At 28.8% G+C, this 129,230-nt stretch overlaps 2 protein-coding genes across 11 annotated transcripts; one reads left to right on the forward strand and one right to left on the reverse strand.

Annotated features, from left to right (window-relative positions):
• Window positions 1-33,092: 33,092 nt before the first annotated feature.
• LOC122859328 lies at window positions 33,093-52,605 on the reverse strand. The gene is made up of 4 exons (XM_044162846.1): window positions 52,038-52,605; window positions 51,232-51,936; window positions 50,520-50,799; window positions 33,093-33,298 (listed from the first exon to the last, which is right to left on the reverse strand). The coding sequence occupies exons 1-4, from the start codon at window positions 52,554-52,556 to the stop codon at window positions 33,093-33,095; spliced, it is 1,710 nt and encodes a 569-aa protein (XP_044018781.1). The 5' UTR covers window positions 52,557-52,605.
• Window positions 36,428-115,794, forward strand: LOC122849864 (neuroglobin-like). Of its 10 annotated transcripts, none has more exons than XM_044148739.1 (6): window positions 36,453-37,106; window positions 48,635-48,682; window positions 58,677-58,893; window positions 76,565-76,808; window positions 103,047-103,278; window positions 114,539-115,794. In XM_044148739.1, the coding sequence occupies exons 4-6, from the start codon at window positions 76,606-76,608 to the stop codon at window positions 114,692-114,694; spliced, it is 591 nt and encodes a 196-aa protein (XP_044004674.1). In that variant the 5' UTR covers window positions 36,453-37,106; window positions 48,635-48,682; window positions 58,677-58,893; window positions 76,565-76,605; the 3' UTR covers window positions 114,695-115,794. The 10 variants fall into 10 exon arrangements, with proteins under 10 accessions (XP_044004725.1, XP_044004733.1, XP_044004674.1 ...); XM_044148758.1 differs by having other exon boundaries at window positions 76,568-76,808; XM_044148722.1 differs by lacking the exon at window positions 58,677-58,893.
• The last annotated feature ends 13,436 nt before the right edge of the window (window positions 115,795-129,230 follow it).

Here is a 129,230-nt window from a genome sequence, read left to right on the forward strand (position 1 = left end):
TCATTCGATAGAAAAAACTATAATATTAAGAAGTATATAAAATTACTTGGTACCATCCGTATTAATTTTTGTTCGTTCTAAAAAAAAAAATATGTAAGCATTTTTTGCATTACTTCACCAGTTTTTGCTAGCAACGAACAAATTATCAATTTTTATCCAGCTAGTATTTTTGCGGAAATAACTGACAAAATAACTAACTTTATACGTAGAACCCAATCAGCGCCAAATTGGCAAATTTAAGAAGCTCGAGGTACAGGACATATTTTGTCCCATTTCCAATGTACGGAGTTGACTCTTCTTCTTTCTAGTCTTCTTGGTAGAACCACAAATGTGAATTTTAGAAGTGGGTATTCCTTTGATTAAGCAATTATCATTTTTACTTGACCATTTAAATTTATTGATGTAGAGTAGACTTAAAACAATGATATCATTAATTTTGAGGACTTCAATCTTTCTTAGAATTTTCGTTGATCTAAAACAATCGACCCATGTACCAACCCCTTCGTGCCACAATGATAGTGATTGATCGATAAGTTTCTTGTAAAGTGGATGTGTTATTTTTATTTGGTATTAAAAGATTTATCATAAATTCGTTTGACAAGGAAACATTTGCATATGAACACGATTCACATTTTTCTAAATACTTTTGTTCGAAGCTACAATTGTAGATCGCTAATGAAAAATGAATAACACCATAGAGCTGTGAAGTCGTAGAGACAGAGCGGAGACTCGATTCGTCAGTGAGCGAGAAAACTTACCGATGAGGGCACTCATTCATGAAGCATAAAGCATTGCAGCAAAAACTTGCGTGTGAACACACAGCTCTAAAATTGAATACACTTGACAAAAATAGAAAAATATATAAAATATCGATAATTAATAAAACAATAATAAAAAAATATTAATAAGCCAAAAATAACAAAATATAAAATACACTTTATTTAACATGGAAATATTTCAAAAACAGTTTTTTTTTCGAAAATTTAAGGTTTTCTACAATCAAATAACCAATACTTGATATCAATTTTAGGGTGCGAACTCATGACAAGCTAAAATTTCCGCTTGTAAACATGGCGGCTATAAAAATCACCAAAAAGTAACTAAATTTACTAAATTTATCGCGAATCCGTGATTTTAGAACAAGCTTGGTGGTGTCAAGCTTGTTCTGCAGTCACGGAGAGACACCACGGATTTGCAGTCAATTCAGTAAATAGCAGTTAATTCAGTGATAATTTAGTGAATTAAATCACTTTTTGGTTATTTTTATAGCTGCCATGTTTATAAGCGGAAATTTTAGCTTGTCGTGAGTTCGCACCCTTACTTTGATTATTATTGTCAGGATCTTTAACACCTGTAACATCCATCATAGATGGACATACAGTAGTTTTGAATTTTTTAAAGTTGCAGTTGCAGATGTATTGTCTTTTGGTGTTGGAATTACCAAAACTCTGCTTTTCGTATCTTTCATTATAAAGGTGCAGCTTTTTTAGTTTTAACTCTACCCTTCCAATCCATGAAATCTGTATAAATAATATATTTTACAATGAATAAATATAATTTATATTAGAAAATATAACACTAATTATTATTTATGAAATGAATAAATGAACAAATAACATTGTAATCACTATCATCATTAAGAAAAGCGAATTCTTCCATCTTCACTGGATAATGATGCTTGTTTCAAATGTGTTTTCTCAGTTTTAAATAAGTATACTCATATATATTCACAGATTCATCACAACCTACGAATGGACAATTTATAGTTTGATACTCTGAGACTTGATGACAATGTGAATAGTGATAATACAAGTTTGTTTTATTTGCATATTCTTCATCACAGTATACACAAGTTTCGTTTTCAGTTATTGTCTTAACCAGCTCAATTTTATGAATTCAACTTGTATAAGCATGAAGACTTCTTTTTCCACTAAAAATTTTATTGCACTGGTTACATTTAATTTCATTCTTTTCTTCTATTGTTTTTCATTTGTAAATGTAAATGAATTGTCACCAAAATATCACACAATTGCACACAATACAAATTTATAAAATTTGCTTAATTACTATATGCATCAATCTATATTGATATTATTTATTTATTGTATTATTGATGTGTAAACATCTTTAGGCGCGGGTTGGGTAAGAGTAAAAGGAAAAAACATAGAGTTTAGACGTCAGATCCGGTAACGGATCTGGGCAGGAATCCATTTTCTGTTTGCGTTTTTACATGGCTGCCATAATTCTAAACATGGCTGCCGTAATTTTAAACATGGCGCCTCCATGATCCAAGCTTTGAACACTAGATACATTACACACAACTACATTTTTCAGTGATATTTTGGCAATATATAGTAATTTCGAGTGATTTAAACGCGCGTGTGAATTAAACATTGTCGAGCGGGTGGATTAAATCACGGAGGCGCCATGTTTAGAATTATGGCAGCCATGTAAAAACGCAAACTTTTGCGTGTCGTGAGTTCGCACCCTCAGCCTACATTGCGCCTTTGCAGCGCCATGGTAATCGGTCGGTAACCGTTACCATCAGCCGTTCTGTAGTATAGATGAATTTAAATGCGCGTATTTTATATATTTAATTTATTCATTATTATATATATATATGCGCTGTTGTATATATTAATATACGTATTTTATTTGTATTTATTAGTTATACTTGCATTTGTTAGGCGAAGAAAAGTTCATATTGTACATATATATATTACGCATATGCAAGTATTTTTCATTTACAAGATTAATATACCTATTATTATTGTTTATATAAAATAATATTTCCTAAATACAAACATAATGTTGAATTATTATACAATAATAATTTATTTATAATATTGACTAATTTTATGTTTTAAAAAAAGAGAAATAGACATTGATGACTGATGTGTTAGTTTGAAAGAGAAAATTATTATTGTAATTGTACAGAAGAATTTCAGAAGATATTATCATAACCGAGACAACATGTTTTTTTATTCGGTTTTTATAGAAAATTTTCTCACGATTACGGGAAAAATACGGAAAAAATTCCTACGAATGCGCAGTGGTTAAAAATGGAGTTGAAATATGGAAAAAACGGCTATTTATCGGTTATAAATCGTGTAGTTATTGAAATAATGATCAATTCTTGAATTTAATAATGGCCATCAATGAATCTCGTCAAGTAGAAAAAAAAAAGTCAACATAAAAAAATTCGATATCGCGAATAGTTTTCGAGTTATAATAACTTATATATTTCGATATATTAAGTTTTTATTTTTAATATTAATAAAGGCAATCGATAAAACTCGCCAAGCTAAAGCCCAATAAAAAATTTTTATATCTCGAATAGTTATCAAATTATCGATATTTTTTTTAAAATGTGTACAATTTTTTTTTCTCAAAAAAAAAAGTCGAAATTTTTGTTTTTTTCAAAAACTGCTAATTATTGATTGTCGCGTATAGTTACACGAATATATATTTTTTTCGAAAATAATGAATATATCCAAGTTTTTTACATGGTCGCTTGTGTTTTTACTTAACTATATTTTTTACTTAGCTTTTTTTTACTTAGCTATATTTATAGCCAAACACACAATATCTACATAACTTTACTTAGCTTATTTTTCCTTAGCTATATTTTTTACTAGCTTAGCTATTTTTTACCTAGCTATATTTTTTACTTAGCTATATTTTTTACTTAGCCTTATTTTTTTACTTAGCTCTATTATATTATCAATTATGAAAAAAATTATCATTAACATTAGAAAGATATCGATAATTCGAAAACTATTCGCGCGATCAAAAAATTGTATTTGATTTTTTTTTCTCCTTGATGAGTTTAATCGACTTCCATTATTAAATGAATAAATAAAAAAAAATCGATATATCGAAATTTTAAAAAAATATTATAACTTGAAAACTATTCGAGATATTCGTAGGAATTTTTCGTAGAAACACGCCGAAGATGTTTACACATAATAAACCCGCGAGTCTAGATGGCTCACAAAATTTTTTTATAATATTAATTGCCTTGACAATTAATATCCAAATTCAAATCAAATAAATAGATAATTATGAATATTTTTTATATAATAACATAATAATATATATATATTCCCAAAAGCACAATAAATACGAAAAGATATATAAACAAAAGGTTACGTTCATCAGGAAACATGTGTATGTTGTATATATTAGCATAATTAGCATAATTAGCATGACAGATTTGCAGGTATGTGAAGTTAGCACATACATTATAGCACAATCAAACCGGACTATATCAGGAGTTACGTTTTTTTTTGTTTTTTATAGTCTGGTTTGATTGTGCTATAAATGTATGTGCTAACTTTACAGACCTGGGATTCGCGCCTATATCCCAACAACATATGGCGCACGCACCATCGATGCGATATTAAATACCTTACTGACATATATAAAGGATTTTTTACGCCATCTAAATATGTTAGTTTTTTTGCTCTATAGACAGATGCTTTTAGCAGCTGATTTTGATATTGAAAAATAAATCCTTTCGTAAATAATTTCGTAAATAAAAATATTTTATATTTCTATTTACATATCCTGTAAAAAAAAAAACTCATTAAACTTGACGGAAAGAAAAATAAACAATAACAACATGAGACTTGGGAACATAGGTTGAAGTATCATTATTTGATTCGCGCCATCGATGCGATATTGAATACTATACTGACATATATAAAGGTTTTTTCATACCATCTAAATATGTTAGCGTTCTTGCTCTATAGACCGATGCTTCTGGCAGCTGATTTAGATAATCGAAAATAAATCCTTTCGTAAATAAAAATATTTTATATTTTTGTTTACACATGATGTAAAAAAAAAAAACTCATTAAACTTAATGGAAAAAAAATAAACAATAACATGTGACTTGGGAACATAGCTTAAAGTATCATTATTTAATTTGCGCCATCGATGCGATATTGGATACTGTGGTAAATATAAAGGTTTCCCACACCATCTACTACTACCTTGCACAATTTCATTTTTATAATGTTGTCAAATTGCTCTGGACTTGGAAACCATATTGCTTTGATCTGATTTGGTTTTATAATGTTTGTCAGAGTGCAGTAAGGTTTTAAATAATCTTCAAGAAAAACGCAATTTCTAAAAATGATTTTAAAGTTTAAAAAAAACGTATACATCTCAAAATCTGTTTTATTTTTATTAAAAGATTCAATTAATTTATAAGATGATCAGAAGACAGAATATTTTTCACATCAATCAAATAATATATTCCAACAGGCACAAGAAACAAAGGCACGATAAAGACAAAAGGATCTATAAACAAAGGTTACGTTTTATCAGCATGTGTATGTTGTATATTAGTACATTAGCACACCTGATGAGCAGGATTCGCGCCCATATCCCAACGGCATATGGCGGAGGCACCATCGCTGCTATACTGAATACTGTACTGTACTGATATAAATAAAGGTTCTCTCACACCATTCTACTATTATTGCTCAATTTTATTTTATAAGGTTGTCGAATTGCTCTGGACTTAGAAGCCATAATGCTTTGATTTAATTTTGGTTTTTAATGTTTGTCAGAGTGCCCTGAGTTTTTAAGATAATATCAAGAAAAACGCAATTTCTGAAATTGATTTTGAAGTTTAAAAAAAAAGTATACATCTAAAAATTCTGTTTTTTTTTTTAAAAAAAAGTGTGATATTTAATAAAATGATCAGAAGACATAATATATTTATCTGATCAATCATATTTTAAAATAATTTCCCGAGGAATTGAAGGGTTAAGGTTAGCTCTATGCCGATAATATATAGGCACGGTAGTTAATCTCGTTTCTCCCACTTTTTTTTTTTTCTCATACTTGACGCGAGGCACTACCGTGCCTCTTGATATTAAAATTGTATTATTTACTATATAGTATAATATATTATTACCTTGACAGTTGTTATCCAATTTACACCAAATAAATATATGTATAATTATCTAATATTTTTCACATCAATCGAATAATATATTCCAAAAGGCACAAGAAACAAAGGCACGATAAAGACAAAAGGATGTATAAACAAAAGGTTACGTTTATCAGTAAGCATGTGTATGTTGTATATTAGCACACATTAGCACTCCTGATGAGTAGAATTCGCACCTATATCCCAACGGCATATGGCGCGCGCACCATTGCTGCGATATTAATACTGCGATATTGAATACTGTATATGATATAAATAAAGGTTCTTTCACACCATTCTACTATTATTGCTCAATTTTTATTTTATAAGGTTGTGAATTGCTCTGGACTTGGCAGCCATAATGCTTTGATCTGATTTTTGTTTCATAATGTTTGTCAGAGTGCGGTAAGGTTTTATAAGAATTTCAAGAAAAGCGCAATTTCTGAAAATGATTTTGAAGTTTAAAAGAAAAGTATACTTCTAAAAAATCTGTTTTTTTTTTTTATAAAAAAGTGTGATATTGATTTAATAAAATGATCAGAAGACATAATATATTTATCTCATCAATCATATTTTAAAATAATTTCCCGAGGAATTGGAGGGTTAGGGTTAGCTTTGTGTCGATAATATATAGGCACGGTAGTTAAATCTCGTTTCTCCCACTTTTTTTTTTCTCATACTTGACGCGAGGCACTACCGTGCCTCTTGATAAAAAAAATGGCCATGATGCTAAAAGTGAAATATAATTATTAAAAATAAGAAAAAATTTATGTGCTACTCAATATTGTTCTATATCCCTTGAATTTACCAAATATTATTTATTAATTAATTATTTTTGAATATTAAAATACCAGTACGTAACACAGGAAAACTTTTATACTCTATTAGCTTCAACGTCTTCACCTGTTTCAAGCACTTAACATTTACGGCAAAACGGCAATACCGTGCTCGACAACGTGAAAAAAAAATTACAGGGAAACCTCAATGCCATATATCAGCCCTATCACCTACCATTTTAACAAGTACTAAACGTTCACAGCGATATCCTTCCAGAAAACGATAATTTATAACAAAAAAATTTATAATAAATAGTTAATAAAATGAACAATAATATGAATATCGACCGTAATATAAATTGTCAAAAACACAGAAAAATCAATAAAAGAAACTTACAGAATCATAACCGCAATCACTCCAAAAGAAGTTTCACTTCTCCTGCACGTACTCGCAACACGCATAATTTTTACCAAGAAATTCAGTAAATGTTCATGATTTTTTGATGTTTTTGATTGTTTTGAAACATCTATAGGCGCGGGTTGGGTAGGGAGTAAAAGGAAAAAACATAAAATTTAGGCGTCAGATCCGGTGACGAATCTGGGCAGGAATCCATTTTCTGTCAGTCTACATTGCGCTTTAGAGCGCCATGGTAATCGTCGGTAACCGTTACCATCAGGCGTTCTGTAGTATAGATGAATTCAAATGCAAGTATTTATATATTTAATTTATTTATTATCATAAGGGCTCTGAGTCAATTGCTGAATCTGCCTGACTGATTGAGTTGAAAATTTTTATACATTATTTTTGCTTTTTTGTTTTGATGGAATGGTTTTTAGTTTAGTGTTTTAATTTAATTCTTCTTCTTTCAAAAGCAACTCAATACATGAAATTTTTCCATAAATGAGGTATTAATTATTGTGTTGATTAAAAATAGAGGGCTGGAGATGTTTTCAATTTTTCAAAATACTTTGAAAAAAAAACAATTTTAAACATTAAAAATTTTAAAACATATCTTGTTTATTGGTATTTAAAACTTAAAAGTGGAAAATTTCAATTTTTAACGAAATGTTCGTGAAATTTTCCACTTTTAAGTTTTAAAATATGCCGAAAATGAAATTTTACCAAGATATGTTTTAATTTTGTTTATTTTTTGTATTTATGATTTTTTTTTTTTTTTTTCAAAAATTTGAAAAAAAAAAAAAAAAGCATAAAAACGTCTCGGCCCACTCTAATTTTTAATCGAACACACGTGGATTGAGTACCTTATTTTATCGAAAAAATTTCGTGTATTTAAATTGGGGCTTTTTTTATGAAAGAAGAGAATTAACATTAAAACACTCTACTTTACCGGCTAAAATACGTCATAAAATTTCCGAAAAAATTCAGGCTGCATAAAAAGCCAAAAACAATGTATCAAAAAATTTTCAACTCAATCCGAGAGGGTCAGGCAGATGACCAGCTGAATTGACTCAGAATGCCCCATATATATGTGAAAATGAAAACCTTTGAGGCAAATGTTCTCAGCAACTACCCAACCGATCATTATGATTTTTTTTTTTAAATTAAAGAGCTTATCACGGAGATCGTTCTTAGCGTTTATTCGATTTCATAACTTAATAAACAACCGAGTTATTAATTATTATAAATAATAGCCTGTTACGCGGCAGAGTCAACATATGGTGCTGTTGTGTGTGTGAAAACATGTGGAAGCAAGTCGTTGCTTCCACCAGCAGGCTCGGCCATTTGCAATTGTGTTACTGTGATATACGGACGTTATTTTTGAATAGTTTTTGAATCGCTGATAATTATTTTATTTTTAATGATAAGTATTTTTAATGGTAATAATTTTTATAAATTATTATTGTTTCGAATAAATTTCATTTGTGTTAAAAAATTGTTTTTTTTAGGGAATTTTAATTTCCTATTGTTTTCGCTTTTCTTCTGGCCCCCCCCCCCCCCGCTCAACCATGGTAGACACCCCCCAAAAAATTTTCTAAGTCCCTTAATCTTAACCAATACGATATATATGGAAAATATAGAGAAAAATATAGAAAACTCACTGAATATAAAGAAAAAAAAAATAAATATGGGAAAATATCAGTAAATATAAAGGAGAATATAGGAAAATATCAAAGAAAAATCGGTAAATATAAAGGAAAATATAGAAAAGTAACTGAATATGAAGAAAAAAACGATAAATATGGGAAAATATCCGTAAATATAAAGAAAAATAAAGAAAAGTGACTGAATATAATGAAAAAAACGATAAATATGGGAAAATATCAGTAAATATAAAGGAGAATATAGGAAAGTGACTGAATATAAAGAAAAAAAAATGATAAATATGGGAAAATATCAGTAAATATAAAGGAGAATATAGGAAAATATCAAAGAAAAATCAAGAAGAAATTAAAATTCCCCGTAGGCAAGCATTGAAGAGCTTCAGCAACTGTATGATCATTTTTTTTAATTTTATAACCTTTTTGTATTTGTACTCTCAGAAAACGTTTTCCAACGTCGTTCAATCACGTTTGCTGATTTTGTTGTCGTTGATTATATCGTTGATTAGATATTGTTTGCGTTTATTGCACGAGGAAAAGAAAAAGTAGTTTAAGTTATTCAAGCAGGAAGGTGAAACGACAACGTTTAGCTAGGTTAAGTCAAAATAACAATGGCTCACTGGAGGGCTGCAATACTAACCCCGGTAGAAATATTTCTCCAACTTTTTTCCAACTTTTCTCCGCCATTTCTCCACCTTTTTACGAAAATGACCCATGGTTGGAGTAATGGCGGACAAATTTCTCCAACCTTTCTCCAACCAAAAATTTACTCCAACTTTTTTCCAACTTTTTTCCGACTTTTCTCCAACTTTTTTCCGACTTTTCTCCAACTTTTTTTCGCCATTTCTCCAACCTGAAATGGACTCCAACTTTTTTCCAACTTTTCTCCAACCATGGGTCATTTTCGTAAAAAGGTGGAGAAAGTTGGAAAAAGTTGGAGAAATATTTCTACCAGGGAATAGTGATAATACTGATAATAATAATAATAATGAGGTTAGGTTAAGTCAAAATAACAATGGCTCACTGGCGGGCTGCAATAAAAATAGTAATAATACTGATAATAATAATAATAATAGCTTAGCGTTTGATGATATTGATATAGCCGGTGTTCTAGACGCTATTTATGAAAATGAAGATTACGAAGGTATCGAAGAAAATTTACTTGAGCCAGGTGTTCCATGGCGTCGCCGTGAAATGTCTGCATTTACTTATGACAAATTAATTGATTATAAAAATAATTCTCACGTTATAATAGGAAATATGAATTTAAAATGTAATAATTGTCGTGCATTAAAATGGTCCAAAGAGCCTCCAGGTCTCTGCTGTTCAGGAAGAAAAATTGTTTTAGATGAAATTGCTATTCCGCCTGAACCATTAAGGAGTCTTTTAGAATGTTCTCATGAAAATTCGAAGCATTTTTTTGACATGATTCGTGTTTATAATTCGGCTTTTCAAATGACATCATTTGGTGCAACAGAAATTAGGCATGGAAATTTTATGCCAACATTTAAAGTTCAAGGTCAAGTTTATCATTTGGCTGGTTCTTTATTAGCCAATAATACAGAAGAACCAAAGTTTTTACAAATATATTTTATGGGTGATTCAGAGAATGAAGTAAAAAGGCGTTTATCTATTGCTCCTCGTACAGATAAAATGATACTTTATGATTTACAATGTATGTTGCATGTGAATAATTCGTACATTCGTAGTTTTAAGAGTGCACTCGATTTGATGCCGTCAAATCCAGCTGAATTTAAATTGTTATCAGGGCGGATAGGAAACCACAAGCAGAACATCGTGGTCGACATAATGCTCCGCAAACTGATGAAGTGGCTGTATTAATTGTCGGCCAAGAATTCTCAAAAAGAGAAAGTGAAATTCATCGTTCCTATGATGCATTGCAGTACCCCCTAATGTTTTGTTGTGGACAAGATGGTTATTCTATTGATGTTATGCAAGTTAATCCAATTACGAAAGTTCCTCTTAATAAAACTGTTTCTGCCATGGACTTTTACTCTTATAGACTCCAAGTCAGAGAAAACTCTGATTATTTACTTAGATACGGTAAACTCTTGAATCAATATATTGTCGACATGTACGCGAAAATTGAAACCGAACGATTGCAATATTTAAGGGCAAATCAAACTAGATTGCGAGCTGAAACTTACGTTGAACTTCAAGATGCCATGCGTGCTGACGGAAACCCAGATCAAATTGGCCAAAGGGTTATTCTACCATCTTCATTTGTTGGTGGTCCTCGCTACATGCAACAGCGTAAGCAAGATGCCATGGTTTACGTACGAAATTACGAGCGCCCAGATCTTTTTATTACAATGACGTGCAATCCTCAATGGCCAGATATCCAATCCTGTTTACTTCCCAATCAAAAACCCGCTGACCGGAATGACATTATCGCTCGCGTTTTTAATTTAAAAGTAAAAAAATTGATAGACCTTATTACTAAAGATAAAATATATGGTGAAGTTAGGTGTCATATGTATACTATTGAATGGCAAAAAAGAGGTTTGCCTCACGTTCACCTCTTGGTATGACTCAAGGATAAAGTGAGGCCAAATGATATCGATTTAGTTCTTAGTGCTGAGTTGCCCAATCAGCACGAAGATCCTATATTATTTAATATCGTTAGTAGAAACATGATTCATGACCCATGTGGACCATTGAACATAACACCACCATGTATGCAAAATGGGAAGTGTTCAAAAGGTTTTCCCAAACTGTTTACTATCGAAACTCAATCAGGGCAAGATGGGTATCCAAAATATCGACGTCGATCTCCTGAAGACGGTGGACAAACTTTCCAGCTTAGAAAGTCTAGCCGCATAGTAACAATCGACAATCGGTGGATTGTGCCATATAGCCCCGTATTATTACGTGTATTTGACTGTCACATCAACATAGAACTATGTCATTCAGTAAAAGCTATTCAATATATTTTTAGTTATATTAATAAAGGATCTGATCAGGCTGCATTCTCGGTAGAATCACGTGATGAAATAAAAGCATACCAAAATGGTAGATATATTAGTTCCTCAGAAGCTGCATGGCGAATATTTGGTTTTACGATTCACGAACGGTCACCAGCAGTTTTTCAGCTCTCAGCACACCTTGAAAATGGTCAATGCGTTTACTTCACGGATCAAAATGCTCGCGAAAGACTTGAAAATGTGAGAAACATGACTCTCATGGCTTTTTTTGAACTTTGCTCCCGTGATGACTTTGCGAAAACCTTGCTTTATATTAAAGTTCCATCTTATTTTACTTTTACTAATAATCGTTTTAATAGAAGAAAACAAGGAAGTCCGGTTGAACAATTTCCTGGAGTCAAAAAATCCAATATGCTTGGTCGAGTATACACAGTTTATCCGACCAATGTTGAGTGTTATTATCTACGTATGCTTTTGCATCACGTCCGTGGACCAACCTCTTTTGTAGATTTGAAAACTGTTGATGACGTTATTCACCCAACATTTCAAAGAGCTTGCCAAGCACTTGGTCTGTTAGAAGACGAAAGTCATTGGAATGCTACTCTCGAAGAAGCTGTTTTATTTCAATCCGCGTCGAATCTAAGAGAACTGTTCGTTACTATGATTGCATTCTGCCATATTACTAATTTAACAGAATTGTGGGAAACTCACAGAGAGAATATGTCATTAGACATCTTGCAACAAGAAAGGCATCGCTCCGGAAATCGCGATTTAGCTGTCACTCCATATATTCTGAATAAAACTTTAATATTAATAGAAAATGATCTTTTAAAAATATCGGGAAAAAAACTGTCTGATTTTAAAATGGAATCACCGTCACGAACTGATGATAACGATGATAATTTTCTTCGAGATAGGGCTTATATTGCGGAAACCTCTTATGATTTAGATATACTTTCAAATTACATTCAGGAAAATGAATCAAAATTAACAGACGATCAGCAAGCTGTTTATAATCAAGAGGCACGGTAGTGCCTCGTGTCAAGTATGAGAAAAGAAAAAAAAGTGGGAGAAACGAGATTTAACTACCGTGCCTATATATTATCGACACAAAGGGTTACCTAACCCTCCAATTCCTCGGGAAATTATTTTAAAATATGATTGATCAGATAAATATATTATGTCTTCTGATCATTTTATTAAATCAATATCACACTTTTTTATAAAAAAAAAAACAGATTTTTTAGAAGTATACTTTTCTTTTAAACTTCAAAATCATTTTCAGAAATTGCGCTTTTCTTGAAATTCTTATAAAACCTTACCGCACTCTGACAAACATTATAAAACCAAAATCAGATCAAAGCATTATGGCTGCCAAGTCCAGAGCAATTCACAACCTTATAAAATAAAAATTGAGCAATAATAGTAGAATGGTGTGAAAGAACCTTTATTTATATCATATACAGTATTCAATATCGCATCGTTGGTGCTACAGTATTCAATATCGCAGCAATGGTGCGCGCGCCATATGCCGTTGGGATATAGGCGCGAATTCTACTCATCAGGAGTGCTGTGTGCTAATATACAACATACACATGCTTACTGATAAACGTAACCTTTTGTTTATACATCCTTTTGTCTTTATCGTGCCTTTGTTTCTTGTGCCTTTTGGAATATATTATTCGATTGATGTGAAAAATATTAGATAATTATACATATATTTATTTGGTGTAAATTGGATAACAACTGTCAAGGTAATAATATATTATCAGTGCCGTAACAAGGGGTGGGCAAGCGGGGCAACTGCCCAGGGCGCAGTGTAAAGGGGGGCGCACTTAGAAGCGCGTCACAAGGAAAAAAAAATATTCTTTTTTAAACAATTAAAAAAAAAATTATATTTTCAGGAAAGAAATTGACTACTGTCATTTATGATCATTCAGATATTACATAAACATGATTGTCTTTCTGAATTTTGAAGTTAATTGTCCTCATTATTGTCATTTGTCGTTTAGAGACAATCGTCCTAGAACAATATTAAAAATGCAAAATAAGACGTAAAATAAAAAATATACTTAATAATTTGAATTGAAATTTTTTTTTGTTTCTTCTGACAACGGCCAAGACACGATCCTCTATACTCTAAAATTCTACCTAATTCTACCTATAACTAACATCGTACTATAACCGACTTAACCACTAACGCAGGTTAACATGGACCGATTTTATTCTGCTTGTGTTGACTATATGCCAAAGGTTTGCCTATCCTTTTTTAATTGACGAAAATTGAGATGATTATGGCAAATGGCTGAGAAATTAATTCAGATTACAATTTATTTATTTGGTCACATCCTTTTCTTAGCAACATTTGCCATAATTAATTAAAAAGCTATTGCCAAATATTGCTGAGGAAAGAATGTATAACCAAATATATTATTTCCTAGTCTAAATGAATTCTTTAGCTATTTTAGACAATAGTTTCAATTTATGATAGGAGATATTGCTAAGGGATTAATTTAGACTAGGAATTAATATACCGAGTGTCCCATTTTAATTTATCAATGGATTTTTTTCGAAAAATATAGCTCAAATTGTAAAATGTTTCAAGTAAAAGTTGTAGGGTTTGGAGGGGGACGAAGAAAAAAATCGAAAAATCAAAATGGCGGAGTTTCCGGTATAAACATAGTTTTTTAAAATGGATACTGCATTTTTTTTTGAAACAAAACATTTTCTACATCAAAACTAACACTTTTTATTTAAAAAATTTTTCGATAAAATCACTTTTTTTTCGGGCCGATTTTATCTGTTTATGGATTTTCCTGAAAAAATATGGCTTTAATTAAAAAATGATATTTAGAAAAGTTGTAGCGCCCAGAAAGACGAAAACGAAAAAAAAAAAAACTTCCGAAAAAAAATCAAAATGGCGGAGTTAGAAGCATAAACAAAGTTTTAAAAAAAAATCGATTTTTCCGGAAGATTTTATTTAGAAAAAGTGTTAGCCTTGATGTGAACAATTTTTTAATAAATAAAAATTACACCTAACCTCGAAAAAAAATGTTCATACCTGAAACTCTGCCATTTTTAAATTAATTTTTAATAATTTTTTTTTTTTTTTTTTTTGTTTTTATCTTTTTTAGTGCTACAACTTTTTTAGATAACATTTTTTAATTAAAGCCATAGTTTTTCAGGAAAATCCATAAACAGAGAAAATCGGGCCGAAAAAAAAGTCATTTTATCTAAAAATTTTTCGAATAAAAAGTGTTAGTTTTGATGTAGAAAACGTTTTGGTGAAAAAAAAAAATGCAGTATCCATTTAAAAAAACTATGTTTATACCGGAAACTCCGCCATTTTGGATTTTTCGAAATTTTTTTTTTTTTTTCTCCGTCCCCCTCCAAACCCTACAACTTTTACTTGAAACATTTTACAATTTGAGCTATATTTTTTGAAGAAAATTCATTGATAAATTAAAATGGGACTCTCGGTATTTGGTTACATTCTTTCCCTAGATACATCCCTAGATAATTTATTAATCAAAAAGCTATTGGTGACTGTTGCTAAAGATTGGATGTAACCAAATAAATTATTTCATTATCTAGATCAATTACTCTGCAATATTTTCTATAATACAATAGAATCATTGTGCCAAATTGATTGTATCTTCAATAGACTTCGATGACATCATAGATGAATTTTCCAGCGACAACGCCAGAAGACAGAAACTGTTTTGATTTTGTAATGATTCATTTATATCACTTTTAAAATATTTTGTCTTTTATATTATTATCCACAACAATTTTTATTTAAAAAAAAAAAATAATTTCAATATATTCTGGCGGTTTTGCTTGTTATATATATTATTGTTAAATACACCTAACAAATGATTTTTTTTTTATATATTATATCGATAAAAATAGAGCGCAAAATATAATTTTGCCCAGGGCGCAAAAATTCCTTGTTACGGCGCTGTATATTATACTATATAGTAAATAATACAATTTTAATATCAAGAGGCACGGTAGTGCCTCGCGTCAAGTATGAGAAAAAAAAAAAAAAGTGGGAGAAACGAGATTAACTACCGTGCCTATATATTATCGGCATAGAGCTAACCTTAACCCTTCAATTCCTCGGGAAATTATTTTAAAATATGATTGATCAGATAAATATATTATGTCTTCTGATCATTTTATTAAATATCACACTTTTTTTTAAAAAAAAAAACAGAATTTTTAGATGTATACTTTTTTTTTAAAACTTCAAAATCAATTTCAGAAATTGCGTTTTTCTTGATATTATCTTAAAAACTCAGGGCACTCTGACAAACATTAAAAACCAAAATTAAATCAAAGCATTATGGCTTCTAAGTCCAGAGCAATTCGACAACCTTATAAAATAAAATTGAGCAATAATAGTAGAATGGTGTGAGAGAACCTTTATTTATATCAGTACAGTACAGTATTCAGTATAGCAGCGATGGTGCCTCCGCCATATGCCGTTGGGATATGGGCGCGAATCCTGCTCATCAGGTGTGCTAATGTACTAATATACAACATACACATGCTTGCTGATAAACGTAACCTTTTGTTTATAGATCCTTTTGTCTTTATCGTGCCTTTGTTTCTTGTGCCTGTTGGAATATATTATTTGATTGATGTGAAAAATATTCTGTCTTCTGATCATCTTATAAATTAATTGAATCTTTTTAATAAAAATAAAAACAGATTTTTGAGATGTATACCTTTTTTTTAAACTTTAAAATCATTTTTAGAAATTGCGTTTTTCTTGAAGATTATTTAAAACCTTACTGCACTCTGACAAACATTATAAAACCAAATCAGATCAAAGCAATATGGTTTCCAAGTCCAGAGCAATTTGACAACATTATAAAAATGAAATTGTGCAAGGTAGTAGTAGATGGTGTGGGAAACCTTTATATTTACCACAGTATCCAATATCGCATCGATGGCGCAAATTAAATAATGATACTTTAAGCTATGTTCCCAAGTCACATGTTATTGTTTATTTTTTTTTCCATTAAGTTTAATGAGTTTTTTTTTTTACATCATGTGTAAACAAAAATATAAAATATTTTTATTTACGAAAGGATTTATTTTCGATTATCTAAATCAGCTGCCAGAAGCATCGGTCTATAGAGCAAGAACGCTAACATATTTAGATGGTATGAAAAAACCTTTATATATGTCAGTATAGTATTCAATATCGCATCGATGGCGCGAATCAAATAATGATACTTCAACCTATGTTCCCAAGTCTCATGTTGTTATTGTTTATTTTTCTTTCCGTCAAGTTTAATGAGTTTTTTTTTTTACAGGATATGTAAATAGAAATATAAAATATTTTTATTTACGAAATTATTTACGAAAGGATTTATTTTTCAATATCAAAATCAGCTGCTAAAAGCATCTGTCTATAGAGCAAAAAAACTAACATATTTAGATGGCGTAAAAAATCCTTTATATATGTCAGTAAGGTATTTAATATCGCATCGATGGTGCGTGCGCCATATGTTGTTGGGATATAGGCGCGAATCCCAGGTCTGTAAAGTTAGCACATACATTTATAGCACAATCAAACCAGACTATAAAAAACAAAAAAAAACGTAACTCCTGATATAGTCCGGTTTGATTGTGCTATAATGTATGTGCTAACTTCACATACCTGCAAATCTGTCATGCTAATTATGCTAATTATGCTAATATATACAACATACACATGTTTCCTGATGAACGTAACCTTTTGTTTATATATCTTTTCGTATTTATTGTGCTTTTGGGAATATATATATATTATTATGTTATTATATAAAAAATATTCATAATTATCTATTTATTTGATTTGAATTTGGATATTAATTGTCAAGGTAATTAATATTATAATAATACAATAAATAAATAATATCAATATAGATTGATGCATATAGTAATTAAGCAAATTTTATAAATTTGTATTGTGTGCAATTGTGTGATATTTTGGTGACAATTCATTTACATTTACAAATGAAAAACAATAGAAGAAAAGAATGAAATTAAATGTAACCAGTGCAATAAAATTTTTAGTGGAAAAAGAAGTCTTCATGCTTATACAAGTTGAATTCATAAAATTGAGCTGGTTAAGACAATAACTGAAAACGAAACTTGTGTATACTGTGATGAAGAATATGCAAATAAAACAAACTTGTATTATCACTATTCACATTGTCATCAAGTCTCAGAGTATCAAACTATAAATTGTCCATTCGTAGGTTGTGATGAATCTGTGAATATATATGAGTATACTTATTTAAAACTGAGAAAACACATTTGAAACAAGCATCATTATCCAGTGAAGATGGAAGAATTCGCTTTTCTTAATGATGATAGTGATTACAATGTTATTTGTTCATTTATTCATTTCATAAATAATAATTAGTGTTATATTTTCTAATATAAATTATATTTATTCATTGTAAAATATATTATTTATACAGATTTCATGGATTGGAAGGGTAGAGTTAAAACTAAAAAAGCTGCACCTTTATAATGAAAGATACGAAAAGCAGAGTTTTGGTAATTCCAACACCAAAAGACAATACATCTGCAACTGCAACTTTAAAAAATTCAAAACTACTGTATGTCCATCTATGATGGATGTTACAGGTGTTAAAGATCCTGACAATAATAATCAAAGTAAGGGTGCGACGACGAAAGCTAAAATTTCCGCTTATAAACATGGCAGCTATAAAAATAACCAAAAAGTGATTTAATTCACTAAATTATCACTGAATTAACTGCTATTTACTGAATTGACTGCAAATCCGTGGTGTCTCTCCGTGACTGCAGAACAAGCTTGACACCACCAAGCTTGTTCTAAAATCACGGATTCGCGATAAATTTAGTAAATTTAGTTACTTTTTGGTGATTTTTATAGCCGCCATGTTTACAAGCGGAAATTTTAGCTTGTCATGAGTTCGCACCCTAAAATTGATATCAAGTATTGGTTATTTGATTGTAGAAAACCTTAAATTTTCGAAAAAAAAACTGTTTTTGAAATATTTCCATGTTAAATAAAGTGTATTTTATATTTTGTTATTTTTGGCTTATTAATATTTTTTTATTATTGTTTTATTAATTATCGATATTTTATATATTTTTCTATTTTTGTCAAGTGTATTCAATTTTAGAGCTGTGTGTTCACACGCAAGTTTTTGCTGCAATGCTTTATGCTTCATGAATGAGTGCCCTCATCGGTAAGTTTTCTCGCTCACTGACGAATCGAGTCTCCGCTCTGTCTCTACGACTTCACAGCTCTATGGTGTTATTCATTTTTCATTAGCGATCTACAATTGTAGCTTCGAACAAAAGTATTTAGAAAAATGTGAATCGTGTTCATATGCAAATGTTTCCTTGTCAAACGAATTTATGATAAATCTTTTAATACCAAATAAAAATAACACATCCACTTTACAAGAAACTTATCGATCAATCACTATCATTGTGGCACGAAGGGGTTGGTACATGGGTCGATTGTTTTAGATCAACGAAAATTCTAAGAAAGATTGAAGTCCTCAAAATTAATGATATCATTGTTTTAAGTCTACTCTACATCAATAAATTTAAATGGTCAAGTAAAAATGATAATTGCTTAATCAAAGGAATACCCACTTCTAAAATTCACATTTGTGGTTCTACCAAGAAGACTAGAAAGAAGAAGAGTCAACTCCGTACATTGGAAATGGGACAAAATATGTCCTGTACCTCGAGCTTCTTAAATTTGCCAATTTGGCGCTGATTGGGTTCTACGTATAAAGTTAGTTATTTTGTCAGTTATTTCCGCAAAAATACTAGCTGGATAAAAATTGATAATTTGTTCGTTGCTAGCAAAAACTGGTGAAGTAATGCAAAAAATGCTTACATATTTTTTTTTTTAGAACGAACAAAAATTAATACGGATGGTACCAAGTAATTTTATATACTTCTTAATATTATAGTTTTTTCTATCGAATGATTGAAGGACTTTACAAAAAGATGTGATATCTAAACAAAAAAAGAAACACAGTTTTTTTTACAAAAAGGAGCGTCAAGTATTCGAAATCCCCACTAATTATGTGATTATAGTAATTTTATTTTATATTGATATTTATTAATTTTTTAGATACAAAAAGATATAATACCAAAATAAGTCAAGAAGGAAATATTTAACGCATATAATTAAGTCTTAATCTTTGACAAAATTTTATACTTGACCCCGCCCGGTTCTTCCCAAATAAGATTTAAAGACTTTCACACTAATGCAGATCTACTGAAATTTAGTAGTCGTTCACTTTCAACATAATTGTATGCGCAGTCACAACCTTGCAACTTTATTATAGTAGTTTCATATAAAAAAGACAAGAATAGAGCGTGACAAGTGTGATTTTTTTGAAAATCTATGAAAAGTATTTGAATTGTATTAAATTAATGTCTTAGAGCTCAAACGCACGACAAGCTAACTTTTGCTTGTAAACATGGTTGACGTAATTCTGAGTGATCTAAGCATGCGCAACACGTAAAATTACTAGAAAAACCACGATGGCTGGGGACATATTACTAATTTCATGGGAATTAGGACGGCCATGTTTACAAGTTCGACACAACCCAACTTGTTGCGCGTGCTCAGTGCGCTTTACAAGCGAAACTAGGCTTATCGTGAGTTTAAACCCTTAGCTTATTAGCATTGTAACTGAATTCATTTAGATTTTTTGGTGATATCTGGGAAAATTGCATAGTGGACACCACCTTTTACACTGTAAAATATATATTCGGCGCTCGTGTCATATTGTGTCATACGCATTCATTATTGAATTGTTTATTGACGAAATAAGTATATATATATATGTATAGAGGTATATATATATATGTATATATATATTTTTTTAAACACGCCGGCAAGGTAACAAGATTGTACGCTGCCAGTCCTAAGCCTAGATAAAATGTGAAGGGTATATATATATAATAATGGATAATTGGAAAATACCATTAACTCTGTTGTCGAGACGTGTGTAGGCTTCAAATTTTATTTGGGAAGAACCGGGCGGGGTCAAGTATAAAATTTTGTCAAAGATTAAGACTTAATTATATGCGTTAAATATTTCCTTCTTGACTTATTTTGGTATTATATCTTTTTGTATCTAAAAAATTAATAAATATCAATATAAAATAAAATTACTATAATCACATAATTAGTGGGGATTTCGAATACTTGACGCTCCTTTTTGTAAAAAAAACTGTGTTTCTTTTTTTGTTTAGATTTAAATATTAATTACTTTTTCAATATAAATTCTCATTTTTTACCTTTATTTTTCTTAGCCACAGTTGCACTTTTATCAAGCAACTCGATATTTAACATCCGTTGAATTTATTAATAATTTAGAATAATATCTCAGCAACAATTAACTGCTGACTATCATGAGAACCATCAATTTTGATTGGTCAAAGATGTTACTACCTAAGATCATCCCTACTTTTAATTTAAATTTTTATGGGAATTATTATTTATAATTTTTAAGGAGCTTCACTCTTGCGACAACTTTCGTTCTATTCAAATCATTAAAATTAAATTAAAATTCAAAATTAAAATTTAAAATCAAAATCAAAATTTAATCAAACACATCTGATAAAAATTAAATAAATAAATTGAACTTTTACGTTTTGAATAAATAACATTTTTCGAGTGAATTTAAAATTAATTAATATTTGTGATAAATTATTATTTCCTGTGTTATTTAACCTTCCCTAATCCTATATAAAACATTATTGACTGTGACATTTCTCCGGGGTGTTGTTTTCTGTGCTTTGAGTTCATTTTACGTTTGGATTATTCGAGACTATCAACAACAACAGACGACCATCCAGATTGACACGCTCTCAACAACAATTGTTTCGGATTATTCTTACAACAAAGGTAGATCTACATTTATACACATTCCCTCCTAACCCGTTACCCTGTAGGGAATAACAAAATAAGAGGATTTTTAATTATAACGTGAAATACCAAGTTGATTTATTATAATTATTCTATGATTATTTGCTTATTAAATTTTGGCTTTAAACATTCTTTTTTTTTTTTGTTATTTCATAGTTAAATTTTAATTTTTCAACTCGGTACGTAACAAAATTGATGTCAGAAGTGGGATCTTCGTAATGTGTAGAGTAGATTTTTAAAAAATAAAGTTTTAAATAAAATTTTTAATTATTTTTTTTTTTTGGGGCTAGAAAAATATTTTAGTTCATTACACAAACACAAAGTACATAAATATTCATATATATATATATATATATCCATAAATTTATTTAATTTTATATTCCGTCGCGGGAGTCACAAATAAATTTTATGATCTTATATTTATTTTTATAAAAACGAATCTTTTATATTTTTATTTTCACATGAACAAATGAATTTGAAAATATATATTTTATTGTATTGAAGTTATATAATTATTTCACAAAAAGAGTATTTTATTGAGTTCAAAAATTTTGTAACAATACTTTTGTCCGTCGGCAGTAATACTTAGCGAAAATGTCATCAACCAGGTCGGGGGCGAACTCGCCGATCTCTCCTATTTATGAAGAGATAGACCTACACGCTGAAGCAATGCGGGGGAGAAAAGTCGATTCAGAAAATTTGAAAACCTTAATTACCGAATTACAATTATGTGCAAATGATTTTACTCGAATTATTCCTACTATTGGGGAGATAGATTTACAGAAAAATATTGATGGGGTTGAATATGCTAATACTAAAGAAACTATTGAAAAATTAAAACGGCATGCAGAATGGGGAGATCAAATGGTAGAAATTACAGATAAATTAAAAGTCGCTTCTGATCTCGTGATTGGTAATAATGAAAATTTAATTATTGAAAATTTGAGTCTTACAAAAAAATGGTGTGGTAAGAAAAAGAAAGTGATTGAATACATCACGGAAACTAAAGTTCTAAAAGATAGAAATAAGACCTTGAGTGAGGGAATTTCGCATGCAAACAAAAATTTATAGAGAGTATGTGAGGAAAAGGATGATTATCGTCAGCAACTTGAGAGATTAATGAATGACCGTGAAACATATAACCATATGATGACAAGTGAGAGAGAAAATGTTTTGAGTGAGACAATTAATCAGCTGCAATGTGAGATTGAGACCTTGAAAAGAGATTTTCAAATTAAAGAGGACTGTCTTATTTCATTTACTAAACATCTTAATCAACAAAGTAAAGACAATTGCAACCCAAATTTTTTTAATGATAACAATGATACACAAGTAAACTCCACTTTTAAAACTGAACGTCCAAGTTCACAGTTAAATGAACCATTATATTCTTTAATTAATCATAAAAATTCAGAAGTAAAAACAGTAGAGCCAGTCGAAATAATTACAGTCGGTAAATGTTCTTTACGGGACGCTCTTGACGTAATTCCTAAATACGACGGTAAAACAAATTCTATTCGCGGATTTATTAATAGTTGCCGTTCAGCTTTGGAACTTTTGGATCCACAATGGACAAAAGCTTTTATGCTTTCAATCAAAAATAAAATTACAGATCCTAAAATCAGTCTAATTGCGAACACAGAATTTTCATCTCTTGATGAGCTAGAAAGATTGCTCCGTACAGTTACATACACGGAAAAAAGTTTTGAGTCACCTGAAAATGTTGATGAGTATGGAGGTAGAGTGTTGAAGTTATATAATGATTTAATTGATTGCCATGAGGGTGATAATGATGGTTTTGGAACAATGCGTAAATCTAAAATTGAGGAAAAAACTATACGCCAATTTATTAAAGGATTATTGCCTGAAATATGTTTGAGAGTTCAATGTAAAAATATAGCCACTACAGATTTTTTGAAAGTGTGGAATATTACTAAAAAAATTTATAATGAATATATTGACAGTTTAAAGCTTAGAAAATGAAAAGAAATTAAAACCATGCAAGCAAATAAAATCGAGAACCCGTCGAAAGTAGTCGCGGAACCGAATAATAATATTTCTTATAATTTTCCAAATCAAAAATATAATAATAATAATTTTAATAACAATTTTAACGATTATGAACTAAACGAACCCATCGTTTCAAGTCAGAATATTAATTTAAATACGCAAAAAAATTCAAATGTAAATCCACCCGAGATCTTTAGTTCGAATCCAGTCGAGACCAATAATAATAATAATAAAAATATGCAATACTATAATTCTTATAAAAATTCAACAAATGGTTATTTACAAAAATCTTACAATAATAATTATGATTCTTTTCATTTTAACAATTCTAATGCGCCAATAAATGATTCAATGAATAATAAAAATTTAAATAATAATGTTTATAGTGATAATGGCTTCATGTCATATGATATTAGTCAAGATAAAAGAATTTGTAATAAAACAAATAATAATTTAATTTGTCATTTTTGTCAAAGACCAAATCATGACATGGATCATTGTTTTGCATTACAAAATGCTCAGAGAAAATATCTTGAACGCCAAGCTCAAAAAAACGGGGATGGGCCGGTGGACCTAGAGGGAGGAAAACAAAAATGGCCAATTCCTCAATCAGACCAAATAATACAGTCAAATTAATTTTAAAATCAGACATAAATAAAATATATAATTCTATTACTGAAACTGAAAATAAATTAAATAAATTTGGAAATAATAATAATATAATTAATCCAATTCCATCAACGTCGAAAGATACTGTTGATAGTTATTATGAACCCATCGTGCGAACTGAAAAAGTAAAATTTAATACTAAACTTGATAATAAAAAAAATAATAATATTAATGAAATAAAAAGGGTAAATTTTATAGATGAAATATCTATATCGGAAGACTCGTCGAACAATAATAATAATATTGAATTAAATGAAAATAAAGATTTAAATATTGCTACGCGAAGTATAAATATTACTATTGCAAAAGAAGTTAACGAAGAAATTAAATTTATTGAAGAAACTAATAATGAACGTAATCAAACAAAGATTTTCCGCGATAATGACGAAATATTTTTGTTTAATAAAAAAATTTTAGACGATACGGGAAAAATACCCGAGGAAACTAGAAAAAATATTGATAATAAAATGTATAATTTAAGTGATAATGAAAATCATGATGATCTAAATGATGAAAATATTAATGTGTCTGATAATGACAAAGATTTTATTCATGATAATTTTAATGACGATTTTGTGTCGAAAAATAATGAAACTAGATGTTTAAGTAATAATGAAATAAATGACGAAGTTACTGTCAAAAATAATAAAAATATAAGCGTACACGCGAATAAAATCGAGAAAAATGTTAATAATGATTACGTTGATAAAAAAAGTTTAAATAATGATAAAAATAATTTTGAAGTTAATAATGAAGAAATAAATTGCAAAGATGTTAATAATAATATTGAACGTGTAATAAAGATAATTAAAGTTCATAAACCGTATGGAAAAACCGATGATGTGTTAAATGAAACTGATTTAAATGAAATTAATGAAAATAATAAAAAGAATAAAATGAAAAATAATATGAGTCTGAAGAAATTAGATATTAAAGCGAATGAGTCCCAAGATGACCTAATGAAAACATATGATGAAAAATTAAAGTCGGATATAATGAAGTTTACAAATAAAGTTATTGACAAAGGTAAATCGAAAATTAATATTGTAGAAAAATTTAAGGGAGATCGTAGACCGGATAGGGCAAGATTAAAATCGAATCTAAAATATAATATACCTGGTAAAAATTTGTTGAAGGAAAAATTGCTAATAATTAATACACGAAAAAAAAAATATAGATAAAAGAAATATATAAATAAAATAAAAGAAAAACAATTAACAAAAAATTTAAAAACAAAAATTACTAATTGTCGGGATAAATATTCCTAATAAAATTGAAAATTAAATTTTATACATATGGGGCATTCTGAGTCAATTCAGCTGGTCATCTGCCTGACCCTCTCGGATTGAGTTGAAAATTTTTTTATACATTGTTTTTGGCTTTTTATGCAGCCTGAATTTTTTCGGAAATTTTATGACGTATTTTAGCCGGTAAAGTAGAGTGTTTTAATGTTAATTCTCTTCTTTCATAAAAAAAGCCCCAATTTAAATTCATGAAATTTTTTCCATAAAATAAGGTACTCAATCCACGTGTGTTCGATTAAAAATTAGAGTGGGCCGAGAAGTATATATGCTTTTTTCAATTTTTTTTTTTTCAAAATTTTTGAAAATTGAATTTAAATACAAAAAAAATGAAACAAAATTAAAACATATCTGGTAAATTTCATTTTCGGCATATTTTTGAAACTTAAGTGGAAAATTTCAATTTTTAACGAAATGTTCGTGTTTTCCACTTTTAAGTTTCAAAATATGCCGAAAATGAAATTTTACCGAGATATGTTTTAATTTTGTTTCATTTTTTATTATTAAAATAGTTTTGAAAAAAAATTGAAAAAAAAGCATATAAACTTCTCACTCTATTTTAATCCACGATAACCTATGGAAAATTTCATGAACCAGTGAAAAAATTCAACATAAAGCCCATCGAGCTGCAAAACCAAACAATAACATCAAGGAAGATCAATATGACTTTCAGCCAGATGCCCCTATATGAATTGATATTTTTTTTTTTTTTTATTTTACACAAAACAAATACACAAACAATACACGAAAATAAATACATTGAACATAAACAAAATATTTTGGGAAATTCTAAAATGAAAAACAAAAAGATAAATTAAATTTTTTTTTAATAATAAAAATGTTTTAATAATGATAAAGGTAAAATAAATTGAAATCAAATGCTAATTTTATAAATTTAAATTCTATATTGAAATTTTTTATATAGAAAAAAAATAATATTTTAAAAGGGTAACAATCCTAATCCTTTCCGGTTTGCATTTCTGGTAAATTTCCGGAAATTTTCTGGAAATCGTTTCTGGAAATGTTTTCTAGAAAATTTCCGGAAATCGTTTCTGGAAATATTTACTAGAAATTTTCTAGAAAATTTCCGGAAATTGTTTCTCATTTTGATCAACCATTCGAATGAAAAACTTTTCTTGAAATTTTCTAGAAAATTTCTGGAAATCATTTCCAGAAATATTTATTAGACATTTTTTAGAAAATTTCCGGATATCATTTCCAGAAATGTTTATTCGATATTTTCTAGAAAATTTCCGGAAATTGTTTCTCATTTTTATCAACTATGTTAATGGAAAACTTTTCTTGAAATTTTCTAGTAAAATTCTGGAAATCATTTCCAGAAATGTTTATTAAAAAAGCTACTGCTTTTTCTTGGACATTTGTATTTTTAAAAAATGAATTTACATGTATGTTATTCATAAAATAAATAAAAATGTCCAAGGAAAAGCAGTAGCTAAGGAAAAGATGTAGCTAAGGAATTAAGGTTGCCGAAGTATTATGTTTTAAGGAAAAAATGTTGCTTAAAATATAATTCTTTGGCAACCTTAATTCCTTAGCTACTGCTTTTCCTTAGATATTTGCATTTAAAAAAAAAAAAATTTACATGTATTTTATCGATAAAATAAATAAAAATGTCCGAGGAAAAGCAGTAGCTAAGGAAAAGATGTAGCTAAGGAATTATGGTTGCCAAAGAATTATGTTACAAGGAAATAATGTTGCTTAAAATATAATTCTTTGGCAACCTCAATCCTTTAGCTACATCTTTTCCTTAGCTACTGCTTTTCCATGGATATTTGCATTTAAAAAAAAAGTAGCTTTTCTAATAAACATTTCTGGAAATGATTTCCAGAAATTTACTAGAAAATTTCAAGAAAAGTTTTCCATTAAAATAGTTGATAAAAATGAGAAACAATTTCCTGAAATTTTCTAGAAAATATCGAATAAACATTTCTGGAAATGATTTCCGGAAATTTTCTAGAAAATATCTAATAATTACTTCTGGAAATGATTTCTGGAAATTTTCTAGAAAATATCTAATAAACATTTCTGAAAATGATTTCCGAAAATTTTCTAGAAATTTTCTAGTAAACATTTCTACAAATGATTTCCGGAAATTTACTAGAAAATTTCAAGAAAAGTTTTTCATTAAAATAGTTGATAAAAATGAGAAACAATTTCCGGAAATTTTCTAGAAAATATCTAATAAACATTTCTGGAAATGATTTCCGGAAATTTTCTAGAAAATTTCTAATAAATATTTTTGGAAAGGCTTCTTACAAATCTAGTAATAGTTTCCAGAAAATTTCCGGAAATTTTCTAGTTCATATTACTGGAAACCATTTCCGGAAAATTTCTGGAAAATTACGAGAAACTGGTTAGCTTCCTAAATCCTAAAATAAATAAATAAAGTGCAGGTCGTGGGGAGTCACGAATTCTCGAGAGCTGGAAGATTTTATTGTGTTATAAATGGCAACGCCGCAATATTGCATCTAATTCAATGGTAGCGGTCAGAAAATCAAAAAGAGAGAGCAGTGAAAGAAGAAAACAATATCAAGTCATCAACATGCATCAGAAAGGAAATTGAGGGGAGTTCATCAAGCAAGCTGCGACGATGGAAACCGGAGAGGAGAGACAATGCAAGCAGAGGTAACAGATTACAATTCAAGGACACCGTGGAGTACACCGAAGAAGAGGAATAAATTAAGTTATATTTTATAATTTTTTTTTTAAATCTTTTACATTTTTTAATTTTTTATTTTTTAAATAATATAAATTTTTTTTTATGGGAAAATTAGTTAATTTTTGAAATTAGTTTCTTTTTGGGGAAATAAATAAATTTTCAAGGGAATAATTATAATATTTAAATTAAATTCAATTTCAACATTAAATACTACAAAAAAAAAAGCATAAAATTTATTACAAAACAAATATTAAATGTCACTAATAAGAATAGTAGAATTTTACAACAAAAATATAAAGTTTTATAAAGTACAAAATTTTTTAAGAAAAAAATACAAAAAAATGATATAAAAATTTACAAAAAAATTACAAAAAAAAAAACAAACAAAATATTATAATAATAAAATTTCTAGTTTAGTAATTTGTAAGGGATTTTTTTTACGCACGCGTCGGTGGTTAATTAATTCCGTGTGGGCGGCTGATTTACCAATAAATAATTCAATTTAAAATCAAAATAAAAATCAAAAAAATAATAATAATAATCAATATAACCAAAAAAACCAAAAAAAAATTAACAATAAAAAAATTTTCATTCTACATCGCTGAAAAACCTTAGATAAAAAAAAATAAACAATTAATAAATTCTCAATAATTAAAAATAAAAACAATATTCTTTTTGAACAAAAACAAAAAAAAAAAAAAACAATAAATTTAATATTGAATAATTTTCAAGGTAAGATAAAAGAATGAAAAATCAACAATATCCACTGAAATGAAACTTTAACCGAATAAAAAGTAGGTCACGCTCGACTCGCACGGAGTAATTCTAGCCGTCGATCGTCCGTAAGAGGTCTCGATTAGGACATAGAAAATTTTTTTTTGGGATTAATTTAATTTTTTTTTGGGATTTAATATTTAGAATTTTAAGTAAACAAAATGTAACAAAAATAGATAAATGTGCTTTTTCTTTTTTATTCGCTGCTGTCGTTTTGCAGACAGACAACGACTTTTTTTTGGGGGGAATTGTTACGTACTGGTATTTTAATATTTAAAAATAATTAATTAATAAATAATATTTGGTAAATTCAAGGGATATAGAACAATATCGAGTAGCACATAAATTTTTTCAGAATTTTAAAAAATGGCAAAATCGTAGTTTACTCTTGTGAAGGAGGTGTTTTTTGATTCTGGCTCGGCAGTTAATGATGGTAAAAATAAAAAAAAAATCAGAGGTACATCTGAGTCGATGACTAACTCAAAAAAAAAATTTGTTTTTGAATCTGAGAGGGTGAGGGAAAAAACCCTGTAAGATGACATGGAATGTCCCATATGTACTTATAAACCTATTTAGTATAGTATTATGTATATCTATACAATAAAAAGACGTGGCCGTGGAAACGCAGTTTCACGTAAACTATTGGCCCGATTGACACGAAATTTGATATAGATATTGAGTTTGAGTTCAGGAGGGTTTAAGTCCACGAGAACAGTTCTCAGACTACCTTTTACGATCACCAGGAGGTCAAAATGATTTTTCCAATTATCTTCAGGGTTTTTCACCAGGATGTAGAAATTGAATTTTTTTATCATCTCCTGGGTTTTTTTTTTGATCAGACGATAAATTTTTTCGAGAAGAACAGAATAAAAATAAGGCATTAGTTCCTTATGTTGTTTTCTGATTTATCAGGATGTGGAAATAAAATTTATTTTCCATATTTCTTATGTTTTTAATTTTTTTCTTTACTGAGGCTAAAGAAAAAGATGCTATTTTTACACTCTCCGGAAGCTTAACATGAGCGATTTTTCACCCATGGTGAAAAAAAAAACTTATATTTTTTTTCGGTAGGTCAGAGTGTAGAAAAAGTCTCTAAAAGTCACGTCCGTGACTTTTGCATTATTTTTTCTTCACGTTGAGCTACTCTAACACCGAGCTGACGCACCATCTGGTGTCATACTTGCACCAATCAGACGCGACCAATAAGTAGCGAATGTTTTTAGAATTGTTAATACGTTTGTTTTCCGCGCACGCGCATGTTTTTACAATATCTTTTTTTTTTTTATCATAAGAAATATTCATGGTTAATGATGATCAACACTCAATTGAAAGCCCAACAATATTTAATATTGATAAAAAAAATGACCAGAAAATGTCATTTCAATTTTCGGGCAAATCAGCCATTCATTTGCATATACATAATTTTAAAAAATTGTTAGTGCAATGTTTAGAAAATAAAAGTACTGATTTTCTAAACACTTGAAAAATCTAAAGTTTGTTGTTTTATTTAAGTATGTTAGCTAATATTATTATTATTAATAATGTGAAATCAAAAAGTTAAAATTTAGAAAAAAAAAAAGCTAATAATACCAAAATCTTCAAAGTTTGTTATACTATTAATAGCATAAGAAAGTATTCTTTAATTTTATTGAGATTTTAATCAAGTTACTTTTTCATTTGTACTTTCAAAGTTGATGAATGAACTGGTGTTATTGATGATGATTGTCTGGGGTTGACATATAATTTTTTTTTTGGAGACCAATTAAAATAATTTAATCCAAATTTTTTTTTTTTTGTTACTAGCGCCCTTGCCGCCTCAGTTGTTTGTTTCTATGCTATATGCTATATGTTATATATATGCTAAATTCCAATGACACGTCATCATGTGGTGTTATTAACAAAAAAAAAAAAAAAACAATGAAATTTTTAATTGGAGAAAAAATTAATTCATAAATAATATTTGAGGATGCTTAATAGAATGCTTGAGCCCAGCCCGCGGATACGAAATCCATTAAAAGCCTTTTGATTTGTACTTATTTTTAAATGTAATTTTAATGTCAACAATTATTTTATTTACACGTTATTGAAAGGTGGAGGACAGGTTAATTTTTTTTCGAATTGACTCGGAATCATGAAAAAGTTGCTAAATGATCAGAATTATTTTGTATTAATTTGTGCTATTAACATCGGAATTATTCACCTGAAGAATAACGACAAAATAAAAAAAAAAAAAAAGTTATTTTTCTCCAAAAAATGTTTACACAATATACAGAGGCATGGTGCCTTCAATGATGAATCCTTTTTCCATTTATTTCCTATCTATTCCAAAGAAAAGAGCAATTCTGGTGAAAATATTTCTCCGGCATTACTCCGTTTTTGGTCCACTTCTTGAGAAATTACTCTGGCATGAGATCAATGCTGGATTTTTATCTCTTTCATTGATCTCATGCCGAAATAAATTTGCTGGTACTAATTTCATGCCGACGAAATTACTCCGGCATCAATCTCATGTCGGAGTAATGCAGGAGTAATGCCGGAGTAATATTTCCACCAGGGAAAAGCTACAACTTGTATCAATAAAATAAAAAGTTACACCTCAATATTATTAACATAAATTGTAAATTAGAATTTTTTAGCTCACGTCTTTCTCATCAAAAATAATAAAAAATTATTTAAAATTTTAAAAATATTTTTTATTGACGGCAGTATGCAACTGTTAATAAATAATTGTCGTTCAACAATTTTTTTTCATCTATCGTCTACCATCATCTGCTATTTATTGTAAGAAGAAATAGCTTATGAACATTTTAGAGCAAATATTTTAATTTTGTCGTTGTTCTTGAGGTAAAAATCCAATGTTTGTACAAATTAGTACAAAATGTTCTGATTATTCAACAAAGTATTGTAAATTTAAATTCTCGAGTAAACTATTTTTTTTTAAATATTATTAAAGTACGAATCCTGCTTTCATTGATTCAAATAAGCTCATGACTTTTTTTTCGAGAATAAAGAAAAAAATTATCTATCATTATTTATTATCCGAGGTGCCATGCAATTGTTAATAATCAATTTTCGGCAAACAATTTTTTTCTATTATTTTCCATTGAAGGACAAATTCTGTTATTATCAATATAAATTAACCTATAACTTTTCCTTCGAGGATAAAAACAAATCATTCAATAACATTTATTTTTTAAGACACCATGGAATTGTTAATAAACAATTACATGACACGCTCGAAATAATAGAATAATCCTTTTAAATAATTCTTTTTTTATCTTTGAAGAGAAAAACGTTGGCTGATAATAGCAGAATTCGGACTTCAGTGGAAAATAATATGAAAAATTTTTAATTAACGATTACATGTCACCTCGAACAATTGTTAACATTTATTTATAAATATTGTTGAATTAATTTTTTTTTTTCTTGAAGAGAATGTCGTGAGTTTATTTAAACCAATGAATGCAGGTTACGTACTTCAATAATGATTAGATAAAAAAATCTGTTTACTCCAAAATTTTAATTAACAATAACCAAGTATGTACAAATCTTGATTTCATTCTTACAGGTCCGCGTGCCCTATTTAAAAATGAATCTATCTTTTTTTTTTTTGTGTTTGAATGTAGTTCTTTTTTTTTTCAATTTTTCGTTATTTATTTATTTATAACACATTAACTATTCTTTTATTTATAACAATTCAATTAAATATTGGTAAATCGTTTGAAGGTTATGGGCATTAATATTTTTTGACAGATATAAAATGTTGTTATAATCACAAATGTCAACACACACATACATATGTATATGCAATAAGCGCCACCTATATCAATTTATACGACATGCACGTGACCTTCTAATACCCCAATCAGATTCCAGTAAATTCAAAAATGAGGCGCTAAGTTTGAAAAATGAAGCGCCAAGTTCAAATTTGGATGCGCACGCAAAATGCGATGCCATGACACCAATGCTTTTTTTATTTAAGGATTTGCTTGATTAGTTGTATTAATGCATGACAGTTTATTACCAAGACCAGTAGAAAAAGTTTTCATGGGTGGCCACGAAGATTTTCTTTGATATTGTAGTGGTACTGGCATCCCCCAATCACTGTCATTTTCAACAGCATAATTTTTGCATTGATTTTTGAATACATCCTGAAGTTCTTCACCAGTAAATGTGTGATTACCTCCAAATTAAAAAAATAAAATTATCATCATATCAAAACATAGTTAAGTCATTATAGTCATGTCCTTGACAATCAATTTTCTTTCTATTTTTTTTTTTTTTCAAGTTACACAAAAACAAAAACAAAGTTAATTGTACTTACCACATGTATCAGTTGAATTAATTTTTGACATTCCATTACAACATTTTTTGTCATTTTCAAATGATTGGCAACACAATTTTATTTCTTCTGTTTCACAATTTAATAAATTTTTTTTTTCTATTGTTTCATTGTTATTTTTTAATTCATTGCTAACCTCTAATTCAGTGCTTACTTCTGTGAATGTTTTTTGTGCTTGTAATAATGATTCAAAACAATAATTAATAGGTCGACACTTCCTGTGGTAAAACACGTGGTATTTTCCGACATAGTAACTTAATTGTTTTCTTTATTTTGGCTCTTTTTCATACCTACGTAAAGAAAAATAAAGTTCGACACATGGGTATTGGAGATTATTGCAACTCAGACGATGTTGTTAACACACACCTCCAGCTCTACCCCTCCTTTTCTGCCTCACTTACGGTTCGTGTTGAAAACATCGTTTTCGTCACAATAAAACCTCCAAAACGCCCTAGTATCGAAATGTACTATTGGAGAATTAAAAAAACACATACACTTAAGTCCGGCGCAGCCGAACACGGCTGACTAGTATGAAATAAAATAATTTTCAAAGCAAAAATTTGATAATGACAGCTGACAAAAAATATAAATACAACAACTGATATTCTAAAATTTTGACAATGATAATGCTATGGTGCCGGCTATGACACCAATACTATAAAGCGATATATTTTTTTTTTTAGTTATGCGCATGCCGATTTCTTTTTCCTAACTCTCCAACTATACTATACTAGGTGCTTTCTTTTGTGTATTCATTTTTTTTCCTGTTTATTTTTGCACATGCGCAATGAAATGCGCAGTCAGCAAAAAGTCAGTTTCCAACAGCGTAGGACATGAGGGATTTTTTTTAGTTGATTCGATATTTGTTCATCACATAACCTTTCTTTTTAAGCGTCAATTCAATTTTTTTATCTATCAACTATAACTTCTTGTTTTTTTACTTAGTTTTTTTTTTTTTTACTCTTTTAGTTTTGTCAATTATATGTTTAGAGTGCATAGATTTATAACATAATGCAAAACTGGTGGTAAAACGTAATTAGAATATAAGTATGTATGTTGAAATAAAAATAACAACAAATGTATTATGCTAAATAAACTATTAAAAATGTAAAACTACATTTATTAAAATAATGAAAAAAAAAGATTTGCCACATAAATAATTGTATTAATTATTAATTGATTATGAATTATTATTATTATTATTATTATTTTTTAATAAAAGAGTTCATTAATTTTTATTTAGGTAGAAAACAAATTTCGTTTATTCCGTAAGAATTTTCATTGAAAGTTGAATAAATTTAATTGTTACTGTACAATAAATTTTATTAAAAAATCAAGAAATTATGTTTAATTCACAAGAATTTTTATTTGAAATTAAATGAATTTTATTGGTACTGGTAACAATTTTTATTTGCAGAAGAACAAATTTTGTTTGTTTTACCAGAATTTTTATTAGAAGTTATATAGATTTTAATACGTGCCCAATAGGTTTTGTTGTAGAAAACCGTAATTTTTGTGCCCCCGGAATCACAAAAATTGTGGGTCGGTAAAACAAATTTTGATAATGACCACATCATATTTTATTGGACTTACATCTTGGTACTTTTTTGTGGTTCTGTTCAACAATTTTTAAGTATTTTTTTAACAATTTTTGTTGGATATTTCTCTCCGTGAAGTTTCACTTCAAAAAATATTCAAAGTTTTCAATCCTTTCTTGAATTTTATTGATCAAGTATAAACTTCATTGTATTTATATTTATCATGTGATAAATAATCTGTCAAAAACACACAGCCATATATAAATTGCATACTTATTAGGTCGGCCCTTAAAAAGGTCAATGATGAATTTTTATGAGTGCACTAGAATAGATGATTCAAATGAATCAAAAAAAATCTTTTAAAAATTTCAGAGCCGTATGTCAATATTAACTCGTGTCTCAAATCGCTTACTTTTTCCCATTGAATTAACATGTCGATTTTTTTATATTTTAGTAATAATACTGTACAGTCGTCTATGCCATCTATTTGATATTTTTATGTAGAATTAAACTGCATTAACCATTTGTTGAAATTTTCAATTTGGGACCTACTATATGAGTTAAGACAACCTAAAATTCCCTAAATTACTTCAAAAAGGAACTCAAACTGGCAAGATTACAATATCCGTGGCGACAAAAATTTTATGACTGATATTAGATTGTCATAACGAGCAACAAAATTTCGATATCTTGAATACTTTTCGAGAAATCGAAGAAAGAAGTTATGGAATTTTTTTTTACAAACAAATGGATTGAAAAAAATTAATTCTAGAATCGCTGCTAATAGTGTTTTTCACTAGGAATATTATGAATTAAACAGCAATACCATATCTGCGATAGCTTCCGAGATATCGAGCTTTGAAGGTCAAATAAATCGAAAATTTTTGCTAATTTTAGAGATTTTTTCGATAATTTAGAGACTACTATGTCAGAACTGCCATTTTTATGGACCGAAATTGATGCGGATCGTGGGTATTATTCTTAATAGCGTAACGAAAATATTAGTTCGGTGATGGGACTTGGAATCAATCCTAAAAAATCATGAGTCAAAATTTTTTGAAGAAAAAAAAAAGTAGTTTCAATGTTTTTTTTTATATAATAATTACACGGGAAAAAAATTGTTCGAAAAAATATCACGATAAGACGAACGATTCTCAACATTATAGGCGCATAAAAAATCTGAAGAGAAATATTTTTTTATGATGATAATAATTTTGTAAATTCTTTGGTAAGAATCTAAACATCTTATGAAACCATCAGTTAGCATGATGAAGTGTGATTCTCAAAACATTTTGTATCTCCCAGTCAACAACAAGTAAATTACTGGTAACATATCTTACTGACAGTTACTCTTCAAAACAGCCACATCGATAAATAATGCGTTATATATTGTATCACGTACATAGGAGTCAGTTTCAACATTTAAAGCGCAAGCGCGAAAATACCAAGGGGTTGGAATGGCATCGTCAGTCGTTGCTTGCTTGAGCTTTAGAAAATATCAAAATACTGCTGATAACAAAATTACTAAAAGTGTCCATATTCTTAGAAGAACCGTTTACTTTTTTGTTAATAACAAAAATGGAAAGTTTGTTGACCACCAGTTAGTTTACAAGTTGAATATTAATTATATTTTTTTCATACAAGAGTTCAATTACACTATATATTTATCAAGTCATAGATTCAGAAAAAAAGTATAATACATGTGATATTTCTGTTTGTGTGTGTATATATGTGTGTATATGTAATGCCTCATTATTCACTGTTGATGTTTTTGACTTTTTTGACAAAGTAGTTTCAAGTATGGTATTTAATAATGAAAAAACAAAAATTCTAATTTCTCTATAGCTTTTTATTTTAAAAGATATAGTAAAGTTTTGTTGTCATGAATAAAATTTCGAGTTTCTATAAAGTAAATAACGTTCTCACCTACCTCTAAAGATACCTGGTTGAATCGATTATCTTTTCTCTTTTGCTTGACTGTATGATAATATAGCATCGCAAACAACATCCATGAACTTTCCAAATAACTGGCAAGATTTTAATGGACCAGTAAAGGATTAAATGTATGAAAAACAACTTTAGTTTTTCTTATCTATATGCTTGTAATATCGGTAAGATAAAAAGATTAATAAATTATTTTGTCAACATAAATGTTAAATGTCAACGATGACAATACCGACAACTGCCGTAAATATACAGTAGTATTTACCGTTTTTTTTGTGTCTGATACATAAGAAGAGAAATAAAAAATTTTCTATTTTATATATGTTGAAGTTATAGGTTCTATACTCATGAAATTTAGTAACATATATATATAGATCTGACTCGAAAAAATAGTCTCCTGTATATTTTTTTACGATTTCGGAAAATTTAATAGCTGTTTCAATTTCTTGCACATCAGTTACGATTGGTTTCCGAGAAATGCATCTGTCTATATAGGGATAAAAGTTTTCAGTCATTTTCGGTATTGAAAAAAAATGCTTTATGAGCACTGCAGTAATGTGAAATAGTTTCTCCGATACTTCACCAATTTTATCGGATAGTCTTTCGCTTTTCTTTGATTTTCTCCGTATTATACTTCAATAATTTCTTAGGTTTCTCCACATTATTCCATATTCCTCCGATTTACTCCACTGTCTCCGATTTTTTCCACACATTGTTGAAGTAGAATTTTGACGAAAAATCGTAGTAGAGCGAAAAAATATTTCTTCTGATTATCTCTGACTTTTTCCTATTTCCGTCTGCATTATCTTCATCTTTCTCTGATTTTTTTCGAACTTTTCTGATTTTGTAAAATTGGAGGAAATCGCAGAAAATGGTAGACATCGTTTTCGCTAGTGGTATTAACACGACATAAGTGGAAATCCAAATCAAGTTTCAATCGAAACTTCATCAGGCAACATAGATTTCAAATGCGTTCTTGATCGAGATGCTTGATAAAAATTTAATTGTGATACATTATCGAAACGTCGTCAAGAAATTTGAAATAAAAGTATTTTCTAATTTCTATTTTTTTTTATGTACAGTTTTTTCTGTTGCCAGAAAAAAAAGAGAAATTTCGTAAAAATCAGTAATTTTTTATTCTCTAAAATGCGCGCCTAACGTGATTTAAACCAGCGAAGTACAGATTGTATATATAGTGCAGGGAACACTCGAGATCACTCAGCCGCGGAAAGAAAAGATGCAGACTGTAATTTTCTGAAGTTGTTATATTTGGCCCAGCCTTGAGACATGAGAAAGCTATGTTTGGCATCGTTTTCATCAATGTTTAGAAGGAAAATAACAATAATAACATTCAAAACAGAAATATAATTTTTGTAGAAAACAAACTCGTTAAAGTTGTTTTTTATGTTAGCTTATTAGTTCTGAATACTAAATTTCTATTCAACAAATAAAAATAAAAAATTAAACAAAAGATAGTAAATAACTTAAGGGCATCAAAGCTGCTTGTGTCTGGCAATCAAAATCGAAAAAAAACTGATCACGTTTCATCCTGATTACACAAACGAACTTTAACGCCGTTGTTTTCTTCACAATTCCAAGATCAGGTTGACAGACAGCTAAGACTCAATATAATTCGATAAGTCCATCAAAAATATCCAACAATACTTCAATTTAAGACTGGTTATTGTATGAATAATTTTTTTAGTGGGAGCGTCTTATTATCAGGAAACAGACTTTGCAAGCACGTATTACACGAAAATACCTTCCTATAAATTTTTCCGACTATTAGTTGAAGGTGTGTCTTTGTGTACAGCTGACAAATTTTTTTCTTGAGAAGACTCCAAACCACGACAGAACTTCAAAATAGACTATTTCAGATAGAAAATTAGGGAAATTAGAATCATTGTTTATCAAATTGCATTTTTGATTAAAATTTATTGTCTGAAAAACCTAAACTTGGAATTGTGAAGAAAACTGCTTAACTGCGGCGTTAAAGTTTGTTTGTGTAATAAGGATGAAACGTGATCATTTTTTATTTTGATTTTTATTTCCAGACACAGGCAGCTTTGATGCCCTTAAGTTATTTACTATAGTAAGATATATCTTTTGTTAAACTTCTTATTTTTATTTTTAAATAAAAATTTAGTATACAGAACATTTTTCCGCCATTTCAACTTCCTTCCACCAGTCTCGGAAAATGACTTATATGAAGAAATGGTGGAAATATATCTCTACCCTTTTTCCAACCTCTTTCCACCTCTTTCCACCTCAATTTTATTCCGACTTTTTTCTGCCAGTTTTCGGACTTTTCGTCACGAGTTCCCTAACCTATTCCAATCTTTCTTCATTCTTTTTCTACCTGAAATTTATTTTAACTTTTTTCCACCATTTCTTTAACCTTTCTCAATTGGAAAAATTGGATAAGTTGAAAAAAAGCCGGACAAATGGTGGAGAAAAGTTAGAGTAATTACTCTACCGTTTTCCCGAACCCATGGCATTTCCGAAAAAAAACTGGATAAATAGCTAAGAAAGGCAGAAAAATATTTTCTTCAGGGTACTGCTGGGATGTATCCGTTTTCAATTTTTTTTCGTTCATCAACAACATTGTCATGTAATATCAATCGTATAATTAAACTATTATTGATTGTTAATTAAAACGCAAGGCCCTGAAAATCATCAGGAATAATAAAAAAATAACGTATGGCCCAAGCACTCTCGCTACGCCATCTTCAAACTTTCGCTGCCATACGACAAACTGCTAGGCAGTCTTATTAGAATCGCGTTAATGAGACTGCAGGCTTTTTTAGACCATCAAACAATAACCTTGCTGACGAATGACATACTGCTGGGATGTATCTATTTTTGATTTTTTTTTTAATTAGTGAACATCAATACCGTTATATAACACGAGTCGTTCCATACAACTATTACACTGAGAAAAAAAAACCACAAAAATTGTTGTGAGAGCACAACAAACTAGAGGCGAAATCCTATCCTGTCGCTTTTTGTTGTGCTGCAACAAAAATTGTTCTATCGTTAAACAAAATTTGTTGTGCTACAACAAATTTTATTGTATCGTTGAACAAATTTTATTTAGCTGCACAACAATTTTTACCATCCAATAATATTTGTTGTGTTGCTTAATAATATTTGTTCGGCTGCTCAATAAATATTGTCCAGTTTCAGGGCAAATATTACAGTGCTGCACAACAATTTGATTTTCGGGTGTTATCGGTAAGACTCGGTCTTGTTCGTGTGCCTCGGTATATCTACATGGCATTGTGTGGAATTTTCTAAGTCAGTCTAAGTTGAGATCAGCTTTGGTGTGACTGACGTTTTGAAAATAAATTAATTAATCCCAAGATGTCAAGTTTTAATAACATTTTAATCGTTGAATTATAAACTAAAATATTTGTGAGCAACTAGATAAATAACCAAACTTGATATTCAACAAATCACATCAACAATAAAGTATGAAATTATATGAAAATGACGAACATAACCTGCATCTGTCATTTTAATGCAAAGATTTTTTATTTTAATCTTTAATAATTATAAATATGAAAAATAAATCAAAGCATTAATTTGAATTAATCTGTTCCTTAATTGTTTTCCTTCTTCTTTTTAATTATCATAATGAAAATTTATTTCGTAATTTTGAAAAAAAAAAAATTTAATATGGTTTTAGAATTTTTGTTATGTGGAATAATAAAAATTATTAAACTAAATACAAAAATTGTTGTATGTTCAACAGTTTTTGTTTGGAGCATAACAAATTTTGTTGTATGTCTATTAATTTTTGTTTGGAGCATGACAAATTTTGTTAAACAGCACTGTAATTATTACTCTGCCAGATGAACAAAAACTGTACTACCGGCAGAACTAATATTATAGAGTTTCAACTTCGCCTCTACTTTGTTGTGCGGCACGACAATTTTTGTCCTGTTTTCTCAACAATATTTGTCGTTTTTTTTTCTCCGTGTATCAATGATTACGAATGATAATGAAAAGCCCTACAAATCATAGGAAATAATCGAAAAACAACCTATCGCTCGTGCAGCACCACTACGCCATTTTTAGATTTTCGCTACCATATGACATGCTGCTAAGCAGTGTTTTGAAATCGCGTTGATCTATAAACATAAAGGTTTCATCACACCATCAACCAATAATTTTGCTGACATATGACATACTCTGGGATCTGTTTTTGATTTTTTTTTTTTTCGTTGTTGTACATCACCGTTATGTAACATCTATCGTATTATTTAACTATCATTGATTGTTAGTTCCAATTACGGGCCCTAAAAATCATCGGGAATAATTATCAAAAAACAGCATCGCTATGCCACCTTTAAACTTTCGCTGCCATATGACATAATGCTAGTAGATAGAGCAGAATAACCAACCAATATTCTCGGGTGAATTCATCAGATACGGGACGCCAACTAGATAAATTAAAAATCTGGACAAAATCGACAGAAATTTATTTTTTACAAAAAAACGGCGGGCCGATTTATCATATATTTATATCTTTAAAAATAATGCACCAAAATGTCCGAAAATGGGCTCATTTGAAAGAGGAGCCTCGATTTACATAGTCAAACTGTTGTTATTTTTTTTTTTCGATTGCTCAATTCAAAAAAAATTTTTTAAAATATGTCAATTTTGGTGCAACGCAACTAAAACAGTTTTTTTTGCGAAAAACTGGATTTGAAAAGTGTTATAAATTTCAAAAAAAAAAAAGTAATATTTTTCTTTGAAAAGCTGCGAAAATTTTACATAAAAGATGGTTTTTCTTTATATTTTCATTTGCCAACAAAATACTAAAAAAAAAACCAAAAAAAAAACCAGTTTTGATAAAATGCCCCATACAAGAACTGCCAAAATAATAGATAAAAAAATACAAAAAAAATTACCAAGGTGTATTTTATTGAGGACTATAATCTGTAGGAATTTTGAAAAGTTCTGAGTATGGGTCATCCAAATCGACGTCTCGGTTTGGCATTCCGCTCATATATTATAATTTAAAAGACAATTATATGGTTATTTGCTAACATATTTTTTTAAAAAATTTATATCCTAATCAAGATTAAACCTACGATTTCCCAATTTTTGAACCTATGCCTTAACGAGCAAGACCAATTTTACAAGCTACAAATTAACAAAATTCTGTTTCCATAAGTTACGAGGCGATCCATACTAATAAAACTGATATGAAAAATAAAAAAAAACAATTGTAATTCGGGAAAAAATTATGAGGAAAAAAAAATTTATTATAATTATTAGTATTAATAATGGAAATAACAATAATACAATCAACCTTATATTATTAATATTAATTGAATATTTTTTTTTTTTTTTATATTTTTAATAGTTTATTTTTATTAATCAATAACGCAGATTTTCTTATTTAGTATTATTTCATTATTATATCCAAATTTAAAATAATGAAATTGAAAAAAGTAGATAAAAAAATATTTATTAATACTTGTATCAACACTCATCGAAACAGCTTGATAATTTTATTATTTGTTTTGTCGATCATTTATTGTTATTCAATTCATGAGTTTAATTTAGAAATAAAGATTTTGAAGAAATAAATAAACTTGCGATAGGACCGGTTTTGTAATCCATACTTAAGTTAACATTGTATAGTATAGTATAGGGAAGAGAAATGTTAGACTATACCAAAAAACTGTAACTATGGATTACAAAACCGGCCCAATATTATTAATCTAATAATATTGATGATATATTTATTTATTATATTTTATTATTAGTAGTTCCAACATAAATAATTCAAATAGTTTAAATAATAATACAATCATAATAATTTGATGATTTGATAATTAAAATAATTTAAATAGTTATATATAATTTTGGTTATAAAAAAGTCGGTATTAAACATTTGTTTAATAGTATATTTCGTTACAAGTGCCCAGTGCTCTCTGATTGGGCAAATGTAACGAACTATATAATTTTTTGACACTCTGTTTGTAAAAGACGAAATTACGCACTAATTATAGTGAGTAAAGAAATACTTTTACGCACTATATTGGCGCAAAATGGCGTTTATATTACGAACCTCGTGTCAAAATAGTATATTTCGTTACAAGTGCCCACTCAGAGAGTGTGCTCTCAACGAATTTGGAGGGGCACGCACGAGCCTTGGCGAGTGTTTCCCCTCCAAATGAGTTGTGAGCGGGCTCTCTGATTGGGCACATGTAACGAACTATATTTTATGTTACTAGGGACAGTGGTAATAATGTGTGAATTTCTAAGAAGCGCACTACCCCTCTTACGCTTTGGAAATTCACACATTATTCCCACTGCCCTTGTAACATAAAATACTGAGCACACTCTCTGAGTGGGCACTTGTAACGAAATATACTAGTATATAACTCGAACGTGAAGGAGGTGATCCTCCACGACTTTGAAAGTGTCATACTCGTCACCAGGTCATTTTCGACTAGCCTTCGGCTCGTTCTCAACTCCTGGTGACTCGTATTGACACCTTCAAAATGGTGCAAGAATCACCTACTTCACGTACTAGTTATATAATATACTATTTTGTTACTAGGGACAGTGGTAATGTGTGAATTTCCAAAGTGTCGGAGGGGTAGTGCGTTTTTTGCCCTTGTGACATAGAAATAATTTCAACGTTTTAAAAGTTAGATAATAATAACTAAAGCCTTGCTAAAGTACAGAAATTAACGGTTTAACCATAGAAAATAACGTCTCGTGCAATGCTTCTTTTTTGACTGAGAATTCGTGGACGTCTTGAGTATAAAAATTAACGGGTGTATATCGTTTTAAAAAACGTCTCAAATGGGTATTCTATAAGAAAAAATAGGTATTCTCCGGGAAAAAATGGATACCGGTATTATTGGCGTTTCTATATACTCATTTCTATGGTTGCTTTTTTCCCCTGGGTAAAAACTCTTATTTAGATTATCCGACAAATGAAACTAAAGACTAACATTTTATGCAGTTACGTTTCAAATATCAGACTCTTTGTATTGAAAATATAAAATTACTGGCTGCGTTAAAAATAACATACCCATTGAAGAGATTTATTTCAATGAAAACATTCCGAGTAATAATTTGCTCAAGCGTGCCAGATTTGACTTCCAATCCTAATTCAAAATCGACAAGTTACGTTATTTCAAGAAGCCTGATTAATTTGTAACTTTATTAATACTTTATTCAAACTTTAATAAATAATTACTAATTATATTCCAAATCATAAAGATAAAAAATTATTGAAACAAATCATGAAGTGGGTTGTCTTTAATTTAATTTTTTTTTCCTTTTAATTATGATTATTGATCTTATTTTTTCCAATTTTTTTTATTACGGTAAAAAAGTCAATCAGTTGGGACGTTCTTTTTTTTTTTTACAAACTCTGTGGTTGTGGTAGTACACGGAAAGAAAAAAATAAGAAAAATTGAACATACAACAATTATTAGATTTATTTTAATAATTTTTATTATTTCACATAACAAAAATTCTAAAACCATATTAAAATTAATTTTTCAAAATTACAGAATAAATTTTTATTATGATAATCAAAAATAAGAAGGAAAATACTTGAGGAACAAATTAATTCAAATGACGATGCTTTGATTTTTTTTTTTTATATTTATTGGAAATTACCGAAGATCAAAATAAAAAATCTCTGCATTAAAATGACAGATGCAGGTTATGTTTGTCATTTTCATGAATCATTTGTTATTGTTGATGTAATTTGTTGAATATCAAGTTTTGTTATTTATCTAGTTGCTCACAAATATTTTATAGTCTATAATCCAATTATTGAAATGTAATTAAAACCTGGCATTAATTAATTTATTTTTAAAATGTCAATCACACAAAAGCTGATCTCAACTTAGACAATGCCACACAATGCCATGTTGTACCGGTAGATATACCGAGGCACCCGACCAAGACCGAGTCTTACCGAGAACACTCGAAAAGTCCTACATTGTTTTGCAGAACGTTAAAATTTTTTTTAAAACTAGACAATATTTATCGAGCAGCTAAATAAATATTAATGAGCAGTACAACAAATATTATTGAATGGTGAAAATTGTTGTGCAGCGGAATAAAATTTGTTCAACGATACAATAAAATTTGTTGCAGCACAACAATATTTGTTAAACGATACAATAATTTTTGTTGCAGCACAACAAAAAGTGACAGGATAGAATTTCGCCTTAGATTTGTAGTGCTGTCACAACAATTTTTATTATTTTTTTGGACGTAGGTAAATTCAGATTGAACCTCCTGGGGACCCCCCCCCCCCCCGTGGCAAGGGTCACGGTTTATGCCATTCTACGGCTCTTCGGTAGATTCAGTTTTAGCTCTCTCGTTTTGGCTAGTTTCGCCGAGTCAAATAAAAGTAAAATAAGGGACTTAGAATTTTTTTAAAATTTTTTTTCTAATTTTTCTTTAAGTTTGATTCTTATATTTTCTTATAATTAATTTTAGATATTTTTCTTATTCACAATTTACCCAAGAATTTGGATAGTAAAATGAGCTAGAAATTGATCGTTTGGCTACAATTACAGCTATAAGTAAAAAATCTAGCTAAGTAGAAAATTAAGCTGGTAAAATTATGTAGATATTGTGGGTTTGGCTCTAATAAAAGCTAAGTAAAAGATGTAGCTAAGTAAAAAATCTAGTTAAGAAAAAGATGTGGCTAAAGAAAAAATTAAGCTGGTAAAATTATGTAGATATTGTGTGTTTGGCTATAATTAAAGCTAAGTAAAAGATGTAGCTAAGTAAAAAATCTAGCTAAGTAAAAAATCTAGCTAAGAAAAAGATGTAGCTAAAGAAAAAATTAAGCTGGTAAAATTATGTAGATATTGTGTGTTTGGCTATAATTGAAGCTAAGTAAAAAATCTAGCTAAGGAAAAAATCTAGCTTATTATTAATTAAAAAGTAAAAATTATTCTAAGTCCCTTAATTTACTTTTATTTGACTTGGCAAAACTAGCCGAAACGAGAGAGCTAAAACTGAATCTACCGAAGAGCAGTAGAATGGCATAATCCAAGATAGGGCATGACCCTCACCGCTGGGTACCAAGAATCTGAATTTACCGATTCCTGATCGATTCTCGATTTACCGATTTTTTCTCTCCGTGTATATAGTAGCCAGCATCACCGAAGCGCTGTTCGTCGCCTATAATGAGTAACATGCAATAATTTATAGTAATTGGTAACTCAGTGTCCATTCAGGAAAATATTATGTCACCAGAGCCTTCTCAATGATATACTTTTTTATTTAAAAAAAAAATCAAAATAATCGGTTGAGTAGTTGTCGAGAATATTTATGACAAAGGTTTCGATTTTTAATTTTATATGTATCTAGAAATCGCATCAAAAAAAAAAAACAAGGTTTTTTTTTACAAAATAGAGCCAAGTATTCGAAAATGTCACTATAATTGTAAGGACATTAATTGAAATATGACACTAAAAATTCAAGAAGGAAATATATATTTTTGACGCATGTAATCAAGTCTGAAGTATTGAAAAAACAATTTTAAACTTGACCCCACCTGATGTAAAATATGTCTTGAATACTGAAATTTTATTTGAGAAAAACCAGGTGGGGTCAAGTTTAAAATTTTTTTTTTCAATAGTTCAGACTTAAGGTTGAATGTAAATAGAATTTCCCACTATACGATTTTTGATTTTTTGAGTTCATATTGAAGCCAGAATAATTATCTATCTTGTTGATTTTTTTCGGAATTTTCGTGTGTTGTTTTTTTTAGATAATTGATGTCAAAGTTGACAACTTTAACACGTAGGCATAGGGACTGAACACATATTTTCTCCTGTAGCTCAAAAACTTTCTATACGATTTTCCTTAATTTACGATCAGCTTATAGTTTATTATAATACGGATTCTTTAAGCCCTCAACGATCAATTTCGTCTGTTGATTTTAAAAGATATTACATTGTCAAAATCAAAATTTTCTATCATTAGCGGTCATTCTCTCTCTTTTATTCGTCGTGCTGTCTCATGTTTCGTGGCTATGGTAGTATGTGTGTGTCTATCCAGATAGACTACATACACACATACTACCAAGAACCTGTCAGTATAGTGAATATATTTTGGACAGAGGGGCACTGAAAATATTTTTGATAACCGTGTGTAGATGCGCACCCTCTTGGGCCCAAACTTTGTTCACCGATGCGATTTACATTCAACCTTAATAACATGCGTCAAAAATATATTTCCTTCTTGTCTTTCTGGTATCACATCTTAATTGAGGGTCCGGATGCAATAACCGGCCGCACGCTCGAAGCCCAAGAAAACACGACGTTGCTCTGGGTAAAAAATCAAACATGAAATATTGAAAAAAAAAAAAATACCATCATTTGTAAAATTAAAAAATACATATTTTCCTTCAAATAAATTTTTTGTTATGATTATTAGTTAAGGGAGTTCAAACGAAAAAAGTACAAACAAGAAATGTGACCTAGTGGGCCCCTCAATGCTATGGTAAAAATTTATAAAATTTTATGCGGCACCCTTCACTTTTTTCTGCGTAGACGGTCCTGTTTTCCACCAATACATGTGCGGTTGTGTGTATCTATATGCATACAAACGTATTTTGTTACCTCCTCACTCTTTGACTTTTTTTTTTTTTTTAAACAATGATTGTTTAACTTTCTAGCAGACAACTTGAATTTTTTTTTTTTGTATAATTATTCTAAGATTTTAAAGTTTCATACAGATAGTTTTTTATTTAGGTGTGAATTTAAGAACACGGTAAAAATTTGATATATGTTGATAAACGTACACGTTAAAAGTTGTTGACTTTAAACATTAATAACTATTTTACTAGCAGGTATAGACTTCTGAAATTTTGGCATAAGATGGATAACTATTTTATAAACCTACTCTAAAAATTTAATAAAAAGTTAAATAGAATCGAGTGTTGTTCGAACTCCCTTAACGAGTTAAAAATTAAAAACAAAATTTTTTTTTTTGAAAAAAATACTTTTTTTTCAATATATAACTTGTGATAACTTTTAAAAAAATAAATAAATCAACTTGAAAATTTGACAGTAGCTTTATAATAATCTAGCGATGCCAACAGAATTATTAAAAAAATTATTTATTCATATTGTTTATTTTTTTTTATTTATTGATTCATGTCCACGGAAAAATTCAATTTGTCTAACTTCAACTGATAAAAGAGTCGAAGAAATTTTAAAATTGATTAACTTGTCAGCGACAATATTGTGTAGTAGTATATCAAGAAGTTTTATCCAAATTTTCAGGTATTTTTATTAATTATTTACTGAGTTATTAATATAACAACAAATTGTGCGTCTATCGTTTGTATTTTTATGAATATACAAACACGCGAGCATACACGTTTACGAGAGAGGGGGTAACGATCAAGCATATATAGAGCTTTAACGGCGGCTTGCAATTTGCTTGATTCTGATTGATGAACTTAAAACGTTAATAACTTACGCTTCCTCCTGTATATATATTTCTTTCTCATACTTGACTCGAGGCACTACCATACCGAGAAACGGTCTGCTAATCTGAATAAAATATTTCATTAATAACTGCAATTTTTTTTTCTCCTTATCATTTTGCTTTTGAACAGATTTTTTTATTCATTCATTCATTATATTGATTATCGTTAATCAATATATTTTCTGTTATTCAGGAGTAACAATTGTGTATCAAGAGGCACAGTAGTAAAAAAAAATACAAGGTAAGTGTGAGATAACTACCGAGCCTATAGACTTTTCACTCTTCAATTTTTACGTTTTAATTGAAATATAATCGACATGAGATGAAAAATTCCTGTTTTGCATTGATTCTATTAATCGTTATCAGGCTTTCTGATAAAATAAAAATCAATTTTTTTAGATGCATTTTTTCTTTGAAGCAATAAAATCAATATGATTGTTAAAATTTTTTCAAAAGTCAGATCACTTCTGCTAACATTATATCAATTGGTGAAATGAAGTCAAAGAAAAGTCTTCAAAGTAGAGATGCCGCGATAATCGATAATACCGCGACAAGACGATACGATAATGACGACAACGATACGATAATTCCATTTTTTATCGTATCGTCGTCACGACACGATACGATATTTGACTGACGATAACCGATAGAATTATCGCGTTATCGCGATAATATCGGAAAAAAAACATTTAAATTCAAGCTAAGATGTCTTAATTATAATAAGGAAAGAAAAATAAACCACACCATATCATAATTTAAAAAAAAAATAGACTATTGCAACATAAAAAAAAAAAAAACTGATATTTTTGGTTTTTTCGGTGCCGAACCACCAACTCCGCTGACCATCTATTCAGTAATTTGAAAATCGATGTTTTCGGTGTTGCATAATTAAATTTTGTATTACTTCAATATTATCAGATTAATATAATTAATATTATAAGTAATACTAATTTTAATCATAAAATAAGTAATAATATAGTTTTATATACAATAAAGTATATAAAACTTTGTTGCACCGAGTATATTTTTTTTAAAATTTGTTTTAAGAAAATTTGTCAAATTCATAAAAGCCGTGAACTTCTCATATTGACTATTTTTTATTTAATAAATTTTTTATGTAAAAATCATGATCAGAGCTGGGAAGTTCGTCTGTTATTTCAGCTTGCCGTAAATACCATGGCAACATGGTGAAATATAGTTTAAAAAAAAGACGATCTGAACCTCGTACATGGAAAAAATGGCCTCAAAAAATGACCTTATTTTTTTTGGCCTCTTAAAAATGGCCTCAAAAAACGGCCTTATTTTTTTTTTGGCTTCTTAAAAATGGCTTTAAAAAATGGCCTTATGTTTTTGGCTAGAGATGCCGCGATAATCGATAATATCGCGACAACACGATACGATAATGACGACAACGATACGATAATGCCATTTTTTATCGTATCGTCGTCACGACACGATACGATATTTAGCTGACGATAACCGATAAAATTATCGCGTTATCGCGATAATATCGGAAAAAATATATATTTTTATTCAAGCTAAATAATCTTATTTATAATAAGGAAAAAAAAATAAACACTCAAGTTCATAGACTTTAAATTTATTAAACTCCACAACATGTTATAATTTAAAAAAAAATAGATTATTGCAACATTTAATATTAATTATATTAATCTAATAACATTAAAGTAATATAATTTTTTAAGTATATATAAGTTTTATATAACTATATATAAAACTTTGTTGCACTGAGTATATTTTTTTTTTAAATTTGTTTTTTAAGTTTTTCTTTAATATCATTTGCCAATAAACTTTTAAACCATGAATTTAAACACAATAAATTTTCTATATTTCCATCACTCAAATTACTACGATGCTTTCTTAATAGTAATCCAGCACTTGAGAACAACCGTTCCACGGGTGTACTCGAAGCACATATTGCCAATACATTTTAGCCAATCGTGGAAAATTATTTTGGTTTACTTTCCACCATTCCAAAATATTGACATTCTGATCAGCTCGTGGCAAACGTAAGTAGTTGTCCAGCTCTGCCTCCCAGTCTTGATTTTTTTTTTTGCCTGTATTGTACAACTCATTCATACTCTTGGTGTACTCATCATCTGAGTCACTACCAGTTGTTTCTTTAACAATTTCTTCTTCTTGGTCAGCACTATCAACATAATTTGTTTTATATATTTTTTCAAACGTTTTGTAAGATTCATCTCTCAAATTTTTACCCCAAGATGTTCTATCAAAAGTTTCAAGTTTGTGTCGAGGGTCAAGTATCAAAACAGCACAATATATCCAATTACTCTTGTGGTAGTGCTTCAATATTTTATCTCGTCCAGCTTGAAAAGCCTGGATGAGAATTACATCACAATCGTTTCTGTCAGATTTTCCATCAAGCTCATGACATAATTTTTCAATGTTGTCGAGTAAAATATTAACACCAACAACAACTGAAGGCAGAGTAGCATAATTTTCTCCACTTAATTGTTTAGAGAGGTTATTAAATCCTTTTAAGAATTTTTGGATAGTCTTAAGTAAAAACCATTCTTCATCATTAATTTATAAATGTTGCAGTTTCAAGTCTTTATCTGTTGTTAGTGATGATAGAGATTTTCTAATTCTTAGTCCAGCTGTTATCAGGGCATAAGTACTGTTCCATCTTGTAGACACATCCAAGGGTAATGTAATTTTTTTTTCTTCATGGACACTACAATAATTTTCAAGTTTCTTATTCAACTGTTGAGATCTTTTTAATTTTTTACAAATATTACGAAGCTTTACGACCGGTGGTAGATGCATATCATTATCATTAATTATATTATCATCATCCATATCATCATCTGCAAGTTCTTCATCTTCTTCATATAAATTATAAAAATTTTCATTTGACTCTTGGTCTAGTTTTAAGCTCTTGATAACATCTTGAGCAGCTAAATTTAAAATATGTGGGAAGCAACGAAAATGTTGTGTTTCAGCATCAAAAGTAATTTTCTTTTCACGTAATTTAATTCCCACAATTTTTATAAATACATCATTTACTGAGGCATTATCTGCAGTAATACCTCCAATTTTATCTGTCAAATCTCTTTCTTCAAGACAAAGAACAAACATGTTAGCAATATCAATACCAGTATGAAGCCCTTGACATGGTATAAAGTCGATTGCAAGTAAATACATTTGCCAATCATCACCAACATAATGTGCAGTCACACCATAATATGATTTTGTTCTTATTGAGGTCCATCCATCAACAGTAAATGATATTTTTGATATATTTTCCTGTAACATGTTTGTAACAATAATTTTAGCTTTTTTGTAAGTCTCAGCAACTGCTGAGGTCATAGCAGTACGAGCTAGAGGCTTTAGATGAGGATTGATTCCATGAAATAGCTCTTGAGTCAACTGGTCATCAAAGAAATTCAATGGCAAATATTTAACTGCTACCCATTCCACTAATTTTAATACAAATTGTTCTTGATTCAAAGTCTGAAATAAAAATTTAAATAGAATTATTTAATAATGAATATTGAAAATAACTTTAACAATGTCAATAGTTAAAAAAAAAAAGGACTATCAAAATAATTTACCTGTTGTTTTTTACCACTATTAAAAGCATCTGATATCAATTGTTGTTTATTTTCTGAAACTTTGGTGCTTTGAAAATATTTAAGAAAAATTTCATTGTGTTGTAGCTTCAAATGGCTTCTTAATCCAGAAGTGTTGGAACCTGGCATAGGTATTTTTCTGTCAATTTTGTTTTCTGTAGGTAGACTTTCAAATGAGTTGGCATGACTAATTTGTTGGTCTTTATTGTTGTTTATTTTGTTTGGATTAGCTGTGTTTTTTGGAAATATAAATCCATCTGTATCCATTTTCTGGTTATCTTGATTAGTGTTTTTACGTCTAATGTAACCTGCTACATTTGGTGTTGGTAATATTTTGCTGGTAGATGGTTTATTGTTAATTAAATCATTATACATTTTATCTAAATTATTTGCTGTCAGCCTTGGTATATGTGTTTTATGATTTTTTGGGTTAGGTAAGCCCTTAAGTGGGCTGTCAATTGCTTTCCTTTTGTTGATATTGTTTGGTGCTTTGGGTGGCATCTTACTGGTTTTTTATAAACTATTATTTATTAATGTTTTTTTTTAATTTTATATAGAGATTTTGAGGTTAACTGTGGGGTGGGCTGACGCCCAACCCAATGTCACTGTTTTTAATCACCGATTAATTATTAATTGTTTTGTTTATACATTTAACAATAAAAATAATTGTGGTTTTTATTAATAAACCACTTTTGTTAATTATGTTGATTAATAATCACCATATATTACAACTTTATTCACTGATAAATTTTGACACGTCCAGTCTGATGCTCTACCGGCTGAGCTATCTGGCTACCTCGAAGCCAACGCGCGTGAACGTGAATGTTGGAAAATTATTGTCATTATTAAGAAATACCTTCAATGCATTTAAAAAAACGTTATTTTTATGAATAAATTAAATAAATATAAAAAATAAAAAAATAACTTATTTATTTTTATTTTTTTTTTTTTTTATAAAGTTAAAAATTTAAACCAAGAATAAATTAATAATATTTAAATTCTATTGTCGATGAAATACAGTCACGATTTTATTTTTCATTTAATACTTGGTTTAAAAAAAAAAAAAATTATTAATTAATTTTGTTTTTATTTTTTATCTAGATTTATATTTTGAGATTCATTTAACTTATTTATAAAAATATGTATTTTTTTAGATTTTTTTGGAAGGTCTTCATTAATAAATAAAAAAATTTTCTAACTTCCATGTTAAGTTGTACAAAAAAAAAAACCATCGAAAAAATTGAAAATTAAAAATTAAAAATCTTTCAAAAAATAAAAATAATAATAATTTTCTTTATTGTTAATTTAAAAATTTTATTGTTTTTATTTCGAAGCGTTTATTGTTTAATTATTTTTCGGCAACAAATCCTTTTTTCTAGTATACATTTTATAGCCTATCAATAGCTAGTTACAAGATTCAATATAACCGAACTATAGACGGAACTCTACCAATCTCGGATTTCTTTTAATGTCAGATGCTGTTCAATACGCAAAATATTTTTGCTTCTGTTCATATTATATGTTATTATAAAATTTGTATGAAAAAATTATGATTGATCTGATTTTGTTTTTATAAAAATTATATATTATAATTTGTAGGTAAAATAGATATTCACTGGCCAGTTATTATCCATCGAAACTGTATACATTTTTTGGCTAGTACAAATAGCTATAGTCGCGAGATTCAATCTCACGAAAATGGACAAAATTCTACCAGGGATATGTCATAATTAAAAAAAGAAAATTATCGTCGATAATGTCGATAATACACGATACGATACGACAACGCCTATGACGATACGATAATAAGACGACACGATAATTTGATTTTTTGTCGAATTTCTAGACGACACGATACGATAACGACAATCAACTTCTACGACACGATACGATAATCAGCTAATTATCGTATCGTATTGTATCGTGGCATCCCTAGTGGGCACTCAATGGGAAGTATTTTTTTTCAATTTTTGAAATTTTGATTTTTGAAAAAAAAATTTTTTTTTTTTAAAATTGTATTTTTTTTCAACAACTTTTTGGTTGATCCAGTCACAATTTTCACTGCTACTATATCCCTCCCACAATGTTCCCTCAAGAGGGAGGCATTCACGTCCCTAACTAGAACGCATGCCCTAGGCCTAGAAACCGTAATATCATAAAATAGTTGTCCCCTAGCTAAACCAAGTCCCCTGACACTACCCTTGTATGCCCAAGGTTCTTAAATCAGTACGACTTTGGTGTGCTTGGTAACTATCTTATGCTTAAGCAACGACGTAGCCAGTGAGCTACGGTGCAGGTTGATTTGAACAAAACGGATACTTACCACCATTAGGCTACCTTCTCCCCTTCTTTCGTCACCGTCTTGGCGCCCTCTCCGGTCTTTTTGCTCAGCACCATTAAAGATGCTCGGCCTAGCCCATAGAAAGGTTTCATGTTCAGCTTGTTCAGCTGTTCCACCTCAGCTTCCGGTATTCCGAGAACTAGTCGCCATCCTTTGGCCTCCTCCTTGTTCTCTGCATATTTCACCCATCCACTGGTATGTAACCCAGGATTTTGTCTGGCACTTCTCGTTAGTATGGTACCGACATCCTTGACCAGTTTATCCTGAATGTGCGCCATTACTCTGACCATCTTTAGGAGGTCTTTCTGAGCGATGACCAAAAAATTGCCCTCTCCCTTCTCTAGCTTTCCTACGATCAACCTGAGCTATTTTTCAGACTTGGTGTCCGCGCAAGCTACTCTAATCCCTCCCCGGTGGACCCGAGATGGAAAAGTTTTGTATTCGAGACGTATTTTTACTCTTTCTGAGTCTTCATATAGTATTCGGTGATATTTTCTAATCGTTGTCGATCTTTTAAATGTATTTCGTGATATTTTCATAAAGAGGACGAATACTCTCTGTCCGGGACGCTTATCCCTGATTTATATTTCTTGATATTCGAGTATTTCAAATGTATTCGAGAGTATTCGTGACATCTTTTGAAGTTGAAAAATTTAACATATCTTTTCATCGAAGACAAAAAGTCTTCAGATGAAAGATTGCCACTTAGAATAATTTTTCTAAATTGATTTACTTTAATTAGTTAATACTTAATTAATTAATTATCAATATTTCATTTATTAATTTATTTAAATTTTTTTAGAAAAGTAAAAAAAAACTCGAAAAAAAATTGATAAACGCGGACTTAGAATAATTAGGTGCAGCAATAGAATTAATGATTGAATCATTATTTTTGCAATAACTATTAACAAATATGAATATAGTAAATTATAATTTATTTATTTGGCTATATCCTTTCCTTAGCTATTTCTTCCATAATAAATTGGAAAGCTATAGGTAAATGGCTAAGGGAAAGATGTAACCAAATAAATTAATTAGTAATCTTCATTAATTTCTTAGCAACATTTGCCATAATTAATAAAAAAACTATTGGCAAATGTTTTTAAGAAAAGGATGTTGCCAAATAACATAACTATATAATAATTTTACAGGTCTTTTTTAATTTTTTAAATCAAATAAATTCGTGTGGATTGCCTCGTAACTTATGTAAACAAAAATTTTTTATTTTGCAGCTTGTAAAATTGGTATCACGCGTTAAGGCATAGGTTTCGTGGTTAGGAAGTCGTAGGATCGAACCCGGGCAGGAGATGAATTTTTGTAAAATAGGGCATCCCAAAATATATCAAGTACGATTGTATTTCTCACATCTTGAGACCGCGAACACAATTATATTTTTCACGCTTTGTGACCGCGAATACTATCGTATTTTTTTAGTTTCGTTTGTATTTCCCAAGGATCATATGAACTACAATCAAATATCTTTGAAAGACTAAAGATTGTATTCGATATGTATTTTTATAGGCGCTGAGAAAGATAATATGGAATATCGAATACAATTGTCTCTTGCTAAAATACTTCGATTTTTTCATCTCGGGGAGGTGAAAAAACAAAAAAACACTACCTTGCCCGTGTAGGAGAACACAACACGGCCAAGCATCGGCCGATGCTCGGCGAACATCGGCCAATAATCGGCAAACATTAATGGGCCTTTAATGCGCCAAGCCTGGAGCGTTACGGTAATTTAATATCAGCTGCCATTAATGGCCCAATAATGTTCGCCAAGATTGGCCCTATAAATGGCCCATTAATGGCCCATTGATATACCAAGGGTAAGCCAAGAGTAGACCAACCATCAGCCATTATTGGCTTGCCATTAATGGGCCATTAATGCGCTAAGCCTGGAGCGTTACGGTAATTTAATATCGGCTGCCATGAATGGCCCAATGATGTTCCCCAAGAGTAAACCAAGTATGGCCCATTTATTAATTCCATTGAAAAAAAAAAAATATATATTTTTTTATATATTTTTATATTTTTTTTTTTTTTATTATTTATTATTTATTATTTAACAATCGGGCTTTTATTATACAAGCTATTAATAATCAATTGAAGAAATTATCATTAAACACTATTGAGATTTGATTCTACCTGGACTTGAACTCGGGTCTTCCTGTGCGATATCCAGAAGCATTACCACTCGGCCACGGCGGCTATAACGAAAGTCATAAATAAATTTTTGATTTGAATCAAATCAACAAAAGACCAACTCTTGGCCGCCCAAGAGTCAGCCGAAGCTTGGCTAGTGATGGCAACCATGCGTTGGCCATTTAAGGATTAAAAAGATTGGCCGATGAATGGCAGACAAGCAACGGCCATTAATGTATGAGCCAAAGATTGGCCGATGAATGGCAAACAAGCAACGGCCATTAAAAGTCTACCAAGACTTGGCCAATGATCGGCAACCAAGCAATGGCCATTGATGTATCAGCCAGAGATCGGCCAATGATTGGCAACCAAGCAACGGCCATTGAACGTCCATCAAGGCTTGGCCGATGATCGGCAACCAACGAATGGCCGTTAATGTATCAGCCAGGCTTGGCCCATGTATTGTTGCCAATTATCGGCCATTTAAGAATGAGCCAAGGCTCGGCCGATGCATGGTTGGCAATCATTGGCCATCTAAGAGTCAGCCAAGGCTCGGCCATGAATCGGAACCATGAATTGGCAGTACAAGAATGGGCCAGTTGTTTGCCAATGATGAACCATGAATGGCCCATGCCTGGCTACCAATCATTGGGTGCCATTGATGGGCCAATGCATGGCCGTGTTGTGAGTCTTGGCGATTCCTACACGGGTGGAATCTTGGAACAAAATCACCGCACGTTATTTCGTCTATCCTTTCCAGAAGTTCCCCTCGCACCAGGTTGGACTCTTCAATATGTCCGACCGGTTCTCGTGAATAATCACGAGTTTGGGCACATCGGCAGTTGCAACTGCAAATGAGAATTTATCCTTCTCATCCCGTCTGTTTTCTTGCTCTTGTTGAGCAGATTGAGGGGTACTTCCGGGTTGTCTCATCCGTTTTTGAGCTTCAACGGGTTCAACAGTTCCCCCCATAGGGGTGACTGCGGCCCTTGCTCTCGCCCTCTTTCTCTTGGCTGCGCCACTAAGCTTTTTAGGCCCAGTTTCGTGAAGCTCTTGTTGAAGTCTATCAGTAGAAAAGGCATCCCCCTCGGGATGAAGGTCCACATTCCTGTGTTCCAACTTCCCCGGTGCTGTCCTTGACGACCAGCTCCATGACGTCAAGGTCATGTAATCCACAGGGAAGGGAAATTATTGTTGTTTTATTTATTTATAATAATTTTCTTCATCAAAACTTTCGTTCTAAGTGTTCTCTGCTGAAGGCCGCTAAAGAGCAATAAATATCTGAATATAATATAATGTACTTTTTACGTATACTGTATATCAGTGAGAATCCAATATTTTCGTATACGTACATTTGGAAGCTTCCGAGAGAGCCTCAAAGTAGACACGATAGAGCTGCTAATAAAAACGTATGAGCTTCCTTACCGCTCTCTCAGTGAACAATGGCACCCTCAAAAGGAAGCCGCAAAAAATACGTATTTTCAACACAAATTTTTGCTCGGGTATATATGGAAAATCTACATCCAAATCCATACATATTCTATATATATTTCTCTCAGTGTAGAATTGGCTTTTTACCGAACCACCGTGTAAAATTTACATTTTTTTTTTTTGTTTTTAGATTACTTACCGAATTTAAATTGACAAAAAAAAAAAATTCATTTATTATTTATTGGGAAGATATTCATATTTTTTTTTTTTTCACACTGTCCCGACAGTGATTCGAACCTACATCTACCCGAGATGAAAAAATCAAAGTATTTTAGCAAGAGACAATTGTATTCGATATTCCATATTATCTTTCTCAGCGCCATTAAAAATACATTTCGAATACAATCTTTAGTCTTTCAAAGATATTTGATTGTAGTTCATATGATCCTTGGGAAATACAAACGAAACTAAAAAAATACGATAGTATTCGCGGTCACAAAGCGGGAAAAATATAATTGTGTTCGCGGTCTCAAGACGTGAGAAATACAATCGTACTTTTGTATACAAAATTTTTTCATCTCGGGAAGATTAAATCATGAATAGCCTATATCTGGCTACCAATAAATTTTACAATTTATTTTTCTTCGTGATCAGTACAATTTTTAGTTATCCAATGATGACATGGTGTCTTTTAATAATTTCAGATTTTGAAAATCATTATAATCTGTAAAAATACTACTTTTGAAAGTTCTGAAAAAAGCAAGCCAAATGTGTCAGTTACAATGCATTCGGGAATGGTATTGAAAAAGCACCTATTTGCAGTCATCTTATATGTTGAACTTTCACTCATAAAAATTTAAGTTGGTGTAAAAAATCTTAAGAAAATGAACGGGATACACCTTAGAGAAAATACGAAAAAAGGTGGGTGTCAGTAAATTATTTTCAAGCTCCGAATTTTATTTTATACGTTGATCTTATACATATCAATTTGATTTTATCCACACGGAGATAATAAAAGGTAAAATTTACAAAAAAAAAGTAGATTTTACCTTTTTAAATTTTAATTAACAAATGAGGGACACCTAAAGGTAACGGGTAAAATTTATTTGTGAGTTATTTTTACCTTTTTTTGTTATAAAATCTTATCTTCTGGTTAAAAAAAAATTAAATAATATATATGCATCGATTTTTCGATTCTTGAAAAAAAAAGTATCGATACTCCGATTCCGATACTTTTTTCAATAATCTAAGACCACTAAATTGGATCCAGTATGGCTAAGGTAATCTGGGTCCGGTTTCTTTTACTTTTTCCTGATCCGAATCGTATCTGGTATTGCTGAGGTAAACTGGATCCAATTTTCTTTACTCTCTCCTGATCTAATTCTGATACGGAATGCCGGACTTTAATTGAAGTTTGATTTTTTTTCAAAGTTAACCTCCGGATTCGGTCAGGCTTGGTTAAGGTAAGCCGGATCTAGTTTACCTGATTTAAATTCCATTTATGCTTTATCATTGGTAAATGACTGGCCCATTTTTTTATCGCCAATTCATCGTTCTGATTCATGGCCAAGCTTTGGTTGACCCTTAGATGGCCAATGACTGGCAACAATGCATGCGTCAAGTTTCGGCTAATCTCCAGATTAGCAAGCTTTCAATAGCCGTTGCTTGGTAGCCAATCATTGACCAATCCCTGGCTGATACATTGATGGCCAATGCATGGTTGCCCTTACAGGCCAAGCTTCGGCTGACTTTCGGACGGCCAAGAGTTGGTCTCTGGTTGATTTCATTCAAATCAGAAACTTATTGAAAATAATAAACTAATTAAAAAATTGATAATAGTTTGTTTAATAAAAGCCGATTGTTGAATGATAAATAAATATTTTTTTTTCATTTTTCAACGTAATTAATGAACGTTAGGAAGCATTGGGCCATACTTGGTTTACTCAAGTTATATATTTCAAAAAAAATCCATTATCAGAATAAAATGAGACAGGCTGTATATATATAATATTTTTAAAATTGTCTCTACCCTGGTAGAATAATTCCGTCGGCCTGACGTTGGCCCGACTTATTGGCCCGACTTAACCTGTATAAGCATATATGCTTACACATGTAAAGTCGGGCAGCGCTCACAAATTTCTACCAGGGTAATGACAAATAAAAAAACGTTTGTGTTAACTTGTTGAAATTTGTAAAAAGCTAAGAAGCCCTGTGGTCTAGAGGTTATGGCGTTTGCCCGCAAAGCAAAAGACTTGGGTTCGCATCCTGGTGGGGGAACGTCTTAACTTTTTCAAGTTTCTGTTATTTAAAAATGGCTTTAAAACGTTTTAATTATAGAACAATCAGAATTTCTTGAAATTTATACAGCAGATACTTGAAATATTAATGCATCTTTTTGTAAAATCAGTTTTTTTGTTATAAACCTTTTTTTCTTTTTAAAAATTCTTACAAGTTGACTTTTTTTTAGAGGGGTATACATGGGCTATTATGGCAGGGTATGCTCGATATTTTTTCAAGCATATAACTAAATTACATTTCTAACAAACACTTTATTTCTTCAAAAACTAATTAATAATAGTAAATATAATAAGGAATTTTTCAATGTTCAGTTCACATGGGGTTACTAACAGAAAAAATTTTTGTTCGCAATATTGAAATGATTAAATATCATAGAATAATCTTTTTTATTAATATATGATTGATTTTTATTGGAATATATTGTATAAAATTGATGAATAATCGAAAAAATAAATGGTTGACGTAAAAAAAATGATCACGAAAAGTTCAAACTTTTGGTTTTTTGGGGTTAGTATGACAACATAGCATAACATGAAAAAGCCATAAACGAGAAAAAAAAGAAAATGAAATGAAAAAGAAAAAAAAACCCTTGAGACTGGGCAATAACAATTCAATAGCAAAACAAGAGAAAATCAAGAACAGATACATCACAATTCAATAGCGAATTGAGATCAAAACAAGAGCAAACTGAAATGACGATTATTGTTAAATAATCATTGTTATTGTTTATATAATGTTTTTTTATTGTGAAAATTATTGTTTTCTAGGCATTTTAATTGTGAAAAATGAAAAAATTGAATGACAAAAAAAAAAAGCCTTGAGACGGAGCAGTAACAATTTAATAGCAAGAAATAAATTATAACTTAAATTTATAAATTAGAAACAGCTAATTTTCATATTAGACGTTTTGTGATAATCGTTTTAAATTGCTCTGTTATAGCTATTGTTTTGTTCTTGTAAAAGCGTCAACGTCAGTTCTCATGTGACGTCATTATTTTTCATTTATTGAATATCTTTCGAGTTATTAGTTTGAAAAAAAAAATAAAAATAGTTTTACTAGGAGTTGCTTGTCACGCTGGATATCTTGCTGAATAGTAATAATAATAATAATAATATTAATACTGACAATAATATTCAAATATAAATATTATTAGTTAATAATAATTATTGGTATTTATATTTCGAATATTATTATTATAAATTATATTATTAATATCGTCGCATTAGTGGAAGTGCAATTTTTGGGAATTTTTTTTTTATTAATTTATGAATTTATAAATTTTCGGGCTTTTCATCTAATTTTAAGGCTTAAAAAAAAAGGGAGAAGGGCGTAATCACCTTTGATGAAGGATAAAGAGCGTATGTTCAGAGACTTACGCCTTTTTTGAATTATCAAAATCATTTTTAATAAAAGATAAAGATTTGTAATTATTTTTATGTTTTTCTTATTAATAATAAATTATTTAAAATTATCAGTAAACAATCAATAATTTAAAAAATCCTGGCATTAAATAAATTTTAAATAAAATTGGAAATACGCCTTTCATCTTTTATCAAAAGATATTTTGATAACGAAAAAGAGGCATAAATCCTTAGACATACGCCTTTTATCCTTTATCAACTTATCCTTTTATCCTTTGTTACGCCCTTTTTCCCTTTTTTTTTAAGTCTTAAAATTAGATGAAAAACCCGAAAATTTATAAATTTGCACTTACGCCCTTTTTCCTTTGATGCGACGATATAATTGATACCATTGATATTATCAGTGCCGTAACAAGGGGTGGGCAAGCGGGGCAACTGCCCAGGGCGCAGTGTAAAGGGGGGCGCACTTAGAAGCGCGTCACAAGGAAAAAAAAATATTCTTTTTTAAACAATTAAAAAAAAAATTATATTTTCAGGAAAGAAATTGACTACTGTCATTTATGATCATTCAGATATTACATAAACATGATTGTCTTTCTGAATTTTGAAGTTAATTGTCCTCATTATTGTCATTTGTCGTTTAGAGACAATCGTCCTAGAACAATATTAAAAATGCAAAATAAGACGTAAAATAAAAAATATACTTAATAATTTGAATTGAAATTTTTTTTTGTTTCTTCTGACAACGGCCAAGACACGATCCTCTATACTCTAAAATTCTACCTAATTCTACCTATAACTAACATCGTACTATAACCGACTTAACCACTAACGCAGGTTAACATGGACCGATTTTTATTCTGCTTGTGTTGACTATATGCCAAAGGTTTGCCTATCCTTTTTTTAATTGACGAAAATTGAGATGATTATGGCAAATGGCTGAGAAATTAATTCAGATTACGAATTTATTTATTTGGTCACATCCTTTTCTTAGCAACATTTGCCATAATTAATTAATAAAAAAGCTATTGCCAAATATTGCTGAGGAAAGAATGTATAACCAAATATATTATTTCCTAGTCTAAATGAATTCTTTAGCTATTTTAGACAATAGTTTCAATTTATGATAGGAGATATTGCTAAGGAATTAATTTAGACTAGGAATTAATATACCGAGTGTCCCATTTTAATTTATCAATGGATTTTTTTCGAAAAATATAGCTCAAATTGTAAAATGTTTCAAGTAAAAGTTGTAGGGTTTGGAGGGGGACGAAGAAAAAAAAAAAAAAAATCGAAAAATCCAAAATGGCGGAGTTTCCGGTATAAACATAGTTTTTTAAAATGGATACTGCATTTTTTTTTTGAACCAAAACATTTTCTACATCAAAACTAACACTTTTTATTTAAAAAATTTTTCGATAAAATCACTTTTTTTTCGGGCCGATTTTATCTGTTTATGGATTTTCCTGAAAAAATATGGCTTTAATTAAAAAATGATATTTAGAAAAGTTGTAGCGCCCAGAAAGACGAAAACGAAAAAAAAAAAAACTTCCGAAAAAAAATCAAAATGGCGGAGTTAGAAGCATAAACAAAGTTTTAAAAAAAAATCGATTTTTCCGGAAGATTTTATTTAGAAAAAGTGTTAGCCTTGATGTGAACAATTTTTTAATAAATAAAAATTACACCTAACCTCGAAAAAAAATGTTCATACCTGAAACTCTGCCATTTTTAAATTAATTTTTAATAATTTTTTTTTTTTTTTTTTTTGTTTTTATCTTTTTTAGTGCTACAACTTTTTTAGATAACATTTTTTAATTAAAGCCATAGTTTTTCAGGAAAATCCATAAACAGAGAAAATCGGGCCGAAAAAAAAGTCATTTTATCTTAATAGAAAGTGTTAGTTTTGATGTAGAAAACGTTTTGGTGAAAAAAAAAAATGCAGTATCCATTTAAAAAAACTATGTTTATACCGGAAACTCCGCCATTTTGGATTTTTCGAAATTTTTTTTTTTTTTTCTCCGTCCCCCTCCAAACCCTACAACTTTTACTTGAAACATTTTACAATTTGAGCTATATTTTTTGAAGAAAATTCATTGATAAATTAAAATGGGACTCTCGGTATTTGGTTACATTCTTTCCCTAGATACATCCCTAGATAATTTATTAATCAAAAAGCTATTGGTGACTGTTGCTAAAGATTGGATGTAACCAAATAAATTATTTCATTATCTAGATCAATTACTCTGCAATATTTTCTATAATACAATAGAATCATTGTGCCAAATTGATTGTATCTTCAATAGACTTCGATGACATCATAGATGAATTTTCCAGCGACAACGCCAGAAGACAGAAACTGTTTTGATTTTGTAATGATTCATCTATATCACTTTTAAAATATTTTGTCTTTTATATTATTATCCACAACAATTTTTATTTAAAAAAAAAAAATAATTTCAATATATTCTGGCGGTTTTGCTTGTTATATATATTATTGTTAAATACACCTAACAAATGATTTTTTTTTTATATATTATATCGATAAAAATAGAGCGCAAAATATAATTTTGCCCAGGGCGCAAAAATTCCTTGTTACGGCGCTGATTGATATTATTACCAGAGCCGGGAAGTTCGTCTGTTATTTCAGCTTGCCGTAAATACCATGGCAACATGGTGAAATATAGTTAAAAAAAAAGACGATCTGAACCTCGTACATGGAAAAAATGGCCTCAAAAAATGGCCTTATTTTTTTTGGCCTTTTAAAAATGGCCCTTTAAAATGGCCTTATATTTTTGGCCTCTTAAAAATGGCCTCAAAAAATGGTCTTATTTTTTTTTTGGCTTCTTAAAAATGGCTTTAAAAAATGGCCTTATGTTTTTGGCCTCTTTTGGCCATTTTTAAGAGGCCAAAAATATAAGGCCATTTTTAAAAAGCCAAAAAAAATAAGGCCATTTTTTGAGGCCATTTTTTCCATGTACGAGGTTCAGATCGTCTTTTTTTTTAACTATATTTCACCATGTTGCCATGGTATTTACGGCAAGCTGAAATAACAGACGAACTTCCCGGCTCTGATTATTACTAATATTATATTATTGTTAATCATAATATTATTGGAATTATTGTTATTTATAATAGTATTACTCATATATAGCCATAGTATAATAAAATAATAATAATTTCAAAAATATCATCGATAATAATAATATCAATATAATATTAGTAATAATAACAATGGTATCAACCATATTAATAATAATAATAACAATAATATTATCGATTCATAATAATCTCAGTGATATTAATTATATTAATAATAATATTGACAATAACATTCATATATGAATATTGATAATTATTAGTATTTATATTTAAAATATTATTATTATAGATATTATTATTAATATCAATACTATTGTGAATAATTGATAATATTTATATTTATTTATATGTATTAGGGTGTTTTTTTTTTTTTCGATATTTTTTGTTCTCTTCACCCATCTCCATACAAGTTTATACAGCTCTAAATCATGCCCAGAAAAAATTTGAACTCAATTGAAAAATATTTAGAGGTGGTTCAGGGGTCATTTGTTTTTTCCATTTGATTAACATGGGGTTAATACACTTCATTCACTATTTTGATCATGGAGGCTTTAACTTTCGACCGTTCAAGTTCGCGTTGGTCTCATTTTATAGAGTATTCAATTTATAGCATATAATATTCATAGTTTTGATCATTTACAATTTTGTTTTTTAGAAAAATTGGAAATACTACCTTTTGAATCATTATTTCACTATTTTTTTTAATTGTAAATGATCAAAACTATGAATATTATATGCTTTAAAATTTAATACACGGAGAAAAAGAAACGACAAATATTGTTGAGAAAACAGGACAAAAATTGTCGTGCCGCACAACAAAGTAGAGGCGAAGTTGAAACTCTATAATATTAGTTCTGCCGGTAGTACAGTTTTTGTTCATCTGGCAGAGTAATAATTACAGTGCTGTTTAACAAAATTTGTCATGCTCCAAACAAAAATTAATAGACATACAACAAAATTTGTTATGTTCCAAACAAAAACTGTTAAACATACGACAATTTTTGTATTTAGTTTAATAATTTTTATTATTCCACATAACAAAAAATCTAAAACTATATTAAATTTTTTTTTTTTCAAAATTACGAAATAAATTTTCATTATGATAATTAAAAAAAAGAAGGAAAACAATTGAGGAACAAATTAATTCAAATTAATGCTTTGATTTATTTTTCATACTTATAATTATTAAAGATTAAAATAAAAAATCTCTGCATTAAAATGACAGATGCAGGTTATGTTTGTCATTTTCATATAATTTCATACTTTATTGTTGATGTGATTTGTTAAATATCAAGTTTGGTTATTTATCTAGTTGCTCACAAATATGTTAGTTTATAATTCAATGATTAAAATGTTAGTAAAACTTGACATCTTGGGATTAATTAATTTATTTTTAAAACGTCAGTCACACCAAAGCTGATCTCAACTTAGACTGACTTAGAAAATTCCAAACAATGCCATGTAGATATACCGAGGCACACGAACAAGACCGAGTCTTACCGATAACACCCGAAAATTAAATTGTTGTGCAGCACGGTAATATGTGCCTTGAAACTGGACAATATTTATTGAGCAGCCGAACAAATATTATTAAGCAACACAAGAAATATTATTGGATGGTAAAAATTGTTGTGCAGCTAAATAAAATTTGTTCAACGATACAATAAAATTTGTTGTAGCACAACAAATTTTGTTTGACGATAGAACAATTTTTGTTGAAGCACAACAAAAAGCGACAGGATAGGATTTCGCCTCTAGTTTGTTGTGCTCTCACAACAATTTTTGTGGTTTTTTTTTCTCAGTGTACTCTATAAAATGAGACCAACGCGAACTTGAACGGTCGAAAATTAAAGCCTCCATGATCAAAATAGTGAATGAAGTGTATTAACCCCATTTTAATCAAATGGAAAAAACAAATGACCCCTGAACCACCTCTAAATATTTTTTAATTGAGTTCAAATTTTTTCTGGGCATGATTTAGAGTAGTATAAACTTGTATAAAGATGGGTGAAGAGAAAAAAAAATATAAAAAAAAAAAAAAACACCCTAATATGTATAGTATGAATAATAATAATACATACACACAAACCAGCTGACGCTCCGAGTTTGTACGCTATCATACTATAGTAGTATAATACATGTTGTATGCTTGCCGGTTTCCCTTTTCTCCGTGTAACTCTCCCCTTTTTTAGCGTGAGGCAGCATTGTGACCGAGCGTGCGGCTGTGCACTGAAAAAACGTTCCCGCTGCAGGCACGGTCTATTGTACCGGTAATGGTAGACAGCTACAGTAGCAGGATGTCCATGTAAATGTTTATGCCAGCACCATTATTATATCAGTTCATATTCAATAATAATAGTAATATATAATTAATAATTTATTTGTTAATTAAATTTCAACCGTGTAATAATATACATATATACATCATTTAATTTATCGAATGAGTCTTTACTTGTCATACAGCTATTCTTTGTACTGCTAATACGCCTGAACTCATCGACGGTAAAATGTTCGGCTGCAGCAGCAGTGCTGTACTGCTGTGAGAGCAGTACAGCGCTTCGCAGTCTACTTTACTGCTACGGCAGCAGGAACGTACCGTGCCAGCAGCGGGAACGTTTTTAGTGTGATCCAGTAAAATTAGCTCTGAAGAGACATTTTTTGAAATTTTCTGTTCTGCTTATGAAAAGGGTGTTTTTATATGTTTTCGGGGACGCTAAATCACGTGGTGTGGTCAAAAAAAAACGTAAAGGGTTAAGGAGGTAAGTTATTAAAAAAAAACTAACTAACTTTTTAAATATTGGTTTTAGGGCAAAAATTTATTTGGAAAAAAAATTTATCTATTTATAACGGTTAATGAATAATTTGCATTTTAAATTTAGGGGTTGACGGGGCGGCTGATGTGTTGCACTAATTATTTTTAAAAAATAATAACTTTTTTAAAAATCAATATTTTTTAATAATTTTTTTTTTTTATTTTTTTAAACATAATAAATTTTAAATTCAAAGATTTTTTTTTTTTTTAAAACCACCCTTTTTCCCCCTAAACTCAGTACGCACCACGAAAAATTAAAAAAAAAAAATATATTTTTTTCCGGAAATAATCGCGAATATCATTTAAAATAATTGAGTAAAAAAAAAAAACAAAAATACGTAAACATTCTATGATTCAATAGCTATAATTTTGCACTCTACGATTTTTTCAATTAAACCACATTTTTTCCCCCTAATTTTAGTACGTTCCGCGGATTAATGAAAAAAAAATTTTAGTTTTTAGCACACGATACTTGAGTCAATCCCTAATACAACAAAAAAAAAATTTCGGAAATCCATGCATTATTAAATCTAGGGGCCATTTGTTAATCAATTATAATTATTAACAATTCCTTTTGTTGCTATTCTGGGCCGTTGACGCGTGAAATACGAAAATTAGTTTAAAATCAAACTCGAGAATTTATGTTACTAACACATATGAATTTTGTATGATACACACAGCTGCACATATGTGTGGGTAGCAATCGAGTTGTTTCGCGTATAGTCGGGCGCAGTCGGGTCGATTGTCAATGGTAAATAACATGAGACAGAGCTATAGCGTTTATTGTATAGCTCTGTCTCATGTTATTTAGCAGTGGTGCGCAACTCAATAACTGTACGGAAACCGTGTATTTATAAATAATTAAATTTAAACAAAATAATTGTTTAAAAAAAAAAAAAAAATTCGGTATTTTTTTTTTTAAATTAACAAATATATTTAAAAAAAAAAGACAGTCAAGTTCCCCAAGGTGCACCTTAAGTATTCCGTAAGATTTTTTATTTTTTTTCTTGCTGTTTACAAAAATATTGTAAAAAAACAGTTTGTGACACGACATATCGTTGAATAAAAAAAAAAATAAACGACCGAAAAATTTGAAAAAAATATCGTAGAGTCTACAGACGAAGCGTCGTCGATTAAAACATTGCCGGAATTGATCGGTCAATATTTGGAATTGGGCTATGTCCAAAAATGGGCATATTAAATCTAATAAGACCCTAAAATTGGAAATAAATATGACGATTGCTTTTGGCCAAAAAAAAAAAAGAAAATGAGCACTTCACAAGCCAATTCGATTCAGGACTTCACGTTTTATCTCGAAATAACAAAAAGTCACAGAAAAGCGAAAACATAAGTGTCCTACGGAACACTAAAAAAATAATTAAAAAATTCAATTAAAAACCTTTAAAATTAATAAATAAACAATTCAATTGTTATTAAAATTAAAATATTTGAATTAAAAAAAAAAAAAATCTTTGAATTTAAAATTTATTATATTTGAAAAAATAAAAAAAAAAATTATTAAAAAATATTGATTATTAAAAAAGTTATTAATTTTTAAAAATAATTAGTGCAACACATCAGCCGCCCCGTCAACCCCTAAATTTAAAATGCAAATTATTCATTAACTGTTATAGATAGACGAAAAATTCCCTACAGTTACCCCCCCCCCCTATTTTTTTATTATAAATTTTTTTTCCAAATAAATTTTTTGCCCTAAAACCAATACTCAAAAAGTTAGTTAGTTTTTTTTTAATAACTTACCCCCTTAACCCTTTACGTTTTTTTTGACCACACTACGTGATTCAGCGACCCCAAAAACATATGAAAACACCCTTTTCATAAGAAGAAAAGTAGTGATGCCGCGATATGACGATATGACGATACGATACGATATGGAGGTGACGATATCCGATACGATATGGGGTTTCATATCGTATCGTCAAACTCGATACGATACGATATGGTCAAGACGATATATCCGATATATCGTCCATATCGACGATATGACATTAATTTTTTCATAATATTTAAAAAATTTTATTAAAAATTATAAATTTAAATTATAAAATAAAATAAATTCAAAAAACTAAACGGAGAGTTCTTTGTTCACTTTTTTTGAAGAAAAAAAAAACTATTTCATTGAAAAAAAAAACACTTCGCCTATTTAAAAAAAATATATAAATCTAGAATGGTTTAAAAATTATTACCAAGAGGTCTTGAATGTAAAACAACCCAGTGCCGTAACAAGGAATTTTTGCGCCCTGGGCAAAATTATATTTTGCGCTCTATTTTTATCGATATAATATATAAAAAAGAATTCATTTGTTAGGTGTATTTAACAATAATATATATAACAAGCAAAACCGCCAGAATATACTGAAATTATTTTATTTTTTAAATAAAAATTGTTGTGGATATTAATATAGAAGACAAAATATTTTAAAAGTGATACCTATAGATGAAGAATAGATCATTAGAAAATCAAAACAGTTTTTGTCTTCTGGCGTTGTCGCTGGAAAATTCATCTATGATGTCATCGAAGTCTATTGAAGATACAATCAATTTGGCACAATGATTCTATTGTATTATAGAAACCATTGCAGAGAAATTGATCTAGATAATGAAATAATTTATTTGGTTACATCCAATCTTTAGCAACAGTCACCAATAGCTTTTTGATTAATTAATTATGGCAAATGTATCTAGGGAAAGTATGTAACCAAATATATTAATTCCTAGTCTAAATTAATTCCTTAGCAATATCCATGGTAGAAGTACTACAGGTATGGCAGTCGTCCATGCTTTTTTCGTCGCGTTCTGCGCAGCCTTATTTTTTCAACCAATCAAGAACGCGCCATCGAGCTGTTTTGCTTTTCTTTCTAACACGCAATCTCTATTATAAGATCCTCTCTCTCTAACATACTGTTTTGACAACTATTTTTTATATTGTTGTAAATACTAATAAATATATGTGGAGCATGTTTATAAAAAATAAAAAAAATAAAAAAAATAAAAAAACCAAGACAGTTTAACAAATAAATTATAATATTTTCATTGTTGTTGTTTTTTTTGATGCCACAAACAATAGAGGTTGTGTTGTATTTATTATACTTGGATTTATTTATTTAATATGTTAGTTTTTATTTTTGATGTATGTGAATCATTATAAAATATACCAAATCTAGTTGAATAAATATGATAACTTTTGAAAAATTTAAAAAAAACTTGAAAATTTTCTTAACAAATTTGTATCGCGCGCGCATAAAGTCTTCCATTTTTGTGGCGAGAAGGCGACCTTCTGATTGGTCGATTCACAGCGGCCAAACCAGGCTGCGCACTGCCATACCTGTAGTATTTCTACCATGGCAATATCTCCTATCATAAATTGAAATTATTGTCTAAAATAGCTAAAGAATTCATTTAGACTGGGAAATAATATATTTGGTGATACATTCTTTCCTCAGCAATATTTGGCAATAGCTTTTTTATTAATTAATTATGGCAAATGTTGCTAAGAAAAGGATGTGACCAGATAAATAAATTCGTAATCTGAATTAATTTCTCAGCCATTTGCCATAATCATCTCAATTTATGTCAATTAAAAAAAGAATAACCTTTGGCATATATAGTCAATACAAGCAGAATAAAAATCGGTCCATGTTAACCTGCGTTAGTGGTTAAGGTGTTACCCGCGCATATCTAGAGACCTCTTGCGGATGGCATTTAGAAACATAATATTTCTATGAGTGCGAACGAGATAAAAAAAAAGGAGAAAATCTCGTTTCTCACTTCCACTTAAGTATTTAGACGAAGACAAAAATTTATTTTTATTTGTTGTAAAATAAAAAGGTCTCAAAGCCCTATTAATTTTTATATCAAAAGTTTCCTTATTGTTTCTTCTATCTATACTTAGTTTTTGATAAAGCTAGCCGTATTTTTCATGAAATGGCTAACCAGGTTTCTAAAAACTCAACCGGACTCTCCATAAGAACCTATGTATAACCTCCAAAAAAGTAGCTTACTTTATTAATTAATTACTAAGTAATTAGCTACAAGAAAATTATCATAAAATTTGAGCGTGTGTATTACTATTTCATTAAGCTACTTAAAAAATTCCAAGGCTCTAGCCGTATTTTTGATTTGTGCTGGATATTCCTTAAGTCGGTTATAGTACCATGTTAGTGATAGGTAGAATTTTATATAGAGTCGTCTTGGCCGTTGTCAGAAGAAACAAAAAAAAATTTCAATTCAAATTATTAAGTATATTTTTTATTTTACGTCTTATTTTGCATTTTTAATATTGTTTTAGCACGATTGTCTCTAAACGACAAATGACAATAATGAGGACAATTAACTTCAAAATTTAGAAAGACAATCATGTTTATGTAATATCTGAATGATCATAAATGACAGTAGTCAATTTCTTTCCTGAAAATATAATTTTTTTTAAAATTGTTTAAAAAAGAATATTTTTTTTCTTGTGACGCGCTTCTAAGTGCGCCCCCCTTTACACTGCGCCCTGGGCAGTTGCCCCTCTTGCCCACCCCTTGTTACGGCACTGAAACAACCCAATAACTCTTGTCGAAAAGATAAAGAAAAAAAAAAAAAAATGAGACATTGACAGAAGAGTTTATTCAAGAAAATGACCTCGAAAAAACCGTTAGAAAAAAAATAAAAATTATCTGTATCTGCAACATTTCAGAGTTTTATTTGTTGACAAAATAATTTTTCAAGGAAAAAAAAAAAAACAGAAACCGTGTTTAAACAGCAGGGTATTCACAACCACAGTATACAAAAATATATGAAAAAAAGATAAGACAGCATTGTTTGGAAATATTTTAATGGGCCTTCCCGCCGGAAAACCAATTTGCAACGCTTGACCCTGAGATTCCATTAAAGTTTCTCAATTCTATCTTTTTGAGAACTTTGTATTTGCCTGAAAATATATTGGTGATCATTGAAAATATTTTAAAAAATCAAGATGCTGAAGGATACATGGTAGATTTAATAAAAATAAAATACATATACATGAGTTTCTGTACTAAGAAAAAAAATATATAAAATTTCGAAAAAATACCCCAGAAACTGAATTTTTTTTTTTACAATATCGCCTTGTGAAAGCCTAGGGTCAAACTATCGTAACAGCCTTGACACAAACTTGGGACACAAGGGTTGGTAATCAAGCTTGTACCAAGCCTGATCTAATCGTTACGGCTGGGCGATTCCTACCTGGGAAGTAGAAATTAAGGAATTAATGTAAACAAAGGAATTATATCGTGGACTAAATCCTTTCAGTTGAGGAATTAATGTTAACAAATAAATTATACTGAGAACTACATCCTTTCCTTAGCTAGTGCATATTCTTGGGATTTGAATGTATGAAAATAAAGTACTGGCTTGGTTGTCTTAAAAAATTCTTCTAGTTTTTTTTTCTTCAAAGTGCGCATATACATAGACTTGTTCTAATCTATATTAATATAACACAAATTCGTGAAAGGTATGATTGCATTTTTTATTGAAAGATTGCAACAAAATTGGAGTTAATTTCAGTATTTTTTAAAGATTTCAAACAATCATCTGAATCACAGTTGGATAATAATTTTTTTTTGATTTTTTTTCGGCATCTCTAACTTTTATAATATTTCAAGTGAATGCACGGGTTTTCAAGATGATTGCAAAAAAGTGGTCTGGTGCACTCAGAGAATGTGTTAACATATCCTGTTTAATGTTAACATATGCCATGTTAAAATGGGTGGTGGCTGATAAGTTTACATCAAAGATATTTATATATTAACATTAAACATACGTATCTTAAGAGTTAATATGCGTATGTTGACTGTTAAGATATCTGTAATTGACACAATTTGAAGGTTAAGCTGATCGTTGGAGATATTTACGTATGTAAATATGAAAATTGAATGTAAAATTAAGAATGAATTTACAAAAAAACTAAATTTAAATAAATTTATGACAACACGAGTACATATTATATTATATTACTATTAGAATAGTATCACAATATAATGTCAAAAAAAAAAGATTACAAGAAGTAGACTAGCGCATCAATTAAATTAGGGTTACCATGCGTCCTGATTTAGCAGGACATGTCCTGATTTTGATTGGCTTGACCTGATACGGTCCTGATTTGTCAAATGTCCTGATTTTTGAGACTTGTTCACAATTTAAAAAATTTTTTTTTTATTATAATTTTTTTTTTTTAATAAATATAATATAGAATTTATCATTTACGCTAACTATAATAGACTCTTGAATACCTCTAATTATTGAAATTAAAATGGCGTGCAGAATATGTACCTCGTCCTATCGAGTATAGAGGGCCCGATGCAAAATTTCTATAGCGTAGGCAACCCTTCTTTTATTTTTGTAAATTTTGTGGCTTGCCACTTAATTTCTTTAGCTAAATTAATTTTTTAAAAATGAATAAGTAAGCCACATCCTTCCCTTAGCCATTTTTCCTACAGCTTATAATTTGTTTAAATGAATAAAAAGCTATTAACAAATGGCTAAAGAAAGGATGTGGCTTGCCAGTTAATTTTTTTAGCTAAATTGATTCTTCGAAAATTAATTCGTAAGCAACATCCTTTCCTTAGCCATTTTTTCTATAGCTTTCAATTTCCCTGGTAGAAATAATTTATCCGGATTTTTTCCGGATTTCTCCGAATTTTCTACGCAATTCACAATTGAGACTACCGGAGATATTAATCCGGAATTTATTCGGATTTTCTCCGGATTTTCTTGGAAGAAAATTCGGTTTTTATATTTCGTATGTAAACTCTTATTTCTGGTTCTTTTATTGATTTTTTTATTTTTTTTTGTTGGTTTTTTTTAAGCGAAAATTCCGGAAAAAATCCGGAGATATTATGAAAATAGTCTGGAGATTACTCTGTAAATATCTCTGGAAGTCTCAATTACGTCGAAATCCGGAAAGATTTTTTTCACCAGGGTTGTTTAAATAGATAAAAGGCTATTGACAATTAATTGGTAAGCAACATCTATTTCTTAGCCATTTTTCCTATAGCTTTCAATTTGTTTGAATAAATAAAAAGCTATATTGTCAAGTTGCTAAGAAAAGGATGTAGCTCGCTAATTATTTTCTTTAGCCAAATTAATTCTTCAAAAATTAATTGGTACACTGAGAGAAATATTAACTAAAAATTAAAATCACGGTTGAATAAAAATTACTATACTGCTTTGTAATTTTTGTTTTATTTTTGGGACTGGCCGCGAGAGATGGAATTCTACAATAAAATTATGTAAAATGTGTAAAATGTCAAAAAATTGTTGGGTTACTTCAAGCCTCTATACATCGTTATCTATTGCAGATGGACATGGGGTTGAGTGAAGTTTATTATTGAAAATTCAATTCTAAACAATTTATAAAGAATTACTTTTTTTGATTAATCTCTTAGATAATGAGTTATGAGTTAATTAAAATAAAGACATACATGTTTTGTGAAAAGAATAAAAATTATTATATGGCTGAATAAAAAATACTGCACAATTTAATAAATATTCTTATATATATAATAAAAATTATCATGTAGACATATAAAAGTTAGCATAGACTTAAATATTTTTTACTATATTGCTTTGTAAAAATTCTGTTTGTGGGGCGAAATAACACAAAGATGGCCGACCGATTGAACAAATGATTGAACTGTCATGTAATTTCAAGCAATTCTACAGCCTTATCTGTTGAAGCTAGGTATGGGGTTAAGCGAGGTTTATTATTAGTTATTTATTTCTAAACAATTTATCAAGAATAACTTTTTTCTATTCATCACCTAGTTTTCGAGTTTTGAGCATGTAAACAGAAAAGAAAAAATGTTGCCGGGAATTGATTTCTATTCTCCGTGAATCTAGCACAAACTGCCGAACTTAACACAAAAAATGTCCAACTTTTAAATAAAATTTATAATAAAATTTAGTAAATTCTAAAACCGGTAGTGGGTAAATTCTCAGTCTGCTAGAATTTACTTGTGAGTGTCGTGAATTTAGTCATTTTTTTAAACAGAAATTACAATAAAATTGTGTAAATTTTATGGCTTAGTAGTGTATATAGTCAATGGCCAGATTTTTTACATAATTTTATTGTAAAAATTATGTATCAATATACGAATAATTCTTATAAATGACGGGGGAACGCAGTTTTTACTATTTATTTTGTAATTTTTTCTTTTTCTTTTGTAATTCTTAGTTAAAATTTCTCTCAGTGTAAACAACTTCCTTCCTTAGCCATTTTTCTCATAGCTTTCAGTTTGTTTAAATAATTATTAATTTAACAACTTAAAAGCTATAACAAAAAAGCCTAACGAAAGGATTTCGCTTACCAATTAATTTTTGATGAATTAATTTAGACAAAGAAATTAACTACTGAAAAAAATTTTTCTATCGTTTGTGTAATTTTGATGAATAATTATTGAATAATTAAAAGAAAACAAATGAATAAATAACATATAATCAAAATAAATGAATTGTTATGATTATCTACTTGAAACATGAATTTATAGGTGGAAGGGGTAAAATTTTGGAGTGGGAGGAAAATGTCCTGATTTGGCTTTTTCGAGATATGGTAACCCTAGCATCAAAATATTTGGCCACGTAAAGATACGTATGTTAACTATAAACATACGTATGTTAACAGTTAAGATATCTATGTTTATTGTTAATATATATATCTTAACATTAAACTTTTGTATGTTTAATGTAAACATATTGGTATGTTAACTGTTAACTTATCCTTCTCTGAGTGTGATTTCAGTCGTGATCAACCCCTCGACAATGGAGAAAAAACCGAAACTTCTGAAGTAATATTTCCTTCCGACTTAACTTTACATTACTATTTCACGAGTTAAAAACAAATTTAGAATATAAAACAAGTTTTTTCTCTACTATTTCTTTAATATAGTTAATTGTTAATTTAAACAATAATGCTAATGTAGCATAATAATATACGTAATATATAAGTTACGTAATGTAACTATTTTTCGATGCTTATAGTAGGACAACTCAACAGGTTGGATTAAATTCGTAAATATTAAATGAATACAAGCAGCAATATCGTGATGGGGTGTGAACTTACTAAACTTGCAACATCAAATACGAATGGAAAAGATAGTCCGCCGCCTCCAGCTGCTACAGATCCACGACTGCCTCTCACTGCACGTCAAAAGTTCACCATCGTTGCCAGTTGGAAAGCAGTGGCAAGAGCGATGGAACCAACTGGTGTTTACATGTTTATAAAGTAAGCATGTTTTATTAAGTATAGGAAACACACGGAAAAAATACACATCAAATATTAGTAGTTGTATATAGTAAAAATCATAACCGACGTCATTGTGGTGACTAATTCCCACTTATTGTAGTTATTATTATATTTTATCTAAACTTTCACTGTATTTTACAGGAATATTTGTAGTTTTGAGTTAATGTTCTACTCTATGCTAAATATTACTGTAGTTTATAGTAATTTTTCTCGCCACATGACACAAATATTTAGTGTTAATCAAGTATGTTCCTAACCTCTTCTAAAAAAGTTTATTATTTTTATTTTATTCATGGATCTAAATAAAAATGCGGTGAAACACATGATAATTATATAGTAGTTTATTTTTTTGAAATTAATAAACACGTGACATTTTTATTTTGATGTCCAAAACAATGAGTTCTTATTCGATTTTTTTTTGTTTGGATTAATTATTACTTATTCCAGTCGATCTAGACCGTTGGTGGACATTTGTGACAAAACATTTGTAATAAAAAAAAATTGAAAGGGTTGAAAATGAGAGTTTTTTGAGAATATCGCGAAAGGGTTTACGGAAAAATAGTTGAAATAAACGTTGTAGAGGGAAAAATTACCTTCAATTTAGATGTTGGGGGTTTATCGCGTATTCCGAAGGGTTAATCGCGATTGAAAATAGTGATAAAAATGCCTCTAGTCGATCGGGAAAAGGGAACGTGGATTCTCTTTTGATCCTCATTCGTATCTCATCGCAGACCCGAATTTCGAGAATGTTTAAATTAAAAAATGAATTAGAATAATATAAAATAAAAACAAAACATAAATTTACAATTGATGTCACTGAAAGCCTCAATTTTAGATAAGCTGTTTATTTTTCTATCATCAAAAAAAAAAATTAAGCGCTTTTTATTATAATATTATTAACATGTATCGCGAGCGTTATCGTGAAAAAGCGCCTAATTTTTTTTTTTTTTTTTTTTTATCCAGCAAATTATTCAACTTTATACTTCGAAATTTTACACGGAGAAAAATTTTCAGCAAATTTTGCTATGGCGCCATATCATTGAGGGTCTATCTTCTGACTATTAAAATATTTACTATTATGTTAACAAAAGAAAACAATTTTTGCTTTGAAAAATTGAAATGTACCATAGCAATTTATAAAATGTTTTTTTTTTTGCTATATGTTCAGAAAAAAAATTACAACGCATTAATAAATTTTTACAGAGGCCAAATTTATAAGTTAAAATAATCTATCCTAAAAATTACATTGTACCATAGCAAAATATATTTTTTTTTTTTTTTGCTTTGTTATTCATAAAATTTTACGTTGTTGCTGTGGACAAAATTAAAATGATCCTCTGAAAATTTACAATGTGCCATAGTAAAAATTTAATTCTCTCAGAAATCCTATAGGTGTCACTGATATATACAAAGCAACATGGTTAAAATTACAATAGGCCATGTACAAAATTAAAAGGATCCTCTGAAAATTTACAATGTGCCATAGTAAAAATTTAATTCTCTTAGAAATCCTATAGGTGTCACTGATAAATACAAAGCAACATGGTTAAAATTACAATGGGCCATAGCAAAAGCAATGACAGACTCAGAGAAATGTCAACCACCCCCACTTTTTAGCCGACTGCGCAGCCTGTCTTTGCTTATGTTTAAGTTGTTAATGAAAAACAAACAAATGTTAGCTTTTGTAAATGTTGTTGTGGCGCAGCGGATAACGCGTAGGAATTCTGTTCGGGAGGTTTGGGGTTCAAACCCTGGTTTAGGTTAATAAATGAAATAAAATAAAATAAAATAAAATGAAATAAAAAAAAAAACAAATAAATAAATTATAGATATTGACAATAAAAAAAAAAATTTTCATAATATTTTCAATAAATGGAATAAATTTTGCGTTTGACCATAACAAAAATTACTATGGTACACAAAAAAAAAATAGCCACGCCCACACGATATTTTGCTATGGCCCATATGAAAATATCATGAAACCGATAGATGGCGCAGCTCAGCTATGGGCCATTGTAAAATTTGCTATGTTTTTTTCGTAAAAAAAAATAAAAAATTCTCTCCGTGTACCATTTTTTTTTATATTTCACTTCTTTTGATTATTAAAGTTATGATAAAAAAATAAACAGCTCATCTATAATTGAGGCTTTCAGTGACATCAATTGTAAATTTATGTTTTGTTTTTATTTGTTATTTCACTCATTTTGTTTAACTAATAATAATTCATAAAAATTCGTGAGAGAGAATATAAACAATTATATTCGTACAATTCAGGTGCGTGAGCCTGGCCTGTATAAGCCCTAAAAAAATTATCTAGAATACTCATTAAAAGCGTCTTAATTTGTACTATTTTTACCGCAACTGTTTTCCTTTGTACTTCAAAATTATAAAGGGTGGTTGGAAGGGTTAAAAATTGATTTTTTTTCTAGATCACTCAGGGGGAAAAAAATTGCTACAGACGCAAAATAATTTGTACTAATTTGTACCACCAAGCCCGGAATTTGTACCCCAAAAATAACAACCAAAAAAAAATTATTTACTCCAAACTGTTAATTAACAATTAAATATCTTCTGCTTTAATTATTGAGATACTATTCCTGCTCTTACCGGTACAGGTTAGCTTACGTTCTGCTCTTTAAAATAAAAAATGAATTATTTGAAAATATTGAGTTTTCGAGGCACCATGGGATTGTTAATAAAAATGTTTGATTAACAATTGCATGGCGCCTTTGAAAATCAATATTTTTAAATAATTTGATTTGTATTTCAAAGAGCAGAACGTGAGCTAGAGCGGATTGTGTACCTCAATAATTAAAGCAGATATTCAATTGTTAATTATTATTTTGGAGTAAATAATTTTCATCTTGTTGTTTTTGAGGTACATATTTCGGGCTTGGTGGTACAAATTAGTACGAATTATTCTGCGTCTGTAGCAATTTTTTTTTTCCCTTGAGTCATCTAGATACAAAATCAATTTTTAAGCCTTTCTCCACCCTTTAATTTTAAGGTATAAATAAAAACAATTGCGGTAAAAAATAGTACAAATTAAGACGCTTCTAATGAGTATTCTAGATAATTTTTTTAGGACTTATGCAGGCAAGGTTCACGCACCTGTACAATTCTTCTACATATTTTCATTTAACAGTGAATGATGAAATAATATCGATATTAATTATATATAAGAAATAACAAATCTTCTTGCATATAAATAAATCGAAAATAAAAACATATATATATGTATATTATATATATATTAAACCTATTCAAAAAAAAAAAATATTTTTTTTTTTGGCCTCCAATGCATGAAAATTTTTGTTCTCAATGAAAATGACAAAATAGATTAAAAAATTTTTTTTTCCGATTTTTATTGAAACGTCACAATGGCATAATTGATTTTTATTGGAATAAATCACGACCAAAGCGCGGTGTCAACTGAAAACAGTCATAACTTGGCCAAATTTGAATATATAGACGTCATATTGTGCTTGTTTTAAAGGTTATAAAAAACTCCACAACTAATTTCTAATGATTTTTTATGCTACTATTTCTGTTTCATTCGAAAAACAGACAATTGTCGTTACCAAATGCTACTTTTTGAATTAATTGGTAATTACATTGCATATAAGTATTTTGTTTATAACGATAATCTTTAAAAAAAAATTGCATTTTCAAGGTCTTTAAAGGAGGAACATATTACATCCTATTACTTTTTTTGTCAGATTAATATTTAATTATAAATAAACCGTAAGTCGATCAATATAAAATTTTTCACTTACTGAAAATTAAAAAGAAAATTGATAAGCTGGCATATTTTTTTCATTTATTATGTAATCCTGATTGACTGAGGCCTAGAGTTACGAGCTATTTATGTGCTAATTATGTGTATAAAGAAAAAAATTTATTTATAATAAATTTTTTTTTATCAATAATTATGCTAGCTTTCAACGAAAGCTAGCTCAGCTTTTTTATTTAATATTCGACAGAAATCAAGGAAGGCCCTAAATTATGAGCTATTTACGAGCTCAGTATGTGTGTAAACAAAAAAATTTATTTATAATTATTTTTCTTTCTTTTAAATTTTAAGCCTTACTTGATCAGAATTACATGACTAATAAAAAAGTTATGCTAGCTTACGATAAAAGCTAGCATAATTGTTAATAAAAAAAAAAAGTATTTTAGTTAAATTTTTTTTTACACCTATAAGTAGCTCGTAAGTAGCTCATAATTAAGGGCCTTACTTGATTTGTGTCGAATAATAAATCAAAAAGTTGTGCGAGCTTTCGTTAAAAGCTAGCATAATTATTGATAAAAAAAAAATTTATTATAAATAATGGCGCTGAAATTGGCGTCTAAGCTAGCGTCCAGAAATTTGAAGTACAGAGAACATAGGGGTTTTCTTGGGCCCGGCCCTTATCTTTTATAATCAATTATTAAAATAGAGCTATCCTCGTAATTTTTTTTTTTATTAAATTGTTTAGGGTGTAAGCTAGTTTAGGAAAAAAAATGGGAATTTTCGAAATGATCAAAAGAGGGGAGGGGGTGGATTTCAATTGTTTTTTGATTGCGATAATTACAAATTTGAATTTCTTTTGTCTCTGTCATTTGCCGCAGAGGGCGTTAGCTTCTGATATTAAGAAAAATAAAAACAATTGAAATCTACCCCCTCTCCGTTTTGACCATTTCAAAAATTCCCATTTTTTTCCTAAACTAGCTTTGATCTTAAACAATTTAGTAAAAAAAAAATTACGAGGATGGCTCAACTCCATCACAGACAAAAAAATTATTTAGCCAACAACCCTTGAATTTGTTCTCTTTAAATACGATGTTACTTATTCCAGAAGGATGTTTTTTCATATTTGTGACTTCTTTGGGGTATATTAATACTTAATTAATAATTTCTAATAAATTATATTAAATTTCATATCATTTTTAATTATTTATTAATGTTGGGACCTTGAAACCCGAATCATCCCTGGATCAGGAGATTCGAGACGCTATCTTAGACGCCAATTTCAGCGCCATTTATAAATAAATTTTTTCTTTACACACATAATTAGTACATAAATAGCTAGTAACTCTAAGCCTCAGTCAATCAGGATTACATAATAAATGAAAAAAATATGCCAGCTTATCAATTTTTTTTTTTAATTTTCAGTAAGTGGAAAATTTTATATTGATCTACTTACGGTTTATTTATAATTAAATATTAATCTGACAAAAAAAATAATAGGATGTAATATGTTCCTCCTTTAAAGACCTTGAAAATGCAATTTTTTTTTAAAGATTATCGTTATAAACAAAATACTTATATGCAATGTAATTACCAATTACTTCAAAAAGTATCATTTGGTAACGACAATTGTCTGTTTTTCGAATGAAACGGAAATAGTAGCATAAAAAATCATTGAAAATTAGTTGTAGAGTTTTTTATAACCTTTAAAACAAGCACAATATGACGTCTATATATTCAAATTTGGCCAAGTTATGACTGTTTTCAGTTGACACCGCGCTTTGGTCGTGATTTATTCCAACAAAAATCAATTATGCCATTGTGACGTTTCAATAAAAATCGGAAAAAAAAATTTTTAATCGATTTTGTCATTTTCATTGAGAACAAAAATTTTCATGCACTGGAGGCCAAAAAAAAAAATATTTTTTTTTTTCGAAAAGGTCTAATACATATATATACATTAGGGTGGTCCTTAAAAAGGCTATGGTGGAATTTAATCACTCTCACCCCCTCATTTGGTTAGAAATATATAAAAAAAAATTCTCTCAAATTTTCAGAATTTTTACTCAACATTAACCCGTGCCGCGAAAGCTTTTTCTATTTTCGATTTCGGGATTTTTAGCAAGATTACGATATTCATAGAGACAAGATTTTATGTATAATATTAGAACGTCATTGCAAGCAAAAAATATTGGTCGCAACAGAACTTCGATATCTCGAATACTTTTCGAGGTATCGAAGAAACATGATATTAAATTTTTCTTTTCGTCATTTTTTTAGTAGATAAATAGTTTAGTAAAGAAAAAAATTTTGGAATCGATTTTACTAGTATTTTTTACGAGGAATATTGTGGTGCAAACAGAAATATCGTACCTTTCACAGTTTTCGAGATACTGAGCTTTGAAGGTAAAATATATCGAAATATATTACTAACTTTTCATTGATTTAATATTTTTAAATAATTATAAATTTAAAAAAAATCAATATTAATAATGATTCTAGTAAGATTTCTTACGGAGAAAAACAATAGTGATGATAAAAATTTATTATCTCTATCCATTTTCGGGACATCGTTTATTGAAAATTAAAAATATCGATATATTAATAAGATGACGAGTTGTAACTAGAAAAAACTAGATTCCAAAGTCATATTCCAACTTGGATAAAGAAAAATGTTTTGCTTATAGCCGCTAGATCTTTTCTCAGCTATATCTTGACCTTTGCTATATCATTTATTTAGCCTTAATTATAGCTAAACATACAATATCTACATTATTTTACCCGCTACGTTCTTCTCTTTAGCTACATCTTTTCCTCACCTGGATTTTTCACTTAGCCGCTAGATCTTTTACTTAGTCTTAATTATAGCCAAACACACCCCTGGTAGAAATAATCTCTCCGGATTTTCTACGCGATTGAGACTTCCGGAGATATTATTCCAGAGTTTTTCCACATTTTCTCCGGATTTTTTCAGACAAAATTTCTTTTTTATTTTTCGTAGGTAAACTCTTATTTCTAGTTTCTTTATTGATTTTTCCGATTTTTTGTGTTTGTTTTTAAAGCGAAAATTCCGGAAAAAATGCGGAGATATTATAGAAATAGTCTGGAGATTACTCCATAAATATCTCTGAAAGTCTCAATTACGTAGAAAACCCGGAGTAAGTCCGGAGAAATCATGAGAAATCCGAAGTGAATCTGGAGAGATTATTTTCACCAGGGACAAAATCTACGTTATTTTACCGGCATAATTGCTTCCTTAGCTTCATCTTTTCATCAGCTAAAGGCCGACTGGCAAGAATTTATGGTGGGGAAGCATAGCTCTCACTCACTCAATCTGGTGGGCTCTTATGAAAAGAAATGTGGAAGGGGCAGCTTCACCATCATGAACTCTTGCAAGTTGGCTTTTACATTATTTCATTAAAAACGAAAGTTATATCCTTTTATTCAAGTTGTAATATAACTATGGAATCTAGTTTTTTCTAGTTACAACTCGTCATCTTATAAATATATCGATATTTTTAATTTTCAATAATCGATGTCTCGAAAATGGATAGAGATATTAAATTTTTATCATCACTATTGTTTTTCTCCGTAAGAAATCTTACTAGAATCATTATTAATATTGATTTTTTTTAAATTTATAATTATTTAAAAATATTAAATCAATGAAAAGTTAGTAATATATTTCGATATATTTTACCTTCAAAGCTCAGTATCTCGAAAACAGTTGAAGGTACGATATTTCTGTTTGAACCACAATATTCCTCGTAAAAAATACTAATAAAATCGATTCCAAAATTTTTTTCTTTACTAAACTATTTATCTACTAAAAAAATGACGAAAAGAAAAATTCAATATCATGTTTCTTCGATACCTCGATCAGTATTCGAGATATCGAAGTTCTGTTGCGACCAATATTTTTTGCTTGCAATGACGTTCTAATATTATTCATAAAATCTTGTCTCTATGAATATCGTAATCTTGCTAAAAATCCCGAAATCGAAAATAGAAAATAAGCTTTTGCGGCACGGGTTAATGTTGAGTAAAAATTCTGAAAATTTGAGAGAATTTTTTTTTATATATTTCTAACTAAATGAGGGGGTGAGAGTGATCAAATTCCACCATAGCCTTTTTAAGGACCACCCTAATATACATACTTATATGTAGCTAAGGAAGAATTAAAAAAAAAAAGAATAACATTGTACGGCACACACACCCACAAGAAAATAATCGATAACTATGCATACATGCATATCTCCGTATGTACGACATGAAACGTCTCGAGAGAGGGGATAAGGAGGACATTCAGCAGAGAAATTTATTTTTTAATAAGTTTTTGTTTTTGGCTTTTACGGAATTTGATATCTTTTTTATTAGTGATTGGAAAAAATCGAAAGCAGGCTTATTAAAAAGAGGGCCATCGATATATATAACAAAACTATTTTTATTTTTTTTTTCGGCCAATTCCCGGGAAAAAAAAGTGATCTTTGAAGATCTTCAAAAATCGTCTATGGAAGATCGTTGAAGATGTCGCTTTTGTCCGCATCAGTGACTATCACTGACGATCTCCAACGATGTCTGTCTATCGCCAACGATCTATATAAGAATTATGATGTCGAACGATCTAGAAATATATATGAAGATAAACAACGATATAATGATTTAAAAATAAAAAAAAATTAATTTAAAATAAAATTAACATCAAAATGCATTACTAAACATTTATATTAAACGGAACGACATATATTTGTTATATTATATTTTATTAATTAAGAAAATATTTTTTTAAGCTTTTAAAAATAACATAAGTATATTCTCATTGTCTTATATTAACAATCCATTTGTTTTTTTTTTTTTTTAAGACATAAGTTTTTAAGTATAAGCTTTAATGACTTTTTAATGACAAGCAAAATGACAATATAACGTCAGTCTCAATTAGAAATCTTCTTCTCTGGGAACGAATCGTTTTCAAAATATTTTCAATACAAAAAATATTGTTTCCCAAGTGAATCATCTAATGAATAAACATAAAAAATTCTATATCAGTATAGTTTTTTAATTTTATTTAAAAAACAATAAATATATTTAACTTACATTTGCATCTGCATACTCGAAGCCAAAAAGTTGGTCTTCATCTTCGACAGCCTCTTGTAATCTAAACGATAATTGCTGTTCATCAGATTGGAGGTTTGAACTTCTTCGGTCAAAGTTATTTGTTGGACTAGTTGATCCATTCCTCGCGAGCTAGAACGACTTCCACTCATTGAATTTCTATCTGAAATATTTGTTGAAGTAGTTAATCCATTTCTTGAGTTAGAACGACTTCTACTAATTAAATTTCTATCTAAAATATTTGTTGAAAATGACAATAATAATAAAAGCACCGTCTAATGTAGACAAGCTATTTTTTTCCAAAACCGTGTCACAAGAAATGGATAAATAATATTGATATGTTGTGTGACACTTCCACTTTATTCATTAGCATTGTTAACGATTATTACCAATTTCTGTTTTAACCGCTTCAATATATTTTTATCGATGTCAATTTTATTTTTACTTGACATTTCTAGTTGACACCTTTCTTCATACTGGCATACTCTAATATATTCCAGGCGAACTCATTAGCCGATTTTTTCGTAGCAGTCATAATATTAACTGTTGAATTATTCACGGAGAAAAATTTTCAGCAAATTTTGCTATGGCGCCATATCATTGAGGGTCTATCTTTTGACTATTAAAATATTTACTATCATGTTAACAAAAAAAAACGATTTTTGCTTTGAAAAATTAAAATGTACCATAGCAATTTATATAATGTTTTTTTTTTGCTATGTTCAGATAAAAAATTACAACGCATTAAGAAATTTTTACCGAGGCCAAATTTATAAGTTAAAATAATCTAGCCTAAAAATTACATTGCACCATAGCAAAATATATTTATTTTTTTTTTTGCTTTGTTATTCATAAAATTTTACGTTGTTGCTGTGGACAAAATTAAAATGATCCTCTGAAAATTTACAATGTGCCATAGTAAAAATTTAATTCTCTCAGAAATCCTATAGGTGTCACTGATATATACAAAGCAACATGGTTAAAATTACAATGGGCCATAGAAAAAATTAAAATGATCCTCTGAAAATTTACAATGTGCCATAGTAAAAATTTAATTCTCTTAGAAATCCTATAGGTGTCACTGATAAATACAAAGCAACATGGTTAAAATTACAATGGGCCATAGCAAAAGCAATGTCAACCACCCCCACTTTTTAGCCGACTGCGCAGGCGTGTCTTTGCTTATGTTTCAGTTGTTAATAAAAAACAAACAAATGTTAGCTTTTGTAAATGTTGTTGTGGCGCAGCGGATAACGCGTAGAATTCTGTTCGGAAGGTTTGGGGTTCAAACCCTGGTTTAGGTTAATAAATGAAATAAAATAAAATGAAATAAAAAAAAAACAAATAAATAAATTATAGATATTGACAATAAAAAAAAAAATTTTTATAATATTTTCAATAAATGGAATAAATTTTGCGTTTGACCATAACAAAAATTACTATGGTACACAAAAAAAAAAATAGCCACGCCCACACGATATTTTGCTATGGCCCATATGAAAATATCATGAAACCGATAGATGGCGCAGCTCAGCTATGGGCCATTGTAAAATTTGCTATGTTTTTTTCGTAAAAAAAAATAAAAAATTCTCTCCGTGTTTTTTTTTATTTTTAAACACAAATTTTATATACGTGTTGATGAATTTATTTATTATTTATAAGTAGTTGTGTAATAAAAAAAACAGTTTGACAGCTGTGTACAGTGGTGTGAGTTTAATAAATCATTTACTTCATTTTTTTTGTACTGAAAATATTTTGAAGACGGTTCGTTCCCAGAGAAGAAGACTTCTAATTGAGACTGACGTAATATTGTCATTTTGCTTGTCATTGAAAAGTCATTAAAGCTTATACTTAAAAACTTATGTTTTTTAAAAAAAAGAAAAACAAATGGATTGTTAATATAAGACAATGAGAATATACTTATGTTATTTTTATAAGCTTCAAAAAATATTTTCTTAATTAATAAAATATAATATAACAAATATATGTCGTTTCGTTTAATATAAATGTTTAGTAATGCATTTTGATGTTAATTTTATTTTACATTAATTTTTTTTTATTTTTAAATCATTATATCGTTGAAGATAGTTGTTTATCTTCATATATATTTCCAGATCGTTCGACATCATAATTCTCATATAAATCAATGGCGATAGACAGACATCGTTGGAGATCGTCAGTGATAGTCACTGATGCGGACAAAAACGACATCTTCAACGATCTTCCATAGACGATCTTTGGAGATCTTCAAAGATCACTTTTTTTTCCCTGGATAGGATTTATCCCTTCTTCTATACCCCAAAATTTACTGTATTTTTTTACAATAATTTCTTCTAAATAAAAACTTTGTACGCATGCGCCAATCAAAAAATATATTTTGATCGGTAAGTCGGTATTTTTTTTTATCGATCTTTCATTTAAATAGTAAGAATAAAATTTAAAAAAATTAAAATAGTAAAAGCTTTTGATCTAAGTAAAAAAATAAGATAACTGTTAACGTTTTTAAATTTTTTTCGAAATTAAATTACAACTAAAAAATGAACAACAAATATTTATATGTATATTGTATATAGTCAATAATATATACATGCACGGAGAGAAAAAAATATTAGGTTTTACTAAAAAAAAACACTGGATTTTACTATGTTTTATAGTACTGGTGGATGTTTTGGGAAATTTAGCAACATTTATCATGTAAACAGTGAGTTTTACTATGTTTGAGAATTTTAATCAGACGTAGTAAGTATCATAATACTCAATCGTAAAAATGGCCATGTTTAAAATAAAAAGTACTATGTTGTATAGTCAAAAATATATTTGATTAAAAAAATATTTTACAAATTTGTCAATTTTTTTTCTATTGTATTATTAACGCAGAAGCTTTTGTTTTGTTTGTTTTTTTTTTTTTTTCTTCACACTCTGACCGGGGATCGAACCGACGAAGTATGTATTGACTGGGTGTCGGATACGCTTTAGACCGCTCAGCTACGGAACTAAACTGGAATTAACGTAAAATTGACTCTTTTGTTTGGCATTTCGTCTTTCTGCATTTTTTACCATGTAAACATAGTAAAATTCGCTTCAAATATCGTAATTAATATAAAACACACAATAAAAATTAAATCGGGAATCGTATTTTTTAAAATTGATGAGTAGTATAAATAACATTGTTTGAATTTAGGTACCGAATGATTATTTTAACGAGCGTCAATTGTCAATTCTACTATGCTAACATAATAAACATTAATTTACACATAGCACTTTGTATCTACAGTTTATTAAAAAAAAGAGATTTCGTTAGTACTTTCGACTATGTCTTCAGTAAAAAAAATCTTGTTCCATAGTTTGATTACAAATGATTTAATTTACTATGTGCCTTTATTAAAATATATAAAATAAATAATAAAAAATATAAAAAAAATATTATATCTTATCAAAAATCCGAAAACATCCACCGATACTACAGTAGCATAGTAAAACATAATATTTTTTTCTCTCCGTGTGTTATATTGAGGTAAGGTTCAAATGTTATCATTGTTATTATTGTGGACAATATTTATATTCAAATAAATATTAAAAAAAATATATATATTATGTATAATAATAATACTGATGAATATGGTTCCGTAATTGAAAAACCTGCATTCGCCGAGTTTTGAAAATTTTTAACGAGAAACGATTTCGTTAACAACAATTTTGTTTAATTATTTAATAAACAGTTAAAATTTATAAACAAATAATTTAACAGAAAACAAAATTTTTTTTTTCACATGAAACTTATATTTTCAAATTTTTTAATTAGTTTTTTAATATTGTTATAAACAAAATTTGTTATGAACAATTGAAAACCTAATTGCATATTTTAATTTTAAAATACTCATATATTGTTTTTAAGATAAATAAAAAAAAAATTGTTGAATAAATTTTTTTTTAATTTTTTGTGGCGCGCGACGGTCTTAGGGGGAATAGGGGGGGGGGATGATTGATTTCTATTGGGCTCATCGTTTGATTATTCATTTCGAGAAACGCGAAATATTAAAATTCGTTACAGTTTTTATAAGGTTTCTTCGGCTCCCAATTTTATTATATTTCAGTGGTTCGAACAAGGTTTATCAACGGTCAACTAACGGTTAGTTCTAGTTTGGTTATTTTTAGGTTTAAAAAGGTTTGTTTTTGGTTTTTTTTGCACATTCCAACTAGTGTTGCCGAAATAGACAATAATCACGATACGATAATCACGATAGACAATACGATAATCCAAATTTTTATCGTGACGATATGGCGAGACGATACGATAATTTTTTCACGATAATTACGATAAAGCAATGATATCGTAAAAAAAAAAATTGTTTTTTTTAATTCAGGAATTTTCAATAAAAAAATATAATTCGAGATTATTTTTTGTTCATATTTATGCTATAAAACAATAGTGACTAAAAATTTGATAAATATTATTAGGCCCATACTTTAAATGAGTGTCATAATCATTTTTTGAAGTGAAACTTCTTTTCGCAGGGTAGTGAAAAAAAAAATCAGTGTGTCGGCCATGTAACGCTCGGAGCAAGCGAACGCTCGGACCGAGCAAGCATTTGCCCATATAACTAATAAGAGTGCGTGAGTGAGTGGCTACGAGAGAGAAAAGAGATATGCTTTGGATGAATGTGTGTGTGCGTTGCCAATAGTGTAGCTGATCGGTTCGCAGCGCTTATAAAAATAATGAATCAAAAATTTATAAATGAATACATATACTCAATTGAAAATTATTATTGGTATATTTATGTTATTGATATTATTATTATAATTATTATTTTATTATTAATATCGATATTATTATTATGGATATAATGAATACCAATGATATTATTATTCTTCATAATATTATTGTAATTATTATTATTTATAATAATATTTATGATATCTATAACGATAGTATAAATAAAAATAACAACAATAATTTCAATAATATCAATATAATATTAGTAATAATATCAATGGTATGAATCATATTAATAATAATAATAATATTGATATAATATTGATAATGATAAGATCAATACTGACATTAATATTCAAGTATAAATATTAATAATTATTAGTATTCATATTTCAAATATTATTATTATAAATGTTATTATTAATATAATTAATATCATTTATATTATGACTATAGTCATTCCTAATTCCTAATTCCTATTCCTAATTTATAGTGTTATCAAAATTATTATTGACATTTTTATTCTGTATAATATTATTGAAATAATTGTTATTAATAATATTATTATTAATATTATTAATATATATTAATTCATAGTATGCATAATCATAACAATAATAATTTCAATAATATATCATCGATAATAATAAAATCATTGATATTAATATTTTTAATATCGATATATATTAATAATAATAATAACAATAATAATAGTGCTGTTAATAATATTCAAATATAAATATTAGTAATTATTAGTATTTATATTTCAAATATTATTACTATAGATATTGTTATTAATATCAATAAGATTGTTAATAATTGATAATATTATTGAAATTATTGTTATTATTATCATTTATATATATTTATAGTATAAATAATAATAATAATAATAACGATAATTATATGAATAATAATAATATTGATAATAATTTTAATAATATCAATGGTATTAATAATAATAATAATATCAATAACGATATAATATTGATATTATCAATATTTATAGCTTGGATATTATCGCAATATGATCGATATTATTATTATAAATATCATATTGATATCATCATTTATACTATAATAGGGTTCTTCGATTCTTAGAAAAGGAATCAATCTTCAAGAATCGAATTTGTAAGAATCGGGTAGCCGATATATCGCCACAAAAAGTACTCGATTCATAAAGAATCGATTAATAAATCGTGTTCTTATAATTATTTTTTTATTAATTTTTTTAATCATACATTATTTTTTATGTATACACAATATTAATAGAAAAAAAAACGAATGAAATTGAATGAAAAATATGATGTTAAAAAAGCGAATATTATAAATATTAATAATAAATAATTAAATATTATTATTATTCATTAAATATTAAATATTAAATAATATTCATATTTATATTAATATTTATTATTTATATAAGAACTGTCAGAAGCCAATCCCCAATCATCAAGTGTCAACGAACTTTGTTGTTTCTTTCTAATTTTTTTTCTTTTTTTATTTTATATTAAAAAAGAGTTTAAAATAAATACAAATGATGGCCTAGGTTTATAAAACCTAGAACAATGCGCTTTGTAAGGGAGAAAAACAAGACCGATTCTTTTGGCGATATTCGGTGAAAAAGAATCGTGAATCGATTAATCGGCTCTGAAAAGAATCGAATACCGGTACTCGATATGAATCGATCCAGTACTCGATATGAATCGATCCAGTACTCGAGTACTTAAAATATCGCCGAGAATCGAAGACCCCTACACTATAAACATTATCAATATTATTAATATCATCAATAATATCATCATTTATTAATTGATTGTCAATATTATTAAAGTCGTTACGAATATCTTGACGAACTGCGAAAGAAGTTTCACTTCCCTCGCGCGTACTGCTAACACACAAATTTTTTTTAGTGTTTATATTTAGTTATTTATCGAAAATTAAGTGCATTCAATCTCAAGGATAATAATTTGAGGTATTATATGTCAGTGATTTTATTTTTTTCTCAAGAGTGTGTGCTACTAGTTTACATTAACTTGAGCTATATCGAATCATGTTTATATTTCTATTTATTTAAAAGTAAACAAAAAACACTGCTTTGTATCCTCGACTCAATTCAAGCAGATTAAATCAAATGAAAAATTTTGACGTAATTATTTATATTTATTCATTTTTTAAAAATTTATTTATAGTTATGTCCAGCAAAATAAATCCCAGTAATATGTCGACAAAATAAGAATTATAATATTAAATGAAAATATAATATTATAAGTAATTGGTTTTATAAAATGTAATTTCAAATTATTTACAAGAGTATCGTCATATTCACGATAATCTCGTAATAATTACAAAAATATCGTCATATTCACGACAATTTCGCAATAATAACAAGATTATCGCCGAGAATTTTGACGATAGTCACGACATTGACGATACGATACGATAATGCATTCGACGATAAAATAATATCGTGAAAATTTTACGATACGATACGATAATGACTGGATTATCGTATCGTATCGTATCGCGGCAACACTAATTCCAACCTCGAGACGACTGTTTAATAAGGGTTTATAAGGGGTTGGACCGTACCGTTCGGGTACTGATTCAAATAAAAAAAAAAGTTATTTATATAACATTACTTTTGTTAATTATTCTATTGTAACAGAAGTACAGTGCGACTTTACATTGTGAACAATGTGTATTTTTCCTAAACGTATAACTTATGAAAGAATTCGAACCCTCGAAACGTAAACCTAAAGTTCGTTATGTATCAGAATTAATTTTCGATTTCTATATTCGATCTCGCGGTCAATTGGATAACGCGCTCGTCTCCCGCCCCATAGGTTCTCGGTTCGATCCCCGTTTTTAGATATTTAGTTTAGGAAAAAAAAAAAATGATCATACAGTTGCTGAAGCAACTGTGCCTTCCCTGCGGGGGAATTTTAATTTCTTCTTTAATATATATCGAAATTCGTGACTACAAATTTATTTCATTCTCTATCGTTACAATGATTATTGTTACAACTAAAATTTATTTAATTTTCATTCATTTTGCTTGTTCCTTCTAATGGGTCATCTCCATGTCCAGAATCGCTTTCTTCTAACCTTTTAAACTCTCCGTTTTTATTCATTTTGTTGTACTATGACTTTATTTTGTATTTATTTTATTTACTTTTTTCTCTCGGTTGAATCAGGATTTAACGTTTTAGTTGTTGCTGAAGTCGTCGTTATATTTTTAATTTTTTTATATTCATTTATTTTCAATTCCTTCCCAGGTAGAAAACTTCCGTCGGCCCGACTGTCGGCCGACTGAGTGTCCCGACTTATTAAGTCGGAGGAAAGTCGGGATTTCAGTCGGGCCGACGTCGGATATTCTGTTAAATTCCCTTAAAGTAAAAAATTTAGAATATCGATTGCATTTTCCAAAAGAAACTAAATTGTTGATAGATAGACTATTTATGTTTGTAATTTGTTTCTAATCATTCTAATCATAAATATTTTTCAATAGATTAAGCATAATTTTTTGTTTTACTCGAATTAACATTAAAATGACAGCTTGAGGTTATAGTCGAGATTTTAGACGACATTTATGAGAAAACGGTTCTCATCCAATTACTGTATATCAGAAATACTAAGCCTGCTGTTTTACCGGCAGGCTAGCGACGAGTAATTTTAAATATGCAACTTTAACTATCATGTTCATGTTTGGATCGGTTTGGATTAAAAACAACAAGTTTAATAAATAAAAAAATCGTCTTGAATATTGTATTAGAATATAATTACCGATTGTTTTAACATCTGTATATTGTATTGTTGACTCAGGTATATTACTATTATGATAATTATCATTATCATGTAGGAAATAAGGTAGCTAACCATACTGCTTTTCCTTGGACATTTTTTATTTATTTTATGAATAAAATACATGTAAATTTATTTAACAACGATAGAAAAGTCCAAGGAAAAGCAGTAGCTAAGAAAAAGATGTAGCTAAGGAATTAATGTGACTAAGGAATTATTTCCTTAAAACATAATTCTTTGGCAACATTAATTCCTTAACTTCATCTTTTCCTTAGCCACTGTTTTTCCTTGGACATTTTTATTTGCTTGTGACATGCATCTATATTAATGTTGCCAAAAAATTATGTCTCAAGGAAATAATTCCTTAGTCACATTAATTCCTTAGCTACATCTTTTCCTTAGCTACTGCTTTTCCTTGGACATTTTTATTTTTAAAAAATAAATTTACATGTATTTTATTTATAAAATTAAAAAATGTCCAAGGAAAAGCAGTAGCTAAGGAAAAGATGTAGCTAAGGAATTATTTCCTTGAGACATAATTTTTTGGCAACATTAATTCCTTAGCTTCATCTTTTCCTTAGCCACTGCTTTTCCTTGGACATTTTTATTTTTGAAAAATAAATTTACATGTATTTTATTTATAAAATTAAAAAATGTCCAAGGAAAAGCAGTAATAGAAAAGATGTATAGGAATATGAATGTGACTAAGGAATTATTTCCTTAAAACATAATTCTTTGGCAACATTAATTCCTTAGCCACATCTTTTCCTTAGCTACTGCTTTTCCTTGGACCTTTTTTATTTATTTTATAAATAAAATACATGTAAATTTATTTTTTGAAAATACAAATGTCCAAGAAAAAAGATAACTAGAGAGATAATGTGACTAAGGAATTATTTCTTTAAAACATAATTCTTTGGCAACCTCAATTCCTCACATTAATTCCTTAGCTACATCTTTTCCTTAGCTACTGCTTTTCCTTGGACATTTTTATTTTTAAAAAATAAATTTACATGTAATTTATTTATAAAAGAAATAAAAATGTCCAAAACTTTAGTAGCTAAGGAAAAGATAAGCTAAGGAATAATAATGACAATTATTTCCTTTAGACATAATTTTTTGGCAACATTAATTCCTTAGCTTCATCTTTTCCTTAGCTACTGCTTTTCCTTGGACATTTTTATTTTTAACAAATAAATTTACATGTATTTTATTTATAAAATTAAAAAATGTCCAAGGAAAAGCAGTAGCTAAGGAAAAGATGTAGCTAAGGAATTATTTCCTTGAGACATAATTTTTTGGCAACATTAATTCCTTAGCTTCATCTTTTCCTTAGCCACTGCTTTTCCTTGGACATTTTTATTTTTAAAAAATAAATTTACATGTATTTTATTTATAAAATTAAAAAATGTCCAAGGAAAAGCAGTAGCTAAGGAAAAGATGTAGCTAAGGAATTATTTCCTTGAGACATAATTTTTTGGCAACATTAATTCCTTAGCTTCATCTTTTCCTTAGCCACTGCTTTTCCTTGGACATTTTTATTTTTGAAAAATAAATTTACATGTATTTTATTTATAAAATTAAAAATGTCCAAGGAAAAGCAGTGAAATTAATGTGACAAGGTATTTCCAAAAAAATAATTGTTTGGCAACCTCAATTCCTCACATTAATTCCTTAGCTACATCTTTTCCTTAGCTACTGCTTTTCCTTGGACATTTTTATTTTTAAAAAATAAATTTACATGTAATTTATTTATAAAATAAATAAAAATGTCAAAAAGAAAGCAGTAACTTATTCATGAACATAATTTTTGGCAACATTAATTCCTTAGCTTCATCTTTTCTTTAGCCACTGCTTTCCTGGACATTTTTATTTTAAAAATAAATTTACATGTATTTTATTTATAAAGTTAAAAATGTCAAGGAAAAGCAGTAGCTAAGAAAAGATGTAGCTAAATTAATGTGACTAAAGAATATTTCCTAGACATAATTTTTAGCAACATTAATTCCTTAGCTTCATCTTTTCCAGCCACTGCTGCTTTTCCTTGGACATTTTTATTTTTGAAAAATAAATTTACATGTATTTTATTTATAAAATTAAAAAATGTCCAAGGAAAAGCAGTAGCTAAGGAAAAGATGTAGCTAAGGAATTAATGTGACTAAGGAATTATTTCCTTAAAACATAATTCTTTGGCAACCTCAATTCCTCACATTAATTCCTTAGCTACATCTTTTCCTTAGCTACTGCTTTTCCTTGGACATTTTTATTTTCAAAAAATAAATTTACATGTATTTTATTTATAAAATAAATAAAAATGTCCAAAACAGTAGTAGATGTAATAAATATAATGACTAAGGAATATTTCCTTAAGACATATTTTTGGCAACATTAATTCCTTAGCTTCATCTTTTCCAGCTACTGCTTTTCCTTGGACATTTTATTTTTAACAAATAAATTTACATGTATTTTATTTATAAAATTAAAAATGTCAAACAGTAGCTAAGGAAATAATAAAATTATTTCCTTGAGACATAATTTTTTGGCAACATTAATTCCTTAGCTTCATCTTTTCCTTAGCCACTGCTTTTCCTTGGACATTTTTATTTTTAAAAAATAAATTTACATGTAATTTATTTATAAAATAAATAAAAATGTCCAAAGAAAAGCAGTAGCTAAGGAAAAGATGTAGCTAAGGAATTATTTCCTTGAGACATAATTTTTTGGCAACATTAATTCCTTAGCTTCATCTTTTCCTTAGCCACTGCTTTTCCTTGGACATTTTTATTTTTGAAAAATAAATTTACATGTATTTTATTTATAAAATAAATAAAAATGTCCAAGGAAAAGCAGTAGCTAAGGAAAAGATGTAATAAAATAATGTGACTAAGTATTTCCTTAAAAATAATTGTTTGGCAACCTCAATTCCTCACATTAATTCCTTAGCTACATTACTGCTACTTTCTTTTCATGGACATTTTATTTTTAAAAATAAATTTACATGTAATTTATTTATAAAATAAATAAAATGTCCAAAAAACAGTAGCTAAAAACTAAAAGAATATTTGAGACATAATTTTTTGGCAACATTAATTCCTTAGCTTCATCTTTTCTTTAGCCACTGCTTTTCCTTGGACATTTTTATTTTTAAAAAATAAATTTACATGTATTTTATTTATAAAGTTAAAAAATGTCCAAGGAAAAGCAGTAGCTAAGGAAAAGATGTAGCTAAGGAATTAATGTGACTAAGGAATTATTTCCTTGAGACATAATTTTTTGGCAACATTAATTCCTTAGCTTCATCTTTTCCGTAGCCACTGCTTTTCCTTGGACATTTTTATTTTAAAAAAATAAATTTACATGTATTTTATTTATAAAATTAAAAAATGTCCAAGGAAAAGCAGTAGCTAAGGAAAAGATGTAGCTAAGGAATTAATGTAACTAAGGAATTATTTCCTTGAGACATAATTTTTTGGCAACATTAATTCCTTAGCTTCATCTTTTCCTTAGCCACTGTTTTTCCTTGGACATTTTTATTTTTAAAAAATAAATTTACATGTATTTTATTTATAAAATTAAAAAATGTCCAAGGAAAAGCAGTAGCTAAGGAAAAGATGTAGCTAAGGAATTATTTCCTTGAGACATAATTTTTTGGCAACATTAATATAGATGCATGTCACAAGCAAATAAAAATGTCCAAGGAAAAACAGTGGCTAAGGAAAAGATGAAGTTAAGGAATTAATGTTGCCAAAGAATTATGTTTTAAGGAAATAATTCCTTAGTCACATTAATTCCTTAGCTACATCTTTTTCTTAGCTACTGCTTTTCCTTGGACTTTTCTATCGTTGTTAAATAAATTTACATGTATTTTATTCATAAAATAAATAAAAAATGTCCAAGGAAAAGCAGTATGGTTAGCTACCTTATTTCCTACATGATAATGATAATTATCATAATAGTAATATACCTGAGTCAACAATACAATATACAGATGTTAAAACAATCGGTAATTATATTCTAATACAATATTCAAGACGATTTTTTTATTTATTAAACTTGTTGTTTTTAATCCAAACCGATCCAAACATGAACATGATTGTTAAAGTTGCATATTTAAAATTACTCGTCGCTAGCCTGCCGGTAAAACAGCAGGCTTAGTATTTCTGATATACAGTAATTGGATGAGAACCGTTTTCTCATAAATGTCGTCTAAAATCTCGACTATAACCTCAAGCTGTCATTTTAATGTTAATTCGAGTAAAACAAAAAATTATGCTTAATCTATTGAAAAATATTTATGATTAGAATGATTAGAAACAAATTACAAACATAAATAGTCTATCTATCAACAATTTAGTTTCTTTTGGAAAATGCAATCGATATTCTAAATTTTTTACTTTAAGGGAATTTAACAGAATATCCGACGTCGGCCCGACTGAAATCCCGACTTTCCTCCGACTTTATTAAGTCGGGCGCGACACATATTTTTCTACCTGGGTTTGATGCTATCACATCACCCTTTTTTCCCTAGAAATTTTCTTCCTCTTCGTTCCATAAAGTTAGTCCAATCTAAAATATATTACTTTGGTAAAATTATTATCTTTGTTTAGTTTAATCAAACTTTTTTTCATTTAAATTTTATTTTACTTCATAATCACTGTTGTCTTCTAATGTTATTGTTCTTTATTTTAATAACCGTACTGACATTGCATATATAAATTCCACTTTATTTATTGCTATTATGATTGCGATGATATCTAAATAATGTCATTATTATTATTGAATAGTTTTCTTTTTTTTTTTTTTCTTTAATTTATTTTGCCTGCAAATGATTTAATTGGTAGATGTACAATTTCTTGTATTTTTAATCTAAAATTAATTTTTTTTTTGGTATATTTTCATTTTCCTCATGGTCATCGAATTTTATATTAGCTTCTACTGGTATCATTATTTCTTTATTATTTATTGATGGGTATTGTTCATTAATTTTTCTCACTAATCCTCCAGTGATCGTATATATTTTGTTTAACTTGAATATTTAATAATTTATCATGTTAATAATTTTTTAAATCTTTTTGTTTGTTGTTAAATATTGATTTTTCCATGATATTCTATATACTTTAACTCATTTTTCAACACCAATAAATTTTAATATAATTGTTGTGTTTTAACTTTCTGTTTTCATGATATTCCTTTATGTTATATATATTTTTCTATATCATTTTCTTATATACTTGTTTAGATTAGTTGAGGGACTTAGGAAATGTTCGGGGGGGGGGGGGGGGCATAATTGATATGTTCCCTTATTTATCGTTTTTTTCTTTATATTCAGTCACTTTTCTATATTTCCGTTTATATTTACCGATTTTTCTTTGATATTTTCCTATATTCTCCTTTATATTTACTGATATTTTCCCATATTTATCGTTTTTTCCTTTATATTCAGTCACTTTCCTATATTCTCTTTTATATTTACTGATATTTTCCCATATTTATCGTTTTTTTCTTTATATTCAGTCACTTTTCTATATTTTCGTTTATATTTACCGATTTTTCTTTGATATTTTCCTATATTCTCTTTTATATTTACTGATATTTTCCCATATTTATCGTTTTTTTCTTTATATTCAGTCACTTTCCTATATTCTCCTTTATATTTACTGATATTTTCCCATATTTATCGTTTTTTTCTTCATATTCAGTCACTTTTCTATATTTTCCTTTATATTTACCGATTTTTCTTTGAAATTTTCCTATATTCTCCTTTATATTTACTAATATTTTTCCATATTTATCTTTTTTTTCTTTATATTCAGTCACTTTCCTATATTCTCCTTTATATTTACTGATATTTTTCCATATTTATCGTTTTTTTCTTTATATTCAGTCACTTTTCTTTATTTTTCTTTATATTTACTGATATTTTCCCATATTTATCGTTTTTTTCTTCATATTCAGTCACTTTTTTATATTTTCCTTCATATTTACCGATTTTTCTTTGATATTTTCCTATATTCTCCTTTATATTTACTGATATTTTTCCATATTTATCTTTTTTTTCTTTATATTCACTGAGTTTTCTATATTTTTCTTTATATTTTCCATATATATCGTATTGGTTAAGATTAAGGGACTTAGAAAATTTTTAGGGGGGGTGTCTACCATGGTTGGGGGGGGGGGGTCCAGAAGAAAAGCGAAAACAATAGGAAATTAAAATTCTCTAAAAAAAATTAATCACCTGAAAATTGATTAAATTAACAACAAAATAAAAATAATTAAGGTTGATTCTGGAAATCTGAAATCGCAACAGATTTTTTTTTTTTTTATCTTATGTTTAAATGAAATAATTATCTACATTGTCAATTTTTTTCAATTTTTTTTTGTTCGGTTTTTTCGAGATATTTACTGTCAAAGTTGACAACTTTAACACGCAAGGTATAGGCGGTATTTCATATTTTTATTAATAACTTTTTCAAAACGCAACAGAAAACGTTAAATTTCTATCAGTTTGTAGTGCTAGAAAAGACAAATTTTTCGATATAAATTTTTAGTATTTCGTCTTCTGCGTTTAAAAAATAAATAACTTTGAAATTCAAAAATTTTGCGAGAAGCGCAGCACACAGACATGAACACAAGCATGGCTTTAGTGTACGATGTAACACGGAGAAAAATTTTCACCAAATTTTACTATGCTGCCACATTACCAAAGAACTATCTTTTGACTATTGAAATATTTAATATCATTTTAACGAAAAAAAACAATACTAGTCTTGAAAAATTAAAATGTAGCATAGCAATTTCTCATGTTTTTTTTTTTGCTATTTCCCGATGAAAAAATTACAACGCATAAAGAAATTTTTACAGAAACCAAATTTAAAATTTAAAATAATCCAGCCTCAAAATTACAATGTAGCATAGCAAAAAATATTTTTTTTTTTTTTGCTTTGTATATTTATAAAACTTACTCTGTTGTTGTGGAAAAAATTAAAATGATCCTCTGAAAATTTACAATGTAGCATAGTAATTTTAATAACTTTCTTGGAATTCCTGTAGGTGTCACTAACAAATACAAAGCAACATATTTAAAATTACGATGGGGCATAGCAAAATTGATGACGGACTCAGAAATGTCAACTGCCCCCACTTTTTAGTCGACTGCGCAGGCGTGACTTTGCTTATTTTCCGATTGTTGATGTAAAACAAATAAATTTTTATTTTCACGTTCGTTATCGTGGCGCAACGGATGCCGAGTAGAGTTTGTACTCGAAAAGTACAGAGTTCAAATCCTGAGCCTGGCCGATTTTTTAAGTCTACGTATTTATTGTAAAAAAAAAAAACAAAGAAAAATATTTATTTATAATATTTTTTTTGAGCGTTTATAAACAAAGCAAATTTTGCGTTTGACCATTTTAAAAATTACTATGTTACACCGTGGAAGGCCGCATGGCCAGTATAGGTGGCGTTCTTCAATGAAAATTGCTATGTTCCATCTCGATTTTTAATATGATGCTCTTATGGTACCAGCTTACTGTAACACAACGCAAAAATTGCTATGCTATTCTATTAAAAAAAATGTAAATTTTTTTCCGTGAATCTTTGCTCGCTTGTGTGTAGCCACGACACACATACTACTAAAGAATTTGTTTTTTTCATCAGTGGCGCCACAAAAAATTTTAGGACACGGGAATAAAAAATAGCGTTATTGATATACGGGCCCTTCGTGGCATAAATATTGGTTCAGTGATGCGACTGGGAATCAACCTTAACTACGAAAAAAAATAATTTTTTTTTTTTTTTTTTTTTCACATTTTCAACATATTATTAGTTTGATTAGAAAAAAAAATCATTTGTATTAAACAAAAAAATTAATTCCTTGAAAATGCTTTTTTGTTTGTAACAAATTATAATTTATTTAATTCATTACTTTTATTGTTTATATTGAGTCATCTGTCATTTGAAACAATCATTACATCGTTTTAAATAAATGACGATTGTTTTTTTACAAACAGCCACTGTTTGAATGAAAACACCACGTGGCATAACTTTAGAAGTTTATTTCTTAAAAAATACCCCCTGCCGTTCGAAACAAGAATGTAGTCTATTATAGGGAACGTAGTAGTGTTAGTGTCAAGACGTGGTGGGGATATACTTTTTAGAAGTTTTTTTCTTGATGAAAACGATCTATCGTTCGACACAAAACGCCATCTGTATGAAATAAACAAACTTCGATTATTTCAAGACTTTTTTCTTTTTCCTTACAAAACAATTATAATTTATAAAAAAAAAAATTATTTCTTCCTTTAAAAATTTTCTTGCCAAGAAGTTTATTTCTAAATGTCAGAAGTTTATTTTCTCAGTGTATGCTACTATATTAAAGACCATTCTGGATTTTTTCCAAGGAGCCTTGTTCTGAAACTATAGATTTAGCAAAAGTGAAGTAAGTTATAGGACGACTGTTTACGATGGAAACGCATTCCTTCCACATTTCTTTTAGAAGAGGTCTACAGTGAGAGTTGTGGAAGGGGAAATTTTCCATTATAAACACTAGTCATCCCAGTATAGAGATGCGATGCTAAAAATCTGAGGGGCTACTCTCGAATGTGAGTCAGTTCACCACATATTCCCGATATGGTTGAACGAAAAAATCTCCCGACAACCAATAGTATTTCCTATTTGTAAGGAGATTTTTTCATCCGACTATACTGTATAAGGAATACGGCCTCAGTTTCATGCCAAATGCATCACATGGGACCGTAAAATCTTTGAGTTCAGGCAAAATATACTTTAGTTGGGAGATTGTTGCTTGTAAATCTATGATTTTTGTAGAAAAATTCTAATGGCTTTCATGATTTGTTGGCAGGCTATTCGAGGACAATGAAGAGCTATTGGGTTTATTCACAAAATTTGGTGATATTAAGACAAAACAACTGCAGGTAGAGAGTATGGAACTCACTGAACATGCGACAAAAGTTATGGAAACTCTGGACGAGGGAATCAAAACTCTTGATGATATGGATGCATTTCTACCTTATCTTCATCAAGTTGGTGCTTCACATTTGAAAATTCCTGGTTTCAAAAAGCAATACTTTTGGGTCAGTTCAAACGACAAACAATATACAACAGGATTACAATTTTTCTACACAGAGAGAAATCCACAGCTGAAAATGCTGTAGATATACTCGAGCAAAAATATCTGTAGTGCGCGTGAGCTTAGTAAAAATTTCTACTACACGGAGAAAATTTTCCTTTTGATTTTACGATAAAATACTTTTATACAAACAAAACATAAATTTACAATTAATGTCGCCAAAAAGCCTCAATTTTTAAATACCTGTCTATTCATCATACCTTTAATAATCAAAAGACGTAAAATATCCAAAAGAATGTCAAAATTTTGAAGTATAAAGTTGAATAATTTGCTGGATAAAAAAAATTTTTTAAAAAAATTAGGCGCTGCAGTTTTTATTATTTATTATATTATTATTATACCATGTATCGAAATAGCGCCTAATTTTTTTAAAAAATTTTTTTTATCCAGCAAATTATTCAACTTTATACTTCAAAATTTTGACATTCTTTTGGATATTTTACGTCTTTTGATTATTAAAGGTATGATGAATAGGCAGGCAATACTAAGCCATGAAATTTCCTTAATTTTCTTATAGTTTTTCTTAAAGAAACGAATAAATTTTACTATATTTTTTAGTAAAATTTAGTAGACTGAGAATATACCAACTACCGATACTAAAAAACTTTTACTCAATTTTATTAAAAAGTTTGACATTTTTTACTAGCGGTGTAGGGTAGGTCTCGGTAGTTTGTGCTAGATTCACGGAAAATAACAATCAATCGCCGGCACCATTTTTTTTTTGTTAACACGCTCAAAACTCAAAAACTACTAACAAACCAAAAAAAAAGAAATGATTGATAAGAATTACAGAATTGAATTACTAATTAAGTTATTAAATTACTAATAATAAACTTTCCTGGATTTGATATGTAGCTTCAACAGATAAGGCTGTAGAAAAGTTTAAAATTACACAACCGTAATTTTCACTAAACTAAATATTAAAATTTACTGAAGTTTTTAGTAACTTTCATATATATTAATTTTTATTTAATATGTTGGAATATTGATTGAATTCTGCAGTATTTTCGAGTGGAACATATAATATTTCTAATTTTTTTCATAAAACATGCATGTTCTTTATTTTGAATAAGTCATTTTCTATGAATTGTTCAGAATTTAATTTACAAAAAAACTCAATTTTACAGCATTATTTTCTATAATATATTAAAATTATTGTGTCAAATTTCTGTAAAATTAATCTAGACTTTGGAATAATTTATTTGGATACATCCTTTCCTTAGAAATACTGCCAATAGCTTTTTTATTAATTAATTGTGACAAAAATAGCTGAGGAAAGGATGCAGCCAAATAAATTTATTTGTAATCTCAATTAATTCCTTAGCATTATTTTCTATATTAAATTGAAATTATTGTGTCAAATGGCTGTGGAATTAGTCTAGATTATAAATTGATTTATTTGGTTACATCCTTTCCTTAGCTAATTTTGCCATAATTAATGATTAAAAAAGTTATTGGCAAATGTTTCTTAGGAATTATCAAAATATATTATAACTTTATTTAAATTTTTATTAATAAAATGATTTTTTATATTGAAAAATACAAAATCAAAATGTACTGTCGTACGTCTGTCGGATTTGTGTCAAATTTACAATTCTTACAGTCGTGTGTCGGAATTGTGTGAGAATCGTAAAATCTTACAGTCGTGTACAGATGATTCTGACAGCATAACCTCACTTTTAATACATAAACAGAATTAAGTTTTTTCAATAAAAAAGTTATTTTAAAAAAATTCTAATGTTTCTTAAATTGTGAGAATATTATTTAGAAATTTTTAGACGTAATATTTTATTTTTTAAATGCTTCTTACTATTCATTTTTGTGACTCAGAAATTCTTATAGTCGAGTGTCGGTTTTGTGTCATTTTTGTATGAGATCAGTCCACAAACCGACTGTCTGATTGGTGTCGGATCGGTGTCGCCATTTTCGCTAGGGTAACCAGTGTGAGACGTTACAGACGTTGAATTGCTTCTATAGTTATAAGCAGTGAATTTGAATAGGCACGTTTCTATGATTAACACGTTATTTGAAAAAAAAAACCGCTTGACCATAGAAAAAAACGGGTAAAGTATAGAAAACGACGGCAACCTAAAAAAACTTAAATAAAAAAAATATATATATATATGAGCAAGTCTGCCGAATAGAGACGTCGATGTGAGCCTCACTCTCTTGTATCTTCCTGGAAATTGTAAACACCTATATATTTTTTTTTTATGTCATTATTTTCGTCGTTATTATATGGGGAATTCCGTCACATTCATGTTTTTTTTTTTTCAAATTATTTTTTTAGACTTTTCGAGCAAGATAAAAGTTTAATCGATAGTATCTTTTATGTGAAATTTTCTCAGCTTTTCATAGAAACATAGTTTTTTTGTATATTCATAAAATAACATAAAAATTAGAGTTCAAATCCTTAATGAACTTACCTCATCGCATAACGATTGGAAATAAGCTCAATTAGTTGGTAATGATGCGCTGAAAACGAAAATAACAATGACCGACAATTTATACTTTACAGGCAAATTTTTTCAAGGCTGAGAAAATAACTGCAAAATTTAGAAAAATAAAAAAAAAAATGATGAGACAATTGCTGAAGCAGGGGGAATTTCAATTTCTTTTTTAATATTTTGAAATTCGTGACTACAAATTCATTTCATTCTCCGACGTTACAATGATTATTGTTACAACTAAAATTTATTTAATTTTCATTCATTTCGCTTGTTCATTCTAATGGGTCAATTGGAAATATTTCTTCGGAATTGCTCCGGACTACTCCGGCTTATTCCAGAATTGGCTCACTTCGAAAAATTACAGAATAATCCGGAGCTGTCCGGAAATTTACGGAGTTTTTCTGAAATTTTACGGAGAAATTATTTCCCCGGGAGAAAAAAAGTGACCATAGAAATTAAGCGATGTGAGACGTTACAGACGTTAAATTGCTTCTATGGTTAAGCAGTAAATAGGCCAGGTTCTATGGCTAAGACGTTATTCAAAAAAAAACCGCTTGACCATAGAAAAAAATGGCTCAAGCATAGAAAAATTGTAATTGTGAAATAAAAAAAAATGGGTATAGGCGTTAATAGACCATAATATCTATGGTTGAATTATTGCTATTTATACGAGTATTAGAAATATTATCGGTGGATAGCTTCTTCTTTTACACCAATTTTTTTTCTGTCCGGGATCGATCCTACGACTTCCTAATTACTAAAACTATACCCTAACGCGCGAGGCCATTTTTACATGTTGAATAAATTTGAAATTTTGTTCACATAAGCTACGAGGTGATCCATAAAAGTATAATGGATTAAAAAAAAGTCCAATATCGTTATATTATTAATTGACAGTAGATATTATTTGCCTTTCCGTTTTAATCAATCATGGCGAATGTATCTAAGGAAAGGGTGTGACCAAAAAATAAATTACCAATCTTCATTAATTCTTCAGCAATATTTGCCATAATAAATTGATATAATTATGGAAAATATTGCTAAGAAATTTATTAAGATTACGAATTGATTTATTTGTTTATCAACGTTTGCCATAATTAATAAAAAAGCTATTGGCAAATGTAGCTAAGAAATTGAAGTGGCCAAATAAATCAATTCGTAGTCTAAATTCATTTTACAGCATTATTTTCTATATTGAAATAAAATTATTGTGTGAAATGGCAGTAGAATTAATGTAGATTATAAATTAATATATTTGGTCACATTCTTTTCTTAGAAAAATTTGCCAATAAGTTTTTAATTAATTATTTTCGATAGCTGACCAAACAACTTCAAATCTCAAGTTTAAATATTGTTCTTAAGATTTGAAGTCGGCTATCAAAAAAGTTCCCTCTGAATGGTCGGCCATTGTTATTTTCATATTCGGGGCATCATTACCGATCGATTGGACCTACCTTCAATCGTAATGCGATGAGTTCACTTACCTCGCATTTTTTTTTTTTTTTTTTTTCTAAACTTTGCAGTTTTTTTTTCAGCCATCAAAAAATTTTCCTATAAATTGTCGGCTATTGTTATTTTTGTTTTCAGAGCATCATTACTAACCGATTGAGCCTATTTCCATTAATTATGTGATGAGTTAAGTTCATTAAGGTAGGAAAAAAAAAGTAAAAAAAAAAACAATTGTTTATTTCATTTTTTTTTTTACTTTTTTATTGATATTTACCGTTTTTACGGAGATCCCATCCTGAATTTTTCACCAATATAGTAAATTTTTTTAACTTCTCAAAAAAAATATTTTGAAAAAAATCAATATATGGTCAAGCCCACAAAAACATCATTTTACATTTTGAACTCAATTTTCGAATTTAAAAGTTAAGTAGTAATGACCTAAGTTTTGCTAGAGTATAGAAATTGACGGCTTAAGCCGTGGAGAAATCTGATCGGCTTAACTGTAGAAAATGCAAAGCTCGTGCAAGGCTTTTTTTTTATTGAAAATTCGTGAACGTCTTGAGTATATTAGTCCGTGGGATGAGGGCAAAAAAACTAGACAGAACCGCATCGGCTGAAAACCAGTCTCATGGTAGTCCTTTAGACCCATAACACGTTGCACCTACTCCCTACCGTTCGAATAGTCACCTGTCCACATTTAAGCCAGGTAAAAAATTAACAATTTAGACAACTCGTACGTCGAGAATATTTTGTCAAATACTTTTAATTTTATTATATTAAGTTAATTTTCAAATCCCTACTAAATTAATAGCAGCCCAACCAAGATATTAATTTTTGAAAAGTGAAAAAAACATCTTTTATAGGGCACGTTAAAATTAAAAGGTGGAGCTAGGTTATAATTCCTGTTTTTTTTTCAATTTTCAAAAATTAATATCTCCGTGTAACGTTGTGTGTTCGTAATTTTTTAAGCCAAAGCTACCATCTTTTTTCTGATACCATAGGACTGTTTTTAAAGACGAATTCATGAATAACATGTTGATAATAATTGGTCATTTTGAGTTTTCAGTTATATTTTATATATTTTTCGAGATATTTTTATGAAACATTAGTAATTTAGGCTCGTGTCGAGTTAATTAACGTTTATTAACTTTTAAAAAATGAACCATTATATAATAATCATCTGTTTCACCGCATTTTTATTTAGATTCATGAATAAAATAAAAATAATAAACTTTTTCAGAAGAGGTTAAGAACATACTTGATTTACACTAAATATTCGTGTCATCTGGCGAGAAAAATTACTATAAACTACAGTAATATTTAGCATAAAGTATAAAATTAACTCGAGACTTCAAATATTCCTGTGAAATACAGTAAAATTTTGGATAAACTATAATAATAGTTATTACAATGAGTAGGAATTAGTCGCCGGAATGACGTCGCCTATGATTTTTACTATACTACTACTGTAATATTTGCTCTGGATTTCTCTCCATGTACTAACTAAAGTGTTACCTATATAATTCGCTATACATAATAATAATTATATCTCTACTTTTTAATTTTTAAATAATTGTATATGCGTGGGAAGGTTTTTTGAATTACATGCTTTTTACTATATCACGCTGGTCAATCTAATAGTCATCAACTTTAAACGAGTTCACATCCCCATAGGGCCCGAAATCTTAATTAAGCGTGAATAATTTGTTAAATGTAAAAGAATATCATTGATGAAGTACGACAATAAAAAATAGTTAAAAACCTGTTCATATCGCCAGACAGACATTTGGGGCTCAAGCCTGGTGTATACACTGAGAAAAGTACCCTGCAATTTTCACATGGATCATTGTGAAATTTAAGACCGTGGCCGATATCTAAAAAAACTATGATACTATTTTGTAATTTTCACATAAATAAAAGAGATTCTACTTTTCCTGATAAAATCCTATAAAATTAACATTGATTTGTAGTAAGATTTATTATTTTATGATGAAAACTTATTTTATATAAGAAAATGTGAAGATTACAAAATTTCCTCTGACTCCAACTTGTAAAATTAGAAGCGCGGTAAAGGCTTAGGTAGTTAAGTAGATTTAGGTAATCGCAGGATCGAATCTCGGTCGGAACACAAAATTGTTTATAAAATATGGGGAGCTGAAAAATCAAATAAGTGTAACACCCAAATAAATAAATAAATAATATGATAAATTAAATAAATAATTTTTTTTTATAATTAAAAAATTTATTTTATACTTTTGTGATTTGAATTATGACATAAAGTTATTGTATCGAGAAGTCAGTTGGTTTTATTTAAGAAGCGAACTTTTAAAATTAAGGTAGATAGTGATTTGAATTGTGACATAAAGTTATCGTATCAAGAAGTGAGTTGATTTTATTCAAGAAGCCAACTTCTAAAATTAAGGCACTTTTGTCACAAATCAAGTCATCGACGTATTATTTCAAATCATTTATTCTTTAATACAATACGTTTAATAGTCATTAGTTCAAGAAATTTTTCTTTGATACAAGAACAGTATTACTCTTATTAAATGCAATTTACTATAAATTTAAATCAAATATTTAATAATTCGTGAAAATTTACGGTTTTTATTAAGAATTTTTTTTTTGTATCAAGACATCTTTTTCATAATTCAATACTAAGAATTTCCAAGAACAAAAATTCTGCCAGATAGAAATTTTTTTTTTCAGTGTAGTCTAGATTAATTCCTCAGTTATTTGGCACAATAATTTTAATTTAATATAGAAAATATTGCTGAGAAATTAATCTAGACTACGAAATAATTTATTCAGTTACATCCTCTCTTGAGATACATCTGCCAACGGCTTTTTAATAAATTAATTATGGCAAATGTTGCTGAGGAAAAGATGTAACCAAATGAATTAATTCGTAATCTGGATTAATTTCTTAGCGATTTGGCACAATAATTTGCATTTAATATAGAAAATATTGCTGAGAAATTAATCTAGACTACAAAATAATTTATTTGGTTACATCCTTTCTTGAGATACATCTGCCAGTAACTTTTCAATAAATTAATTATGGCAAAAATAACTAAGGAAAGGATGTAACCAAATAAATTATTTCTTAGATTAGATTAATTCCGCAGCAATATTTTTGATATTAAATTCAAATTATTGTGTCAAATGGCTGTGGAATTAATCTAGAATATGAAGTAATTTATTATTAGATAGATTTATATTAGAGTAAGAATTAATTTATGTAGTTACATCTTATCTTTTCCAAAATTATTTTAATTAATTTATTTGATTTTAATTTTCCAACATGATAAATTTTTTAATTTCTTTCTTATGCCTATATTCATTTGATTTTTTAATCAAAAAATTTTTTGTTCGGCATTTATTGCTTTAAATAAGTATTAATATTTTCTAACTTATATGTTACGCGCGATGGCTTAGGGGATGACACACTTGCTTTAGGACGATAGGTTTATAAACGTTTAGGTACCCGAGATGAAAAAATTTTGTATTCGAGACGTATTTTTACTCTTTCTGAGTCTTCATATAGTATTCGGTGATATTTTCTAATCGTTGTCGATGTTTTAAATGTATTTCGTGATATTTTCATGAAGAGGATGAATACTCTCTGTCCGGGACGCTTATCCCTGATTTATATTTCTTGATATTCGAGTATTTCAAATGTATTCGAGAGTATTCGTGACATCTTTTGAACTTAAAAAATTTAACATATCTTTTTATCGAAGACAAAAAGTCTTCAGATGAAAGATTGCCACTTAGAATAATTTTTCTAAATTGATTTACTTTAATTAGTTAATACTTAATTAATTAATTATCAATATTTCATTTATTAATTTATTTAAATTTTTTTAGAAAAGTAGAAAAAAACTCGAAAAAAAATTGATAAACGCGGACTTAGAATAATTAGGTGCAGCAATAGAATTAATGATTGAATCATTATTTTTGCAATAATTATTAACAAATATGAATATAGTAAATTATAATTTATTTATTTGGCTATATCCTTTCCTTAGCTATTTCTAAAAAATTGGAAAGCTATTGGCAAATGGGTAAGGGAAAGATGTAACCAAAGAAATTAATTAGTAATCTTCATTAATTCCTTAGCAACATTCGCCATAATTAATTAATAAAAAAACTATTGGCAAATGTTTTTAAGAAAAGAATGTTGCCAAATAACATAACTATATAATAATTTTACAGGTCTTTTTTAATTTTTCAAATCAAATAAATTCGTGTGGATTGCCTCGTAACTTATGTAAACAAAAATTCTTTATTTTGCAGCTTGTAAAATTGGTCACGCGTTAAGGCATAGGTTTCGTGGTTAGGAAGTCGTAGGATCGTCAATTGTTTATGTAATCTCTAATTTTTATCAATCATAATAGGGGTTTCATTGTCAGGGTTTTTCAAAATCATTTGCAGAGCCATCTATTGCTTTTTTTTTGTCTCATAGTTTGACTAGCAATTTTGTACCACTGTGAATTTTGTCCCACTATGAATTTTGCACCCTACTCCCCAAGGATCATATGAAATACAATCAAATATCTTTGAAAGACTAAAGATTGTATTCGAAATGTATTTTTAATGGCGCTGAGAAAGATAATATGGAATATCGAATACAAATGTCTTTTGCCAAAATACTTTGATTCTTTCATCTCGGGTAGATGTAGGTTCGAATCACTGTCGGGACAGTTTGAAAAAAAAAAAAATATGAATATCTTCCCAATAAATAATAAATGAATTTTTTTTTTTTGTCAATTTAAATTCGGTAAGTAATCTAAAAACAAAAAAAAAAATGTAAATTTTACACGGTGGTTCGGTAAAAAGCCAATTCTACACTGAGAGAAATATTAACTAGGAATTACAAACGTAAAAGAAAAAATTACAAAATAAATAGTAAAAACTGCGTTCCCCCGTCATTTATAAGAATTATTCGTATATTGATAGATAATTTTTACAATAAAATTATGTAAAAAATCTGGCCATTGACTATATACAATACTAAGCCATAAAATTTACACAATTTTTTGTAATTTCTGTTTAAAAAAATAACTAAATTCACGACACTCACAAGTAAATTTTAGCAGGCTGAGAATTTACCCACTACCGGTTTTAGAATTTACTAAATTTTATTATAAATTTTATTTAAAAGTTGGACATTTTTTGTGTTAAGTTAGACAGTTTGTGCTAGATTCACGGAGAATAGCAATCAATTCCCGGCAACATTTTTTCTTTTCTGTTTACACGCTCAAACTCGAAAACTAATTGTTAAATAGAAAAAAGTTACTCTTGATAAATTGTTTAGAAATAAATAACCAATAATAAACCTCGCTTAACCCCATACTTAGCTTCAACAGATAAGGCTGTAGAAATGCTTGAAATTACATGACAGTTCAATCATTTGTTCAATCGGTCGGCCATCTTTGTGTTATTTCGCCCCACAAACAGAATTTTTACAAAGCTATATAGTAAAAAATATTTAAGTGTATGCTAACTTTTATATGTGTACATGATAATTTTTATTATATATATAAGAATATTTATTAAATTGTGCAGTATTTTTCATTCAAACATATAATAATTTTTATTGTTTTCACTAAACATGTATGTTCTTTATTTAATTAACTCATAACTCATAATCTAAGAGATTAATCAAAAAAAGTAATTCTTCATAAATTGTTTAGAATTGAATTTTCAATAATAAACTTCACTCAACCCCATGTCTATCTGCAATGGATAACGATGTATAGAGGCTTGAAGTAACCTAGCAATTTTTTGACATTTTACACATTTTACATAATTTTATTGTAGAATTCCGACTCTCGTGGCCAGTTCCAGAATTAAAACAAAAATTACAAAGTACTTCAGTAATTTCTATTCAACCATGATTTTAATTTTTAGTTAAAATTTCTCTCAGTGTACAAAACAAATGTAATTTTTAAAGTTCAAGTTTATAAAACAACATTTCTACAAAAAAAATGTAATTTTCACGGTTTAAGTTTGTAAATCAACAATCCTACAAAAAAAAATAAATTTTACACGATCAGCTAGTAAACTATACAAAAAAAAAAGTGAAACACTCGATCACACATAAAAAACTAAATGTTCATAATATATTAACACGATCCCAAATTTTACATATTTTCGGTGTAAAAATCGCAGGTTATTTCCTCAGTATACAACGCAACGTCGGCTAATACATCCCAGGTAGGAGTTCTCGTGCTTGAACAACTGTTCCAGGCTTGTCCGCGGGTCGGGTGTCAAGCCTTGGGAACACAGGTTTGACACAAGCTTGTGCCTAATGTTTTCCTCGACCTCACACAATCCTCGTTAACACAAGATGGCCCCGTTGTTTTTAACCAGCCTCACACAGGCCTCAATAATCTAAGCTTGTGTCAAGCCTGTGTTCTTTGATTTCCCCGGCCTCACACGAGCCTTGTTAGCACATGCTTGACACAAGGCTGTCCTCGTTGTTTTTAACCGGCCTCACACAGGCCTATATTCCAAGCTTGTGGCAGGCCTGTGTTCTTTGTTTTCCCCAGCCTCACACGAGCCTCGTTAACACAGGCTTGACACAAGACTGTCCTTGTTGTTTTTCCCCGTCTCACACAGGGCTCAATAGTCCAAACTGGTGTCGAGCCTGTTTTTTTTTGTTTTCCCTGGCCTCCACACGAGCCTATTGTTTCAAGCTCGTTTTACCAAGCCTGACACGGAACTTGATTTGTGCATATATTCATTAAAAAAAAAATCATATGAATTCGATCTATAAATTGTAAATAAAAATTTTAAATAGCAACTATTCATGAATACCCCAGCGGTCGACATTATAGAGCATTGGAATTCCGCGTGAGAGACCTAGGGTCAATCCTTCGTTACGCCAATTATTTTCGTTCAAAGTACTATCGTTAATTTTAATTGTATCGCGTAAAAAATAATAATGTCAAAAATTATAAAGTAATAACAATAGTTTAGTTATATTTTTTTTGCAAGACTGTGTCAAGCGTGAGAACACAAGCCTGTATCAAGCCTGATACACTAGTCCGACACCAGCAAATACATCGTGTACATTCCAGACTTGACACAGCCCACAGGCTTGTGTCTCAGGCTTGACAGAGGCTCGAGAGCTGGGTAATCAGGCTTGTCCCAGGCTTGTGCCCGTCGCCACTTCCTACCTGGGATGGTGAACATTACCGACTGCTCTCAGGCCTAAGACAAGCCGGGTTCCAATGCTCGACTCCAGTCTGAGCTTTTTGTTTTCATGTTTCTAAATCTTTTGTTCTATCTTTACAGAAAATTGAAACACCATTCTTGGAAGCAGTGAGGCGTACGCTGGACGATCGTTATACAGATAATGTTGAAAGTATTTATAAACTGACGATAAAGTTTATTATTGAGACATTAATTGATGGCTATGACAAGGCACAGAGTAGCAATAGTAAATCCTAGTCGCAAGAAAACAACAGCTCATATAATTTTAATGAAAAATGATGCTTTCAGAAATTGTTTTACCATTAATAATTTGAATATTTAAGCCAGAAATGTTTTGAATTGACTTTTTCGGTGAAATACATTAAATGTTTTTCTCCGTTTTTTTTACTTGAAAAACAAGTGAAAAAAGATCATAGTCAATACTGATAATGTATGAAAGTGAAGTGTCTCCTGTTTAATAATTCCACTTTCGGAGATATAATCCATGAAGGTTCTGCCCTCGAAACTATAATCAAGATATAAAAAATATATGTTTAGAAAACGAACCCAAAATGTCCGATGTGTGTCAATATAGAGCGACTATTATACGAACTTACATCTTTTTGACATCCTTTTCTTTCCACCTCTTCAATGAATAAAAAGAAAACACTACTGGCATGAGTAAAAAAAAAGTTTATGGAAAGAAAAACCATACGACAGATAATTTACATAGATGTAATGTGAGTGTTACGCTCGGCGATAATCGATAAAGATGCAAAATAATACTACACAGACCACGATGTTAACTAAAATAGCAACAAAATGACAAATGGAAGATATTTCTAATACTTTGCTTCCAAAAGTTGCTTTATCAGAATTCCACTTAAACAACATGTTCAGTTACTTTGAAATCTAACAGCGTGGAAGCTGGCTATTGGTGCCAATACGTCTGGAAGAAAATGCTGTATATGATGGAAACACTTCATAAAAATATATTTCTATTAATATTTATGCATAGATTTGCATACGCATAAAAGCCATTCCTGTCATGTTAAATATAATGTATGTTCACACACATATCTAATGACTTGCAACACGAAATGTATTTGAAAAAAATTACAAATTAAACTGGTTTTTTTTTTTATCAAAAATAAATAAATTGAACTTCTTGTGTGTTGAATACAGAAAACACTATTTTTTTTTCCGACTTATTTAACCACCCACAAGACGATAGGATATATATTGTCTGTATTATTGACTCATAAATAAGGGATGTGCGATTGTCGAAAATTTCCGATAATAATGTATCATAACAAAAAAAGTAACAGTTTTTTTACAAAAAGGAGCGTCAAGTATTCGAAATCGTCAACAATTTTGTGTAGACTAGATTTTTAGGAATTTTATTCTTTGAATACAAAAAAGTCAAGAATTAAATATATTTTTCATGCATACAATAAGATTCAACTGTTGACAAAATTTTAAACTTGACCCCACCTGGTTATATATGTTCTGGTGTTCGTAAACCAAATCTAAATCTTCTTGTATCTGAACTAATAATCTCTTTTTCAATCAAATGCAATTGATACTTGACTGTTGGATTTTCCAGGTGACATGGTGTCTTTCTTTTGCTTTGTTTTCCATGATAAATAATTTTTAACAACAGCACCAACAGTTATTATCCCCATTGCTGCAAGAGCAGTCACCAGCTATAAAGAATAAAAACTTGTCAATTTTATTTATAGGTATATTTACAAGAAAAATTTAACACTCGTTTAATTATTTAAATACTATATTTTTTTATTAAACAAACATTTGTCTTACCAAAATTTGAAAGGAACAAAAAATAATATAATAACCCTGATGAATTATTAATATTATTATTAAAATAATAATAATTATTGTTGTATCGCACCGCGTATCCAAATATACCCCGATAATTTCACAAGCGTTGTAAGGCCTATCAAAGGATGTGGAGGATAGGTTGTAAATTGAAAAAAAGATGTGTGTTATTGTACGCACAGGGAAGTGAAACTTCTTTAGTAATTCTGATAAATTGTAATTGAAAGATCTCTCGTTGCATTGATATATTTTTGACTAGTTGTCTTTTTCGCTCTACTCTCGAGTGAACTATTATGTTCATTCAGTCATTAACAATTATGATAGAAATTTTTAAATTTATTGGTTAGTTATAATATTAAGGTTCTATGTAAATGAAATTCTAATTTATAAACTCAACACAGAATATAATTTTATATAAATATTTATTTATTGAAGAACTAGTCAGCCGAACACTTCTATTACTATTTTATGTAATTATGTATACTTTTTATTTTATGTATATGGGGCATTCTTAGTCAAATCACGGGGTCATCTGCCCGACCCCCTACGATTTTGATAATATGAGCTATTTTTGGTTGATTTTGGGCTGAAATTAAGCTTCTAATTTTTTTAGATTCTTTCAATTTTTCTAGACTCCATCATCTTGAATATCACTATTTTTGCAATTTCTCAAAAAGGACCATTTTTTTTTTTCTGAATTTTTGTTCACAGAATCAGTTACACAATACACGCATTTTAAGCACAGCAAAAATCTGGGTCCAGAAATATGAATATTTATTTTTTAATTTTTGAAATTTTTATTTTCAGCAAAAAAAGTTTCTAAAAATGCCGAAACAGAAAATTTACCAAGGGAAAATCTAGTTTTATTCTATTTTTTTGAAATCAAAAACTTATATATTATAAACTTATATTCATTTTGGAAAAAAAAAATTTTTTTTCTAGAAACAAAAAGTGTTTTTGCTGAAAAAAAAAAATTTCAAAAATAAATGAAAAATATTTATATTTCTGGACCCAGATTTTTGCTGTGCTTAAAATGCATGTATTGTGTACCTGATTCTGTGAAAAAAAATTCAGAAAAAAAAAATGGTCCTTTTTGAGAAATTGCAAAAATAGTGATATTCAAGATGATGGAGTCTAGAAAAATTGACAGAATCTAAAAAAATTAGAAGCTTAATTTCAGCCCAAAATCAACCAAAAATAGCTCATATTATCAAAATCGTAAGGGGTCAGGCAGATGACGCCGCGATTTGACTGAGAATGCCCCATATACAGACTGTCCCATTTTAATTGGATAATGGATTTTTCTTGAAAAATATAGCTCAAATTAAAAAATGATTCAAGTAAAAGTTGTAGGGTTTAGAAAGGGACCTAGAGAAAAAAAAAAAAAAAATTTAAAATGGTGGAGTGTCAGGTATAAAAATAGTTTTTTAAAACGGATACTGTATTTCTTTTTTGCACCAAAATGTTCCTTACATCAAAACTAACACTTTTTATTTGAAAAAATTTTCGATAAAATCACTGTTTTTTCGGCTCGATTTTATCTGTTGATGGATTTTCCTCAAAAAAAAATGGCTTTGATTTGAAAATGATATTTGGAAAAGTTGTAGCGTTTAGGAAGACAAAAACGGAAAAAAAAAAAAATTTGGTAAAAAATTCAAAATGGCGGAGTGAGAAATATGAATAAAAAAAATGGACTTAGCCAAAAAATTTTCTGCAGAAAAAGTGTTCATCTTGATACGAACAATTTTGTAGTACAAAAAAATTACACCTAACCTTAAAAAAAAAGATGTTCATACTTTAAACTCCGCCATTTTGAACTTTTTTAAAATTTTTTTTTCCTTTTCGTGTTTGTCTTCCTGAACGCTACAACTTTTCTAAATGGCAATTGCCGAGTTCGTTCCCGCTTCCCCGAAATGCCCGCATTAATTTTGGAAGGCGGGGCCCGTTCATCCGAGTTCGTTCCCGAAAAAAAATCCGAGTTCGTTCCAACGTTTCCCCTACGCTGTCCCCTCCATTTCGCCAGTTTGCTTTTTTCCGAAGACCGAATCTAACCGAGTCTTTCCGGTGTAGCACGACTTTTTAGTATTATTAAGATATTATTGACTAATAATTTATTAATTAACTTATTAATTACAATACTAATTTATTAATTAATTCATTATTTTTAATTGAGATTACTAATTAATATAAAGTTTGACTTTTATATATTGACATATATATCGAATTTATTTTCTATACGGTTATTTATATTTTACTTTGACTTATATTTGAAAAAATATATTATATACATACAATATACATTATATGTATATATAAAACACATTTTTAAACATGCCTGCAATTTGCCGCCAATCCTAAGCCTGGAAAAAATGTGGAGGGGAATGTTAAGGAAGGGGGTATTCAAAACTAAAATAAGGGAAATCGCGATGGGAACGAACTTGGCTGCGATAATACCGCCCCCGGGAACGAACTCGGATTTTTTTTCGGGAACGAACTCGGATGAACGGGCCTCGCCTTCCAAAATTAATGCGGGCATTTCGGGGAAGCGGGAACGAACTCGGCAATTGCCTTAGTTTAGATGTAAGAAACATTTTAGTACAAAGAAAAAATATAGTAACCATTTAAAAAAACTTTTGGTTTTTTTTTTTTTCTAAGTCCCCCGCCAAACCCTACAACTTTTACTTGAATCATTTTTCAATTCGAGCCATATTTTTCGAGAAAAATCCATTATCCAATTAAAATGGGACAGTCTGTATATTCATGAAATACTGAGTTTTTTTCAGTTGCTCTTTTATCTTCAGGATTTTTGTCGGGATGATATTTTTTAATATTTTCCCGATATACCAACTTTAGATGACTTAAGGTTCCAATATTATTGAAATTAAATGCAAATTAAATGAAATAAATTTGATTTTGATTTAGTAGCTATCTCCTCAATATTTGAATAAAAACAAAAAAAAAAAAAACAAAACGAACTATTTGATGTTTAAAAAATTTAATGTCAAATATTGATCGATTTTTTCAACATCTTTTTTATGAGCGAATTAACCACAAACACATGATGGTGCATCATCGCCGCCACTACCACCACCGTGTATTTGTTCTATTATGATTGCTGTTGTTTATATATGATCAATATTGTTGTTGTTATTTTGATTTCCACTTGATACATCATTTATTGAATTATTATTTACTCCTGTTGTTGTTGTTTCATTGAATGATTCAATATTTAATCATCTGTTCCATTTTTTTGTCCTTAACAAATTCATTCAAGATCTTGAATTTATTTCGATTATGACAAGCACGATCATAACAAGCACAAGCACTTGAATAACCACTATCTTGTGTATATTATTTGATTTTCAGACAGATTCATTTTAAATACTCATTATTTGATTTAAAATATTATTACAACTACCAGTACAAGTCTCATGAAAATTACCAGACATTGGTATAGCACCTGGTCCTATTTTAAATTTTACTGATTTAAGATTACCAGTACATTTATCAGATGTTTTTGATAATATTTCAGTGTCATTAATTGTCTCTTCAAATCCTATACAATCTAAAATACGATCTTTACTATCTTCACGTTCATGTAGTACCAAATTTTATCCACATATTATTTATTGTTGTTTGGTATTGTGATTATGATGTTGCTGTCGTATTATATCAAGCACTTGAATAACCACTATCTTGGGTTTTATTTGTTTATTTGACAAATTTATTTTCGATACTCATTATTTGATTAAAAATATTATTACAACCACCAGTACAAGTCTCATGAAAATTATCAGACATTGGTATAGCAACTGGTCGTATTTTAATTTTTACTGATTTAGGATTACCAGTACATTTGTCACATTTTTCTGATAATATTTCAATGTCATTAATTGTTTCTTGAAATCCTATACAATCTAAAATACCATCTTTACTATCTTTACGTTCACGTGGTACCACATTTCATCCACATATTATTTATTGTTGTTTGGTATTGTGATTATGATGTTGCTGTCGTAGTATGTCAAGCACTTGAATAACCATTATCTTGTGTATTATTCGTTTATTTAACAGATTAATTTTAAATACTCATTATTTGATCAAAATTAATATAATAAATTATATATTGTATATAATAAAAGTTTTAACCTTAATATTCACCTTTGTCTCTTGAATCTTTCATAAAACTATTTAAAATTTTGAAACAAATTTTAAACAAATTTTTTCGTATCGTTGTCAAGGGAATAAATAAATAAAACAAAATAAAAAAAAATTTAAAATTACTTAACTTCATACCGTTACTTCCGTTGCATCCATCTTTTGTTTTTTTTTTTTACTGCCCATTCTAAAGAAGTTTCACTTCAATAATAGGAATAACACTTTAAATAAATCCAAACACTGTGGCTTAAATTCTACCAATATATTCACTTTATTATTTCACTAAAAATATAATTAATTGTATTGTATATTGTCTATTGAGTTGACTCTAAAAAGTGTTGTCATGGACAACCACTTCTATTTTATATTGTGGGTATAAAGAAATCCCGTTGTATGCGAATCAATTTTTGTTAGAGATGTAACATAAACGAGTGTTGAAGAGCAGCTGATTTCTCAGTTTGTTGAAAATTGTCAAGTCCAAAAAACGGGTGTGTACCGTGGTGGCACCAGTACTCGGACACACCCTAGTAGACGGACACTTGGCTGTTATTCAGTAATTATGCCGATAGTTTTTATTTTAAAATTCAAACAATTTTTTAAAATATTTCTACGTCTCATATTCTTTAATTTAAACAGACCGTTTTTTTTTAATAAATAATAGAAATATTTTTAAATAAATATTAAAAATTTTAGTAACGGATTCGTTCTATTGAAAATTGAAAATTTTCAAAACTCCGGCGAAAGCCCGTGTGGTTCCTCTTGATTATTCCAAATTCATTTTAGTTTTTTTTTTTTTATTAATAATTTTAAATTATATGATTAAATATTTTTTGTTTTTTTCGCGCTGTTTTTCACCTGTCAAATTATGTACATAAATCAAAATACAGATGAAAAAAATTTGAGGTTATACCACTTGTAATTAATAATTTTATTAGATTCGTTCAAAAAAGAAATCAATATAAATATAAAAAAAATAAATCGTTCAATTTACTTTTTTTTAAACTGAACAAATCTTTTTTAGAACCATTTTGTTTATTACTTTTATTTATGAAAATTTGTCCATGCATGGTAGTTTTTTTTTTTCTTTTTAATAACATGGTAATATAAATAACTATTTTATCGATCAAGCAAATTGTAACCACAGCAAAGAAATTTTTACGCATGCGCTTTAAACTCTTTTTTGAAGAAAAAATGTTCAAAATAAAAAATCGGTAATTGTTTATATTTCGGATAACTTTTGAACAAATTAACATAAAAAAGTTTTATTAAGCTCAAAAAATTTGATATTAAATTCCTGAGAGCCACCCTGTCTTGATAAAAATCGCTAAAATCACTCCTTCGTTACTATTTTTCGACTGTAACATAAAGGCTGATAGTGATTGTTATAAACAATTGCTGATATCTAATTAACGAATGATCAGAGCAAATTTTATCAAGAGAGGGTGGCTGTCGGTATCGAAAAGACAATTAATTTGAGCTATAAACAAAGCTTGTAAGTTAAAATTTTAAAGAGTTATGCAAAACATAAAAAAACAGCAATTTTGTTTTTTTGTTTATTAACAATCTTTTAACGACATTAAAAACAATTTTCAACTCGATTATTATAAATTCCGTCATTCTTAATATCCTGGCAAAAAATCGCATCCATGATTTGTTCTTAGTTTTCTTATTATTTGACTTTGAAAATTACACGGTGATCGTTTTTTGTTAATAATAAATTAACTAACGATTAAAATTACTTTTAGTAAGTCCCTGGTTTTAGTATTTTCATAGACAAATAATTTGGTCCTAATACGATCCTTCTACCTTTATTACTTTACAAGATATGATCATTTTAAAAAAAACGTGTATGAATTTAATACTATAGGCTTCGCCTACGTAAAAGTAGAATAAAATTATGTGACACTCAAACAGCTTCAGAGGGCACTGTGAGTAGTCGTCGTCGAGTGATTGCTACTAATTAAACCATCAATTTATGCGTCTATCAAATATAATTAATTTTTGTGTTTGATACCAATTTCCGTAAAAATGTTTGAATTTTCTGAACCACGAGGTCGTTGATTTTATATTTAAATAATTAAATATTTTGAGCAAGCAAATTAATTTTTAAATCAGCCAACTATAATTTATTTTATTCAATATTTATTACAAATTAAATCCAAGGTAATTTTAATAAGTTTAAATTAATAATTTACGTAACCAAATATTACGTAAATATAATTGAAAAGATTTAAGTAAAATAAATCAGTAAAATATTGAATAAATATAACTTACAGTTTTTCGGCTGATGACACTTAAAATTATTCTAAGTTCTTTTAAAGCAATTATTAATAGCGGTTAGAGCTGGAAGAGCTAGTAGTCACTGGATCAGAGATCCCAGCGAACTGATCGATATCCCGGGTCAATGGCACAAGCTGACCATAGGGTAGGTTGAGAATATTCTTATATATTGAAAAATTTTTGGAAATAGCATGTTTTAAAAAAAATAATTAATTTATAATAAACTGACAATTAATACAGTAATTGCCTTGTATTAGGAAAAACAAAAAAATTTTCACCCAATAGTAACCTACTTTATATGATTCTAATGGACTCTTGTTTTGAACAAAAACGAAATTGTATCACGAAAAAAACACGTCTAAAATTGAGACACGATAATTTTTTTTACATCATATTAAGCCACGATGGTTTTTGAGTTGCTTCATTTGAGGGGCCATTCATCGTCGTTTTGGGTAACACCATGAACGACAAAAGGCAGTCGACTTCCACTTCTTCATCAATGACTGCCACATAATTTGGCAATTAAAAATATCTTATGGAGCTTATAAAAATGACCCTGACTGCCAAACCGTTATGACTGCCAGCTATTTTGCAGTTGACTGCCACCCATCGTGACACCGCGACTGCCACAGGGAATAGCCCCTCGGGCTCACCAGAAATAGTATTGTGAAACTGAAAAAAAAAATTCTGAAAATATGAAACAATCGTCTTTGAGCATATAAAAATGTGCGTACAAATAAATACATGATAATCATTTTTAAACGAACATAAATATAATCTTCGATAACATCATAACAAAAATTGTTAATTTTTATCTACAAAAGTAACTCATTTTTTCCCTTTCAAATAAACAAAATATGTGAAAAAAAAATATAAATAAAGAAAATTAGGTGCTTATATCTTAAGATAATTTGTAAATTTGATTTTGTGATTTTAAAAGAATAACCTAATTTATACGGAGGCTAGGAGCCGAAAAGCTCAGCCGCAGTATTGGATTTATCCCCCAAAAAAAAAAAAAAGGTTTATAACTTTTAAACTAATTGTCGTAAAGACTTCGGATTTGGCTTAGGGCGTTACCAGTGCTGGTAGAAAACAATGAACTATTGCTGAAATTTTTGTAGTAAATTCTTGAAATAACAATACGCAATCTTGAATTTTTTGTTAATTTTGGTGTAACTACTTATTCTTTAATTAATTGTCAAAGTTGACTACTTTTTTAGAGGTTAAACATAGGGTCTTACGGAGAGCCAAGTTTAGTTTTCCATTACCTGGTTAGCCATTTTAAGAAAAACAATTACAGATTTACCAAAAACTAGAGATTTATAAAAGAAAAAAAAAGGAAATTTTTGATATAAAAATCAATAGGGCTTTGAGACCTTTTTATTTTACAATAAATAAAAATAAATTTTTGTCTTTGCCTAAATACTTGAGTGGAAGTGAGAAACAAGATTTTCTCCTTCTTTTTTATTTCTTTAGCACTCATAGAAATATTATGTTTCTAAACGCCATCCGAAAGAGGTCTCTAGATATGCGCGGGTAACACCTTAAAAGACGCGGCTTTGGAAATTCTATCGCCCCTAATAAAAAAACATTATCTATTCGGCCATTTTTTTTTTTTTTCACGAAATATACTATTCGTACGGGTAAAATTTATTTGAAAAAGTTATAGAATTTTGAAAAACAATTATTTTAAGCCCAATATGAAACCTCTGCGATTACTCCATTTTGCGTTATAGTTTGTGCCGTTTTCATTTTTTAGGCAAACAATAACTCGTGATGAAATGGTGTTAGAGACTTCATATTAGGCTTAAAACATGCGTACTCGAAAAATCTATCGCCTCTCTGAGAAAATTTTGATCTATGAATCACATTTTTCATAAAAAATTTTAAAAAATCAGATTTTTTTTTTTTTTAACTTCGTTTTTTTTTTTTTTTTAAAAAAAGTGACTGAACACATAATGCTTTTTCTCATGAAGGGCGATGGAGTTTCAGAAGACGCGTTGTTTGAGCCTAATACGAATTAGATTCACTAGAAAGTACAGTTAAGGTTACTATACTGGTATGGTAATTAAAACTATACCGGTATAGTAAAACAAAAAAAAATCTTTATACAGATTTACTATACTGGTATAGTAAATTGAACTGTACTTGTAGTATCTTTTACCATACCGTATGGTAAATTTATCCTTTTTTTTCAAAAAAATTCATTACAAAATAAAAAAATATTTTAACAAAGTAAAACATTATAGTTTATTGAAAAAAAAAAATTTATATTCAATATTTGAAATGTTTTCTATTAGTTAAATAATAATGAAGATAAAATTCAATAAATATTAATATTTAGAAAAAATAATGTTAATTATATATGGGATTCGATAAATTTTTAAATCAAATATAAAAAATATATTTTTTATTTACTTTTTAAAATAAAAAATATTCATTAAAAAACTATACATTTTATACATGTATAACTACAGCTTAGGTATAAAATTTTTCTGATTGTTTAAGGTTATTACGTACGTAATAACTGCATTACCTGACAAAATCTCATTTAATTTCATCTCATTCAATATCAATTAATTTTTTTACTTCAATACAAATTTTATTTTCAATTTTTTAATATGATATACAATGTATACCAAATAAAAACATGGTCCTTTTTCTGATGGAATAATTTAAACGAAATCATCACGGATTTGCAAATTGCATGCATTGGTCAAATTTTTCGAACATGAATATGATAGATCCGTATCGTATATATAAGAACTAGTTAAGTGATGACCACATGCAAGGAATTTCGAATACCAATGGATAGGAAGAAATGTAAAAAAAAATTGTATCGCTTAAAAGATTTCTCACATCATAATTTACCGACAAAGATACCTTATCAAAACCACGACGTAATCGAAAAGAAACTTTATTATCTAAAAAAATTATCATCAAAACGATTTTACTAACATCCAAAAAATATGACGGAATATGCCATTTTCCGGCAAATGAATTTAATACAAATCAAATCTGTTATAAAGCAAGAAGTAATATTGTCTAAAATTTAAACAATTTTGTATTCAGGGAGACAAAATCTGTTATAAGGCAAGACGTAATATTGTCTAAAATTTAGACAATTTTGTTTTTAATAAAACCAAGTATGTTATAAAGCAAGACGACATTGTCTAAAATTCACACTTTTGTTTTTTTTCAAGACAAATATATTTATTAAATAAAAAAAAAAAAAAATTAATTCAATTCCTGTAATTGTTTTAAATGAAGGATATTAGTCGTTTGAAATCAATTTATCAGGAGACCCGGTAGGGTCTCGCCTCAATTTCAGAAAGAAAAAAATATATAGAACGAACGCGAACTCTCTTACCGGGTATAAGTATTTTAAGTTTGCGCTCTGTGACGTCATAATTTCTAATTTATCAATTTTTAGGCTAACTATTGGCCGAAAAAAAAAATAAAAATTGATTTACTATATATATCGATAGCCCTCGTTCTAATAAGCCTACTTTCGATTTTTTCCAATAACTAATAAAAAAGATATCAACATCAGTAAAAACCAAGAACAAAATCTTATTAAAAAATAAATTTCTCAGCTAAATGTCCTCCTTATCCCCTCTCTCGAGACGTTTCATGTCGTACATACGGAGATATGCATGTATGCATAGTTATCGATTATTTTCTTGTGGGTGTGTGTGCCGTACAATGTTATTCTTTTTTTTTTTAATTCTTCCTTAGCTACATATAAGTATGTATATATATATATATGTTTTTATTTTCGATTTATTTATATGCAAGATTTGTTATATATAATTAATATCGATATTATTTCATCATTCACGGTTAAATTAAAATATGTAGAAGAATTGTACAGATGCGTAAACCTGGCCTGGATAAGTCCTAAAAAAATTATCTAGAATACTCATTATAGAAGCGTCTTAATTTGTACTTTTTTTTACCGCAATTGTTTTCATTTGTACCTCAAAATTAAAGGGCGGAAAAAGGGTTAAAACTGATTTTTTTTCTAGATGACTCAGGGGGAAAAAAAATTCCTACAGACGCAGAATAATTTGTACTAAAGCCCGGAATTTGTACCTCAAAAATAACAACAAAAAAAAAAAAATTTTTTACTCCAAAACGTTAATTAACAATTGAATATCTGCTTTAATTATTGAGGTAAACATTCCATTCTAGCTCACGTTCTACTCTTCAAAATAAAAAATAAATTATTTGAAAATATTTTTGAGGCAACATGCAATCGTTAATGAAAATTTTTAATCGACAATTGCATGGTGCCTTTAAAAATCAATATTTTTAAATAATTTTTTTTGTTTTGAAGAGCAGACGTTAACCTAATTTGTATCTCAATAATAATAATAAAAAAACAAGTTACTCCTAAATTTCAATTTACAATACTTTGTTATTATTATTGAGGGTACAAAATTAGCCCACGTTCTGCTCTTTAAAATAAAGTAAAAATTATTCAAAAATATTGATTTTTAAAGGCGCCATACAATTGTTAATCAAACATCTTTATTAACAATTGCATGGTGCATCCAAAATTCAATATTTTAAAATAATTTTTTTTTTATTTTAAAGAGCAGAACGTGAGCCAACTTGTACCGTCAAACCCTGATAGAAATATTTCTCCGCCATTACTCCGTTATTACTCCGTTTTTGGCCCATTTCCGGAGAAATTACTCCGGCATAATGAGATTAATGTCGGAAAAATTAATCTGCGACGACTTTTTTGCCGGAATAATTTCTCCGGAAATAGACCAAAAACGGAGAAATGCCGGAGTAATGCCGGAGCAATATTTCCACCAGGGAGAGCAGAATTTGTACTTCAATAATAAAAGCAGATATTCAATTGTTAATTAACATTTTTAAATAAGTGAATAATTTTTTTTTGTTATTTTTGAGATACTAATTTCTTGCTTAATGGTACAAATTATGATTCTTTATATTCTCTCTCACGAATTTTCATAAATTATTATTAGTTAAACAAAATGAGTGAAATACAAACAAAACATAAATTTACAATTGATGTCCCTGGAAGCCTCAATTTTAGATGAGCTGTTTATTTTTTTATCATAGCTTTAATAATCAAAAGAAGTGAAATATAAAAAAAAATAGCAAAATTTTAAAGTATAAAGATGAATAATTTGCTGGATAAAAAAAAAAAAAAAAAAAAATTAGGTGCTTTTTCATGATAACGCTTGCGATACATGTTACTAATATTATAATAAAAAGCGGCTAATTTTTTTTTTTTTTTTTTTTTTATTCAGCAAATAATTCATCTTTATACTTTAAAATTTTGCTATTTTTTTTTATATTTCACTTCTTCTGATTATTAAAGCTATCATAAAAAAATTAACAGCTCATCTAAAATTGAGGCTTCCAGGGACATTAATTGTAAATTTATGTTTTGTTTGTATTTTTACTGTATTTGATATTCCTAATACTCGAATTGAACCTAAAAAATATATAAGTAGTCGAAGATTTTTTTTATATTAAGGCTTTACTGAGATCACATACCTAGTGATCTATTTGGCCATTTTTTCTTCAATCGAACCGATTTTCCTTTCTTTCAAATGTTTTTTTTTTCTAGACAAAAAGGTCTATTTTGCAGAAATTTTTTTTTTTACAGTGTATCAAGATGAATTAATGTTTTTAATAAAACTTTTGAATTGTCGAAAAATTCTTTCAACACTTTTCTCATTGGTACTAATTGGATGCAAACAGGAATTTCTTTGTATATAAATAACTGTGTAATTCCTGGTTTTAAACTCTTCTTTAATCTATCTCACCAAATTGAAAAGATTCAGGAGGAAAATATATATTATTTTGTTTACAAAATTCAAATGCACGTTGTTCAGTTTCAAATTTGTCCAGTGGTGAATATACCAATTGTTATTAGTGATGCCGCGATATGACGATATGACGATACGATACGATATGGAGGTGACGATATCCGATACGATATGGGGTTTCATATCGTATCGTCAAACTCGATACGATACGATATGGTCAAGACGATATATCCGATATATTGTCCATATCGACGATATGACATTAATTTTTTCATAATATTTAACAAATTTGATTAAAAATTATAAATTTAAATTATAAAATAAAATAAATTCAAAAAACTAAACGGAGGGTTCTTTTTCACTTTTTTGAAGAAAAAAAAAACATTTTATTAAAAAAACAACACTTTGCCTATTTAAAAAAAATATATAAATCTAGAATGGTTCAAAAATTAATACCAAGGGGTCTTGAATGTAAAACAACCCAATAACTCAGGTCGAAAAGTTAAAGAAAAAAAAAAAAAATGAGACATTGCCAGAAGAGTTTATTCAAGAAAATGACCTCCAAAAACCGTTAGAAAAAAAATAAAAATCATCTGTATCTGTAACATTTCAGAGTTTTATTTGTTGACAAAATAATTTTTCAACGAAAAAAAAAAAAAAAAAAAAGAAAAAACAGAAACCGTGTTTAAACAGCAGGGTATTCA

Source organism: Aphidius gifuensis, linkage group LG1, assembly GCF_014905175.1.
Source record: "Aphidius gifuensis isolate YNYX2018 linkage group LG1, ASM1490517v1, whole genome shotgun sequence".
Taxonomy (NCBI): domain Eukaryota; kingdom Metazoa; phylum Arthropoda; class Insecta; order Hymenoptera; family Braconidae; genus Aphidius; species Aphidius gifuensis.

Excerpts from the sequence above, each read along its gene's own strand:
- LOC122859328 (XM_044162846.1), bottom strand. The coding sequence starts at position 52,556 with ATGCCACCCAAAGCACCAAACAATATCAACAAAAGGAAAGCAATTGAC. Across the intron at positions 51,937-52,037 it reads ATAGTGGTAAAAAACAACAG|ACTTTGAATCAAGAACAATT; the intron begins GTAAATTATTTT and ends TTTTTATTTCAG. Across the intron at positions 50,800-51,231 it reads ATATGCATCTACCACCGGTC|GCTTTTCAAGCTGGACGAGA; the intron begins GTAAAGCTTCGT and ends ATTCTCATCCAG.
- LOC122849864 (XM_044148790.1), top strand. The coding sequence starts at position 76,606 with ATGAATACAAGCAGCAATATCGTGATGGGGTGTGAACTTACTAAACTT. Across the intron at positions 76,809-103,046 it reads GGTGTTTACATGTTTATAAA|GCTATTCGAGGACAATGAAG; the intron begins GTAAGCATGTTT and ends ATTTGTTGGCAG. Across the intron at positions 103,279-114,538 it reads TCAAAAAGCAATACTTTTGG|AAAATTGAAACACCATTCTT; the intron begins GTCAGTTCAAAC and ends CTATCTTTACAG.